The sequence below is a fragment of the Liolophura sinensis genome, chromosome 1 (genome assembly GCF_032854445.1).
Source record: "Liolophura sinensis isolate JHLJ2023 chromosome 1, CUHK_Ljap_v2, whole genome shotgun sequence".
NCBI lineage: Eukaryota > Metazoa > Mollusca > Polyplacophora > Chitonida > Chitonidae > Liolophura > Liolophura sinensis.
The window spans coordinates 68,134,403-68,267,641 of NC_088295.1; the positions used below are offsets into that span (position 1 = coordinate 68,134,403).

The following is a 133,239-nucleotide window of genomic DNA, read 5'->3' on the forward strand; positions in this document are numbered from 1 at the left end:
TGGTCGCAAAGGTAACCAAGATTTTTTGGGCTGAGCAAATATTTGGTAGTATACATGTTTCTTTTTTTAATGGAGTTACTGGTAGTTATGAAGTTGCAATGTATTCAAGAATATTTGACTTACACGATCGACACCGGTTACTTTTATGATTCGAGGAATCTGAACAGAGCCTGTCAAAACGCCACTCTTACTTATAGCTATTTTCTATATAGATTCCTCGTGCATACTCTTAATCTGCAACAGAATATGGCCAGAGATGGTCTTAAACATGCAAAACACACAAAACACTGTCTTCATATCGATAAAAAATATTCCCATTGATCTTTCTTTTAATACCGGTATATCTTTATTCTTTATTAACGCGACAAATACCTTCGTGAACAGAAAAAAAACAAAAGCTACAAATATTATAGTCACAGAAGTAAAAAAATATATACGCAAGCACGAGGTACGCTAAAATGAATATATATGTATATATATGCAAGACTAAGGTTGTAATTAAGGTTGTCAAAGAATGGATTAGGTTACATTTAAAATATTTGTTTTCAGCAAACGCAGTTGTAAGGTTGGACTTCCTGTATATATATAGACGTGTGATGCGATACACAGGTTTATCCAGGGTAAATCAGTTTGCGCACGACGACTCCTTCAATCACCGATCCAATAAACAGTGTTTTCTTGTAAGGGATGGCTATCCTAGAAGCCATAATCTCAGACCCGTCGTTCAGATAGACTTCTCTAACGCTTGTTATCTTACCACGATCTACCTTCATTCTTAAAACCTGGAATAAAAAGAAAACATGACCGGTTTCCCATTATATTTTGTGCTTTATGAACCTCATGATAAAATAATAAGCTTGTTACAATATATCAGATATCAGATATGCAGTCATATCGCTTGTAAACACATCCACAGTTACCAGTGAACAGGTAAGTTAAGACGGAGGGTGTACATATTATCAAACCACAGCTTTGGTAAACACAACATATTTGTACCAATTAACTATGAATATTTATACCAGATGTGAAGACTTGGTACTATCATCAAATTGTCATGTCAAGAGAAAACAACGAACCCATTGGAGATAGGTTTTACCTCCTACGTATTGTAAAGGACAAGTTAGTCTGGGGAGCCTACACTATGCGCATATTCGAATTTCTGCACTCGTGTTAATTCCACACGAAAATGAGGTTTCGAATAGCAAAGTGTGACACGAGATCTTGTTTGTGAACAAGATTTTCACCCCCCATTTCTCCACGGTTGGAAATCGCAGGAGGAACGGTATTGAAATAAAGCGTCCTTTGTGCTGTTTTTACATTTAAGCAGCTGGCACGAGAACACTGCACTCGGTTTACACACTTTAAATACGTGGATTCGAATAAAGCCTATAGATCTGACTTCAGTGACAAACATCTGTGATCACACGTAAAAATGAACGCAGGCCTACATCTTTAGTTCGAACAACAAAAACTCCAAAAGCTTCGCATCAATGATATATACAAGAGATAATGTCAAAAACCATATAGTTGATACAAATTAATTCCCGCAATAATTCTGGCCTCCATCATAAAGTTAAATATTCTTGGGTATGCGTTAAACATGAATAAAAAAATAAACAAATAAATAAATAAATATTACAAATAGATAGAGGGTATTGCGCAGTGAAGGTTGAGTATCATAAATATTTTTCGAGTGAGAGGTGAAACTGATACGCGTCTCGTGGGTTATCATTTCCACCTTTCACGAGAAAAATATTTATGATATTCAACCTTCACCGTGCAATATTCTATTTATTATTTATTTTTGTACAATATCGTGATTTTGTGTATTTGAACAAGTTTAGGCATGTTTACAGCTGTAGGCCTTCATAGATTTGTGTATACAGAGTGACGTCGCACATGGCATCTTGTATGACGTCGTGTCTTGTTGCGTGACGTAAGAAATGTTAAAGTTGACTGAACTTGTATTATGACGACATTCTGCTAAGTTTGGACTGGAACGTCATAAAACAAAATATTTCTTTGTGACGTCATGGCGTTGTGGTGTGAAATTACAAAAGTGAAATCTAACTTTAGTCAGTGAGATATCACTTTTATCAGTGACGTAAATCCTGACATTTCACCTTTATATAAAAAATAAAGCATATGTTTGCTCTCTAAGAGGAATTGTAAACTACTATATCACAAGCATTAGACCTAATTGCCATTACTTTTACACTACAACATACTGCGATTACTAATGCATAATATAACACTGCTTTATAATGATGGACATATGTACTGTCACTATCATAATTGTCATCACTATCAGATGAAAGAATTCTAGATCGCCAAACTGATAATATCCACACATCAGCTTCAACTTCTCCACTCGCTTGAACTTCACAAAAATGACCGTCCATTATATAATCATCTGGGTTCCTTGGCCACACAATTCCCACCGTTTGCAGACCCGAGGCCCGGGGACCAGGATAACCACCGTATACAATATCATCACAGACACAAGACTGCCATTTTGGGAACTTGGAATCAGCGGGCAGGTTGAGCATGATGAAATATACTTTTTACCTTACCTTTGGGATGATCGACATGCAGCTCCGGATTTTACCTGTCTAGACGGTTTAGAACGCTACAATCATTATAAAGGAGAAACTGGACACGAGGATATTAATCGACTGTTTTTCCGAAATTTTACAATACATCCTACTGGGGTGAATAGCACCCAGCCATAACTATGCGAGCGCTGTCTAATATATGTAAAAAAGCCATCCAGGGCTAGCACAAGTTAAGAGCTAGCTTGAATTCACATAACAAGCTCAGAAACTATTGTCATACCTGTGCACGCTTGATTGTTTTATCTGCCTGTATTTCATAGGTGACAATGTTCCTTCGTCCTCCCTCTACCACATAAAGATACCTGGAATTTACGTAAAGACATACACTATTATACGTAGTTGAAGGTATGATATAGCGTAAAACACAAAGCAATCCAATACACACAGCAGAACAACTGCTATCAGCTGATAATGCGTATTGTTTATTTAACTCTTTGGCGTTATTTCTTTGTTCCAGTTTGAAGTGGCATGACTGGAGAAAAAAAAAACCCTGTATTTACTAAAAGGTCAAGCTACATTTATTAGGAGATGAACACTATATAATAGTGTCACATACTCGGCTGATGTACTCTATCGATCACTCGGATCAGTCAAAAATATGACTGACATATAGTCAGGCATGCATGGTTGGAAAGGCATGCATGGTTGTGTCGAAGATAGTGTGCATGTTTGTGTTGGAAATGGTTTTCAGAAAAGGTGTTGATGACAATGTTGAAAAAGGTGTCTATGACAGAGTTGGACATGGTGTTTATGTCAGTGTTGGAAAAGGTGTCTATGACAGGGTTGGAAATGGTGTCAATGTCAGTGTTGGAAGGTGTCTATGATGGAGTTGGAAATGGTTTACCAATAGATAATTGTGTATCAGGAAATACTGCCCATGATTAAGTTGAAAATGTTGTTGGTGTTATGACTGTGTGGGAAACGAAATGAGGCGATACAGAAAGAACAGACAAACCCACCGTTTATCTGGAGAAATGTTGATGCCATTGGCTAAGATCAGTCCTGTGTCTAAGACAGTGGTCTTGCCCTCGTCATAACGAAATATCCCACCCCCAGGGTAAAGAAGCAGACGGTCTATTGTAGGACCCAAGGTGTAGAATATGGTAGCGTAAAATGAGTGGGGACCAGTGGCCACCAAATCGTTCAATCTGTGAAGGAAATGGAGAAATATCCAGAGATGAGTTGTCTGATGTACAAAAACATATTGACTGCATGGTGTAGCTTTGCATCTATACTATACGGCCTAAAACAGCGATTAAATAAATGGATAAATCAACAATTTCACTATGGATGAAAACGTGACATATGAATTGGTAATTACGTGTATTTCGGCACCACTATAGATGGATTCCAAGAATGGAGCGTGTCGTAGTTCTTCAACCTTATCACATATGAAATAGCAACTTTGAGTGCAATTTATGCATATTTTTAAGACAAACTACATTGGTTGGATTGGCCAATTTCAGAGCATCACAAAAAATATAATTTTATCATTCAACACAGAAAAATGCCTGGAGAATATGTTTAATAACCACCTTGCAAACATGCCAAAAGGTTGAAGATTTGTAGTAAATTGAATCATGAGAAAACCGGAAGTCACTGGTTAAATGTGAAATTCTTCTCTTTCGAAAGCTACAAGCCCACTTTTGAAATACCTAAAACATTGGTGACCAGAATTCTAGGGCGATAATCTATACAGACAATAAAAAAAGCACAATTTACAATTATGTAAGAATGACGTCACAACATTCTACAAACTCTCTGATTTACCTGGGTGAACGGGTACATCGATCATCATTTAAGGTTTTAAACATTATTTTGTATATGCCGCTTCAATATTCATTGAGTTGTTCTATGATGGGTTATCGACCTTAACACGATATATTCTGTATTAGGTCGCGATGAATCTGTATTTTTGGATGCATGACGTCAGGCGAAGTATACTATATATATATAACGTGAAAGCTATCTGGCGTCTGTCTGTTCATTCACAGTACGTATGGATGGCAGATGATGACAAATTATAGGACATTCTGGAATGATGAAGACATCCGGCAATTAAACTACAAAGAATTTTATACGACTTCAAAATTTTAAATGTGGTACTCATTAACTAATAATCGAGTAAATACCACGACTGTCGCACTCTCGGGCAGACTCGGCCCTTGAGACAGGCCTTTATGGTAGTCCTAGCGGTTTATAAGATCATTACACCGTATTAACCTCTAATGTGTACTTCTATCGGGTCCAATGTACTCCAGTGCAAATACGGCCATCAGTGAGACTTACGTTTTAAAGTTGGGGTCTGTAATGGTCCTCAAGTGCTTCAGCACCTTGGATGTCTTGGTTCCATCATGGCGGAATACCTCAACTCTCTCCCCAGCTCTGGCATGACTTACAACAAACAGTGTTACCTCACCTGTGTTAGGACAAACATAGAACAGATATTGTAAATGAAGACGATTTTACTGACCGACTCAATCCATATAAAAAAAACCTATAACATAATCGTACACATCTGAAGTGGAATAACACTTTGGATTATATGCAATTATCCACACATTATTCAGGACTTACTTCATATGAAGCCGAACTGTCGAAAACATGTTTAAATTTAAGACTCTGACAAAAAGATGTATAACGACACAAGACGGATACAGATTTTACACGCTACGAATACATACGTGGTTGTACAATGAATATGGCACACTGTCACGGGCATGTCAGTTCATACATGCATATTTTATTCACATAGATTACCGAACAATTCAAATTTATTTTATTGAAAGTTTATATCTCAAAAAGAATCAGCAAAAGCGCGGCCATATAAAGTTTAGACGGGAAGCGGGCGAAAACTAGCAGAGATCAGGAGCAACCAGTCGAATTCACAGGACAAATTTTTATTTCAGTCAAAGTATAAAATCTGAGTTCAGCACTTATTTTTGGACCCTTAATTGAAGACAAAATTCTGAAGAAGTGTTACGTATAGATACATAATTCCGTAATGAGCTTTCTGGGCTACATTAAACTATTTAGATCATATAAAAGTCTTAAAATTTGACTTCAGTCAAAACTCTCTTTGTGAAATCGGCTCAAAGTCAAAATTCTGTTTGTGGAATCGGCTCAAAGTCAAAACTCGCTTTGTGCAATCGGCTCAAAGTCAAAACTCTCTTTGTGCAATTGGCCCAAAGTCAAAACTCTCTTTGTGGAATCGGCTCAAAGCCAAAACTCTCTTTGTGGATTCGGCTCAAAGCCAAAACTCTCTTTGTGGATTCGGCTCAAAGCCAAAACTCTCTTTTTAGAATTGGCAAAAAGTCAACACTCGCTTGGTGGAATCGGCCTAGTCAAAACTCTCTTTGTGGAATCGACTCAAAGTCAAAACTCACTTTCTGGATTCGGGCCAAAATCAAAACTCTGTTTGTGGAATCGGTCTTAAAGTTAAAACTCTCTTCGTGGAATCGGCAAAGAGTCAAAACTCTTTGCGGAATGGGCCCAAAGTCAAAACTCTCTTCGTGGAATTGGCAAAGAGTCAAAACTCTTTGCGGAATGGGCCCAAAGTCAAAACTCGCTTTGTGGAATGGGCTCACTATTTTAGTCCACGTCCTACATAGATCACCCATGCATTATCAGCTGCTTGTGAATGATGATGTTAACTCTCCCTGTCCTCAACGGATCTGGGGTTCTGCCACACACTTAGCCCGTGAGGGGAGAGAGAAGAGGGGTCAAAGTCTCCCTCTATCCGGAACTCCTCTGTATCATTGACATCCGCGTCTAGATCCACTCTGTGGATCTTCCCAGAGGGTCCAAAGCCCTGAAAACCCACCAACATGTCTGCTTACACAGGAGTAAGTCAGGAGTCTTTCCGTGTAAGATTTTTATACTCGTATATACGACGGCGGTCACTTATGGATGCCAGGCAAGTGTAGTCTAAACTGTGCCATAAGAGGTGTCAGCCAGTATCTACCAAAAGGCTGAAGATGTATGCGAGGGAATCTCAAAAATTTCTTTCATGTTGTTATTGAACTATAAAGACAACTCACCGATGATATGAAAAGCAATCCATTAGACAACACGTATGCGTCTTCAGATCCATTCACTAATAAAAAAGGGAAATCAAGTATATTTCCAATAGATTATTTTGCAACGTTGTATTAGTATAACAGCAGTATAGTGTATATATTTTTCATAAAATCATATGCATAACGGATAAAACGTACAATTTAATTACTGTAAGCACAACTCACCAACACTGGGTAACTTCCGACACTGTCCTGGAGCATGATTGAACACCTTTTGAAAAGTATTTATCAAAAACCTGGAAAATAAACCATGTATGTGATAACAAAGAAAAACAAACTACACTCGCAGCCTTGTACATGTGTTGAGGTTTAAAATGCATAAAATGAATAATATTTACAATGCCAAACAATCGAACATACAGCAATTGTGGTTAACGTGGTTAAATTCTAGATATACGTCTCGGAAAGTTATGGAAGAAGCCCATACATGTGTGAATAATTCATTACTTATGGACCGGAATTCGCTAATGCTCTTGGTAAATCAAATGGCCTTTTCCCCACATACATCCGAACAGCCAGGAAACCGCCAATTTGGGATGTTGTTTGATTGTAAACTGGTTCAAAAATGACTGACCAAAAAAAAAAAAAAAGACATCATCTACGTCTATCGTCCTTATATATTCATTTATTTATTTATTTCATTGGTGTTTTACGCCGTACTCAAGAATATTTCACTTATGCGACGGCGGCCAGCATTATGGTAGGTGGAAAACGGACAGAGCCCGGGGGAAACGCACGAACATCCGCAGGTTGCTGGGAGACCTTCCCACGTACAACCCGAGAGGAAGCCAGCATGAGCTGGACTTTACTCACAGCGACCGCATTGGTGAGAGACTCCTGGATCATTAAGCTGCGCGAGCGCGCTTATCAACTGAGCCACGGAGGCCCCTCGTCCTTACATAAGGCTCTCTTCACATTATAGGCCCAAGGCTGTTAATTATTTAAAGAAACACCGCGTTATTTATTTTTTTATTTGATTGGTGTTTTACGCCGTACAAGAATATTTCACTTATACGATGGCTGCCAGCATTGTGGTGGGAGGAAACCGGGCAGAGCCCGGGTGAAACCCAGGATCATCCGCAGATTGCTGAAAGACCGACTGGTGATTTACGCCGTACTCAAGAATATTTCACTTATACGACGGCGGCCAGCATTACCGTGGGAAGAAACCGGACATAGCCCTGGAGAAACCCACGACCATACGCAAGCAGGTGGCAAAACCTTCCCGCGTATGGCCAGCCAGCATGAGCTGGACTTCAACTGGACTTCAATATATATAACACAGAAATGAATAGGTAAGAGGGTGGTCATGTTCTATGCATGCAAAGCTGGTTTCTATTCTCTATTCTCAAAAAATAAGATATCATCTAGATCTATCGTCCTTATATAAGGCTCTCTTCACGGTATAGGCCCAAAGTTGTTAATTATCTACACAAACACCGCGTTATATATTTATTTTTTACGCCGTTTCACGCCGTTTTACATCGTACTTAAGAATATTTGATTTATACAACGGCGGCCAGCATTATGGTGGGAGAAAACCGGGCATAGCCCTGGAGAAACCCACGACCATCCGCAGGCTGGTGGCAAACCTTCCCGCGTACGGCCGGAGAGGCAGCCAGCATGAGCTGGACTTGAACTCACAAGTCACTCACACGCATTGGCATGCTAAACAAAACACACATGTATATATGTATATATACATATGCCTCGGTAAAATGTTTTCTCTCACTTTATAGCTACATATAATTAAAATATATACACAGAAATGAATAGGTAAGAAAGTAGCCATGTCCTATGCATGCAAAGCTGGCTGCTATTCTCAGGCCGTGATCGGCCATTATTCACTTGATGGTTGAAAGGTGACTGTAGGCCTAATAACAGACCCCTCTTCAGTGGTGTTATCAAGTCCAGCTCATGCTGGCTTCCTCTCTGACCGTATGTGGGGAGATCTGCCAACAAGAGCTAGAATATTTACTCCCAGCATGCATTTTACGTGCAGGTATAAATATGGGTATAGTACACATACACGGAACGTGCAAGAACATTCATGGTCATTTTTATTTTTCCCATGCTAAATATCTTAAAAGTTGGCCAGGCACACAGATAACTCTATCTGTACCTATCTGTCATTCGTAAGCCACGCCTCGAAGCTCGGTACCAGCTGTGCGAGGTGCAGGCAGTTTGTAGAGACTGTCATCATCAACACGCTGACCGCGGGATTGAGATAAGTAGCAGCAGTTTTCTAGTACATACATGTATAAACAGCCAATTTGTTCCGTAGACGTATGTAGATACTCACAAGAATCTCACGACATGCTGCAATATCACGGCGAGGAACACGATCAACACCAACTTGCCCCACATTTTGACTGCCGCGAAGCTAGGACACACTCTTGTAGGCTAGGTTGCCTATCAAAGGGGAATAACCGGCACTAGGACTATTTTCTTCACTTAGGAAATATCTGATGCGGGCGCTTCTTTGTTGTGGTGATAAAATCTTGAATATAAATTACAGGCCCCTGTCCCGGCTAGCTTGTCAGTTATATATATGAACACGTGCAGGCCTACAGTTAGTGAAGGATCAGCTCTATAGTTACAGTATAGATCAACATTGTGGGCCTCCAAGATAGGTTAACTATCCTGCTAAGTTAGCACTTTTTGATCCTATATATAACTGTAGTTTTTAGGTTGATGTGTACGACAGGTGTAACAGGGGTTATTGGCACAACTGTGTGGAATTATACATAGGTGACCTACCACTTAAATCTTCGTTACATGCCGAGACATAAGGAAAAGTTAATATTGATTGTCAATTTCACCATAAATGATGGTCAATTCCAGTTGGATTAGCTCCATGGCTACATGCAGTGACTGTGAGGCTAATTCTTTTATTAACCTGCGGCTGGTCGTGGGTTACCCCCGGGTGGGTTCCTCCCACCATAATGCTATCCGGCGTCGTATAAGTGAAATATTCTTGAGTACGAGGTAAACACCACACATATATATATATATATATATATATATATATATATATATATATATATATATATATATATATATATATATATATATGTTGAGGACAAAAATGGCTATAACAGTCATGGTCGGATGTTACCAACGATGTAACATTTATCGAAGAAATCTCCGAGAAAAAACTGATCCAGTAAGCCACACCCAAAGTTTAACTGAGGTAGACTCAGACTCGAAACTGTCCATTACAGCAAGCTGTGTAAATAGTACAAGACTGAAAGAGGCAGCTCTGTGTATAAGCGAATGGTTGTCATAGCAATGGAGATTGGTTCAATGTGTACAAGACAATGTTTACAGTGTTTCGGGTATGTTTGGTATTTAAAGCTCGCGTCATCAGGAGTTCACGACAAAGATACAGTTAGCATATGCTATAATTTGGATTTGCGCAGAATTTCACGTAGGTTCTTGCCTCTACGGTAGCCGATTAGAGGATGAAGTGGAAATATTTCATTACAGTCTTATTTCCTTCAATCAGATGCCAGTATTTGTTAAGGATGTTTCTAATATTCCTTTGACGATTGTGATGAGTGGTTATAAAACGCACTTGTTTGTTGGACACGACTTTGGTAGTCTTGTTTTTCTGAAGGAGTCTCACAGGACCGTCCTCAGATTTCACTTTGTTGACACTGGAATCAACTTCATTTTCCGAGTACCCTCTGATGGGCAATTTAGATTTCAAGAGTGAGGATTTTCTTAAAGAAATCCAGCGCATTGTTGCAGCTACGACAGTACCTGGTGATTTCACCGCAGATAAAAGATTTAAAGCAGGACGGGTGGTGTGCCGACCCTCTGTGTAAATAGTGGTACGTTTCGGTGGGCTTTGAGTAGCATTTCAGATCAAGGATCGAATCCCGCTTGAATCTTTCTCTCTTAAAGATAGAGATGCCCAGAAAGTTCATTTCTGAATTTGAAATCTCATAAGTAAATTTAAGGAGTGAGTTTGTTTGTTCGCAAGTTCAGAGATGTTCAGCCACAAATCTGATAGGCTTCACCGGCGATGGTGGGGTCCGGTTCATCAAGCACATCTTTAATTTTGTAGATATTAATTAGAAAAAATAGCTGTTTGCATGCGGCAGGAAATATCAGAGAGATATTCATGACACCGTTCATCAATTTGTTTTGTGTTGAATAGTTAACATACAGCCTGGCGTACTTTAGCTTTCGTGATATTGAGGTCAATCATTCCAATTTCCTGGTTGTGAATACCATCACAGAACAGGCTATTTGCCTTAATGTAATCAGAGACACTTTGTATCACAGTGGTATTGTTCTTATCAGTTTCTGTATTGATAATTACACGGTCGAGCGTGCATAATTTATTAAGAGACTTCTTCTCATGCCACTGAGTGTACGGCCCACTTTGGATATGAATAGTTTGGTTGCACAGGGATAGTGTGCATATGTGTATACGAAATATTCTAATTTAGTCAGTAACTTGCCAAAGATCGGTGGTTTACGTCCGGCACTCCGGTTTCCACCACCCATAATAGAGACCGTCATGGTACAAGTACAAACATTCTGGACTATGGCATTAAGCAACAACAAAATTGCATCATTCGGATGGAACTCGGATGGATCGAAGGTAGTTGCGGAATGTAACTCTCACATCTGTGTTGCTCGATGTGAAAGTTAGCCTACATTCCGCAACTCCACACAAGGCTGACACCATCGCGCTTCAAGCAGTCAGAGTGATTACGTTACTCCCAGCCGTCAAGTTCTTCGCATGTCAGTACATGCTGATAGTCAAACAACCATTGATATACATGTATCATTTATATCTTATTGCCTTGACCGAGTCACCGACTTGAAACAATCGAAGAGCCTACCTTCTGTGCAGGGTGAAGCATCTTTTGTGTGAAGTGTATACTTTCTAGCGTGAATACTCAACGTTTATGTGACATAACGCTTTATAAAGGATGCTTTAGAGCGAATCATTACGCCATTGATTTATCAGCAAAGTAAACGGGTATACTATATTCATGTATTTTTACATTTATTTGTCTTTGGACTTGATGTTTCTTTTGCTGTTCAGTATATGCCTTATTCAGGAGTCGTTGTAATGGGACAGTTACTCATGAATTTAAGCCAGTATGCATGGTTTTTGTCGTATCTATTGCTGTAAAAATGAATAGCCTGTTGTGTACCAGAGCCAAATTCAGTAATACCTTTATATAATTATGTTCTTGGTGTTTCGATCGAACAAACAAACATGGTCGCAAAAGCAACCAAAATGTTTATTTTTGGCTGAGCAAATATTTGGTAGTATACATGTTTATTTATTTTAATGGAGTTACCGGTAGGTATGAAGTTGCAATGTATTCAATGAATATTTGGCTCACACGGTCGACGCCGGTGGCTTTTATGATTCGAGGAATCTGAACAGAGGCCATCAAAGCGCCACTCTCACCATATAGCTACTTGGCAAAATTCCTTATGCATACGCTTAATCTGCAATCGAATATAGCCAGAGATGGTCTCGAGCATACAATTTTATTACACTCAAAACACTGTCTTCATATCGATAAACAATATTCTCATTGATTTTTCTTTTAATATATCTTTATTAACGCTTCAAATACCTTCGTGAACATAAAAAAATAAAAGCTACAAATATAATAGTTAAAGAAGTCAAAAAATATATGCAATGCACGAGGCGCGCTAAAATGAATATAAACTGCAACAAAACATATATATGTATACACAAGACTAAGGTTGTAATTATATATGGATGTCATGGCAAAGAATGAATTAGGTTGCATTTAAAGTATTTGTTTCCAGCAAACGCAGTTGGGCCTCCTACCTTAAACAATTTGCACCCAGATATCAAGTTCACTTTAGAAACTTGCCACGAAAGTACCAAGACGAATTTGCACAATCGTACCGACAAATCAGATTATCTGAATTAAAGATTTTTCTATTAACGAGGCATCCTCCAAATGGAAGAAATAGACATCCGTATTGACAAAGCAAATAAAACTGATATTTCAGTTTTAAGGGCCAGCAAACCGACTTCTATCACCGATACGCCTTCATTTATATGCACTCATAACCCAATAACAATTTCAACTTCTTTCCCATTATCCACAACAACCGACCACTACTAGAATCAAATGATCGTCTCACTAAAATTTTTCATCAAACCAAAATTATAAACGGTAAAAGACAGGCTCCCTATCTACCTAACATAGGCTCGGTTCACTACCAAATTAATAGAAACCAGTTACACAACTTCTGTGGAGACAAGTGTACAGGAGGAGATCCACGATGCTAAAGCTGTGAACATTTAATAACAAGCAGTCATTTTTGGTTTCATATTACCAGTAATACAAGTACGCAGTAAGACAACAAAATTAACACTCCAAGTTTACAGATTTTACCTGTAACCAAACATATCGCATCATGTATCCATAACCTACACAGTGGGGCCAAGTTGTACATAATGCCCTTCTTTAAATTATCGGTGAATAAAGCACAAACCAGAGGAATGAAAAAACAGTACCTCATTCATAACTTTAAGTCTGAAGTTAACAGAGAAAACATCGGGAGATAATTTCTCCGAATGGATAATACCCTGAACTTTATTATATTATATGTAATTTGGAACTAGGACTGATCACCATGGCTTAATCTACCTGCATGTATATATATAGCTGTCGCAAAATATATTGAAATAAAAAAGCTCTGAAGAACTGTCATGATACGGTGAAAATAGTAAGCTAAATCTACAAGTTGAGTTTGTCACGTTTCTTTTATAGTATATATTTATATTTATTTATTTATTTATTTGATTGGTGTTTTACGCCATACTCAAGAATATTTCACTTATACGACGGCGGCCAGCATTAAGGTGGGAGAAAACCCGGTAGAGCCCGGGGGAAACCCACGACCATCCGCAGGTTGCTGGCAGACCTATATATATATATATATGTGTGTGTGTGTGTGTGTGTGTGTGTGTGTGTGTGTGTGCGCGCGTGTGTGTGTGTATGTGTGTGTCATGCGATACACAGGTTTATCCAGGGTAAATCAGTTCGCACACTACAGCTCCTTCAATCACCGATCCAATAAACAGTGTTTTCTTGTAGGGGATGGCTATGCTAGAAGCCATAATCTCAGACCCGTCGTTCACATAGACTTCTCTAACGCTTGTTATCTTACCACGATCTACCCTCATTCTTAAAACCTGGAATAAAAAGAAAACATGACCGGTTTCCCATTATATTTTGTGCTTTATGAACTTCAAAATAAAATAATAAGCTTGTTACAAAATATCAGATATCAGATATGCAGTCATATCGCTTGTACACACGTCCACAGTTAGCAGTGCCCAGATAAGTTAATACGGAGAGTACACACATTTTCAAGCCACAGCTTTAGTAAACACAAAAATATTTGTATCAATTACCTATGAATATTTATACCGATGTGAAGACTTGGTACTATCATCAAATTGTCATGTCAAGAGAAAACAACGAACCTATTGAGGATAGGTTTTACTTCAGACATATTGTAAAGGACAAGTTAGTCTGTGAAGCAGACACTATGCGCGTATTCAAATTTCTGCACTCGTGTTAATTCCACACGAAAACGAGGTTTCGAATGGCAAAGTGTGACACGAGATCAGTGTTCGTGAACAAGATTTTCACCCCCATTTCTCCACGGTTGGAACGGGGTGCATGAGGAAAGGTATTGAAATAAAGCGTCCTCTGTGGTGTTTTTGCCCTTAAGCTACTGGAAATAAGTGGATTCGAATAAAGTCTATAGATCTGACTTCAGTGAGATCCGAGTTATGTTTTACCTGGGAGTACGCAGGGTACTCGTACTTTTTCTCCGGAAAGGACAGATGAAATCCTGTGATATAACTGTTAGGGTGACCTCCTATCCACAGATCACCAGTGTCTGGATCCACGTGGATATTGTCTGGGCCAGTCTGAGTGTCAAGAACCTGTGATCACACGTAAAAATGAACGCAGGTCTACATCTTTAATTCGAACAACAAAAAATCCAAAAGCTTCGTATCAATGATACATACAAGAGATTATGTCAAAAGCCATATAGTTGTTACAAATTAATTCTCGCCATAATTTTGGCCTCCATCATAAAGTTAAATATTCTTAGGTATGGCGTAAAAGACCAGTGATATAAATAAATGAATAACAAAAATCAATAAATATTATAAATAGATAAAGAACATTGTACACTGCTCTGTAAGAGGAATTGTATACTGCTATATCACAAGCATTAATTGCCATTACTTTTATTCTACAACATACTGCGATTACTAATGCATAATATATAAATGTTTTATAACGATGAAAGGACCTAATGCACTGTCACTATCATCAATGACATCACTGTCATCACTATCAGATGAAAGAATTCTGGATCGCCAAACTGCTAATATCTACACATCAACTTCAACTTCTCCGCTTCCTTGAACTTCACAAAAATGACCGTCCATCATAAAACTATTTGGGTTATTTGGCCACACATTTCCCACCGTTTGCAGTCGCGAGGCCCGGGGACCAGGATAACCACCGTATACAATATCATCACAGACACAAGACTGCCATTTTGGGAACTTGGAATCAGCGGGCAGGTTGAGCATGATGAAATATACTTTTTACCTTACCTTTGGGGTGATTGACAGCTCCGGATTTTATCTGTCTAGACGGTCTACAACTACAAGCATTATGAAGGAGTAACTAGACAGGAGATTAGTAATCGACTGTTTTTCCGAAATTTTACAATGCATCCTACTTCGGCGAATAGCACCCTGTCATATCTAAATATATGAAAATACTATATATATGCGCCGTCCAAATATATGAAAAAAGTCATCCAGGGCTGGCAGTTAAGAGCTAGCTTGAATTCACATAACAAGCCCAGAAACTATTGTCATACCTGTGCACGCTTGATTGTTTTATCTGCCTGTATTTCATAGGTAACAATGTTCCTTCGTCCTCCCTCTACCACATAAAGATACCTGGAATTCACGTAAAGACATACACTATTATACGTAGTTGAAGGTATGATATAACGTAAAACACAAATCAATCCAATACATACAGCAGAACAACCGCTATCAGCTGATAATGCGTATTGTTTATTTAACTCCAGTTTGAAGTGGCATGACTGGAGGAAAAAAATACATGTATTTACTAAAATGTCAAGCTACATTTATTAGGAGATGAACACTATATAATAAGGCAGGACCACATAGCGCTTGAATGGTTGTTTATATGAATGTCCAGTTTTTTCATTAGATTAAAGAGGCGATGCAGAACCAACAGACCAACCCACCGTTTATCTGGAGAAATGTTGATGCCATTGGCTAAGACCAGTCCTGTGTCCAAGACAGTGGTCTTGCCATGGTCATAACGAAGTACCCCACCCCCAGGGTAAAGAAGCAGGAAGTCTACCGTAAGACCGAAGGTGTAGAATATGGTAGCGTAAAATGAGTCGGGACCAGTGGCCACCAAATCGTTTAATCTGTGAAGGAAATGGAGAAATATCCACAGATGAGGTGTCTGATGTACAAAAAACATATTGACTGCATGATGTAGCTTTGCAGCTATACTATACGGCCTAAAACAGCATTCAAATAAATGGATGAATAAACCATCTCACCTTGGATGAAAACGTCACATATGACGATAAAAATATAATTTTATCATGCAACACAGAAAAATGCCTGGAGAATATGTTTAAATAACCACCTTGCAAACATGCCAAAAGGTTGAAGATTTGTAGTAAACTGAGTCACGAGAAAACAGGAAGTCACTGGTTAAATGTAAAATTCTTCATTTTCGAAAGATACAAGCCCACTTTTGAAATACCTAAAACATTGGTGACCAGAATTCTGGGGCGATATTCTATATAGACAATTAAAAAGAAGCACAATTTACAATTATGTAGGAGTGGAATGACGTCACAACATTCTACAAACTCTCTGATTTACCTGCGTGAACGAATACACCGATCATCATTTAAGGATTTAAACATCATTTTGTATATGCCGCTTCAATATTCATTGAGTTGTTCTATGATGAGTTATCGACCTGTATTAATTCGCGATGAATCTGTATTTTTGGGTGGATGACGTCAGGCGAAGTATACTATATATATAACGTGAAAGCTATCTGGCGTCTGTCTGTTCATTCACAGTACGTATGGATGGCGGATGATGACAAATTGCAGGACATTCTGGAATGATCATGACATCCGGCAATTAAACTACGAGGAATTTTATACCACTTCAAAATTTTAAATGTGGTACTCATTAAGTAATAATCGAGTAAATACCACGACTGTCGCACTCTCGGGCAGACTCGGTCCTTGAGACAGGCCTTTATGGTAGTCCTAGCGGTCTATAAGATCATTACACGGTATTAACCTCTAATCTGTACTTCTATCAGGTCCAATGTACTCCAGTGCAAATACGGCCATCAGTGAGACTTACGTTTTAAAGTTGGGGTCTGTAATGGTCCTCAGGTGCTTCAGCACCTTGGATGTTTTGGTTCCATCATGGCGGAATACCTCAACTCTCTCCCCAGCTCTGGCATGACTTACAACAAACAGTGTTACCTCACCTGTGTTAGGACAAACATAGAATAGATATTATAAATGAAAACGATTTTACTGACTGACTCAATCCATATAAAAAAACCTATGACATAATCGTACACATCTGAAGTGGAATAATACTTTGGATTATATGCAATTATCCACACATTATTCAGGACTTACTTCATATGAAGCCGAAATGTCGAAAACATGTTTAAATTTACGACAGTTAATACATGCAAATTCGTTTAGCATAGATTAGCACACAACTTCAAATTTATTTTATTTGACTGAAATTTTATGACCTCAAGAACAATCAGCAAAAGCGCGGCCATATAAAGTTTAGACGAGAAGCGGCTGAAAACTAGCAGAGATCGAGCAACTAGTTCATCCGGAAACAGTGGTAACCATCAGAGTTTGCCATTCAGACCACGTGTCGAATCCCAAAGACAATTTTTGATTTCAGTCAAAATATAAAATCTGAGTTCAGCACTTATTTTTGAACCCTTGATTGAAGACAAAATTCTGAAGACATGATAAGTGTTAAGTATATAATTCCGCAATGAGTTTATTTGGGCTACATTAAACTATTTAGATTATATACAAGTCTTAAAATTTGACTTCAGTCAAAACTCTCTTTGTGAAATCGCTCAAAGTCAAAACTCTGTTTGTGGAATCGGCTCAAAGTCAAAACTCGCTTTGTGCAATCGGCTCAAAGTCAAAACTAGAGAGTTTTGACTTTGAGCCGATTGCACAAAGCGGGTTTTGATTTTGACTGGGGAATCGGCTCAAAGTCAAAACTTGCTTGGTGGAATGGGCCCGAAGTCAAAACTCACTCTGTGGAATCGGCTCAAAGCCAGAACTCTCTTTGTGGAATCGGCAAAAATTCAACACTCGTTTTGTGGAATTGGCAAAGAGTCAACACTCTCTTTGTGGAATCGGTTCAAAGTCAAAACTAGCTTTGTGGAATGGAATATTTTAGTCCACGTCACACATAGATCACCCATGCATTATCAGCTTCTCATGAATGATGATGTTAACTCTCCCTGTTCTCACCAGATTTGGGGTTCTGCCACACACTTAAACCGTGAGGGGAGAGAGAAGAAGGGTCAAAGTCTCCCTCTATCCGGAACTCGTCTGTATCAGTGACATCCGCGTCCAGATCCAGTCTGAGGATCTTCCCAGAGTGTCCAAAGCCCTGAAAATCCACCAACATGTTTGCTTACACAGGAATTCGTCACAAGAAACATATATTGATTCAATTTATCTCGAAGATTATTTCTCTAAATCTTTTTTCTCTGCTTTAAATTCTCATCATGTAAACGTACAGTTTTTGTATTTGCAAATTCTAATCTTTGATTTGATTGGAGTTTTACGATGTACTCAACAATATTTCATGTGTACGACCGCGACCAAAGTAATGGTGAGGGGAGCCACAGCCGAGGGCAAAACCACGGCAATTCGCAGGTTGTTGGTGGACCTTCCCACAAAGAAGCCAGCCTAGAGTTGGACTTGAACTCACAATGATCGCAATGGTGAGAGTTTCTTGGGTCGCTGTGCTGCAAATTCTAATTGTTTTTTTGTTTTTAATTTATTTACCTGACTGGTGTTTTACGCCGTACTCAAGAATAATCACTTATACGGCGGCGGCCAGCATTATGGTGGGAGGACCATCCGCAGTTGCTGCAGACCTTCTCACGTACGGCCTCAGAGGAAGTCAGGGAGAGCTGAACGAACTGACAGCGACCGCATTGGCAGAATTCTAATTGGGACCATATGTTAACCAAGCTGTGCATAATTGTGACTGGCGATTTTGGGACCCTGGCTGGCTAATACAATTGAAGCGTAGTACCTACAGCAGCCAATCGGCCTCTCATCAATAACACCGCATGTTCGAGTCCAGCTATCACTGGTCAGACTGAAGCTTTATGTCAGGAGTCTCTCCGTGTAAGATTTTTGCACTCGTATATACGTCGGCGGTCATTTATAAGTGCCAGGGATGAGAAGTCTAAAGTGTGCCATAAGCGCTGTCGACCAGTATCTGCCAAAAGGCTGAAGATGTATGCGAGGGAATCTCAAAAATTTCTTTCATGTTGTTATTGAACTATAAAGACAACTCACCGATGATATGAAAAGCAATCCATTAGACAACACGTATGCGTCTTCAGATCCATTCACTAATAAAAAAGGGAAATCAAGTATATTTCCAATAGATTATTTTGCAACGTTGTATTAGTATAACAGAAGCATAGTATATATATTTTGCATAAAATCAGATGCATAACGGATAGAACGGACAACTTAATTGAAAGCACAACTCACCAACACTAGGTAACTTCCGACACGGTCCTGGGGCATGATTGAACACCTTTTGAAAAGTATTTATCAAAAACCTGGAAAAGTAAACCATATATGTGATGTTTACACAGAAATGAATAGGTAAAAGGGTAGCCATGTCCCATGATGCATGCAGAGCTGGCTGCTATTCTCAGGCCTTGATCGGCTATTTTTCACTTCATGGTTGAAAGGTGATTGAAAGGTGATTGTAGGCCTCTTCAATGGTGTTATCAAGTCCAGCTCGATCATGCTGGCTTCCTCTCCGGCCGCATGTGTGAAGGTCTACCTGCAACAGCTAGGATGTTTACTCCCAGTATGCATTTTACGTGCATTTATAAATATGTGTATAGTAGGCCTATACATACACGGAACGTGCAAGAACGTTCATGGCCATTTTTATTCCCCCTCCTGCTAAATATTTTAAAACTTGGCCAGGCACCCAGATCACACTATCAGTGCCTGTCTGTCGTTCGTAAGCCATGCACTCGAAGGCCGGTACCAGCTGTGTAGGGTGCGGGCAGTTTGTAGAGACTGTCATTATCAACACGCTGACCGCGGGCTTGGGCAGTAACAACAGTTTTCTAGTACGTACATATATAAACAGCCAATTTGTTCCGTAGACGTATGTAGATACTCACAAGAATCTCACGACATGCTGCAATATCACGGCGAAGAATACGATCAACACCAACTTGCCCCACATTTTGACTGCCGTGAAGCTCGGGTACACTCCTGCAGGCTAGGTCGCGTATCAAGGGGCATAACCCTTTCTTCTCACTAGGACTTTTTTCCTCACTTAGCAAATATCTGGTGCGGGCGCTTCTTTGTTGTGGTGATAAAATCTTGAATATAAAATACAGGCCCGGACACGGTAGGCTTGTCAGTTTTACATATGAACACGTGCAGGCCTACAGTTAGTGAAGGATCAGCTCTATAGTTGCAGTATAGATCAACACTGTGGGTCCCCTGGATAGGCTAGCTGTCCTAACATGGACTATAACGATGTCAAACGTATCACAAAGAATTGAATTAATTTTTTTTTGTTTATTTACTGGTTTTAGGGCCACTTTCCTGGCGGATATCGTGGCCCATCAAATCAGTGTTTTATTTTTTATTTTTTTTTTTTTAACACATGAATATTTTGGTTACATAACAGCAGTGCGTTGGTATACTATTTACATATGTACATGAGTCAATTAGTGGGATTAACCTCTTTGTGGTAGCATGTTACAGCTTATTGTATAGGTTCAAATGCTGCCATGGTCATTTAACAGAAAGGGGATAAATAGTAAGCTATTTACAGAGATTAACGTTATCTTTACATTAGAAATACATAGATCTGCATTAAAAGAATTACAATGAGTTGCCTATACAGAAATTTACACAGAGGGAAAACAACAGTAGTGGCTTTATTTATTGGTTAACAGTTTTGTTCTCTTGCTTCATCCTCTGTGGCGTGGAGTTAAGGAGCTCCCGCCACTTATACCGGACGCCGTCCAGGAAAAACCAGCGTACTGGAAACCTGTGCCTGTAACAGGTGCGACAAGTATAAATGAAGAGCAAGGATGTCAGGCCTCATCCACTTAGTTGAAGCAAGAGATAGTCCTATTGTCATGATGTCTTTCATGTTTCTGGTCTTCGTTTCCTGGTTGTTAAGTTTCTTTGGTCCCATGGGTCTTCTTATTGTTTTCCCTGTCTTCTTCTTTAATTGATTTCCTTCTCTATTTCCAATTTTTATTTTTGGCCTCCCATGGCGGCGCAGACAGCACGTTTCATAGACCGGTAGAACAGTTCCTGGCCTAGAGTGTTTAGGTGCACTCCGTCGTTGGTTAGAATTTGTTTTTGTGGTCGGATCAGTCCCCGGTGTCTCCAGAAGGTGGCCAATTGGTTGTTTGTCAACTTCTTGTTAATTTCATGGATTTTTGTATTATAAATGTGGACCGAAATTCGCCGAGTTACCTGACGGTAAAGAAGCTGGCTGATGTAGATCCTTGGAATTTGGAATTTCGTTTTAAGTGCACCAACATAGTCTAAAATATCAGCGGAAATTGCTGCTGCTGATTTGTGAGAGTCCGAATTGAATTAACCATAGCTCCATTGTATATATGTGCTTGGTTTTAACATCGTACTTAACAGTTTTACAGTCACATGACGACGGGGAGTCATTTGGTGTGTATACATATACTGTGTGTTCTTGTAGCAGGGCGAGTCCATGCCACCAATGAAGTATTATGGCGAAGACACCAGGCATGACACCCCACCCAGTCACATCATACTGACACCGGGTCAATCAGTCATGTTTTCTTGCTCAAACATCTCAATGCTGAGTACCCAGCAAAGCAGCATCAAGTATAAAATTTTAAAGTCTTAAAGTTGGTATGACCCGGGTTTGATACCAGGGTCTCCCGACTTCGTAGCTCTGTATAGCTGCGTGACTCATTATATAATTTAAATAGGCACATATTCTCAAAGTAGTCACATAGTTTCATGCCTGAAGTATTGCATATGCCATTGCCGGGATAACATATACTAAACTTACTGTGCTGACTTTTACCAAACTTAAAAGTCAGCACTTTTTGGTCCTATATATAACTGTACTTTTGACCAAATATATTGGCACTAATTGTTGGTGAAATTATGTGAATTATGTGAATTCGTCAGCAATTTTCTAACGCATTTTATATTCTGTAATAAAATAACATATCTACATATCATCGTGTTTAGTTGATCGCTGCATAACGCTATGTGTACATATATCTATTTACTCTTGTACTCCTCTAGGTATTAGGCGGATGTGTACGGCAGGTGTAACTGGAGTTATTTGCACCTCTTTATTGCGTATTACACATAGGTGACGTACCACTTTAATCGTAAAAAGAGGTAAATAAAAGTTAATACTGATTGTCAATTTCGCCTTACATAACGGTCATTTCCAGTTGGATTAGCTCTGTTGGTACATGCAGTGACTGTGAGTTTTTTCCCTTTTAACCTGCAGTTTGTCGTGGATTTCCCCCGGGCTCTGCCCGGTTTCCTCCCACCATAATGCTGGCCGGCGTGAAATATTCTTGAATACGAGGTAAACACCAAATAAATAAATAAATATATATGTTGAGGTCATAAATAGCTATAAGCTATAACAGCGTGGGATGCTACCAAGGGTGAAAGATTTATCGAAGAAATCTCAATATATAATTTGTGTTTCTCTCAGCACAGTTCAGTATATAGCACAAGAAGGAACACGAAAGCATTGTATCACTCAAAGCCTGTTCGTTTCTATACAGGGATAAGTTAAATCTTATATTTAAGAAGACTGAAAGACTTGAATCTAACACAAGAGCATCGACGACAGTGTGATAGTTGGCAAAGGGTCATGAGTAACCGGTTAAGGTGTTTCTCTTTCGTTCGCCACAAGACACATGAAGTACGGTCTATCTAATCTAATTGGACAGGAAATTTTTCCACTCTAACACACTGTCTTGTAAAAGTGACCGCCATCCTATATGTGACAATTTCTCGGATTATTCTGTATTTTCTGTGTTTACTTTTCTCTGTGGTGTGTATATATGTATTAGTTTTTTGACTGGTGTACGAACAAACCGTTCACTTTTTAAGACAAGTTGTAGTTTTATTGAAAAACACAAAGCAGCCTTTAACTTCCGGGTCATATCGAAGTACCGTTGAGCTTGTGCTGTTCCGCGTGTTCCGGCGATCATCGTGAGGTTTTCCACACGTGTTTGTTGGTAGAAATTGTCAGTCCCCAACATTTATACGGGTTGATATCTCTTGACTTGTTGACCTCAATTAAAAAATGTATGAAGTCCTGTTCATAATTATGTAATTTTAGTATTTATTTCATTGAATAATGTGTTCGCTAAGTGGGACAAGTTGATATAAATTGGCGTTGCATTTGTTGTGTGTACATGTGCAACTCCATAATGAAATGTGCGGAAATTTCGTTTTATTATCTTTTCCTGTTTTGCAATTTTATTGTTCTTTGAACACAGGTGAGGTAACACTGTTTGTTGTAAGTCATGCCAGAGCTGGGGAGAGAGTTAAGGTGTTCCGCCATAATGGAAACAAGACATCCAAGGTACTAAAACACATCAGGACCATTACTGACCCCAGCTTCAAAACGTAAGTTTGTAGTTTATATCTCAAACTCTCCACCTATTGCTTCTTTGTATATTGCCTTTTTGTAAGGGCACATCATCTTAGCGGCAACATGTAATTCAAAAGTCTCTCCAGTTGTGTTGGCATGTTTTGGTTAGTTACAAATCAGTTCGGAAGTGAGCTGTGCGTTGACCAGTGGCCCACTCTTATTGTCTTCAATCTGACACAAAACTTCTAAAAACTACCCTCGATTAACCGCAGAAGTTTACATTCATCTCGTGATGGTTCTATTGGCTATATCACGTTGCAGAAGTTATTTGCGCTCCATGTGCGGTTCGGTAGTCATCAAAAATACTGAATAGTATATAAAGCTATCCGGTAAACCCGGTAAAACAATATTCAACTTAGTCAAAATCCTAAAGACCAGTTAGCACGTACGGCAGAAGAGAACTCACATTTGAACTCACAGCGATCGCATTGGTGAGAGGATCCTGGTTCATTACGATGCGCTGGTGTGCTAACCCCCTGGGCCACGGAGGTCGACCTAAAATAAAAAAAAGTAGGTTAGCAGCCTGTGAATGTTGGCTGTGCACGTTACTTTAAACTTAATTTTCGAATGTTTTCTCCATTGCCAGATTAAATGATTTGGTAGCCACTGGTCCGGACTCCTTTTACGCCACGATATTTTACACAATCAGGTTTATGGCAGATTTCCTGCTCCAGTACCCCGGGGGTGGCGTACTTTATTATCACAGGGGAAAGGCAACAGTTGTCGGGACAGGTTTCAAGGCCAACGGCATCAATGTCTCTTGTCTGGGTAAACCAGGGACCTTTGGCAAGCTACTGAAAAGCTTTATCGCGTGTGACGTACAGATGTGCACAACATATGATGGAAGACAAATTGTCTGCAACAAACTTCGCTAGATCGCGCAAACGGCCACACAAGCTTCGTCGGCCGCTTATTGTCACCATGGTGCCACCAGCAGTAAGACTGCGCAAACGACCACACGAGCCTCGTCAACCGCTTATTGTCACTATGGTGCCACGAGCATTAAGACTGCGCAAACAACCGCACGGCCCTTGTTGACTGCGTATTGTCCCCATGGTGCCACGTGCAATAAGACTGCGCAAACAGCCACACGAGCCTCGTCGACCGCTTATTGTCACCATCGTAGTAAGGCAGTAAGGCTGCGCAAACGGCCACTCGAGCCTCGTCGTCCCCTTATATTGTCACCTAGGCCGCATAAGCTTTGAGATTGGGTGAATCTGCAAATTTCATGTGTAAGGTGGAATTTGTCTTCACAACTCGTGTGTTTTACGGATAAAAAGGACAAGCACTTTTAACCACTAGACCACGGCCAGCTCCCCATTACTACTTATAAATCATTAACATCTTGGATTAGATCTTTTCACACATTAATGCACCCAAGGGTATCAAGAACGGATATTATTTCCCGCTTAATTCATTGGGTTGAACTAGGCTGGTACAAACACGTTTTGGAGCTTTCTTAAGAAAGCAATTTTCGAAATAAGTGCATAGATTTTTGTTGGTCTGATAATGTTATAATAAGTAGTTTCAAAGGCCAAACTGAAAAATCTGGACATCATTAATGAATAAAGCTTGATCAATTTAGTCATCTTTTCAGTTTTGCTTTAGGTCGTGTGACGTGTGAAATTGTTCTTAGACCTTAATTCTGTTACACTTTAAACCCCAAATCCAACCAACCGTGATGCTCCTCATTACTGAACGTTGTTATTTTACATGTTTTTTTAACAACAGATATCTTAACGTCGCGGAGGGATTGACGAACATTGTTACCTTTGAAATACAGTTGTTGTTTAGCCGCTAACGCAGCGTAAAAAATTTCAACTGAAATAGTCTGATTGGGTTCTATCTGGCTAACTCGTCTTAGGCGTCTTTCTCTATGATGGCAGACTAGACCTTGACCAATGAGACCGCGTAATTTGGATCCAGCTGATCGTAACCTTACATAAGGGGTGTACCATAGTGAAAATAGTTTCCTGCAGAGATAAACGTGGTCGTCCACTGCGTAAACAAAATCAAGGCTGATCAAAATAAGTGTATTATTTTTAAGGAGTGCACATTCATTCAAAGCCTCTGAGTTGACTTTGAATATGTTTATTTACATGTATTAAGTGTATATTTTTCTTCAGTTTTAACTATCTAATTATTATGGTTGAAATCTGGTTTGTAGAAACTACGTCCATTTCTTATTAAAGTCCAACTTTTGTATGAGGAATTGTAAATCTGATATGCGAAATAGCTCTTAAGGATGGCCCAGTAACGATGTTGCATAGTCAAACATCTCCTCTCCATATTTACTATGGCAAAACCAAAAGGTGTATCCATATACACGTGTTTTATACAGGTGTATGACATTGGGTCTAATCCAGCCAACATCGATGTTGACCCACACACCAGTGAACTGTGGCTGGGAAGCCATCCTAACACCTACACAGCCGTCTTTCACCTCGTCCTCGCAGGGAAGATATATCCTACCTACTCTCAGGTAAAAAGGATATTATTTTAGCAAGAATTTAGTGGTTCGACTCCTGCATAGTAATGAGGAATCATAAATACAAAGTATCATGATAGTCTCATCTCAATTAATGAAGTCTGTCTCAGCTTCTCGCTTCTTGTAGCGTTTAAACATTAGTTGCACAACACACGCCGAGAATTTGGGATGTAAACATAAGTATACTTTTAAAGTTTTGCTGTCAAAGTTTACTGAAAAGGTGCCGCTGGGCTGTATCGGATTAAGTGAAGTTTCACTTCTCAGAAAAGTATTCGATTACTTTTGTAATGTAAAGGTTACATCTATGTTGGTAAACTTGATCATGAGTAAACCTTTACCGGTCATGAGTAAACCTTTATCGGTCATGGGTAAACTTTTATCGGTCATGAGTAAACCTTTACCGGTCATGAGTAAACCTTTACCGGTCAAAGACAGACCTTTACTGAAACATTTAAAGATACAGCCCAGGTTTGTAATCTTCATTCATACACACTGTAGTAGGCCTATACCGTAGGTATATTTCCTTTAGGAAAGTAGTGATTTAATATACATAACTTAAAAAAACACTAGCGTTTTACACGGCCCAATGTAAACGTACCTGAATACATGTTGCTGAGTATTACCATCGCATAGGTAATTTTAAAAATGTGGAACGTTTACTGTAAAAGGTAAACATTTTAACAATATGCGTACAACGTATATAGAGAAATCGCTGAACGTTTACTATGAATTCTAACAGCGTACTGGAGACATTTACACCTGTATGACAGGTTTGTGCTTGGGGAAAACCAGATAGAAACATCTGAAGCAGTCAACTGGTAAGAAATGTATCGGAAACAATCGCAAATTCGCAGTGGACCTTTCCAAACTGTAATTCCAGAACAAGCAATCATAGGCAATATTGTTGCAAATAGGTCAACCGGATGTCCCATACATTCGTTACAAATGTTTGAATTTTCTGTGACATGACGTCACATATGCTTTGAAATGAAAAGTAACGTTGTCACGAGAAGGGGTGATGGGTCCATCCATATATTTGCAACATCCTCAAACGTCGGTGACACTGTATGAAACGTGTTCTTTTTATATTCAGGTTTTAAGGATGAAGGTTGTACGCGGCAAGATATTTAGTGCTGGAGAAGTGTATGCTAACGACGGGTCTGAACTCAAAGGTTCCAGCATAGAGATTCCATACAAGAAAAAACTGTTTATTAGAAGCGTGATTGAAGTGTGGAAAACCTCACGATGATCGCCGGAACAACCGGCACACCACAAGCTTAACGATACCTCGGTATGACCCGGAAGTTATAGGCCGCTTTGTGTTTTTCAATAAAACTACAACTTGTCTTAAAAATGAACGATTTGTTTGTTCACCAGTCCAAAAACTAATACATATATACACACCACAGAGAAAAGTAAACACAGAAAATGTAGAATAATCTGAGAAATTGTCACATATATGATGGCGGTCACTTTTACACGACAGTGCGTTAGCGTGGAAAAAATTCCTGTCCAATTAGATTAGATAACTCGTACTTCATGTGTCTCGTAGTGAGTGAAAGAGAAACACCTAAACCGGTTACTCATGACCCTTTGCCAACTATCACACTATCGTCGATGCTCTTGTGTTAGATTCAAGTCTTTCCGTTTTCTTAAATATAAGATTTAACTTATTTCTGTATAGAAACAGACATTGAGTGATACAATGCTTTCGTGTTCTTTCTCATGCCGTATACTTAATTGTGCTGAGAGAAAACACACATTATGAAAAAAAATTATCCTCACAGTCTCTACATGCAACAATGGAGTTAATGCAACTAGAATTGACCGTCATTTATGGTGAAATTGACAATCAATATTAACTTTTATTTACGTCTCGGCATGCAACTAAGATTTTAATGGTAGCTCACCTGTGTATTACTTCACCTATGTATAATCGGTGCCAATAACTCCACTTACACCTGTCGTACACATCTACCTAATATATAGAGGAGTAAAATAGTAAATGGGTATATGTACGCATGGCGTTAAGCAGAGATCAACTAATTACAATGGTATTCAGATATGTCATTTTATTACCAAATATAAAATGCGCTAGAAATAGCTGACAAATCATCATTATTCAAACAGTTTCACCGACAATTAGGGTCCATGCATTTGGCCACAAGTACTAAAAAGCACTGGCTTGGCACAGCAAGGTTAGCAAATGCTATCCCGGCACTGACATATGCAATACTTTATATATGAAACTATGTGACTACTTTGAGAATTTGTTCCTGTTTAAATTATATCATAAGTCACGCCTCTTTAGAGAGCTACGAAGTCGGGACACCCTGGGATCAAACCCGGGTGGAGTCATACCAACTTAACACTTTACTGGTTTTGCGTGTAGATTTTCTGAGCTTCAGAAGCCGCATCGTATTCTGTCTGAGAATAGAAGTGACACTGGAAGTATTTCTCGTTTTGGGACGTCCAGTTATAAAAGTCATGTCCGTCTTGAATGGTCACCTTTCCTTGTATAATGGCCTGAGCGGCCATGCGTTTACATGTACCACCAATACCATCACATGGCCCCTTACCGTGCCCCGCTTCAAAATAGCTCCAGCGAAAAGAAGGGCCAAATTCCTCCACTTGCCAGGCAATGAGCTGGAAAATAAAACGGTTTCGATACTGAGATGATGGGCTGTCTGTCCAGCAGAATATAACCTTTACCCCTGGCAGGATTGCGCAGATCTGTGGAACGAGAGCTTTCAGTATTGCATGCACAACAATGGAATCGGGATGATTGACGTCCGAAGATTGGTATGTGCAAGGACTCCAGTTTCAGCCGGGTGAATTGTTGCAGCGGTGGCGTTCCAATATGCTGACTGTATTTCATCCATTGTTTGGCAGAGAAAGTTTTCTGCAAAATCCATTTCAACAATGACATGGTCGGGTGGCAAATTCTGTTTTAAATCAGGGAGAGCCTTGTACTGGGCTGATACGCGGGAAACATTATCCAGGAATGCCTGGTCCACCATCGTTGTTTTAAAAGTTTCTCCCCTGTCAAAGACTTTAACGATTCACATTTTCTTCTTGCCCTCAACGTCTACACACCTCCATTCCTCGTATTCTATCTTGTCATTCGTTCCAGTATTTCTACCATCTGCTCTTTGAACACAGCTCTGCTCACAGCTTCAGGGTTTAGGGATATTTTATTCCCAGAGAGATTAGGCATTTCAGCTTCAACGCCATGTTCTGGTGTTTCGTACAGAAGCATTTGTTTCTGGACAGAAGTGAGGTGAGATGGATATTTGCAGGCCGGAGTTTGCAGAACAGAGAGAAAGATATCCGCCTGATATTTGAATTTTCCATGAGGAATTTTTCGTGCAAATTGCGGAGATAATCATTCAGTATCCGCACTTGCTTCTTTTCGCCCTCCATCTTTCATTCCTGGCTTGATTCTGCTGACGTCATCGCGCTCTAGAAATGTGGTGACCTGCTCCGCCAGCTGAGTTTTTATGGCATCTCGGCGGGTACGCTTTAAAGCAGCAAGCGTCTTGGATGTAATATTAACACACCGTCGACGACATGCCCCCGCTGCTTTATTAAGGCTGGAGGCAAATCGGTACAGGTATTTGTTGATGATTTTCGCACTGATGACTCGGTTGATGATAAACTGCTTTTGTTGGGATGGGTTCTCTGTTAATGCTGAGCGTATTTCCTCATACACACTGTTTCCAAGATTCCAAGACGCCTCAGTACAGATTTTGGCAGATGCCTTGTGCTGACACCGTCTTTTCTTAGGTCTCGCTCTGTCCTGGACTTAGCTCGGCGGCTTGGGCTGTAGTAGGATTTAGAGATGACGATTTTGAGTCTGTTGTTTTCAGCCGCTCGCACCTCTTTTGGATACGCTTGAATTTTCGCTTCTCGAAGTTCAACTTTTATTCCAAAGTGTTAACTTTATTTCTGGCCTCCATTAGTGCTTTTCTTTATTGGGGGTCGTCCGAACAAGAAAAGGAAACAGCACAAGGAAGGCAGGGAGTTTGACGAGCGCGTGGAAGAGTTGACTGGTACAGAAGCCGAAATCTCAACACTTGTGCTGCTGATCTCATTGGTCTGGGTAACAGGCAGTTTGGGGATATTTTTGTTTTATTTTCTCTGTACTTAGAACAATAAAGTTTGTTACTCTCACGACGCCTTTTTAATTCCTTTGTCGAGAGCTTTTCTGCAGGGACTCTATACTTTGATTGACGTAGGGCATCTTTTTTTTACGAAACTCGGATCATTTTGCTTCATCTTTTCTCTGTACCCTTTTTGTATTTCGGCTCTCGTGTTTGCCATTATGGTCCTAAAACAACGTAAATCCATTAGTTACTGGGTTTGTAAAATGCAATGCTTGATATGTGTGTCACATAAACACATTTAAGCCGGAAAAAAGGTTTGGGGACATTTCATGCTGTTTGAAAGAATATAACAGATACGTTACCGCAATACAACAGGTACGTTACCAAGAGAGCAAGTCATGTTACTGAGTTTGTATACCGACGGGTGACATTTATATAATAATTATTACGAAATATAGAAAGTATGGGTTCTATAATATCAGTTTTCCGATTATATACACCTGTTTAAGTCAAGTAGCCAAGTGATGAAACCAGATTTCTTGGATTGATGCGGTAACTTACTCAAGCTGGAGAAGCACGATGAATGTAACTGTAGCAGACGGACCGGAAACAAGCTCATTTGTGAAGCAACGTTTGCCACGTTAACAGACGAGAAACAACCGGCGGGGAATTCAAATTTACAAGCCGTTTTTAAATCTAGTGTAACGTATCTGGTCGTATCGTATATGTTCAACCAAAACTTAATCGTACCACCAATGATAAAATAGACGTAACAGGCGTCCCTGCTACATGACAGATAAGTGCCCTCGACGTTTATTTTGATATAAAACAATGATTGGGCTGGTCCATACACCATGACACATGTGTCTACGCCTATTGTGGTAACGTACCTGTCATTCAGCAAACGTACTTTTTCTCTTTAATTGATTTCAGTTCTCCGGTCTGATCTGACAATGAAAGTTGTCAGACATCTGTATTTAAAATCTGTTAGTCGATGTATTCACAAGACGGAATAAAGGTTAAGTGTCTGATAGACGAGCAAATTCAGCGGTTTCCAATGGCCTCACATCCCTGTAACGTATCTGTTGTGTGATTTGGCGACAGCTGTTGATCCCCACAGAGACACACTAGTATGTTACACATGACCTTTATCGAGGAGGTTCTCCAAGTTTCTTTGGCATTATAACGCCAAAGAAACTCGTATCTCGTTTAGGTGAGAACTTAAGAGAAATATACAGCTAAGTATTACACCTGGTGACAAGATATTTCGTCCATTTTATGCTGTCCCCAAAGAAATTTTACAAAATTATCAGGGGCTTGTCCGGATCTTTTTCCTGTTAATGTTCGGGCAGTATGTCAACACACATTTTAGAACGAAAGCTTATCCGAAAAGAGTTTTTTGTCGTGTGCGGACAATTGCGACAGAAATATATATTATTTACACACTTAGCGGAGAATGGACCTATAGTTAGGACAGTTAGCCTATCCCGGGGGCCCACAACGTTGATCTATAGTGTAACTATAGAGCTGATTCTTCACTAACTGTAGGCCTGCACGTGTTCATACGTAAAACTGATAAGCCTGCCGGGGCCAGCGCCAGATCCTGTTTTCTGTATTCAATATTTTATCACCACAACAAAGAAGCGCCTGTGCCAGATATTTCGTTAGTGAAGGAAAGTCCTAGTAAGAAATACTGGTTATATCTCTTGATAGGTGACCTTGCCCAGAGGAGTGGATCCGAGCTTCACGGCAGTCAAAATGTGGGGCAAGTTGGTGCTGATCGTGTTCCTCGCCGTGATATTGCAGCATGTCGTGAGATTCTTGTAAGTATCTGTCTACATCTTCGGAACAAATTGGCTGCTTATATATGTTTGTACATTATGACAGTCTCTACAAACTGCCTGCACTCTGCACAGTTTGTACCGATCTTCGCTGGCATGGCTTACGAACGACAGACAGCTACAGATAGAGTGATCTGTGAGCCTGGCCAGGTTTCAAGAAATTTAGCATGGGGAAAATAAAAACGGCCACGAACGTACGGTCCGTGTATGTATACTATACCCATATTTACATAAGCACGTAAAATGCATACTGGGAGTAAATATCCTAGCTGTTGCCGGCAGACCACGTACGGTCGGAGAGGAAGCCAGCTTGAGCTGGACTTGATAGCACCATAGATTTTTTATTTGATTGGTGTTTTTACGCCGTACTGAAGAGTATTTCACTTATACGACGGCAGCCAGCATTATGGTGGGTGGAAACCGGGCAGAGCCCGGGGGAAACCCACGACAATCCGCAGGTTGCTGACAGACCTTCCCACGTACGACCGAAGAGGAAGCCAGCATGAGCTGGACTTGAACTCACAGCGACCGCTTTGGTGAGAGATTCCTGGGCCATTACGCTGCGCGAGCGCGCTAAACAACTGAGCCACAGAGGCCCCAATAGCACCATGGAAGAGCGGTCTATTATCAGGCCTACAGTACCTTTCAGCCATGAATTGAAAAATAGGCAATCACGCCCTGAGAATAGAAGCCAGCTTTGCATGCATAGAACATGACCACCCTCTTCCCTATTCATTTCTGTGTTATATATATTGAAGTCCAGTTGAAGTCCAGCTCATGCTGGCTGGCCATACGCGGGAAGGTTTTGCCACCAGCTTGCGGATGGTCGTGGGTTTTCCCAGGGCTATGTCCGGTTTTTTCCCACGGTAATGCTGGCCGCCGTCGTATAAGTGAAATATTCTTGAGTACGGCGCAAATCACCAGTCGGTCTTTCAGCAATCTGCGGATGATCGTGGGTTTCACCCAGGCTCTGCCCGGTTTCCTCCCACCACAATGCTGGCAGCCATCGTATAAGTGAAATATTCTTGTACGGCGTAAAACACCAATCAAATAAAAAAATAAATAACGCGGTGTTTCTTTAAATAACTAACAACCTTGGGCCTATAATGTGAAGAGAGCCTTATATAAGGACGAGGGGCCTCCGTGGCTCAGTTGATTAGCGCGCTCGCGCAGCTTAATGACCCAGGAGTCTCTCACCAATGCCGTCGCTTTGAGTAAAGTCCAGCTCATGCTGGCCGCCTCTCTGGTTGTACGTGGGAAGGTCTCCCAGCAACCTGCGGATGGTCGTGCGTTTCCCCCGGGCTCTGTCTGTTTTCCACCTACCATAATGCTGGCCGCCGTCGCACAAGTGAAATATTCTTGAGTACGGCGTAAAACACCAATGAAATAAATAAATAAATATATAAGGGCGATAGACGTAGATGATGTCTTTTTTTTTTTTTTTGGTCAATCGTTTTTGAACCAGTTTCCAATCAAACACTCAAATTGGCGGTTTCCTGGCTGTTTGGATGTATGTGGGGAAAAAGCCATCTGATTTACCAAGAACATTAGCGAATTCTGGTCCATAAGTAATGAATTATTCACACATGTATGGGCTTCTCCCATAACTTTCCGAGACCTATAGCTAGAATTTAACCACGTTAACCACAACTGCTGTATGTGCGGTTGTTTGGCATTGTAAATATTATTCATTTTATGCACGTAAATCTTGAACACATGTACACGGCTGCGAGTGTTTTTTGTTTTTCTTTGTTATCACATATATGGTTTACTTTTCCAGGTTTTTGATAAATACTTTTCAAAAGGTGTTCAATCATGCCCCAGGACCGTGTCGGAAGTTACCCAGTGTTGGTGAGTTGTGCTTACACTAACTTGTCCGTTCTATCCGTTATACACCTGATTTTGTGCCAAATATATACACTATACTGCTGTTATACTAATACAAGCTTGCAAAATAATCTATTGGAAATATTCTTGATTTCCCTTTTTTATTAGTGAATGGATCTGAAGACGCATACGTGTTGTCTAATGGATTGCTTTTCATATCATCGGTGAGTTGTCTTTGTAGTTCAGTAACAACATGAAAGAAATTTTTGAGATTCCCTCGCATACATCTTCAGCCTTTTGGCAGATACTGGTCGACAGCGCTTATGGCACACTTTAGACTTCTCGTCCCTGGCACTCATAAATGAGCGCCGACGTATATACGAGTGCAAAAATCTTACACGGAGAGACTCCTGACTTAAAGCTTCAGCGATTGGCTGCTGTAAGTACTACGCTTCAATTGTATTAGCCAGCCAGGGCCCCAAAATCGCCAGTCACAATTATGCATAGCTTGGTTAACATATGGTCTCAATTAGAATTCTGCCAATGCGGTCGCTGTCAGTTCGTCCAGCTCTCCCTGACTTCCTCTGTGGCCGTACGTGAGAAGGTCTGCAGCAACTGCGGATGGTCCTCCCACCATAATGCTGGCCGCCGCCGTATAAGTGATTATCCTTGAGTACGGCGTAAAACACCAGTCAGGTAAATAAATTAAAAACAAAAAACAATTAGAATTTGCAGCACAGTGACCCAAGAAACTCTCACCATTGCGATCATTGTGAGTTCAAGTCCACCTCTAGGCTGGCTTCTTTGTGGGAAGGTCCACCATCAACCTGCGAATTGCCGTGGTTTTGCCCTCGGCTGTGGCTTCCCTCACCATTACTCTGGTCGCCGTCGTACAAATGAAATATTGTTGAGTGCATCGTAAAACTCCAATCAAATCAAAGATTAGAATTTGCAAATACAAAAAGTGTACGTTTACATGATGAAAATTTAAAGCAGAGAAACAAAATTCAGAGAAATAATCTTCGAGATAAATTGAATCAATATATGTTTCTTGTGACGAATTCCTGTGTAAGCAGACATGTTGGTGGATTTTCAGGGCTTTGGACACTCTGGGAAGATCCTCAGACTGGATCTGGACGCGGATGTCACTGATACAGAGGAGTTCCGGATAGAGGGAGACTTTGACCCTTCTTCTCTCTCCCCTCACGGTTTAAGTGTGTGGCAGAACCCCAAATCTGGTGAGAACAGGGAGAGTTAACATCATCATTCATGAGAAGCTGATAATGCATGGGTGATCTAAGTGTGACGTGGACTAAAATATTCCATTCCACAAAGCTAGTTTTGACTTTGAACCGATTCCACAAAGAGAGTTTTGACTTTGGGCCGATTCCACAAAGAGAGTTTTGACTGAAGTCAAATTTTAAGACTTGTATATAATCTATATAGTTTAATGTAGCCCAAAAAACTCATTGCGGAATTGTATACTTAACACTTATCATGTCTTCAGAATTTTGTCTTCAATCAAGGGTCCAGAAATAAGTGCTGAACTGAGATTTTATATTTTGACTGAAATCAAAAATTGTCTTTGGGATTCAACACATGGTCTGAATGGCAAACTCCGATGGTTACCACTGTTTCCGGATGAACTAGTTGCTCGATCTCGGCTAGTTTTCAGTCGCTTCTCGTCTAAACTTTATATGGCCGCGCTTTTGCTGATTGTTCTTGAGGTCATAAAATTTCAATAAAATAAAATAAATTTGAAGTTGTGTGCTAATCTATGCTAAACGAATTTGCATGTATTAACTGTCGTAAATTTAAACATGTTTTCGACAGTTCGGCTTCATATGAAGTAAGTCCTGAATAATGTGTGGATAATTGCATATAATCCAAAGTATTATTCCACTTCAGATGTGTACGATTATGTCATAGGTTTTTTTTATATGGATTGAGTCAGTCAGTAAAATCGTTGTCATTTACAATATCTGTTCTATGTTTGTCCTAACACAGGTGAGGTAACACTGTTTGTTGTAAGTCATGCCAGAGCTGGGGAGAGAGTTGAGGTATTCCGCCATGATGGAACCAAGACATCCAAGGTGCTGAAGCACCTGAGGACCATTACAGACCCCGACTTTAAAACGTAAGTCTCAGTGATGGCCGTATTTGCACTGGAGTACATTGGACCCGATAGAAGTACAGATTAGAGGTTAATACGGTGTAATGATCTTATAAACCGCTAGGACTACCATAAAGGCCTGTCTCAAGGGCCGAGTCTGCCCGAGAGTGCGACAGTCGTGGTATTTACTCGATTATTAGTTAATGAGTACCACATTTAAAAATTTGAAGTCGTATAAAATTCTTCGTAGTTTAATTGCCGGATGTCTTGATCATTCCAGAATGTCCTGTAATTTGTCATCATCTGCCATCCATACGTACTGTGAATGAACAGACAGACGCCAGATAGCTTTCACGTTATATATATAGTATACTTCGCCTGACGTCATGCATCCAAAAATACAGATTCATCGCGACCTAATACAGATTATATCGTGTTAAGGTCGATAAGCCATCATAGAACAACTCAATGAATATTGAAGCAGCATATACAAAATGATGATTAAAACCTTAAATGAGTTGGTTAGCGCGCTAGCGCAGCTTAATGACCCAGGAGTCTCTCAACAATGCAGTGGCTGTGAGTTCAAGTCCAGCTCATGCTGGCTTCCTCTCCGGTCGTACGTGGGAAGGTCTGACAGGAACCTGCGGCTAGTCGTGGGTTTCGCTTGGGCTCTGCTCAATTTTCACCCACCATAATGCTGGCCGCCACCATATAAGTGAAATATTCTTGGGTACGGCGTAAAATACCAATCAAATAAATAAATAAATAAAAGCTTAAATGATGATCGGTGTATTCGTTCACGCAGGTAAATCAGAGAGTTGGTAGAATGTTGTGACGTCATTCCGCTCCTACATAATTGTAAATTGTGCTTTTTTTTAATTGTCTATATAGAATATCGCCCCAGAATTCTGGTCACCAATGTTTTAGGTATTTCAAAAGTGGGCTTGTATCTTTCGAAAATGAAGAATTTTACATTTAACCAGTGACTTCCTGTTTTCTTATGATTCAGTTTACTGCAAATCTTCAACCTTTTGGCATGTTTGCAAGGTGGTTATTTAAACATATTCTCCAGGCATTTTTCTGTGTTGCATGATCAAATTATATTTTTATCGTCATATGTGACGTTTTCATCCAAGGTGAGATGGTTTATTTATCAATTTATTTGATCGCTGTTTTAGGCCGTATAGTATAGCTGCAAAGCTACATCATGCAGTCAATATGTTTTTGTACATCACACAATTCATCTGTGGATATTTTTCCATTTCCTTCACAGATTAAACGATTTGGTGGCCACTGGTCCGGACTCATTTTACGCTACCATATGCTACACCTTCGGTCTTGCGGTAGACTTCCTGCTTCTTTACCCTGGGGGTGGGGTACTTCGTTATGACCATGGCAAGACTACTGTCTTAGACACAGGACTGGTCTTAGGCAATGGCATCAACATTTCCCCTGATAAACGGTGGGTTGATCTGTTGTTTCTGCATCCCCTTTACTTTTATCCCCTCAATATTATAAACAGCATTTCCCATACAATCACAACTCAAACATGAACACCATTTCCGACACAATTATGGACAGTATTTCCTGACACACAGTTATGTACTGGAACACCATTTCCAACTTTATCATAGACAGCTTTTCCAACAATGACATAAACACCATTTCCAACCCTGTCATAGACACCTTTTCCAACAATGACAAAAACACCATTTCCAACTCTGTCATAGACACCTTTTTCGGCATTGTCATCGACACTTTTTCTGAAAACCATTTCCAACGCAATCATGCATGCCTTTCCAACACAACCGTCCATATATCACTCCACATGCATAGAAAAGCACACCTCAAAAATAAGGCTATATGAGAAACAGTCATCGACATTTAAACATGTCAGAAGAAAAACTTCCAGATCAGATTTCAAGTTACAGATTTTCGAGAATTCTTGTATGATTGGGTATATTTAAACTATATATAAGTCATATGTTTGACTGATCCGAGTGATCGATAGAGTACATCAGCCGATTATGTGGCCCTGCCTTGTTATATAGTGTTCATCTCCTGATAAATGTAGCTTGACTTTTTCGTAAATACTTATGATTTTTTTCCTCCAGTCATGCCACTTCAAACTGGAATAAAGAAATAACTCCAGAGGGTTAAATAAACAATATGCATTATCAGCTGATAGCGGTTGTTTTGCTGTGTACATTGGATTGCTTTGTGTTTTACGCTATATCATACCTTCAACTACATATAATAGTGTATGTCTTTACGTGAATTCCAGGTATCTTCATGTGGCAGAGATAGCACGAAGGAACATTGTCACCTATGAAATACAGGCAGATAAAACAATCAAGCGTGCACAGGTATGACAATAGTTTCCGAGCTTGTTATGTGAATTCAAGCTAGCTCTAAATTGCTAGCCTTGGATGGCTTTTTCATATATTTGGACGGCGCTCGCATAGTTATGGCTGGGTGCTATTCGCCGAAGTAGGGTGTATTGTAAAATTTCGGAAAAACAGTCGATTAATATCCTCGTGTCCAGTTTCTCCTTTATAATGCTTGTAGCGTTCTAAACCGTCTAGGCAGATAAAATCCGGAGCTGTCAATCATCCCAAAGGTAAGGTAAAAAGTATATTTCATCATGCTCAACCTGCCCGCTGATTCCAAGTTCCCAAAATGGCAGTCTTGTGTCTGTGATGATATTGTATACGGTGGTTATCCTGGTCCCCCGACCTCTCGACTGAAAACGGTGGGAAATGTGTAGCCAAGGAACCCAGATAGTTTTATGATGGACGGTCATTTGTGTGAAGTTCAAGGGAGCGGAAAATTTGAAGTTGATTTGTGGATATTATCACTTTGGCAATTTAGAATTCTTTCATCTGATAGTGATGACAGTGATGTCATTGATGATAGTGACAGTGCATATGTCCTTTCATCGTTATAAAGCATTTATATATTATGCATTAGTAATCGCAGTATGTTGTAGTATAAAAGTAACGGCAATTAATACTTGTGATATAGTTGTCTACATTTCCTCTTACAGAGCAAATATGTACTTTCTTATTTATATAAAGGTGAAATGTCAGGATTTCCGTCACTGATGAAAGTGATATCTCACTCACTAAAATTAGATGTTGTTTTGTTGTTACACACTCCGACGCCATGACGTCACAAATAAAAATTTTCTTTTATGACATTTCAATCCGAGCATGACGTCATAATTCAAGTTCAGTCAACATTATCATTTCTCACCTTACGCAACAAGACACGACGCCATACACGACGTCACTCAGTGTACACAAATCTGTGAAAGCCTACAGCTGTAAACATGCGTAAGCTTGTTCAAATACACAAAATCGCGATATTGTCCAAATATAAATAATAAATAGAATATTGCACGGTGAAGGTTAAATATCACATTTTTCTCGTGAAAGGTGGAAATGATAACCCACGAGACGCGTATCAGTTTCACCTCTCACTCGAAAAATATTTATGATACTCAACTTTCACTGTGCAATGTCCTCTATCTATTTGTAATATTTATTTATTTGTTTTATTCATTTATTTATTTCACTGGTGTTCTACGCCCTACCCAAGAATACCTAACTTTATGATGGAGGCCAGAATTATTGCGGGAATTAATTTGTAACAACTATCTTTTGACATTATCTCTTGTACATATGATTGATAGGAAGCTTGGAGTTTTTGTTATTCGAACTAAGGATGTAGGCCTGCCCTCATTTTTACATCCCCTCGATCACAGGTATTTGACACTCAGACTGGCCCAGACAATATTCACGTGGATCCAGACACTGGTGATCTGTGGATAGGAGGTCATCCTAACAGTTATCTCGCATCCTTTCATCTGTCCGCACCGGAGAAAAACTACCCTGCATACTCCCAGGTAAAACATAACTAACTGAAGTTAGATCTATAGATCTGTGTAACCCGAGTGCACTATTCTCGTGCCAGCTGCTTAAATGCAAAAACAGCACAGATGACGCTTTATATCAATACCGTTCCTCCTGCACCTTGTTCAAACCCTAGGGAAAAGCGGGGTAGGGAGGGGGTGAAAATCGTGTTCACCAACAGTGAACTCGTGTCATACTTTGCCATTCGAAACCTCATTTTCGTGTGGTATTAACACGAGTGCAGAAGTTCGAATACGGAGTTTGTGCTCCCTAGACTAACTTGTCAGACGTACAATATGTCTGAAGTAAAACTTGTCCCCAGTGGGTTCGTTGTTTTCTTTTGAAATGACGATTTGATGATAGTACCAAGTCTTCACATCTGATATAAATATTCATAAGTTATTGGTACAAATATTCTAGTGTTTCTAAAGCTGTGGCTTGAAAATATGTATGCTCTCCATATTAACTTATCTGTGCGCTGGTAACTGTGGATGTGTTTACAAGCGATATCTGATATCTAATATATTATAACAAGCTTATTATTTTATCATGAGGATCATAAAGTACAAAATATAATGGGAAACCGGTTATGTTTTCTTTTTATTCCAGGTTTTAAGAATGAAGGTAGATCGTGGTAAGATAACAAGCGTTAGAGAAGTCTATGTGAACGACGGGTCTGAGATTATGGCTTCTAGCATAGCCATCCCCTACAAGAAAACACTGTTTATTGGATCGGTGATTGAAGGAGCCGTCGTGTGCGAGCTGATTTACCCTGGATAAACCTGTGTATCGCATGACACTTGTATAAATACAGGAAGTCCAACCTTACAACTGCGTTTGCTAAAAACAAATATTTTAAACGCAACCTAATCCATCCTTTGCTGTGACACGTCCATATATAATTACAACCTTAGTCTTGTGCCGGCGTCGAAGGTATGACCGTATTGCAACGTTATAAATACCGGTAACTACATTAAAGTAAATAAACATGCAAATATTTGCTCAGCCAAAAAAAAAAAAAAAAAGAAAAAAAATCTTGGTTACTTTTGCGACCATGTGTGTTTGGTTTGATCGAAACAACAAGGACATGATTATATAAAGGTGTGACTGGATTTGGCTCTTCTACACAACGGGCTATTCATCATTAAAGCTATGATATGACAAAACCCATATATACTGGCTTAAATGCAAGGGTAACTGTCCCATTACAATTACTCATGAATAAAACATATACTGAACAGCAAAAGAAACATCAAGTCCCAAGATAATTAAATGACATAATACATGTACGTAGTACCCTCTTTCACTTTGCCGATAAATCAATGGCGTGATGATTCGCTTTACAGCATCCTTTATAAAGCGTTATGTCACATAAACGTTGTGTATTCACGCTAGAAAGTATACACTTCACACAAACGATGCTTCACCCTGCAAAGAAGGTAGGCCCTTCGATTGTTTCAAGTCGGTAACTCGATCAAGACTACCAGATATAAATGATACATGAATATGATTAAAAACTGTTTGACTATAAGCATGAGTTGACATACCAAGAATTTGACATCTGGGAGTAACGTAATCACTGTGACCACATGAAGCGCGATGGTGTCAGCCTTCAGTATAGTTGCGGAATGTAGGCTAACTGTCACATTGAGCAACACGGATCTGAGTTACATTCCGCAACAAGCTTCGGTATATGGCGTTCCATCCGAGTGATGGACTCAGCACAAGTTTTGTTGTTGCTTAACGCCATAGTCCAGAATTTTTTACTTGTACGAGGACGGTCTCTTTTATGGGTGGAGGAAACCGGAGTGCCGGACGTAAACCACCGATCTTTGGCAAGTTACTGACTAACTTACCCACATATTTCGTATATAGATATGCGCGCTATACCGGATACTAAGCATAACTAATGCAAAAGGATAGATACTTCGAAATAAATGTGAAGTCGCCTATTTGACGTTTTAACATTTCGACAAAATTGTATTTGTCATTAATACCGCTTCGTTGGCCTAATGGTTAGAGCGTCCGCCTCGAAGACCCCAGGATCAAACACGGGTCGATTTATGTATACGAAATTTAGAAGCCATTTTATTTGATTGGTGTTTTAAGAGGTAATCAAGAATATTTCACAAAATAAGGCAAAACGTATATTGACTCGGTTATGTAAGAAGAAGTAGTGAAGTGACAATATATAATTAGGCATCTGTGTGTTGAGAAAATGTGGTGCGAACTCACACATACACGTTGTGTCCTTTAACTGTATCTTTACTTCTTGATGATGTGCTTATTATCATCAAAAAACAGGCCTGGTAATCATGAAAGGGTAACGGTGAGAAATTCACGTGATTAGGCTAAAGGATTACAACAACAGTATGTATCCTCACAAGTCGCAAGTCACCCGTTAACGAGTGCAAAAAGTGCCAGGAAGTTCAGCAATATGTTGGGTAAATTAATATTGACAGTCATCCTTGCTGTTGTAGTGCAGCACATTGTACGATTGGCGTGAGTAGGCCTATAGATAGTGCTTATATGACAACACATGGGCTACTTTTTGCTCCACCACAGCTACAGACCGTAGGCCAAATCTGTATGAGAACTATACACCAACTATTTTACCACCGACAAATTTATCAAGTTTTTTGGAAAACGTCGCTTAAAATGTTCTGCTTAAAGCATCCCAAATCCATTTGTGTGGAATCTACAGCTTGTATTCTTTCAGTGTCGACGGCTTTGGTGGATGACCATGGTTAGAGCGTCCGCGTAGAAGTTACGAGATCTGGGATCAACCTCCGGTCGGGTCATACCAAAGACTTTATAAATGGTGCTTTTTGGCGATTGGCACTGATAGATTAGTTCAAGTAAACCGGACTGGTTGGTGCCTTCGGCTTGATATTTCAGTGGCGGCAGCTCTTCGGCGGCATGGGCTCGCCCAGCCACAAGACAAAGTATATGTGTGTCTAATGGTTACTCGTCGTTCTAGACTGAAAAATTGCTTAAGTATGTGTATGAATGTAGGTATGCTTTTATGTAACAAATTTTCAGTCATATAAAGATGAGAACCATTAGCGGTCCAAATTCTGAAGTACTACGTAAAACCCGAAGCATACATACAGCTTTGATATGAATGCTGTGCGCCGAGTGTAGGAGTCTGGGCCTCGACTTTTATATGGCAGCCACAGATGTATGTCTTCGGTGAAATTTTCTCACGATGTTTAAAGGCTTCCTAAAAGATCCTTATCTGATCGACAGACAGAGAATTTCAAAATTCTTAATATAATTTTGAATGCTTTCTCATTTCATGTTATTTATGAAAAGAAAAAGCGAACCTTTAAAAAATGTTATTGTGCATTTAACCGGAGGCATTTATAGATAAATAAGAATCAATCTGTTTGAACAACGAATGATCATTTTTATGTAAATATTTATGTGTCGCACAGAAATTAAAATTCACACCACGATTATGCTGTACCGCTATACGTAAAACGGTGACAATAAACTATGCTTTCTTCATATGTCAAGGCTTCTAGCACACAAACTGCAATGTGTTAGTAAATAAGTGTCACGGAGACATGTCATTACTATAGAGAAGATGATTCTGATATTATATTTTCCGCATTATGTTCAAGAAATAGTCTACACCGATAGATAGGCTATTTCATGCAGATAAAAATACATATACCACAGTTTAATGCTATATCGCGTTCAAAATTGTGCAATACACGAAACTCGCTCACCTATGAAAACTGTCGAAAAGTACAAGGAAAGTGTATATGAAATATTGAATGAAAAAAGGCAAATTCTACAATTAGCATAAGTTTTTGATGTTATATTTCTATTTCTTCTATGTAGGTTCATTATAATTTTGTTTTTCACCGCCGCGCTTTGGAGGGGGGGGGGGGGCACCAATTTTGTCAAGGGCGTGTGTGCAATACGTCAATAGGATTATATACATATATTTCAACCGGTCGTGCACGCAGGCCGCAAAAATAGTGTTGTCTATTTAATATCTGTTGAAAGTACGGATTCTTATGAACACAAAAGACATGATTCTTGACGCCATGAAAGGATACTATGATGACTTTCGCCTAAAGAATTCTTTAGGCAAGCATCCATTGACCATAATAAGGTCACGATTGCTTTCGCCGGGAATGGAATGAAAAGTAACGTTGTCACGAGAAGAGGTGGTTGGAAATCGGGTGTGCTGGATCCATCCAATGTTTCCCTTTTTATCCCTTTTTCATTCACCTGATCGACCGCAGTCATATCAGTGAAACATTTGTTAATTGCCGTGTTAAACACCAATCAAAGATATATATCAAAATTTAAGCTTAATGTTTACGAATATATTTGACCGTATACACACAAGAAAGAATAAAATAGAGGAATGAGTTAAGGAATCTGTATATATGTAAATCTGAATACAGATAAAATACTCCACTGAGAACGTCATAATTCCACCACTTTGGAAATAGCAATATTTATCTGGGGGAGGGGAGCAGTCGACGGTACACAAAATCATAAAAATCATAAAAACACAACTTAGACGGTTACATATTAACAAAAAGGGGAGAGTGGTTGGGTTGAGTGTTAGTTTTCCCTCTAATGGCTCCCTTATTACATAATGGTGTGTTAGAATAGAAATAAAACGCAGTTTGCCATGCTCAAATCACCAGGGTAATGCACACCACACGGGAGTTGTCCACTGTTTGACAACGAGGGACCGCAGGCCTGCCGTTATCTTTGTGATCTGAGCATGGCAAACTGCGTTTTACTTCTTAATTATCAAGTCACATCAGGAAAATTTTACGGAAACTGCTGAAGATTTTCTTTTTGCGGATTATTCATTTGTATAGGTTGTAGTTTTATTCATGGTAAAACTTTTTGAACCGTGGTGTTAGTCTGTTCCATAGGGTATGATTAATATCATTTTAATATTTTCAACTGGTTTATCTTGGGGCTGAAGTAGCACTTTAAAACAAAATCACTTCAAAACGGTGAAATGGGCATTTCATCACAGATGTGCATAGTATACTTCATCAATTCTGAGCATACATCAGGCATGTATTTTTGCCAATCCACCTGTCTTCTGTTGCTCGAATCTCTTGACAAACTTCTGGGTGAGATCCAGGTAGTACTCGGGCCTCCCGGGGGTATAGTTTAAATAATTCTCCTTCCCTCTTTTCTTAATTACTGCTGGTTCTATCTGAGAACCCTCGTGCCACTCATTAAACGACGTGATTGTAATAATGGAGGGCGTAGTGCCAATTGCAGCCTTGAAGCCATTCTCGTAGTAACGTCCTCTGTCCCTGGATTTGGTGTTTGCTCCGTTCCAAGGTCTAACCTCAGTGTCGATGTAGCCCGGCCCTACACTTGGAACAAACAAGAGGTCTCTGGCTCTAGCGAAGGTCGCCAAATGCGGCCAGTTGCCCCATGATGACCCGAACGTGAACCTGTTGCTGGCGAAGTAAGTGTAAAATCCATCAAAACCGCCAGAGACTATGTCTACCTCATGCTGTTTGTCAACCAAAAGGCCAATAAAGAGACCGTCCAGGTCTGTGTTCCGGACTGTGTTCAAGCCCTGTGGTTTCAAAATCGTCCCCCAATCATCCGCAGATATTGTGTAAGAGTCGTATATGTAGAAAACTGGCAGAAGACGTCCTTTGTGACGGCGCCTGTAGAAAGCAGGATGACCACCATAGTTATCCAGTATGTACTGTATGTTTTCGCGTACAGTCCTTGGATTTCGGTCTTTGTATGGCTCTATGTGGAAATTAACCTGGAAACATCAATAAAGAATCAAAAATAAATCATTTTTTAAAAGATTTTTATGAAATCTCTCGCAATGTTTCCCCTAAAATTCGCACACGTCTACAACATTCAGGGTTTAATTTAACCTAAATGAAACAAGTTCATGACCGGTCAAACCTATCATATATATGCCAAGCAATGTCCTGCAAAAATGCATGTAACCTTCAATCCTATAAACATTCACCAATTATTATCCAAGGCTATACACAAAAGGAATTTTTTCGGGATACATTTGTGCCAGATCTTTGAAGTAAAAATAATACTGGAAATACAAAGCACTCTGAGAGTGCAAACCTCCTCCACAGGTAAACGCACAAACCATCCACTACAATGGAATAAAGCAATGCTGCCTAGTTGTGTCCTACCCTGCAATGGTCACAAAGCCTGGGTACAAAATCAGGTCTACACGACCACCAAAAAGTAATGGATTAGTGCATGGCTACCTTTGCAAGAATCTGATCACAAATCCTTGCAGATAAGTTTTTCCAGACAAGTCACAAAAAATACATTCAACGAGTCCTCAACATAAACTACATGTCAATTTATCAATATAATAACTACAATAATGTTGTTAAATTTCAATAAACAACCAACGGCTATGTCTAATATACTTTATATTGTGGTATACTAACTGTAAGTTCATTTTCATATAATAGGAAACATTGTCAAAATGAACGATCATCCACAAACATATCCTTGGCTAACAAGATTGTGCAATAGACCTACCCTGATATCATAGACATTGGCAATATCCAGAACTACTGGAACAAGACTGTCTGTAGGCTTTCCTTGGTCGTCACTTAAATTCGGAGGATACCACGACAAGCTCAATACTCCTGAAAAACATCCCACAGAAGAGCAAACATGACCGGAAGCTTCCATGTTTAAATAAAATTTGCTTTTTTCATACAGAAATTGGAAAATTGTCAGATTCTACAAACTGTAACCCAGTTTTTAGATTATACATTTAGTGAAAAATCGGGTGGTTACACGTGATCTACATTGAATCACATACAAATTTATGTCATGCTTCACATACATGTACCATGGCAGGGTGATTAGTTGGTGAAAAATCCCATGATATAACAGGTGATTTACTGAACATGAGAGGAATTAAGTTAATAAAAGGTTTACGACATAAAAAATCTTATCTAATAGATAATAACATTGCAGCAGGTGGATGATATTACCCTTCTGAAACTGAACTCCCGCAACATTTTAAACTTTTTGTAACTTACCTATACTTGCTGCCCTCATTTGCACCAAGTGTTGTGCTATAACATCCCTGTCCATAGAACTATATGGGCCAAGTTTAGGGTAAAAGTTGGAGCCGATGTCCTCTGGTGGCTCATGTCTCCCCAATCTCCACTTCACCTTCTCTTTTTTATTCCAATGGGGTAAGAATGGATGGTCCCAGTGATAGTACTTGTCATCCATCTGAGGATTGCCATACCAGGTGTAGTAAAATATGTGCACATTGTAACAGGGAATCTGCTTGCTTGTCACTGGGTACTGCTGTTTCAATCTCCTCAGTGTTGCATTGTCCACTACCATCGGGATTTGTACGACATTCTTTATCATAGACGGAACAACGCGTTGTTTACTAGATAGAATTTTGTTTCCCTGATCAGAGTCTCGTTTATCGGATGATCCATGGTGGAAAATTGGGGCCGGTTTCAGCTTTTGTAACAGAATACCTTCTTCATACAACCGTTCAGCATGTTTCTGCACATGACCCTGGTTAACTTCCTCCTCCTTGGCCAGGTAAATGCCCAACAAAACGCACACCACCAAACAAAGAAGAATCGCTAACAGGCATCGTCGAGGGGAGAATCTCATCGGGTTATTTCATCATCCACGAAACTCTCCTGCCTACAAGCAAGAAAAACATTGAATCTGTGCAATAGTTCCTTTGTGGCTGAATTTAAGGTTATGGAATCATCTTGCATGTATATTAGTGTTGAGCACAGTCAGTCACTTGCAGTCATGTTTTCTACTCAGTACTATATATGCCCAATTCTTTTCATTCTATTTCTATCTTTCTGGGTCAGAAGGGCAACCCTGTTGTGATTTGAACCACCGACCTTTGGGGCCACAGTCTGCACTTCTACCACTAGATGAAGGAAAATTCCTGTTGGCCTCTTTGTAGATACATGTAGCCAGTCCATTTTAGTGAGTTCTTTACTTTCAGTCTTGCATGAGAAAAATGATAAGTTGGTTATAATATTATAATGATTTGACACATATCAGCTTTATGTTTAAAAACTGATTTACAAACTTTACCAGTTTACATGGCTATAGGACTGTTGTACCATAATCTATCTTCAAAATAAACAAAAAATGTGCAGTTATCGTGTTATCATTAACCCATCGCCATTCTTCGAAAGATATTTCCACATTTTACAGACAAAGTGAGATGTAAAAATGTTCTGGTTCATAAGGTTAGTCTATGTATTCGATAGGTGTTTTACTCTGTATTCCAGAATGTTTAACTCAATATCTGACCACGATTCAGTATAGGTGAGTGCGGGAAAACAAGATGACACCATCCTATCTCGCCTAATACCTACCACAACATCTGATTTAATGCTGACAGGTGAGAGTTTCACGAAAATATTTTATTATTAAATTTCAACAATATATACCACAAACACTCAACACTGTGGGCTTATTTCGTGGTCGTAAGCCACACCTTGACATGGCTTATGTGAAAAGTTGTCTCCCTTGAAAATTTGATCCCATGCACCTTGCATTTCAAAATGTGTCGGAGCGTTCGGCCACAGTGTGACTGAGTGTGAGGGAGACTTATGCCTAGATAGCTTATCTTGGTATTTGGAGTCTTCTTATCAATGTACACACCTTGCCTTAAATTAAAAACCAATTGTCACAAAGCAGGGTAAACATAATATTAACGCCTGCTTTAATCATTCATACAAACATCGCAAGTTGCGATTGCCTAAAACGATGGTAGACCTAGGCCTAGATGATGAATTACTGGGTCCATGGACCAAACATAATGCGACAAACACAAAATCAGCCATTCCAAACTCCAAAACATTATATCTAGCCAATAAAATGGCCTGCCATGGTTACATATTGCTGAAAGAAGAAAGGGGAAATCTGTTAGAACCAAATATTTCAAAGAATGGAATTTAAGGACTGAAGATCATTACTTGCCAAGCCACACTGTTCACTGACTACACTTTTAATAGGCGTTCCACAGCCGGGTGGTGCAGAGAGTCCTACAAGTACGCTTACAACACAAATCAGTTATAATGTATAGCCCTGTACCGCTGCAAACTAAACTAAGAAACGCATCCGTAGCGTGAATGCTATCCGATTCTTTGGCAACGATTCTTAAAGAGGATAATTTCATGAATTTTAACTGACTAAACGTGAAGAATTCTCACGTTTAAAACACATACTGTATGCACCTGACTGAGCACGGCAGACCAGTCTAATGAAAGTAATGTAGCCTGTGGATAGAACATTAAGTGGATTGGTGAGAATGAGTAGGGCCAGTTTAGTAAAAGTGAAACTTGGCTTGAGTAACAAAGAAGCAATTGACTGTACCATGATGGAGTAATGTAATTATCAAGGCCTTGGTATACCTTGTGTTTACATTCTGCACACAGACTTGTTAATAATAAATACCACAATTTTGGGCTATCTTCCTTGTTCAGCGAATATTATTTTCAGCAACCTGCTTTACAAACGTGTGACGTATGTGTCCAGGATTTTCATTGGTTGCAATATCATACTTAGTCCAATCAGAGACGCCGTAACAAATATAAAGAAAAATTATGGGTTGGCGAATTTTCGCCATCTTGGGGATCCACGCTTTTCCGAGCTCTTCGTGTTGTTAGGAAATTTTGCAGATTTAAGTGTTTGGAGGCGGTGATTTTGCAGCCCTGAACATGGAGGCTGTAAGAGCCTTCAACAATGAGGTAAGGAAATGTTTTTGGTGGTACAACATGCTATCAAAATACGGGAAATCGGTCATCGGAGAGTGGGTTCCGACTTGAGGACACAGTATGCCCACCGGTAACAAAACCGCGTGACGCGATAAGAGCTGACTGAAGTAGTGTCCTTTGCCGAGGAAACCCTTTGTTTTGCACCACTCTTCGGTGTAAAATCCATCGTCTTCTGTGATCCTGCACTGTTCTCTAACGAGCGATTTGCATTCCATAAAGTACTGCTTGTGGAGCTAAGTGCACTGTCTGCTTTTCACCGTGAAAGCACAGAAGTTCCGTTGTTGTTGTTTCGTAGCAATAGTAGATATTATCAATTTCTAATTACATCCTTGGTCTAGATGTGGGAGATGACGAATTAAAATTTTATGTCCAGGATTGTGTGTGTCCTTAGTGTAGTAGCTGTCCGTTACGAGTGATCTACATGTATGGTGAATGGGTTTTCCTATACAGCTCAGTGTCTGCTTGACTTTACAGAGAGTGACAATCTTACCATAGACGCTCTGATATATGGTGAAGACTACTAACAACAGCTGCATTCATCCACCATATTGCCCTTACCATCATAATTGTGGAATGTAACGCAGAAATCGAGCAGCACGAAATGTTATGAGAGTAACGGGGAATAACTGCTTCTGTTGTGTCCGATTGACGATAAGCCATTTCTTCACATATGCATTAAATCTTCCTTAGCACAAGTTGATGTAAACTGAGTGGTTCCCTTAATCGAGTAATCTGTTCTGAGTCTCGCCGAACCAAAAACGTTCCATGACAGCTGCACAAATTCACAAAATAAATACATTGTAAACACCACACACTGTGGCCTCCATGTCGTTGTGATAGTTGTACGTACAAGTCACATGATAGATGTGAGCTGAGAAAAAAATAAAGTTGTTCAAGGGAGACAATACCTATGACAATCATTACAGTAACACTAGGCAAATCTAGTTGTCCATTTGGCTGGTTCACTCCACCTGTCGTCAGATGGCGCTTCAGTCTGGTTTGTTCTCACAAGTGATCAAAATGTATACAAATGGCCTTTGGCCAATGTGGGTGTAGTGTCTGAAAATATCTTTATTTTGTGAATTTGTGCAGTTTTCATGGATCGTTTTTGGTTCGTCGAGACTTGGAATATGTTAGTTGATTGTGGGGACCACTTTGTTGACATTGATTTACACTAGGGAAGATTTAATGTGCGTATAAAGATGCAGTAAATGTGGCTTATAGTTGATCCGACACAACAGAAGCAGTTATTCCTCATAACTTTCCAACACTTCATGTTGGTCGATTTCAGAGTTACATTCTGCAACTATTACTATCATAAATTTGGTGCAGGAGTATAGCCAAATTGGCAAGACATCTATCACTGACACTGTTAGTGAGTTTAGATTTCTCCTGTCAGGACAACTGTTTCAAGCTTGAGAAATAATCTGATTTTTAAAAGCCATTTCTGTAGTCAAACGCACCATTCAAAACAATGCCACAACACATGCACCAGTAGCAGTTTCAGCATGAAATGCAGCCTGATAATTGTGTGATTTGCAAGAAAGCCATATTAGCCAGTCACATCAACAGTATAAGAGTTATTCAAATTAACTTCTTTTTTATTCTGATGGCCATTTTTTTTTTTTTATTAAAATTACAGAATTTTTAATGTAGAGTTCAAGAACAGGTGCACTTATGTTGTCATAGTGTTTGATTGGTAGTCTGTCTATGACATAATTGCTTTTACAAAAGCAGACAATTTAACATACTTGAAACAGTGACACTTCACTCTGATTGCAGAACTGGCTAATGGAATTGTTGCAATTCACATTAACTTCACTCCTGCACCAAATTTATGGTGGTAAGGGTAGTATCTGGCGGGGCATATATAATTGTTGGTGATGGTGGGTAGTTGTGATGGCATTACAGTTCCTTCGAGATAACTCGGTCTACATCATTTCTAGATGAAAAATAGTATTGTAAAGGACTAGGTGAATGAATTACCAGTGGAAGGGGAGAGACATGATGTACTGTACATCTGTAGTCTAAGATCTGTTACTTGTAGAGTTGACTCTTTATTGGGCCTTCATTGATGTATAATAAGGTGTTAAAGCCCACTTTTAGCTGAGGTGCCTGCATCTGTTCGAGTGCCAAAATTGAGTACAACCTGCTAAACACATTTACTTGGTTTCCTGACAAGTTGATGGATTTTAAAGCAACTTAATTTATTATTGTAGCACAGGTGGATAAAACTGAACTGCTGAAGGAGAGTGTACAAGACATGTTTCGGGGTATTAAGGGATTCAGACTGTCAGTCTTCGGATTATAGGGACACTAGTCTCTTTTTTTTTTTTTTTTTTTATCCTCAACTGGGATTATTGAATATAAAATTACAAATTTCTCTGTAGCAGTATTTTGGACGGTTTCAGCAGAAAGTGCACGGATTCATAGTACCGGTAATCTAAGTTATAAATCCAGGTTAATTGTTGTCATAAACTGTCTGCATTACCTGTACATACAAGTCCTTATCATGATGTATAAACACTTACAGCTGCTGTCTGGTTGATATGCGAATGCCACCTTTGTGTGTACTCCAACGTGTGCATCATCTTAATGCTTGAACCTTGACACATTTGTTTCAAATGTAGATTTCTTTTGTTTTTCATTCACAGCTCTCCTCGTTGTATGAGGTGAAGCCACCAGTGTCCAGGGCTAAGATGACACATGTCACAAAATGTGCCATCAAAGCCATCAAGTTTTATAAACATGTTGTACAAAGTGTGGAAAAGTTTATTCTTAAGGTAAGCAAGTGTTACCTCCTGTTATCCTATTATGTTATTTTTGGATTGCCGTTCACAGAGAAGACCATGTGTTTACTAAGGTGTTTATGTCTGTACGCATGTGACGAAGTTCATCAGCAATGTGCCGAAGGTCAATTGTTTTTTCCCCCCATACATAAAATTGAGGGACAAAATTTGTGAGTATAAGGTTAAATAACAAGTTGGAGAAGAGATGCATAAATCTTCCCAGTTGTCAATTTTGATTGCAGGCTTTATAAATTTTGCGCATTAATCTTGGTATACAGTTATTCTATCTGTTGGAATGGATTAGCCATGACAAATATATGTACCTTTCTTGCTTTCAGTGCAAACCTGAATATAAGGTACCTGGACTGTATGTCATAGATTCTATAGTTCGACAGTCTCGCCATCAGTTTGGGCAGGAGAAAGATGTGTATGCACCACGATTCACCAAAAACATTGTGGTGACTTTCCAGAACTTGTTTAAGTGTCCTACAGATGAAAGGGTAAGATGCTGGCAAATACTATTCCATATTTTCATGATACATAGGTTGCTTCCCTGTTTAAGAATTTACCTCCCTTGATGGACTAATTTAGAGAAGCTTACCGTTTAATTTGTTTGTTTCTAAATGCACATAAGCAAATTGCAATGGTTCAGAAGTGGTTAACCATTCAAGAAATTTTACATGCGGATTAGTCACAGTTGATCACGGTGGCTCTTTAAATTCCATCACACAAGTGTTTTCGAATGTAACAGCATTGGATAGTTGAACTGATGTGTACCATCAGGTGGGGATAAGCTATGAATATTGAAATAGTATATGTATTATGAAAACACAAAATAAGAACTACTTGTACTGACATAACACACAGTGTTGAATATAAGTAAATACTTGTTTAAGTAGTGAACCACTAAATGATCCACAGTTTAAAATTGTAAGCTAAATAATAATAATAAGTGTATAGTTCGCCTGTGGCTTGAGCAGTTTTAAAATAATGATCTGTGTGGTTTATACTGATTGTTTCTCCTTGCAGAGTAAGATTGTCAGGGTGTTGAACCTTTGGCAGAAGAATGGAGTGTTCCCCATAGAAGTTATACAACCGTTGATGGATTTGGCTGGAGATCCTAACAATGCAGATCTAGCAGCTGCAGGTAGGCCTGTAATAATGTACCACGATTGGCTTCTCATAGAGTACATTGTAAACTGAACCATTGTTGAAGGCTTTCAAAAGCCAATGTCCATTCTCTGTACAATTTATACACCATTTTGTGTTACAATTATTGGACTGTGTTTGTGAAAATACCCTAAATGGGTCAAATTCTTATGTTTTTAGCTCAAAGAGCTGTGGAAAGAGTGGTTCCTACCCCCAAGTCTAGTCAACAGAAGGCCCATACCCCTGCCAAGCCTGTGGAGAGTGCTAAGGTGAAGGCTAACCCGGTAATGAATAGCCAGGCCTCAGCAGATAGCATCCTCACCACACAGACTGACATGCTGAACACAGTTAATCAGCTTCTACAGCAGACACAACAGGTAATTCTCACATCGCATATTACAGCTTTTCTTTTCGCATAATTAGTTTTACACAGCATGTATTTATAAGGAGGAAAACCAAGAAGATTATAATGGTCCCAAAAGCACAGTTGGTAGAGCGTCTGCTTCGAGAAGCAGTAGATCCAAGGTCAGTCCTGGGTCGGGTCACACCTGTGACATTTAAAGAGGAAGTTGTAACTTCCTCGCTTGGCATATAGCATTAATAGGTTAGTGCAACGACCGGTTGATTGTTATCAGTATAATGGCTTGGGTAGGGCGGGTTACTTGCCTTCGGTAAGTCGTCTCAGTGAAGCAGCACTAGATGAGGGAGGTGGAAATCCGTCCTGCATCAAGGAGGCACATTACATGCACTCTAAGGACTCCTTCGTCGTCGTATGACTGAAAAATTGTTATGTACGACGTTAAACCTCAAGCACTCACTTAGTCACTCACCAAGAAGATTACGCATTTATGGCTGTTCTCAATGGCTATGTTATGTGTATTTATCTCCAGCGACTAACACGTTCTTGATGATGAGGTTGATTTGTTTATTTGATTGGTGTTTTACGCTTTACTCAAGGATATTTCACTTACACAGCGGTGATCACCATACCATGAGGTTGAAAAATGAAATGTGTTCATGCATTTGTTGTTTGGTTACTGTGCAAAAATGCTTTGTTTGTGCATCAATTTAGTTAATAATGGGATTTCATTCTGCAAAAAAGTTTATTTTATTGTATTAGATTGCATTAATGTGTTTGTCCTTCTTATAAGCTTTGTAGTATAGTTACAGACAGTATGCATACTAAATTTTCTGCTTCTGTTGTGCAGCCGCAGAGTTTAGATGAGCAGCAGCAGCAGCTGCATCAGTTGCAGATCTTGCAGCAACAGTTGTTAGAGCAGACCCAGACGATGCAGCACCCAGAGGACCAAGGAGCTGTGATAGACAATACACTACTGGCCCAGATCCAAACCCTCACAAATCAACTTCTCAGCAAGACTGGGGATTTGAACAAGCCACCAGAACCTTCCTTTGACAAGGTCAATTTTCTTTTCTAGTCTGTAGGACTATTTAATTGGACGGTTTGTAAGAAAGATAAGAAATTAATACTTATAAATGAAACATTTTAGAACAAATAAACATTTGGTCTGTAGGGACAAGAAGAACAGACAATTTGTTTAAATATAAGTCTTCAGCAAATATCAGTGTGATTGTTGTTCCAAATGTCACAGGGCAAGGAGTTAGCTTTCAGTTTCAGGTGGAAAAGTGTTAATAGTTATTAAAACTCACAATATTGTTTTTTTCGCGTGCGTATTTTGTAGTGTATTCATTACTGTTAAGCTGATTGTTGTGCTTTGTTGTTGATGTTGGCAGAAGCTGTTAGACTTTGATTATGGAGAGAGTGATGAGGATGATGACAGGAAGGAAGAAGCTGGGGCTCGTAATTCCTCGGGGTGAGAAATCTGTCCATTTTGCTGTATTAGGGTGGATGGGAGGATGGAAGGTAATGTCAGTTCAGAGGGAGTTGAAAAGTGAACACCCCTGAAGCAACCAAAAGATTGAACTTGGGCAAATTATTGCGATGTCTATTAGGGTGAATAGCTAAGAGATCTGGAAGGCTAGGAAACTAGTCTGAACTCATGTGGTAAGGGGGTTCTGGTTGTGTTTGGGATTGCGGACCTCTAGACAAGATTTATGAAAGTCTGGGGGGATGAGTGTCCTAGCCATAAAAGCCGGGGGATGCGGCTGCCGGTCCGCTGCCACCGGCCGTCAAGAACATGCCATCCCTAAAGATGACTGCATTGTGATTCAAGGCCAGTTTAGATCTAAAGTCACGTTTAAACATATATCAATTTTAATACCATGTCACCCATGGAATGTATCAATTAAAGCTCTGCCACTGATAATAAAAAATGGATGTTTTCACATGTAAGCCTTGCCTGCAGATATCTCACAAGTATCACATTTAATGCATTTCTTAAAGGGAAAGAACTTTTCACACGAGGTAATCCTTAGAAGCCAGTCTATCAACTTAAGAATGGTCTCAACAATAAGAAATTGTTTTATTTTTGTTTATTTCATATATTTTATTGATCTGTTTTATTTTTGTGATTTCCACTACATCAAATATGAATAGCACCATGGACATGAATGTTATTTGTTAAGAAATTATGACTAAAGGTATTGGGTAAAATTCATGCCATTAGAATCACATGTTTTTTTCTCAAAAACCACAAAAAAAAAATAAATAAACTTTCTTGAATACTTTTGACTGGTCTGCTTGAGGAGTATTTTGCACAATGATTTTCTTGTTCTAAAGGATGGTGTAAATTAATCTTGAAGACAGACAGCCGACTGCTTTGACAGTTGCGTTTGTCTGGCTCGTGAAAAAAGATCGAATAGACTTGCTCTGTGTGGCTAATCTTTCATGGGTGGACTGATGCTTCCACTCCACTCAACCTGGGGCTGCGCCATGCCATGCGATATACTGCTATATGTAACTAGGGGTCTGGGATTGTATCTATGTTGTTTCAATGTTACAACTTGTCAGTACTTAAATCAAAGGTTTGGTATGTTTCAGACCTGTCCAGCATCTACTCACTGATCCAGCTTTAATGGAGCATATACAGCAGATGTCACAGACTATTCAGAAAACAGAACAGTTAAAGAATGAGCTCAATATACAGGAGCAGATGAGACAGCAGATGTTACAACAGCAGCAGGAGGAATTTGACCAGCAAATTAATCAGGTACTTTCTCCCTCACCTCCAGTGTTCAAATGGTTGATGTAAGAATGTCATTTGAAATAATACATTGAACAAGAGATTATTAGGTGAAAAATTCGAATTTCCTCAGAGTGATCACTATTTGATACTTTTTGAATAATCTGATAAAGTGATACATCAGCGTTATTTAAAATTACCCTTTTCTACCTTAGGGCCCTGGTATTGGCAGGCCCCCCATGCATCCAGGCCCCTCCCACCCTGTGATGGCCCCGTACCCAGGAATGATAGAACCACCCCTCCCCCCTGATTCCTCTCAGGACATGGAAACGGATGATGTAATCATCATACACGATGACACAGACTTCCAAAGAGACCGTTCTCACAGAGGCAGGGACCGCTCAAGGTACCACAGTGCTAGAAGTTGTTTTTTTAGACAGTGTGTCATTCTTTTTTCCTATATTTATATAAGGCAACATACAGACGTGAGTTCTTAAACTTTAACGATCCTATATGAACTTGTTACCATGTAAATTAGTCAAACGTGCAGTTTTGTGTGTGCTGTTGGTGAAGAGTTCCCTTATCTTTTTTTCAGTGGGATAGGTTAGCTAATTTTTAACAGCTTTGTGTATTGATTAACAATATGCACACATTGGGGCAAATTGCAAATAGTGTGAAAGCCTCCTGGTGATAAGAATTCGCCTTCATTTGTGAATGCCCTTGTACGTCTTATTTCATATTATCAAATGTAATTAGTTCTTGAGAAATTTTCATTGATGAAGTTTCTTAGCAATACATAATAATAATGTAAATTGTAATGTGCTTAATTCATACTTCATAAGTCACATTGGCCACACAAGGCTGATGCAGATATATGTATTATTTTGACTGCAAGAATTCTGTTCATAGGTCTCCAAAAAGACGACGTCGCTCACGATCTAGATCGAGGGACAGAAGGAAAAGGTCGCGATCAAGGGATAGGCGCAGGAGGTCTCGGTAAGTCCTGCCAGTTACAGTGTCTTGCCGTTTTCTCTCGCATGGCTACTCTCCTTAAGCAGAGGCCCGTAGCCGTAGGTCTACTCAACCTCTGCTGAAAAGCCTGCACATCTGGCATACCATGATGTAAACACAGCTATTTAACATAATCCTGGCTGACCAATGGAATCGACTCTACTATCTCTTGGCGGGAAGTCATAAACAGTAAATGACAGTTGACATGTGCAGACACCTATAGCCCTATATACGACAATCATGCAATTTAAATACCACGCCAAAGAAATGGAAAGATTATGTGGACTTCAAGGTTTACTGTAGAATTTGTTTAGCACAGTTAGTATCCTAAGTGAATAATCTCGTGATGACAGCCCATTTGGCGTGATTTGACGATGGAAAGTAAGACTTCGAAGGAGTTCCTAGACGCTTTCCATTTCACCTTCTCTGACATTGTTGTGCTAAAAGGAGAGGGCTATGTCTCCATGCCATGTTTCATGAGATTAAATAAATTAGAAAAGGCTATATGGAAAGAGGAAACCTGCAAATGAGAGAGGGGAGACATTTGCAAGGATATTAAAGAGCAGTGGGTAACAAATAAACTTCTTGTGTGGCTTGAATGGCCGTCGAAAAGTCCATCTCCCCGCTTCAGGTAAAACAAATACTTGTTTTAAACCAGAAATATTCATTTTGATCCAGAAATGTTTGTTTTGATCTTCAAACATGTCATGTTTTGTAGTATGAAAATGACAGTTTAGTGGCTGTCCTCTCTTAACATCCTATAGGTGTTTCCACGACAGAGTGGTTAGGGCGCTAGCAAGGCACAATGACCCAGGAGCCTCTCACATTTCAGGTTGCTGTGAGTTCAAGTCAAGCTCATGCTTGCTGCCTCCCCAGTTTTCTGATGCCTGACAGTTTTTCTTTGTAATTTTCAGATCTGGTGACAGAGAGAAAGCAAGAGAAAAGGAAAGAGAGAGGTGGAAGAAACGCTTACCTCCAATAAAGGAAAAACATGTTAGTGGTATGTACCAAGAGGTATTTTTTTGTAAATGCTGGATGGGAATGATACTTGGGGTGAGCAGATCTCTTAATTACATTATGTTGTTCATGTGTGTTTAAGAGAGCTCCAGTTTGTTTGTGGTGCCTTCGTCTGTGATGTTTTCTGCTCCGCTTTCTTTCCAGTGATTTGCTTTTTTCATATAGCTGAAACATCTGCTACACATACTTTTCGGTTTGGACGTCAATACAGTGAACATGCTCTTAACACTTTTATTTTTGTAAAAGTTTTTCTTTTCTTCATTGTAGTTTGTTCAACAACTATATGGGTGGGTCACTTGGCTAAACTTACCTCAGAGGAAGAACTAGTGCGAGAGTTGGAAAATTATGGTGCCGTGGATTCAATAAATGTAAGTAACATTATACTCTGTTAGTTGGAAATGATCCTGAAGCATTGAAAACATGCTGAAAACGATTTTTAATCTATTCTGGAGAATATTTTTCAGTTGGCTAGAAAGAAATATATCATGATTCTTGTCTCACTAGTTGGATTAAAGTGGAATGGTAGTTCACACATTTTGATTGAACAATGCATGTTGGAAGATGTAACACCATGTAAAAGCTTTAGGGATGTGAGAAATTGTATGTAGATTTGTACCCATGAAGAGATCTTGTTACTTTATGGGTTTTCAGATGATTCCCCCACGAGGCTGTGCTTTTGTCTGTATGAACAGAAGGAAAGATGCTGCAAAAGCTGTGGAGAAAATGAAAGGATTAAAAATTAATGGCAGTGCTATCAAGGTAGAGCAGAGACCATCACTGTTGTGTATTGTTACTGTTAATGCGACAATTGGTGCAAGTCATTGATGACGGCATGAGCATTTCACTAGATAAAACAGAAAGTGACTCCAAGACTTTCATTGTAGCAGTAAATGGACTTTGAACTCTTGTAATTTCTTAAATCATTAAGATTGATGTATGAAGATTTTCTGACCAGCAGGACTGCACGTGTTTGTTGATCTTAACAGATAGCATGGGCGCCAGGAAAAAGTATGAAAGACCTAGGTTTTAAAGACATGTGGAATGTGGATTTGGGGGTGACGTATGTACCTTGGGACAAACTGCCAACAGACCCGTCTCTCCTTGTGGATGGGGGAATGATAGATGAAGATACCATACCAGATCATTTGAAAGGTAAGATAGAAAATTTCAGCCTCACAACCAGACAGCAGTTGATTGCAGTATGTTACATGTGAACTTGGCCCTCTTCAGTGCTTCAGGCCTTGGGATCACGTAGTGACCTTAGACCTAAGTCAAAATTTTAAACATTAAATTTGTTATGTTCTTTTCAGTTATTTTAGCTGAAATTTGTTTTACACTAACTTACCCAGAATTTATGTTGTCAAGCAGTGTTTTGACCTTGCTACATCAGAAATAACAATTTAAGAATAATTTGTCATTTTGGCTTAAGTCCAACATAGCGTCATGATCCCAGGACTGGAGTTTAGTGGAAGGAAATTCTTGCGTTTACAATTATAACATTTTTGACGTGTAACCAGAGAATACTTCTGAAGTCAATGGTGTGCTGGAAACCTTGAGTTCATACTCATATTTGTAGTGTGTATCGCCTTGTGGTTTAATTATTTACTGTTTGTTAGGTACATAGCAGTGGCATCAATCTGGGTAGTCCAGGCTCCTCCATCAATAAAGCTGACCACTTTGGTTGAAGTGGACAATTCTTGAGCTTTGAAAAGATCAGTCATATAGCTAGATAAATGGAACAATACCAGGCACACTATCAAAGCGATTTTTCTACTAGTAAAATTTGGATTTCATATGCATGCATGATTTGTTTTGTTTTGCAGAATTAGCAGCAGCCATGCATCAGACAGAAGCACCAACAGAAGAGAAGCCAGATGCAGCCAGTGTTAACAATGTCCCTGTGCCCATTGGTCTTCCCCCCGGAGGACCACCTTCCCTTCCACCTGGGCAACCTCCGTTTCCACAAATGCCAGGTAAGCCATTGAAGTATTGATTTTAGGTTAATATACTTGTTCCTAAGGATTAAGATCTTTCTTCCCATACGAAGGTTAATGATGCCTAAAGTACATGTGAAGACAGATGTTGAGTAGGATAAAGTTGTAGTGTGCTTACAAAGGTGAAATAATAGACAGTCTGCGCTTAAAGGAAACAAAAGTATTTTGTGTGTTTAATATTCAACATTGATATTCTAGTTGGGTTTGTCTGTTAAGGGTGTAAAATGACTGCAGTAACCCTGACCATCATCACCGGCCAGCCAATCAGCTTGCCTGCTAGGTGTTCTTTCTTCAAGTTTTACAAGCTTCCCATAAGCTTCCCATTCATCTACTTGTACTAATGGCCTAATGTTAGCCCTTCCCTGGAGAATATTAAATTTGACTTTAATATTGAAATATGGATGGTTTCCTATCAATCTTAGTTTGCCGTGGCCAGTGTGTAATTATGTTCACTGTCAGGTCTGCATTTTCCTGTTGTTTCAGGCCTGCCCCCAGCCAACTCTATCCGTGTATTGCAGCCAGGTCAGCCTGTAGGACTTTTGAACCCCATGCTGATCCCGATGCCAGGACAGACCTTGGCTAACATGCCTGGAGCTCAAGTGGGCATGCATCCTATCATGTCCCTCACTCAACCCAGGCTGCCTCAGGTACACTGTGCAATAATTCATTACATCCCATGAGGTCATGCTGAAAGCTTCATTTAGCTATTTACCTGAAAAGAACGTATATTATGGAGGAGATTGCTATTCAGATAGTTTTACCAAATGTCTAAAGCAGGCACCATAATGGATTCCTACACACTTGTGTATGTCACAGGTGTTCATGAAGAAATTTATAGCTCAATTGATTAACAAATACTGGATGGAAGCGTAGAAAGAAAAAAATACACTAACACCATTTACCTGAAGGAAACTTCTCAAATGGACAGTTTTGACATCAGAAGTTGGACCCCTATAAATCTGTGTTCATTGCACATCATTACTTATCTGGGGTCAAGCTATTGACACTTCCAAGAAAATAAATGACTACTGTCTTGAATCTTGTTTGATGTTGTGAATGTATAATTGTTTTGTGTTCAGGCTAAACTTTTTTCTTACCACATTGAGAGAATGAAACAATCTTAAACAACAACACGTGGACCTCTGGAAGCTGATCTTAACATTAAATTAGTATCATCACTTTTGTAAAGAGTGGTGTACTTATTTTCTCTCCGACAATATAACTTCAAGAGGGAAATTTGGAGTATGAGGTTTCCATAAAAATGACCTCTGCTGTGCATAAATGAGATACTGATAACTCTTTTTATGATGGTCTGAACTTACCGATAGGAAAAACAAGAGACAGTTTTATAAATAGAATGTGTATGCGTAAGTCAATAGACATCACTGGTATGATTAAATCTGAGCAAGTTTTTCTTTGTTTTCCTAGGTGAATGCTGCTGGGCCAATTCCGTTAATGTCCATTCCTAACCAGACGTCAACCACGTCGGCAGGTTCCCAGCTCAATGCTGCTATACAGAATATTATGTCAAGTAGTGGGGGACCAACTGCTGTCACACAGGCAGTCCCTGGGATGGTCAGGCCAGGGTTCAGCGGTCCCAGGCCAGGGATGTTCCAGCCTGGCTTCAATCCCCCAGGATTTAACCCCAACGTGCCACCACCGCACGTTCCTCCTCCAAACTTTCGACTACCTCCCCCTGCTTTTGGCGGCAGCAGTGCACCACTGGGTGACGGAGATTCAACCCCAGAACAGGATGAGGGTCAGGCAACTGTCACCAAAGTCATCTCGAATGACTGGCCAAGCAAATTCCCAAATCGTGAGGGAGACGATAGGGATCAGTTCCCCAAGACCCCTGGCTTTGGGCAGCCCCCTTCTGACATTCGTATGCCACTGCCTCATGAGCAGAATCTTCTCCCTAGCTCTCAAGCTGGGAATAGACTGCCGCCACCACGGGGACCTGCCCCACCTGTGTTTAGTCAGCACAACAGCCCTATGAATGCCAACTCACCTAGACCTCTGTTAGGTCCACGAATGATGCAGCCAGAAAGACCAGACATGAATGGCCCGTCTGTTAGACCATTCATGGTGGGACCCCAGGGTATAGCCGGGATGAACAGGCCATTTGGACCGGGTGCAATGGGCAACCAGATGAGACCTCAGGGGCCTGGTGATATGGGTGGACCTCAGCCTTTGATGGGCAATCGGTTCGGCGGACCACGTAATCCTGGTCAATCATTGCTGGGTATTAGACCAGGGTTCCCTGGCAGCCGGATGCTGGGACCACCTCAACAGCGATTTGGCTCAAACCCACCTGGTGGTCCAGGGGGTCCAAGACCCCAAAGCTTTGGCCACCCTATGGATGATCGAATACGACCGCTGTTTGGCGATAGCCCCAATAGACCGTTTGAAAGACCTGACTTTGATAGATTCGGTGATCGTCCACGATTTCATCATCCACGTGGGAATGGTCCTGATGATAGGCCTCTTGTACCGGACCGATGGGGGCCTCTGGACGGACCTCCAGGACTTGACCGAGAAAGGGACCCAGGAGACAGAGGGGGCCCATTCAGAGATAGGTTTGAAAGAAATGAGTTCCGAAGAGACGATGATGGAAACCCAGACTGGAGAGTGAATAGACGAGAAAGTCGCAACCACAGGATGCCTTTTGAAGATAACGAAATGGCATCTCCTGGTCGGCGGAGGGACTCTAGGGGTCGACATGGTGATCGGGATGAACAGGATAAAGGGGGTGACAGGGACAGGGATAGGGACAGAGAGAGAGACAGGGACCGAGGAAGAGACAGGGATAGGGACAGAAGTAGACGCAGTAGGTGGAGTAATCTTGACCCTTCTCAGACAGGGGAAGCCAAAGAGAACTTCAGTGAACCTGCCGAGCACATGGACGATAGTGTTAACATGGAAACTGTTGACATGAATATATCCGCCAACTCCGGCGAACATGATGAAGAAAAGACAAAAGGCTCAGTGCTCCAGTCAGCTGGTGTAGAATCTGATCTCATGGCCCAGTCTCAGACCAGTGAATCTATAGACAAGTCACAAGTTGATGTGGTGAAAGAACCAGAAGTGGGTGCTGGTACTGTGGAGGCATTGCCTGAAGTACTAAAAGAACTACCAGAGGCCCAGTCAAATACTGATCCGTCTACAGGACAGTTAAACGAAGCCGCAATGCCGGTGAGTGAAATTTTAGCGACAATACCCAGTGAACCTTCGGTTGTTCCGTCGGAGTCTATAGACAGTGTTCCGGCTGCAGTGTCCCAGCACACGGCTCCGCCTGTAGAAACTGAACAGCAGCGTGAAGTAGACCAGTCCCAGGTTACTCCAGCAAACGGTTCCTCGACGCATGCAAAAGAGGAGCCGGTTGTACAAAAGCAACCCAATGACATTGTTTTAAACGAGAGCACGGCCGAGAAGCCATGCCCTGCAAAGACTCAGTCCCCGATGGAAGAGGGCGAGTTGGAGCCGGGAGAGGTGTCCAGCTGAGTTCGGCTGTCTTTTAATCTTCTGTGTGTAGTTTTATTTGCCGTCACTAGATGCTAAGTTTACGAGCAGCAGCAGTATCTGTGATGTACATACAACTGTGCTAGCAGGTTTCTTTTCCTTTTTTTATTATTATCATGCACTGTTGAGACAGAAGTCCGTGCCAGCTGTGGCAGCTACCTGATCCTAAGACTTGAACGCCGCATCCGGATTATTTGTGTATAGCCAACCCATAAATCATTATCATTCGAATTTATTGATTGTTACAATGGGGTGGAAGCGGGGTAATAAAGTGAAGTCTTTATTTTATATCGGAAGTGGTAAATATCTTTGCTTTTGGTTACTCAGAACAAGGTAGGTACTGTCTGCACCACGTGTTGAAAGATAGTGTACACGTATCCGAAAGACTTGGGTGTAATTTTGAGATGGAAAATGCTGTTCTGCGTTGTTCTAGGGACATTTTTAACTTAAGTTAAAAACCTGAAGTATTTACTGAAACATGATCGTGTGTGACTAATGACAATATAATAATTCATTCCAGATGAATGTTTCTGGTGTCACGAGTATAAATGTGGCAGTTGTGTAATGTTTGTGAATAAACGAACTGCCAAAAAAGAACACTGGCATGTTCATAGCTGTTAGGAAACGGTCCTCCAAACGTGATTGCATAGGAAAATGCCGGTTTTTGATTCGCTGTCAGCGATCTTGTATCGGTTGGATTTGTATGATTTTCAGTTTGAGTATTTCTGTAGAGCTTTCGTGGTGGTGTTTTGTACAACTAGGCCTTACTGGTCGCTAGCGAAGTGGCAAAAAGTAACCTTTTCACGAATGCTTAAGATAAGGCGGCCATTTTGTTTTAGGCTCGAATGGGTGGCCACGTGACCATGAACTTCCAACGCGTCTTACAGAATGTGGTCGCTGCGAGTTTGAGTCCAGGTCATGCTGGCTTCCTCTCCGGCCTAACGTGGGAAGATCTTCCAGCAACCTGCGGATGTTCGTGGGTTTCCCCCCGGGCTCTGGGCTGTTTTCCTCCCACCATAATGCTGGCCGCCGTCGTATACGGGAAATGTACAGCGTAGAACACCAATGAATTAAAAATCTTCGATCTGCAATAGAGGAACGCTAAAGCTGGTTATTATTCGAAAAATTGGATGATAATTTATGACCACTGCTAGTATATATGTAGGTTAAATCCAATTTCTTCGACGTATAGCTGCTTTGTTCATTTCAGGAAATTAGGTCAGTTTTTTCCAGCCATGGTTTTCCAAACTCCTGGTTGCTCTGAATTGAAACTAATTCGCTCACGTCTTCACCGAAGCAATTTCAGACCGTGCAAGTTCGAGGTTTTGGTCACATCGTCCATTTTCAACAAAATTCTGGCCATAAACTGAAACAAGTAGGGAACGGGTATTGCAAAAAAGTAATACAGACACTTGTTGACGTTTTCGTAAAAAATGTAAAGTTAATTTTAGCAGAAAGTCTGTTGTCTGAGTGATGTTCAAATCTATTGTTATAACGTAATACTGTCACATTCAACATATCCCGTTAAATCCGTGTTGAGTTAATAAAAGTGTGCTTATATTTTACAGAATAATTTGCTCCAGTAACAATACATTCTATCGTCAACAGGCATGCTGGTTGAAATGAAGATGTCTGTACAGGAAAATGTAATTAATATACTGACATTATCTAGTCTGATGAATATAGCACATTTAAGAGTAAATATGAATGATATGGGTGTTTTTAATAACAACGGGTTCTGCGTTCGTTAAACACTCAGTGCTGTGACAAACAAATCTATAGTTCATATGTGTGTGTAAATAAACAGATATAATACCCCAACCTGAAATACTCGACATGTTGAACATTGCACGAGCGCTCGACGAACTTTGTTGAAACATAACAGATGTGCGTGAGGTAGTTTTTGATCAGTTTGCTAAAATATTGGTCACCGGTACATGAGGGAACTACCAGAGGTTCACTTCTCGTTTATCAGTCCTTCACGACTCCGATTTTCGGACTGTTTTGTTTTTGTTTGTTTCGAGATGCTTGAACGGAGATATGGTGCATATATAAGGTGACTGTGCATAAGAGAAGTAAAACTGGAGCTCATCCATTTGCACAAGATTGTGCCGTTTTTGGCCTGTTTTGGACTTTGCTGTTTTCTGGCCTGTTTTTTCTTTCTTCTCAGTGCTGCTTCACTGAGACGACTTGCCGAAGGCAAGTAAGCGGCCCCGCCCGAACCATTATACTGATACGGGTCAGCCAGTCGTTGTACTATCCCCTTCATGCTGAACGAGTTAAGTTTGAGTCGCGGCCGTTTCATCCTTTTTCACTCAAAGTATGACAGTTTTTTTTAGACAGCAGGAGATCTTTGATTGCCCAAGGAAGATTATTAAATACTGAGCTCAGAAAAACCATGCATTGTATGATAATCCAGGGCATCACAAATTTACGTGCAAGTTTTTCATGGTTTAGTAGGCCTAATTGTCATAATTCCAAACAGTGTTGAGTGAAAGTCTTCACAAAGAAAAGTGCTAGGTTTACTGTTGCGACACGGTCATGGTGTGATCAGATTAATGATGAAAGCGAAAGTAAACCGTTAGTACGAGCGCTGGAGAGCAAAGCCTGCAATAGAAGATCTTCACGCAAAGGGAAGTCACTCTTACAGGCTCATACCGTGGCTTTGACTGGTAGGATAAAGCAGGGTGATGGCATGTCGGTGTTCACTGGGAACACGCGTTACTAAATGAAACCTAATTACTAATAATAAAGAGAAGAAAACATCTTTACCAGAATGTATTTTATGTCTTTATTAAGATAGCCAAAAAGAATACTCACTCCTAAGCCCTAAGCCAGTCTTGACAGAACCCTAACCCACTGAGACAAAATCCCAAGCCAGCCAGACAGCAACCTAAGCCAGTCAGACACAATCCTAACTCACTCAGAGAGAACTCTTCCCGGTCAAACAGGACCCTCAGAGTGATTTGTTTTACAATGCAGGCAGCGAAATTTGGCCTGCCGGCGAAACCCAGAAATCGGTTACGTCTTTTCCGCCTCGCCTAACCGATCATTCGGTTACGCCACGTATGTTTATCAACCCGATCGGTTACGCTAATTGTTTACGTGGTTTATGTTTCAGGCATCATTCTGGATCATTAATAAAAGTATTCAGCTCAATGTTATGTTTGTTTTTCTTTTCTATATCTAGCAGCTCATACCGTAAGGTTGGTGAACAAAAGAAAGAGAAATTTTACACTCACACGGTGTTTCAACGTTGTGTGTTGCCTGGTTGGTACTTGACTCCTGTGGCACATTTTTACGTGAAATTCCGTTATACAGGCTTATATGTGAAAAGATAAGTCAAAATAAATAATTTGAGTATTATCTCAAAGCCTGTAAAGCATATATGAATGATTACATTTCCATGTGACCAGCACAGGCAGCTGGCTGTGGCTGACCGCATACTGGCCGCGTTGTGATTATGAAAGCTGTTCAGTCCAGTTTATCTGTAGTTACCTAATGCACACTGACTTTAAGGACGTTCTCGTTGGACAGTTGGCCTAACCGATTTTCCGGTTAGCCAAATTGAACCGCACGTAACCGTTGCGCGACCGACGGTTTCGTTCGCGCCAAATTTCGCTGCCTGCAATGGCTGCAGCAGCAAGCGGTTAAAACAAGCTCCATGCAATAGCAAAGCCTACTCAACTGTCACTTCGAATGATTAGATCGCTTTAATTTCCTTATATCCATCTCTAATTCCACACTGCCGTGAGATCATATATTTCTAGAAATGAAATAAAATAAAATTCTCTTATTAAGGTTATATAGTACTAAAACGTGTAAACAATTTCAAACAAGGCAGTACCAGTAACAGGGTTTACAGTAGAGTCAACAGCAGTTCAGGTAACTAGTGTTGCCGTCCTTCAAAACGTTGAATTCCACCCAATATCCATCATGCCAATGTTTTTTGAAAATAATTATGATGTCACCCGATGTAATTGGTTTTTGCCGTCGAAACAGAGCAAGTGGACTCAGAAAAAAGTGTTCAGGTTGTTTTGTAGTAATGTGAACGTCCAACGTATCAATGTCTAGAGGTTGCGTTGTTACGTGACACTGACTAAAGACAATTTTGGTAGCGAGTTACAGACAACTGAATATAGGCCACTTTCTAAAAGAAATAGACTACTGTACATTTTGAAAGGACAGCTGGTACAGCTACTTAATGTTACTGTTTGACAATGCCATTCTTTTAGCATATCATAATTTATTTATCTTCACTTGATAGAATTGTTCATACATGTAGTTCCTGGTCTGTATTTAGGCGAAAGCCCTGTGATATTGTCATAGTTTGCCACGTGCATTTGTTTACATCATAGCACATGTGTATGTTTGCATCACATGATCAGCTCACCTATATTAATATTCATGGCGTTGCAGCATAGCGATTGCCTAATATTACGTAAGTAACATACTGCTGGACTGCTCAAGGTGATGAAGCGAGTGGAGTAGAATGACTGTCAGAATGGAGACGTTGTTTCGACTCCTTTATTTATTTATACTTTTTATGTCAAAAGACGTTAACATAAAAGTATTACATGGTGTCAAAAGTTCAGAAGAACCCTCGAAATGGCAGCAAACGTGAAACAGATGTCTCCCATGGATTTCGACAGCGGTAATGTTACAGAAAACTGGTCGCGATGGAAGGAACTGATGCATCTCGTGTTCACCGGACCGGATGCAGACAAGTGGAAAGCAGAGCAAAAAGCCGCACAGTTCTTGATAAATATGGGACAAAAAGGCAGAGACATTTGCAGAGCATGGCGTTCTAGTGGTGAACTTTCCGAGGAAGATTCTAAAAAGCCAGAGAAACTGTTGGAACTTTTCGAGTACTGCAACCCAAAGAAAAACATGTCGTTACAAAGTAAGTTATTATATCAACGGGGTCAAGGTCAGTCAGAATCGATTGACGAATGGGTCACTCAGTTAAAACTCATTGGCCGTGACTAGTTTTCATGATCTAGACGACATAATTAAAGACAGGATTCTCATGGGCTCAAATTCATCTGAAGTTCAGGAAAAACTCCTCTTAGAAAATGATCGGACTCTAGAAAAAGTAACAAAAATTGCCAGGGCTCATGAAATATCACGTGAACAGTTGAAAGTGTTGAACAAAACTCCCGATGAAGTCTACGAACTAAAATTTGACAATAAATTTGGAAAGAATAAATTCAAAACTGGTCAACAGAAATTTAAGAAGTTTCAGAAACGGAACACACATGACAAGCAGGATAATTCTCAGTGTAGTCGGTGTGGATATGAACACAAGAAGTCAGAAACTTGCCCAGCAATGTGAAAAAAATTGTATGAAATGTGGCATCAAAAATCACTTCAGGACAATGTTTAGGTCTAAATCAGCTTATGCTGTTTGTGAAGATAATCATAACACAGATACTGACACTGAGGACAATGTGCTATTTTTAGGTACAGTTAACACTGAAAACAACGAAAATGAAGCTTATGCAAACATTGAAATAGGAAACACAGGCAAAACTCTCAAGTGTTAACTGGATACTGGAGCACAGGTAAACTGGATTCCCGCAGAAACATACGAAAGACTACTGTCAAGCGAAGTACCTCTACAAACACGCTTTCTCCCAAGTTGTCAGGATATGATGGTAATCAACTCAAAGTCACAGGTAAATGCAAGGTACCATGCAATTACAAAAACATTGTTCAGAACTTTGAGTTTGTAGTTGTGGATAACCCAGCGAAACCCCTCCTAGGTTTCAACGCCTGTAAGCTGCTACACTTGGTGAAGGTGGTTATGACAAATGATCAAGCAATCACAAAGCAGTTTTTGACTAAAAAAAAAACAGTGGTCAAGGAGAACAAGGATATCTTCACAGAGCTTGGTTATCTTCCAGGAAAAGCCAAAATTAGACTCAAAGACAACGCACTACCAGTTGTGCACGCACCGTGGCGTGTCCCCGTAGCATTAAGGGATCGTGTCAAAAATGAACTAAAACGTATGGAGTCAATGTGCGTTATCAGAGCCATTGACGAGCCTCACAGAATGGGTTAGCTCAATGGTGGCCGTCGCGAAAAAAGGCAACACACTGCGGATATGTATCGACCCGAAGGATTTGAAGGAAAACATAATGCGAGAGCACTATCAACTTCCTGCAATGGAGGACATAACACATACAGTGGCAGGTGCGAAATACTTCGGTCGGCTCGACGCAGTCCGGGTACAGCTAGATGATGAAAGCAGTAAACTCACAACATTTAACTCTCCCTTTGGCTGATGACATTCTGCTCTACGCACCAACCCGAGAACTGCACGACGAGTGACTTAGAGAACTGCTTCAGAGATGCCGTGACAAAAATCTGCACCTGAATTCTGCAAAACTGGAAATTGGGGTCACAGAGACAAAGGGGAAACTCTCACGTCGGAAGGCCTGAAACCTGACCCAGACAAGATTAAAGCGATTGAACAGATGCCAGCCCCTACCTCGAAAAAGGAACTGGAAACGGTAATGGGTATGATGAATTACCTCACCAAGTTTGCCCCAGGACTTGCCACAGCCACAGTTCCAATAAGAGAACTTTTAAAAGAAGATGTTGAGTGGCTATGGGACGCTAATTGTGACAAAGCATTTGAACATGTGAAATCCATCATCACGCGAACACCAGCACCGGTGTTAGCATACTATGACGTCACCAAGGACGTCACCCTCCAAGTGGACGCGTCAAAATCAGGCCTTGGTGCAGTCATTCTTCAAGCAGGCAAACCAGTTGCCTACGCCTCACGAGCACTTACGCCGACACAGCAAAGCTATGCACAGATAGAAAAAGAAATGTTGGCAGTTGAGTTTGGGTGTGTTTCATTTTTATATCTATGGAAAATAAGTGACAATACACAGCGATCACAAGCCGCTCGAGATAATCATGCGCAAACCACTGCGCTTATAGCTCAACGATTTGAATGTAGTTTTTCGCCCCGGAAAGGAAATTCCGATTGTGGACACACTCTCGAGAAATTACAAATCTGGACATGACGCACATGAAGATCCAACCCTGGAAGAGCACGTTCATGCAGTATTTGAACGGATCCCAGTAACTGATCAAAAACTGGAAAAAATCAAATCGCAAACACAGAAGGATCAAACTCTCATCAAACTTAAATCTTTCATTCACAGAGGCTGGCTACATAACAAACAACAAGTGGACGCTGATCTGAAAGAATTCTGGCATGTGCGAGATAAACTGACTGTTTTGAACGGCATAGTGTTCAAAAGTGACAAAATTGTGATTCCAGCATCACTGCATGTCGACATGCTGCAATGGATGCATGCAGGACATTTCGGCATGGAACTTTGCAAACGACATGCTACAGAATTCCTCTACTGGCCGCACATGTGTTCACAAATTGAAGACTATGTGAACAGATGTAGCAGATGTCTTGAACACAGATCCTCTCTACCGAAGGAGCCGATGATGTCACCACCGATACCAAACGGGCCATGGAAATTGTTAGCCACAGACCTGTTTGAGTGAGACATCCGTAACTATCTCATTGTGGCTGATTATTACAGTCACTATTTTGAGATTGTTACCTGTTACCTGTGATCCTGTTACCTAATATCACCGCCAGCAGTGTCATCAATCACATGAAATCAAATCTTTGCCTGGCACAGCATATGTGAAGAACTGATATCTGACAATGGAAGCCAATACACATCTGCAGAATTCAAAAGATTCGCTGCAGAATGGAGTTTCAAGCACACCATGGACTTGCTGGAAAGTATGTGGGTATAGCAAAACGGTACTGACCTGTACATGGGACTGTTAGTCTTCAGAAATACACCCACTGATGGAACCGCTACACCAGCTCAACTCCTAATGAGTCGTCGTCTTCGAGGCAACCTCCCAGTCCAACAAAAACAGCTTCGTCCACATGTACAAAACGCAAAAGATCTACAAAGGCGACTTTCACAGAAACGGATGAACAGTGAGAAATACTACAACCGTAACACCCAATCTCAAAAACCGTTAAGGGAAGAAGAGGATGTGTACGTGCAACAACTCAGTTGGAAATGGAAACCAGCGATAGTGAGAAAAGTAGCCGAGACACCACGATCATATATTGTCTCCACATCTGACGGTGGAAATTATCAGTGGAACCGTCGTCAAATCATTCCGTCCAAACCAGCACCGCTAGCCAACAGCCCGAACAACAAATCAACAGGCTCGACACTTACATCACTGGAAAACCCAACTCATCCGGAGACTGACCTGAAACCACCAACTTCATAGCTCTCACGTTTTAGTCGACGTATTAAGCCCAAGATTTTATCTGATTTCATAACTGGATAAAGTGGAAGTGTGTGTGTGTTATTGTGAGCATAGTTTGTGTTGCTCTCGGTTGCAGATCTCAGTCAGGATGCAAATTCCAGCTCCAACAGTGATTTCGTGAATCATGTGATTAATGTGTGCATACTATTCAGTTCATTGGATTCCATCATTCCTCGGCATTGAAATGAGTGATGCATTTGCAGATAGGTTCAGTTTTTCCATCACTCAGATTCATGGATTTGGATGATTCAAAGTGCTATGATTAATTTTATTTGCTATATTAAATTGTTGCAAATTGTGTGATCTTGACATTGTTTTAAAAGAAACTGACAATGCACTGTAATTTTATTTGACAATTTTATTATTTTGCAATGTGCCATCTGATTGACAAGGATTGAAGTATGGACATGAGATATTAATTTCAACACTCTTATGAAAGTTTAATGGATGAATAAATTTGTGTTTAGCTTTAAAACCTGCTGAACCACCGACATCATTTGACTCCAACTCAAGTTTAAAGTATCAAGCTGACTCTACAAATACTTACAGTTTGCAGTGTATTCTATTTTGTTTTAAATTGAAATTGGTTACATTTGAAATGTATACTTGGGTAGTCTTTTAGAAAAATTTTTTGTTAAAGAATGTAATACCACTAGCTTTTCTTCAAAAGAAGGGGGATGTGATGTGGTCATAGTTTGCCACGTGCATTTGTTTACATCATAGCACATGTGTATGTTTACATCACATGATCAACTCCCCTATATTAATATTCATGACGTTGAAGCATAGCGATTGGCTAATATTACGTAAGTAACATACTGCTGGACTGCTCAAGGTGATGAAGTGAGTGACTGTCTGAATGGAGACGCTGTTAGGTGTCCTTTACTTATTTATACTTTCTTACGCCAAAACACGTTAACATAAAAGTATTGCAAGCCCAGCAGTTTATGATATGGATAATTATTTCATTGCTTGTTAAACCAGAATGCACGGAATAAATCACCGATCTGATTGACAAACCACTCGACAAAGCCGTAGCCGTAAATGCGAGAGCTGGAATCGAACAAACGACCTTACTTGTCCACGGCCTGATAATCACAGTGAACTAGTACTATCTGAGCAAGCGGGGCCTCAAATAAGGAAAACAGGTCAAGGTCGGTGAGCTGTTGAATCCAAGTGTAAGATCTGTTTGCACAGACTCGCTCACTGACTGAGCACAAGGCTAATATGGAGGGTAAGATATACGTTGTGTTTGTAGGCCTATTTTCCAGTGATTCACATACCAGTGGGTATCGGAAATCGGGGCCGACTGAAATGTCTAATAGTAGTACAGAAGTTGTAACACTTATAGGAGTGCAGTGGCTGCATGGTTACTCCATGGTGTGATTCGCTACTGCTGCAGGCCGCGACATCAAGCAAGGCAGACGCACGGGTGTGCGTACAAGTAGGTTACTCTCAATTGTGAAGACCGGGCTAATGCATTCATGATTACACGGCGCGTAGTGAATTATTACAGACGAGCTGTACATAAGAGTCATACGGAAAATTAGCCCCGAAAGACTCCTTTTATGACAATGGCTTGGCGCCGTTGGAGTGTCGGCGATAACAGTATTAATTTCGTACTTAACGAAGGTCCAGGCCGATTCTCTTTGTTATCGAACAAATCTCGTGCAAATAAAGACCCGCTTTCTGCACCCACCGCACCGCCACTATATGTCCCTACTCGCTTTAGAATAGATTCATAGATTTATTTAAAGAGTTGGAGTCTTTCGGGGCTAACGGAAAATAAGTTAATAAGTCATCGGCTGACAGAATCTGGAAAAGAAAAAACAAAAGCACCGTTAAAGGATGGACTGTCGGCATTGGTGTTCGTTCGGTGTGAAGGCAACTTCGGTGATAACAAGAAGATTTTGGGGTGCATCGGCATTTGGGTGGGGGTGAGGGGTGGGGATGGAGGTGGTGGTGAAGAGCTAGCGGAGGGGTGGCCAGCCAGTGCTCGCGTAAACCACCCACTCCAGGCAAGTATATAGAGCAGTGCCAGCAATAATGCCGTAAAACTTACCTGTGCCTTGCGTTATTTGGCGTCCAGCACACAGACGACACACATAAGGTAAGTTGACTTCCTCAGAAATTGAAGATATTGACGGGTGTGCCCAATGTTCCATATGTCAGTTGAAAAACATTTTCATATGCTTTCAAAGTAATGAATAATTAAAAACATTTTACAGTTATTTATATATATTGACCTGAAAAAGATTTTTGAGCTTTTATCAAAGCGCTTTTTAATATTGAATGTGAAAAGAGCCAGTACACATCTCAGAGGTCAGTATATCGATATGCTCTTCCTACAGGTAAGGAACCGTTTCGGTGGCCTAATAGCTAGAGCGTGCGTCTCGAAGTGGGAGCAATCGGGATCAAACACGGATCAGGTCATACCATAGACAATAAACATGGTACTTGTTGCTGCCTCGCTAGGCGTTTAGCACTGAGAGGTTAGAGCAAAGGACCAAGACTGGTTGGCCCGTCGTCAATGTGACTGGATGTGGTGTCATATATGGTGCCTTCGGCATGATACTTCAGTGGCGGCATGGAATCGAACTGCCACAAGAAGACACATTGTATGTACACTGAATTATTCTTAAGTACGGCGTAAAACCGCAAGCATTCATTCATACAGGTAAGGCATTATCGGGCCAGGTGGCTGTGGTTGTCGGCGCTTCGGTCGGTATAGGCGCCGCTATTTGTAAGGAACTGAGCAAAGCGGGCGCACGTGTTGTCATGGGAGCCAGGAGGACTGAGAAAATGGAGGAGGTGAAAACGGCCATAGAGAAAGATGGCGGACAAGCCGTCCATCGTAAAACTGATGTCACTGTCAGGGAAGAGGTAAATTCCATTTCTAACGCTAACATATCTCACAAGAACTGACGCCTCCACTGTATGATAGCATGCTGGCCCAATTTGTTTTCCACTTGGGAGCTGTTATTTAAATTCTTCAAAATTTATCTTTAATAGCGGATAACACCTGGAAAACTAAATGTATCGCTCCTTCCATTTGCTTTACTCCTCTGGCACAGCAATGTCCTTTACCTTTCGGTTCTGCGTGGTACATGTTGTCTTGGATACCTTTACAGCCTCAGCACCAGTGGTGTCCTTGTGCCAATGTATAATAAAAAAATTAGCAACAAGAGAAGGTTTTTTTTTCGCCAATAATCTGTTTCTTACCCATATATAACGGAATGTATATGTGTGAAGTAACAAAAGAAGAGAGGAAGTGTGTATTACGTTGATGTGACATTTGTACGTATATAGTCTTGTCGCTTGGACCAGCTATTCAAGATTTGATGTGTTCATCGTTTGACGATGCACGGTGGCTGTGATGATTACAAGAAGTACAAGAAGGAACGCGTGCATTGTGCCCTCAATAATCTTCCGTTAAATCGAATAATGAATTTTATAACGAATAAATCCCTAAGATCAACAAACATACAATCCGTCATCCCCCAGGGATCGGATTTAACGGAAGATTTTTGTCCATGCTAAGGAATATAAGCCTATGCTTAGAATTGTGTATCTATTCTGGTCTACAGTGATTAAACGTTTTCATTGGACGATAACGTTTTGTCATTAAAGTCACTTGGTAATTCCATGAACAATTAACAACAACCACCTGTGTACTTTAAAGTGAATTAAACATTACAGAACATCTCTTCCCATTCAGGTAATAGATCTGGTGAAGTTCGCGGAAACCACATTCGGCCCGGTGGACATCTTTGTCCACAATGTTGGAGTGTTTTATTACTCGCTGATGAAGAACCTACACCTGGACGAGTGGGATAAGCTGGTGGACGTTAACTGTAAGGTATTACACATCTTTATTGTATATTCAAATTACTTGTGTGATATCGTTGGTCCTAGACCACAAAGGATAAAAATTATTGAAACAGCAAAAGAACAATAAGCTAAAACAAAAGAAAAAGATTCGACAGATGACAACATCAAAACAAGCATCAAAGGCTGAACATCATTCAGCTCTTCAGGTTACTTTAAGTCTGTGCATATGATGCACCTAAGTGCCGAGTATTTTGGACGATGTCAGCGTACACCCGTAAAGCTTGCTTGATCTGCTCTAGTTGTAACTGACATTATGTTAAAACTCTTTCTGAAAGGCGTTAAAGGCAAAGAAAACACTAAAATAAAGTGTTTATCAGATGAAAGAGCATTAAACAAAGTATTTTGGTTGAAGTTTTTCTAACCGACTGAAATGTATTGAAAAGATAGGATTCTATGGTGCTGTGTTGGAACCCAGAGGGTATCAGTGACGTCATAGCAATATTTCATACCACCATTATTCTGGCTCAGTTGGTTAGCGCGCTGGCTTCCTCTCCGGCCATAAGTGGGAAGGTTTGCAAACAACCTGCGGATGGTCGTGGTTTTCCCAAGGGCTATGCCCGGTTTCCTCCCACAGTAATGCTGACCGCCGTCATATAAGTGAAATATTCCTGAGTACGGCGTAAAACACCAATCAAATAAATAAATAAATCATGCTAGTATGCTCTTTGGCTTTAAGCTCAAAAGAGAACATTTTTGTTGAAAAGAGGCAACCAGTCTCCGAGCTGCATGCTGACATACATCTTCTTTTCTGTATACAAGTAGAAACCAGTTTTAATGATCTGCATTTCATATTTGAAGGGATTTCTGAATGGTATTGCCGCCATCCTCGATTCAATGGTAAAGCGAAAAAGGGGACATATTCTTATTATTTCCTCCGACAGTGGCAAAAAGGTGAGTTTAAAAGGATAAACATGCGGGATTGGGCATGAAGCCACAACATGGATGTAATCCTCCTCAGGGAAGCATAATCCTTGAATCGGACATAAAATTCCCGATGTGTGACCCATTCTGGGGGATAGACAGCAAGGGTTACATTCCTTAAAGCCCAAGTTGGACTACTTGGGCTTAAGCAACATAATACCACACTTATGCAGTGTTTGACTTCGCCTTTTTCGAGAAAGAGGAGATTGGCCTCTTGCCAATTTACCGCAGTTTTTTCATTCTAACTTTTCGTTTAAATGCTTAAATAGTAGTAAATTACACGCCTAAAAGAACCATAGCTGTAGGAGAATTAGGTAAAAACATTATAGTGATGTTGGTTGCAGTTTTTTTAGAAGTCACTGGTATTAGAATTTCTCAAAATGATGTATTGATTTCCGTAGGAGATAAGATGAGAATGGCGTATTTGCGATCCATCCACGCTGATACGCTCTTTGGTTCATCCGCCATATGTACATCCTATATTGGTAGAGTGACCCAGGCTGCTCGGTGTATACGGGCAGTAAATTCTTTGTGGAGGGCGTGGTCCGGGGTCTTCGGAGGGAGGTCAGCACGCACAATGTCCGCGTGACAAGCATACAGCCCGGCGAGGTGGACACCGAGATATTTACTTACAGCAAAACTGACCCTGAGGTAAAACCGCATGTTTTAGTACTTTGAACAGCATTTTCAGTTGTCACTGTTAACTGACAATCCGTCTGTTTATGCCCTTGAGTTTGAACTTTCTCGCCTCCTTTCTTTCTGCAGGCTGAAGAGTTGTATGGCTCGTTTCCACCAAACTTCAAAATTTTGGAGCCGATAGATGTGGCTAAAGCTGTGGTGTACGCGGTCTCTCAACCAGATCACGTAGCCGTCAATGAGTTACTGATCCAACCCAAGGATGCCCCGATAATTTACTGAGATGCTCTTACCGGGTATAGGGCAAAAAGTCACAGAAGTATCATATTCCTGTAGTACGCCTGAGATCAGTTAATGATCATGTAATTAGTTAATGCGACACTCTGCTTGAGATACTCCCTGGTTTTTGTCACTGTTATTTAAGACACGTCATTTTTTAAATTTTTTACTGTAAGAAATATGTCACTTTGTGAATAATATATGTGAATGACGGACACGTCCTCATTAAGTGACATCCGTAACATACAGCTCAGCATATGCATGAGCGGCATAAACCCGTGTCCCACAGTTTGTGTTTGATTACAGTTCATACTTAATTCATATTAGTAAATTGCTGTTATAGCAACGCAATGTAGGTAACTCTCTGGTTTAAGTGGAGTTAAATTCCATGCTGTTCATCGATCTTTAGAGTGGACACACTTTATGAGGATTGCCAAAACTAGCTCATCATGAGAAGTGAAAGAAGCAGGAGTCTTTGAGAGGAGTTGATTAGGTTATTAGAATCAAGCGCTGAAATGTTTGTTCTGATTGTTTCATATTCCACAGAAGAGTGTATTAGATTCTATGTACGGAATTGAATACAACGGAATGGTCGGGATCATTGACGTAGAATGTGACTCCGGCCGTAAGTGGGAAGGTCTGGCAGCAACCTGCGGATGGTCGTGGGTTTCCCCCGGGCTGTGCCCGGTTTCCACCCACCATAATGCTGGCCGCCGTCGTATAAGTGAAATATTCTTGAGTACGGCGTAAAACACCAATCAAAAAAAAAAAAAAAAAAGACGTAGAGTGTGAACTTGGCTTTGTTGACATGCACAAAACTTGAAATAAATTGAATTCATGAAGTACATATGTCTTACTTCATTAGCTAGATACTCTCCTTATATAAAAGACTACATCACAAAGGAATAAAACCACAGCATCGACGACAGTAACATTTGGAAAATGGTCACATATAACCGATTAAATCGGGCCTCTTTGACAATTTACCTCAGGGTTTTATTCGTTTTCATGTAAATGATTTAACAGTAGCAAATTACATCCCCCCCTCCCCCGCGAATGAACAATGGCTTAAGCAGAATTAGGTGAAACAAAAAAGTGGTGATGAACATTGCAAAATTTTAGACGTCACTAGTCTAGAACTAGTCAAAATGGCGTGTTGTCGTCACACTTTATAAACACTAACATGAAAACAATGCAAAAGGATCAGGCCTCGGGAATGCTTAGTTCACCAGTAGAATCCTGGTTGTGCAAGCATACAATATAAATCTATGCCTCGAAACAGATATTCCTATAGCAGCTGTCAACCAAGATGGATGATCCGGGTCAGTAATCGCAAAGACGTTTCCCAAAACGACGTTTAACACTAACTATCAAAGAACTCAAAAGTATATAAAGTAAGAAAATAGGACGGAATCATACAAAGAGAAGCAGTCAACAGTTTTCAATGATGTAGGAAAGACGCAATGTATGTTCTAGACGACTGAGTAAAATCAGTATTCAACCGTTTACCATTCTCGGATGTAAGTTGTCGCTATTGAAATGTGTATCTCAGTGGCGCTTTGATTGCCAGTATTCAAATATCCAAAGAGGCGATCTAATTCAACGCAATGTATCCCCGGGTTAAGCGGAATTAGACACAACCATGAAGCAGAGTGCCAGAGATTCTGGATGCTTTATCCATAGTTTCTTATAAGATAATTATACTCATTGTAAAACTTCAGAAACTTAGAGCGAAGGCGTTTGATGGAATGACGTTGACACACTAAGACTACAGCATAAAATAAAACGAGGACAGCGATGACCGTGTGATAGTTGTCAAAAGGTCACGACTAACCCATGAAATTCCGCCTCTGGTCGACTTACATCAATTAACGATTTAGTCTATGTTCATACAAAATGTATAAATAGTAGCAAATTACAATATTAACCAGAAATTAATTCTTAAATGGCAAAACCAAAAAGAACTTCCTATATCAAAACTCTAACCAGTAATTACTAACCAAAATTCTCTCAAAACGAAGAGCTGATTTTCCCACGCAACAATGACATGTTGAGTTGACTATTGTCCCTGGGAATTCATGAGTAATATACACGTTACCAATTAGCGCCCAAAACGTCATGGCAAAGGCATGAAGTAAGGTAACACAACTTATACTACTGCAGACGGAAAAGCTTCCCGAACAGAACAAATACTATTCACAGATTTCAAAGAGCTACAGATATTATGAAGAACTGATGGAATATATATTGATGCATTCCCCGAATGACACTAACTAAAAATAAAAGTAATGTCTTATGTGCCTGTGTGAATAGTTTACCATCCATACACAATTTTTCACCGACTTCTGAGTGTTTGGTCATGTATTCTCTCAACGTTATTTTGCAAACTGTTACAGTGTATATGAATGGGGCAATTTCCTAAAGAGAAGATCATGCGCAAGAATCTGTGACATGCAACAATATGACAAACCACGCGAACTGATCAGGAGATCAAATACATTATTCTCGGCTATCCAATATTCAGGACACTCGTTTCTGTTGGGTTTTTTTTTTGCATATTTGATTATATTTATTTGGTCGATATTCTTTTTTGAGATTTTCCGGTGGCTTTCAACAATGCTTGGGTCTCATCAGGTGCGGATTTGCATACGTGTTCATATTTAATATGAATGAATACCTTGGGTTTAATGGCGGATTGAACAATCATATGACGAGTCATCATCATTACAGGTGTTTGTACATATTCCGTCTTCTTGTGGCAGGGCGAGTTCATGTCGCCAAAGTGCTGCTGCAACAGAAATATCATGCCGAAGACACCAGACATGAACGCCCACCCAGTCACAGTATACTAACACCAGGACGACCAGTCCTGTTTCCTTGCTCTAACATCTTAGCGCTGAGCGCCAAGTTCGGCAGCAACGAGTGCCAGGTTTTACGTCTTGTGTATGGCCAGACTCGGGTTTAATCCCGCGTCTCCCGACTTCGAGGCGGACGCTCTAACCATTAGGCTACCGATGCGGTCTTATTTAATATGGCGTCTCGCTGATCAGCAATGTGGGAAATACTAGATAGGATGTATCCGGATATTACATTACTAGGGAGGCTCCTCTTCTGCATCGGTCCACGCCAGGAGATCTGAGATTTACCTCAAGTTAAACCAGACAGTTAAATAAAAAAACACAAACATTTAGAAAGCGTTCTTTTTTTTTTATTTTCTGTGTTTGTATAGCACTTTTTCTCACCTGGTTAACAATGGTTAAAGATTCGCAACAAGACAGTAATCACCACACATAGAAACGATATAAACATCCAAAAAACCGTTGTTGTGATACAAAACTAGGGTTTGATATACATACTTATGGTGATTATCAATCAAGGCACACGAACCAAAGAAAATTTAATCAATAATCACTTGTTGATCACCGCCCCTTTCCAAAGCAGAAACTGGTATACACTAAAGTAATTTAATTATAATGAAAATATGTTGCCCTTATGGCCTTCTGCACCTACACTGTATTTGGCTTCGTGTTACCTCAGCGAATCCAGTTTTCAAACTTTTCCGCCAACATCCTGTACACACAAATTTCTACCCGTAATCGTTTCTATACTAGACTCTGCTGAATGAGCATGGATTTACAGCGTGTGAAGTGTTCAGAGAAAAACTACGGATATATTAACACTTGTGTGCAATGTCCTAGCCGTGCATCATCTCGGAGAATGGTAAAGTACAACAGTATGCTGTTGGTTATCAACAGTTATTTACTAATGCCGATCACGCCACAAGCCAGCCGGCCGCCAGCATTTCCTGTCGTCTTGCTCAGTTCGTGACCGCCTTTGCCCAGGTCATCCACATCAGCATGTACCTAGATAAAAACAGGGAGACAGTTTTCTATATTTTGCACACGGTCACCTGGCGTGCTATCTACCAGCTTCAAATGTGATCAACTTCAACTGTAGAATTTTGGCAAACACAGTCTGGCCATTTCATATAAAGTTCTTCAACTATTAAGCATATTCCGCAATTTGAACTATTGATTCCACTAGGTTTCTACGCTGTGATCATTGTTTCACTTGTACGATGGCGGCCATTACAGTTGGAGGAAACCAGGCCGGGGAGACCCACGACCATCCGCAGTTTGCTGAAGACCTTCTCTCGTACTCCACAACTTGAATTTTCACAAGCTCGAAAACACTTTTTTAAATTTTTTCTTGCTTTTTCATGATTTTATTATTCTCGTTACAAACATTAGCAAATGTGTGGTATGTGTACACATTGTCTTACCACTACAGTTCTACCGATGATGGAGTGTGGTCCCGTCAAGTTTAGTTGTTTATCTGTGATGTCGATTGGGGCTTTCCCCTCATCATTTGCCACTACATTCCCCAAATCTCCCACATGTCTGAAATAGGTCAACATATATTCATTTATTTATTTGTCTGACAGAAATGTGTCTTTTTCGGATAAAAACCGATAACATACACATCGCATTTACAGGTTGGGCAGAATAAAAAAGAACTTACGTCCTACATACAGTACACTTAAGGGAGGTTTTCACTAAAAGAATGAATTTAAAAAACCTGTCTGTAGCTCTTAATTTATTTACACCTGCTCTACATCAACTCTGAGTAAAACCTCACTTGCTGAACTTTTATCCCCAATATCTATGACATGTGAAGATGCTCTAACGAATACTTGGTTTACTTCTGTGTCTGCTTTACCCTAATCAAGGACCTTTTTTTGCCGAAAGTTAGAGCTGTTGGTGTCCTCAAAAGGAGGCACACGTGTAACTTCCCATTTTTAATACAACAACATCGTGATGAAGACACAGAAACGGTTAATGGGTGCTTTTTGAAATAAAATGGTTTTGTCACAAGCAAAGAGAGAAAATAGTGTTCCACTTTCTTTGAAGATTCCGTTTTTGTCACACAAATTGAGTACATAGTTATATTCCTGTTGTTGAAATGGAGTTCTTTACTCCAAATATTCAGTTTCCCACCACAAACTGATATCGGATATCGGTTCGTAAATGTGACGACCTGTAAGAATCCCGGTCTATTTATGACAGACAATGCCAAAAGGCGATGCTATAAATCACCTGTTGTCGTCGTCCTCGGGGGCACCATGCTCCTTTCCAAATGGATTGAAATGAGCACCAGCGCTTGTACAACCTGAAACAAGACAGGAGTGATTCTACACCGTTTCACCGATTTAATAAACCTCTTTGCTGGCTGTTTTTCACTAAAGGTTAGGCCTATTGCTGCATGGCATGGCATTTCATATTACAGGAGGCCTGATAAATCTGAATGAAGTGACTAATCTTACTCCTAAACAATGTACAGCTCCCCTTAAATTTATTTATTTATATGATCGTTGCTTAATGTTAAACAAGCAAAACAGGATTTATTTAGGTTTCTTTTTAAATATTGTAATGTAACTTGCTTCAACTTGCTTGACGATATTAACATGTACACCAAAAGCCTGTAACCTTAAAAATCAGAACTTGTCCACATAAACCTCTGTTAGGAATATGCATAGTTTTACTTTAATTATATTTTGCAGATTGCAAGTTGCTAAAACACACTTTAAGTAGAACTCTGCACATTAGTAACATCAGAATTACAAATCTGCTGAATTTGCATTGCCCAATGTTTCAATCTTTCGTGACGTTCGTACAAAGTCTGAGATTGTTTAACCTGTAGCTCAAACCATAATACCCCAAGGACAAGTTTACTTAAATTTCTTGTTTGGGTGATTACGACCGCAGCCAGCATTACGGGGGGTGGAAACCGGGCAGAGCCTGGGGGAAACCCACGACCTTCTGCAGGTTGCTGGCAGACCTTCCCACGTACGGCCGGAGAAGAAGCCAGCATGAGCTGGTCTTGAACTCACAGCGACCGCATTGGTGAGAGGCTTCTGGGTTACTACGCTGCACTAGCGTGCTAACCAACTGAGCCACGGAGGCCCCGTTAGGGTGATTCATCTGCTTCTTTATTTATATGCATCTATTTGATTGGTGTTTTATGTCGTGCTAAATAATTCTTCACTAATATGATTTGAACTGGATTTGAACTCTTACCTCCTCAGTCAAGGGCTCAACAGTTGCAGTAAACAAAAGCATTAACCAGTTAAACAAGTGAGGGGTCCCCTTTCTTGTGGGTTTTAGTCTTACAAATACCTATGTGGTTAGTATTCCAGCCTTCCGGGGGTTAAGCATCAAGGTTCAGACCTTGAAATAAGGAAATGGAAGGGGAGTGGTGAATCACTCCATACATTTTGCTAATGGGAGTCTCTTGGGAGCAGTAAATCACAAATGTCGTGAACTAAGGGGAGCTATGCACACATGAATCGCATGTACCTGTCTTTCTATTGTGAGGAAGAAATGTGACCTGAAATACATGTAGTCTTAGTTGAAGTACACAGTGAATAGGTATGAACATGTGACAGGAATCTCAATCCAAGACATCATTAAATAATGACACACTGATATGTAGAGATAACAAGGTTTGGCTGATCAATGCATAAAGAATATCTCATTCAAATAACCATAAGCGATCGGGTGCCTTTCGTTTCAAGGTCTGGGGCTAAAGAAGCCCATCTGTGTATACTGCTGCCATATACCACAGAAACAATGCAATGAAGGACAGAAGCATTGCAATAGAGTGAGTGAGAGCTTGGGGTTTAATGTCATGCTCAAAAAGTCATATGACGACGAAGGAACCCTTAGGATGTATGTAATGTACCTACTTGTTGCAGGATGGATTTCCACTACACTTTTATCCAGTGCTGCTTCACTGAGACGACTTACCGAAGGCAAGTAAGCCTCCTCGCCCGAGCCATTATACTGATACGGGTCAACCAGTCATTGCACTATCCCCTTCATGCTGAACACCAAGCGAGTAAGTTACAACTTCCTCCTTTTAAGGTCTTGGGTGTGACTCGATCCAGGATTGACCCTGGATCTACCGGTCCCGCGCATTACAATAGACAGAAGCACTGCAATGGAGGCTTTAATCAGCTTGTAGATTATTCTGTGGCTGTTACATGCATCTTACCATTTGTGTTGTCTCCAAACTGGTGGACATGGAATCCATGTTTACCTGGGGCCAGCCCAGTCAGTTCCCCCGATACCTTCACTGGACTGTCAGCACCCTAAAAAAACATTAAAAAAAAACAAATAAAAAAATCATCTACTCTTTAAAAAAGTGGTAGAAGGAACACTCACATGCACAATCACAGATTTATACACATACAGATTTTGAAATTAGGGTGACAGACGCCATTTTTTCCCTAAATTTCTGTATGTCTCAGAATAATTTCATCTCAACAGGGCATCTCAGATGTACAGACAGACACCCCATCCCAGCCAATAATTTCATCTCAACAGGGCATCTCAGTTGTACAGACAGACACCCCATCCCAGCCAATAATTTCATCTCAACAGGGCATCTCAGATGTACAGACAGACACCCCATCCCAGCCAATAATTTCATCTCAACAGGGCATCTCAGATGTACAGACAGACACCCCATCCCAGCCAATAATTTCATCTCAACAGGGCATCTCAGATGTACAGACAGACACCCCATCCCAGCCAATAATTTCATCTCAACAGGGCATCTCAGATGTACAGACAGACACCCCATCCCAGCCAATAATTTCATCTCAACAGGGCATCTCAGATGTACAGACAGACACTCAATCCCAGCCAATAATTTCATCACAACAGGGCACATCTCAGATGTACAGACAGACACCCCATCCCAGCCAATAATTTCATCTCAACAGGGCATCTCAGATGTACAGACAGACACCCCATCCCAGCCAATAATTTCATCACAACAGGGCACATCTCAGATGTACAGACAGACACCCCATCCCAGCCAATAATTTCATCACAACAGGGCATCTCAGATGTACAGACAGACACCCCATCCCAGCCAATAATTTCATCACAACAGGGCATCTCAGATGTACAGACAGACACCCCATCCCAGCCAATAATTTCATCACAACAGGGCATCTCAGATGTACAAGACAGACACCCCATCCCATCCAATGGGTGCGGAGTCCATATTTATTTATTTATATATTGACTTGATTTGGTGTTTTACAGCAGACTCAAGAATATTTCACTTGTACAACTGCAGCCAGCAGATAACCGGTCCCAGCCGGGGGAAATTCAAGACCATCCGCAGGTTGCTGGAAGAGCATGAGCTGGACTTGATCTCAGAGACTGCATTCGTGAGAGGCTCCTGTATCACTGTTTTGCGCTAGCATGCTAACCACTAGGTCATATTAGGTTATATTTCTGGCTTCACACACAATGACGCTAACATGCTGGAATATCTAATACGAGACCAACAACAATTTATTTATTTCATCGTCGTACTCCAGAATGTCTTACTTATATGACGGAGACCAGCAATGTGGTGGGAAGAAACCGGGCAGAGCCCAAACAAAACCTGCGATCATCACGATCAGTTTGCTGAAAGACCTTCCTATGTACGGCCGCAGAGGAAGCCAGCATGAACTGGACTGTGACCTCATTGGTGGAAGGCTCCTGGGTCATTGCACCGTGCTGTCGTGCTAACCCCCTTGGCCATGGATGCCCCAAGCAACAACAGTAACTGTATGTGCCCAGCATTTTCCCCTTCAACACCATTACAAATAATAATGAATAAAGCCCAATGTCTAGAAATTGATAACCAGCACCAAAATTATGATCATCAGAGCGATATGGGGCCAGTTGTTCAAAAGTGTATTATGGTTAAACCACACTTAAATGTTAACACCAGTCTCATACAAAGTACATGTAAATGACACTTACGTCTGGACTAACGTTAATAGCATGCTTAAGCCCTCGTGAACAACTGGGCTTAGAACACTTGCAGTTATTTACAGAAAGCCAGCTTTTCTCCACATGCAAGGGCATATGATTTTTGTCATCAGCAGTGTATAATCACATGTCCAGCAATATTGTAAGGATACTATGTGTGATCAAATCCACCCATAGCATATGTCTGGGTTAGAAAGGAAGGGTGTATGGATGCACATTCACATATACACTGGGTAATTGTGCTCTACTGCTAATACAATTTCTTTTCTCACTGTACCATAGTTGTATGTCATGGGCGCAATGTGATATAAGCCTACCACATGCGCATGCACCACAGGACAGCATATATACAGTATTAAAAGTATGAATGTAATGTACACAACAGAGTAAAACTAGAATGGATCTGCGAACAGCAGATCCTAGGCCGGGATCCCGGATCGGATCGATGACGTTTTCCCCACCCAATAATACACGGCCCTTGTACCAGCAGTTTATGTAAATGTGCCGAATGTGCTAAATCTGCCTTAGGACATTCTTTGAAAATGTGCATGTCCTGTGTTTGTTGACACAGATCAAAGATTTTTAGCACACATAGAGTACATGTGTAGCACTTTGCACTCGGTGATTTTCAGCTTTACAGCTGTAACAGTTTTCTCTCACCAGACCTCCAAATATGGTGAAAAATTGCGCTTTTTCGCGTTTTGATCGCAATTTGCGGCAAAACTGTACGTCGCCATCAAGAAATAAGTCCAGATTCATGATCAGGATGTCAAACTACGTCGGGTAGTATGCTTACAATGTTCGTGTGTTCATTCTAGTCGCAAATGCATTTAAAATGCATCATATAACACGGGGACGTCAAAGTGCCAAACATAGCAAATCGGCCTTTGGCCAATTTTTCAAGCCCTGCAACTCCCACATTTATTATGACAGTTCAACGATTTTCCGAACGCCTACAGTACCCATATAGCCCTTTGCACTCAGTCATTTTCACCTCCACAGCTGCAACAGTTTTGTATCACATGACCTCCAAACATGGGCAAAAATTGCACTTTTTCGTACTTTCATGGCAATTGGCGACAAAACTGTGCATCGGAGAAAGGAAAAACCACCAGATTCGTCATCAGAACATCCAAATACGCCTAGCAGCCTACTTAAAACCTTGAAATTGACAACATTTTCATCGCCTGACAAATTGCCTAAGCTTGGATCGAACTCTGACATGACTGACAGGCGTCAGCGGTAAGAGAAAAGAAAGAAAGAAGAAAAAACAAAGTTTGTACTTTCATGTCTCAATCCACGACCTGCCATGAACAGACTCACTGCTCTACTGATATCTAGGCCGTTGTCAGAAAGTCTACACCTGGACCATGGCACCTGGCGTCTGTCAATCACCCTGGCCTGGTTAGCGTATAGTAAAGAAGACCAGGCCTGCACAAAACAAAGCTAACTTTTACAGGTCCACGTCGTTTGCTGTTGTAGTTAGAATTCTATGCCATCTAATGGAGTACTTTATAGCTGAATGTCATCCTACAACCGTTTCGGGAGATCACGGACAGTGTAGCCAAAGCATCAGGTCAAATACTATAAACTCAGTCCAGTCCCCATCTAATTCCATGTTAAAACAATAGGATTCCCATCTTTTTCTAAACAAAAAACGGTGTTGTCATTTAAACGCTTCTAGCGAGAAAACTATTGATCGTAGCTCAAATCTGTTAGCAAATGCTCCAAAGAGCATGTCTTGGGCCACAATTTGGTGCAGGTTGCACATTTCTAGCTCCCATAGTTCTCGAGTTACAGGTCAATGAAATTACGTAACTTTTTTAGTTTTTTTGCTTATATCTCAAAAAGTTACACAGATATGCAAAAAATAAAAGCAGATTCGGAATCAGCAGCTCAAGATATATCAGAATAATTTGAAAACAATTGACATTTCAGAGCTTTTTGTGACGTCACAACTTCGGCCAATGGTGAGCTTCAACAGTTTTGACCGGAAGTCAACCATTTTTGCAAACTTTTTGTAACTCGTGACCTTCTAGCTGCATGTCAAATTTGAAAACAATCGGTTCAGTGGTTCTTGAGAAGAAGATGTTTAAAGGTTTTACACAAAATTCAATATGGCGGCTGAACCACGTGACATAGAAAAAAAATGGAGAATTTGTCCCGAGATATTCACCGCCAGAATATATGAGTAAAATTTGAGACTTCTATGTTGAATGGTGTAGGAGTTTCCTTGCTAACGAAGTCGGTGAAAAAAAAATAATAATAAGAAAAAACAGAGCGATTACAATAGAGATCCCATTCGGGGAGAACGGGATCCCTAATAAGAAAAAACAGAACGATTACAATAGGGATCCCGTTCAGGAAGAACGGTATCCCTAAAAAACAGAACGATTACAATATTCGTTTCTTTGATTGGTGTTTTACACTTATATGATGGCAGTCAGCATTGTGGTAGGAGGCAACCGAGGCGAAACCCACAGCCATCCCCAGGTAGCTGACAGAGAGAAAGCCAGCATGAATGCATAGCAATCGCTTTGGTGAGAGGCTCCTGGATCATTGCCCCATGCTGGCACACTAACTACCTTGGCCACCAATATATCTAATATAACAACCCTTAGATAATATATGGTGCAAAGCTTAGGTGATTTCCAAATACTACTGCAATAAACTTTATAACAATCACACTAGGGAAACTGATGTATCTTTGCTTGAGTACAGCTACTTAACTATAGCGATATCTGTACCATGTAACCAAGGGGAGATAATCCATACATTAACAAATCATTTATTGACATCATGAATATATTAACCCAGTTAAAAGCGTAGGAGGTCAACTTGATCTCCATACAATTATATTTTTATGTCAATACGCATTCCAACCTGGCGTTAGAAGCTCCGATCAATTTGTCATTTTCTCATAAGAAACATTTTTGATGCCCACTCTCTGTCGCCACAGCTGATAACATCCACAAAATAAAGAGTTCTAGCGATGTCCTCAAAACATGACGGCAGTTCTCCCGTCGTCCCCGAGACCACGTGTTTTCCGCATATAAACGAGAAACTGCTACGCTGAAAACATGGAAACATGTGACATATATCATTACCTCTTGCTCAAATACAACCGTGCCGGTAACATTAGAGTCCCCACGAAGAACGCAAACTGCCCGTAAAACCATGGTTGCGGAATGGGAGGCTGAAGTAATGGACTGGCGGATAGATCAACAACCGTAACACCAATGCCGACTCACTCACGGTATGTCGTGATAGGCTGGGTAAGTTTCGTGTGCAAAAATCTGAAATTGACCCCAGAACCTATTAAATAAAGTGACTGCTGTTAGTTATTTAGAACACAGCCGTGTTCAACCGAAGTTGACTTATAAATTGTGAGACATTTCGCCGAGCATCGTTTGGAATCAGTGATGCATTTCAAATATGCATGAGCATTTACGTGGGATGTGATAGGTTTTTTCATGTGTAACACTCGATCAGTGTTAATTTCGCACTCAACGAAGGTCCAGGCCGATTGTCTAATGTCTTTGTTATTGAACAAGTTTCGCACAAATAAAAGACACCAGCCTAAAGACCCGCTTTCCGCCACCATATGTCCCTACTCGATTTAGAATATATTTACTGTAGCCATGAAGGCTTCCACGGTATACGCTCCTCGAGGGTGGTGTTCAACTTGAAAATATTTGTCCAAAACTTCCTGTGATACATGTTGAGCCCTTAGCATTGGCACCATCTGGCAACTTTGAGGCTGGACCATCACCGTATACAACCACAAAAAAACAGTTATCACTTAATGCTTTACTGGTAATCTTCTTTTGGCAACAAATTGCAAACTCGGCCACAAGGTTTTGCACATTAGCCTTTGAAACTCTTAACCGATGCTGGTCATGTGACCTAGGCCTGCTAGGCCTACCTGATGTTCTTCACTTGACGTAAATAACTGCTCTCCTCCAGATGTGGGATTAACACACACATTTTACGCTTTGTGTTACTTAACGTGGACTCTGGTGCGCCATACTGCCGTGATGCACGGTACACCGACATTCCACCCAGAGTAGTATCAAAAGCTCTCTTCATGTTTTCAGGGTCATACTGCTGTCTTATTTTAACTTTGGGTGGATCATCAAAGGAAAGCTTCCTTTTAGAGTTCAGAGCATTACTCTGAAACATAAATGTTAAACAAAGTGGAGGTCATTATTATTTTATATTTAGTCATGTCACGATAAATAATTAAACCGTTAAACAGAAATAAAATAATATGCAAAGGAATAATAATGATAATAATAATAATAAGGAAAAAATGAATGTGATATAGGCCTACTGAAATCTCTATGCTCATATATATAGATTAGATTAGATTTTTATATTTTATGAAAGAAAGTGGTTAGTCACTCGATAATGATACAGTCATCTGAAATGAAACTTGTGAAACCTTTTACATTTACGTGGTGATGCCTCGACTACATTAATTTTACTATTAAACCCACGAATTTTTAGTAGTATACAATTTTCTTTTGACTTATATATGTTTGCGTGACAATTCAAGGATGGCTTCTTTACCATGGCCACGTTAGCCCATCAATCTCTTCGTTATATGTTGTCATGGAATTTACGCCAGGCGCAGTTTGCGGTTACTTTGAGTATACAAGGTTTGTCGTCAACGTTATGACGTCATACATAATCCTGTCAACAATATGACGTGACAGCGCCCTTTTGTATGGAGGACTTTCTTGCGTGACGTTGAGGTTTGTTGTGTGTCACCAAGGCGATCCGCTTTAGGGCTAGTTTTGCTGGCGTTACAACAGTCCAAGACTACAATCTGCTGAAACAGCAAGTTTCAGTTCTCCAGTGGTCTCAAGTGGAAAGAGAACTGAAACATGGCTACTACACCCTCGTCGAATCTTCACGATGCTACACTGTCGAAGACTTTGATTGAAGCAAAACATCGACTGGGGTCTGTCTATTTTGAAGCAAGACTCATTGAGTGTCCAAAAAACGCAATCGAACTGAAGAAGCTGTTGAAGAAATATGATTTTCTAGAAAGGGAGTATCTAAAGCAAGTGATTGAAGTTAATCGTGGGCAGCAGATGTTGAGTTTGTCGCTGACAAACTATCTAAAAGCAGGTAGACCCCTCAGCTCACAGGAAATTTTCAGCCATTCGCGATCCCACCGTCTTACGTTACCTCTTCCCCCTGGTTTCCGCTTTCGGTCAAATGGCGAATCAAAACAAGTGCAACTGAAATCAGTGCCCACAGAAATAGATGGACAAAAATGTTGGAAGAACACAAATCAATGGCGGAAGCGACAGTATGCTTTGCTAAACTCCGTTCTTCGCGATACCCAAGTGATAAAAACGACCAGTAACGAGGACACTGTTGGTGATAGCGACAAATCCTCAGCAGACGAATCCAAAAGTGTAATCACAAAGGACAGCAAAACCGGCAAATCACTGTGTAATTCGAGATTTGCTTTCAAACCTGGTTCCATTAACTTTGGTAAAAGTACTGGGAAGATCCTTAAGCAGAGACGCTGCACACGAAGCTCCCTGCGTCCAGCCTGTTCGGCTTGTCAGTTTAAACTGAAATACTCTGATGAAGGTTTACAGAAAATCCAACACACCCAGAAAGAACCACTTCGCCGGTGGCAGATCCCTCCAAAAGGCATTTATGTTCAGGCCCCATTTAACTTTAACGAGCTCAACAAAATAGTGCGAGCAGCTCAGGGTTGCAAGGGTTCAGATATTTCTTCCGAAGCCGAGCTAACGCAGACTTTTCCTGTTGGCCGCGGAGATGGTAAAACTGATGAGAACCTCAAGAAATATCCTGCCAGAAATGGCAGCGATGCCCAACGACTAGCGAGTTCGGCTGCTCTGACATCAATCCTCCACAGAGCAAAATGTGAGAAAACCAGGAGAATTCCATCCATAAACGCGTTGGTGAAAGATCAATTAAATTACTTCGGGGAGAGAAGATCCTCAGTGAGCTTTTCGCCGTCCGCCACAAACTCCTCTACCGTCGAGCCCGCATCACAACAGATGGTGGTATCTGGCAGCTACTGTGTAACTTCCCCAAGTTTGCGCAGAGGACGCACAATGTCCCGCCTCAGGCATCTCTCTGTGGACGACTGGAGACCTATTCTGGTAAGTGGTCGTCAAGATAGCTAGGTTAGTTTATGTATTCGCTTATAAACAGATGCTGTTCATTTTCTACTACAGGTTGGTTTGTATAAACAAGGTTTAAAGTGGACCCTAGCGCTTGGCCTTTCAATTGCACATAGATGCGTTTATGTTCCTTGAATCGATTACGATCGTTTAAAACGGAAGAAATACGGTTATATTTGTGAAAATCAAAAAATCAGAAAATCAGCTCCACTACGATCGAGCCACCGTTGGGCTTGTGACGTCATGGCAGTACATTTCCTGCAGGCATGTGAGTCTTTTCTGTGTGTACAACACAGACCACAGGAGACAATCGCCACACTTTTACAGCCAATTTCGACGAATTTCCGTGCCCAAATGTGGCTTTACGACTACAACACTGTAAAGTTACATACACGACCTAAAAATGCAACAGGCTGAGAAAATATGGACCAGAGATCATCATAAACATTTCTGAATACGGAGGACTCAATCGTAGTCGTATGACACTTGCTAATTCAGCTATGCCTACTAAAATAAAAGGCTGATGGACGAGGTCTTATACCCAGCCCGCTGCAAAAAATAAAAAAATTTCACTCCCGAAATGCAGAAGTTGTTTATAGTAACTTGCTTGTTTGAATCAGCAGGCTGTGCCACAAAATGTGGGAAGCCGCTAACCTTTGCCCTACAACGGCCACGAGGCTACAGGGCGACCCTCCAACTGAGTTCACACTTCGCCCACAGGTCGCTGTGCGCGCGTGATACCCACAGCATGCCGTACCTTGAAGCCTGTAACAGAAACTCAGGCAAAATTTAAACTGGCATTTCAGTTTCCAATCGCTGTTTCCATTCTATATAATTCAGGTCTTATTTATCTTTGCCCTTGATACTTTTTTAAAACATAAAAGATGAGCTCGAGTGTTACTTCCATTGGTGTTGAGCGACAAACTGTTCTCGTCACTGCAACAGCCGGTAGGCCTATCGCTCGACTTGGCTATAAAAATTTATGCGACACCGCCCCAGATTCTCCACGGGTATTACCATTATCCCATGGATGTACAGTCCGTGTCAGACGAACCAGACGGGAGCGCGTTTGCGTCATCTATACGGTGGCCGGTATGTGAGCGAAAATCGGTCATCATATCGCCCAGTCGCTATGCCGTACACGCTTTTCCAGGATCTAATACAACTCTTTCAAAATATTTATTGTGAAACTATCACAGGTTTACTTATATGATTTTCAGGGTGCTAATTAAGAGGTGTACACGTAGGAGTAATCATATATTTAGTCATACGATAGCTGCAGGAAAAGCACATGGTGGGTAGGCCTAATGCATGGATTTGTCGATGCTTTGCACATGTTTTCAATACATAATGCCAGCAGGTCTTCACGGCATGATGACGTCTCCCCCAATTGGGCTCCTCTGCCGACAAGATAGATAGACGGTCCAACTTTGATGTTTTTGGAGTGGGATAATAATATTTTTTGAAATGCAGTTTACATACTAACATAGCAAAAATATTGTGTCGGGGGAACATTTAGTATGAAAATATTTATTTATTTGATTGGTGTTTTACGCCGTACTCCAGAATATTTCACTTATTTCACGATGGTGGACAGCATTATGGTGAGAGGAAAGCGGGCAGAATCTGGGGGAAACCCACAACCATCTGCAGGTTGCTGACAGATGTACAGTCGTAGAGGAAGCCAGCATGAGCTGGACTTGAACTCACAGCGACCGCATTGGTGAAAGGCTCCTGGGTCATTACACTGCGCGAGTATGAAAATAAAGGCGTTGGGGTTCTCTGTTAAGGTAGCTTTCGACATTATATCGTCCATACCATGACGGTGTATCTTGGGTCATCTAACAAGCTGGGCTAACATGTGTTATACCACTCTTTTTTTTTTTTTTTAAATAAGATGCGTTTTAACTTTGACTAGATAATATCTGTTTTGTTTTTGATCATCCACTGTATTATCATATGGGAAATTATTAATAATGGTGAAAAAAAGCTTCCTTGAGACCAGAACCTATGTATGTTGTCCCAGGCGGCTTTCTAAAGATTCCTTGAGACCAGAACCTATGTATGTTGTCCCAGGCGGCTTTCTAAAGATTCCTTGAGACCAGAACCTATGTATGTTGTCCCAGGCGGCTTTTTAGAGTTTGATACATGAAATTTACATTTCCTTAAAGGGATGCAGGATCGATCTTGATTGGTTGATGTGAGAGATATGCAAGTCCAGACTATCCCTAGCCTAAGCTGAATTTTAGGTATACATGGCAAATTTATTCAAGCGTGACTAAGGCTCAAGGTATTAACCCAGACAACCCAATGTCAGCCATTCAGGGTCGATTTCTGTATCCATTTAAGTTACAGTTAACATTAATTGGTAATCCATCTACCACTGTATCTGTGAGCAAAAACTAAAATGAAAAACTATTTTGTATGATACTGATTTTGCACCAGACTATAATTTTACACTGTTTGAAACCTAGAGATGATGATAGTAAATGCATCTCTTGGACTATTTACACTGAACATCAACCCATACCACATTGTTAATACTTGCGGCACAAGGTTATTTGAGGACAGGAAAAAATAAATGTAGAGGGTATTACTACATACACTGGCCAATGAGTCTTTCTTCTATTTTACAATATCTTTTCACCTTTTGACTACACAGGAAGAAGAAAGAAAAAGGTGTGCCTTCAACGTCGAGCGCTTCCTAGAAAAATTACCTGGAAGTTACATACAAAAGGTGAAATCCAAAGATCCGGACCTGTTGCCATGGGCACGAAGCAAAGATTAGAGGAACATCTTATTCATAAAGGACTCCATCTTACGATTTTAATGTATACTGCCGAGATGCACGACATAAGTAAACGGTATATATGACTTTACAGCGTCGTATTCACACTTTTTATATACATTCAATTTCCACACTATGTATTATTTTCAATTATCGCTCAAATGAGGAGATAGGACAAATTCTAGTTGGTTTTTAGTTATGTGTATGCTGAGGCCTACGTGGCTCAGTTGGTTAGCGCGCTAGCACAGCGCAATGACCCAGGAGCCTGTCACCAATGCGGTCGTTGTAAGTTCAAGTCCAGCTCATACTGGCTTCCTCTCCGGTCGTACGTGGGAAGGTCTGCAAGCAAGCTGCGGATGGTCGTGGGCTTCGTGGGTTTCCTCCTACCATAATACTGACCGCCGTCATGTAATTGAAATATTCTTGAGTGTGGCATAAAACACCAATCAAGTAAATAAATAAATGTACATGCTTTATTTGGACTGGACTTCGTGATGGTGTCTTCGATGTGACGTTCCCACAATCAGAAAATTAAGTAGATAGATTATTTCCCTTTATCTAGCGGTATTAGCACTTCACGAATATCCAGTAGAGGCATGATCTAGACATAAACCTTTATTTACTTGACCACGGACTAAGTTTAACAGGCTTTAATACAGATACGACCGAAAATATATCATGGATGTTTCGGATGTAAAGTTTTGATGTAAGCTCATTAAGTTATCACCATCGAGATCAATTCCCTGAGTACATGGGAAGGTCTGTCAGCAACCTGTCGATGTACGTGGGTTTCCCCCAGGCTCTACCCGCTTCTCCTCACCATAATGTTGACCACCGTCGTGTAAATGAATATTCTTGAACATGGGGTAAAACATCAAACAAACAAATAAATAAATACATTCCGTGAGATGATGGTCCTAATATATTTTCTAGTTTTGTCGCCTTGCTATGTATTGCCCATACATGTCAGAAGAAAATCGGGAATTCATGAACTTTCCTGTCAGGATTGCGCCAACTCTTTTTTCAGTGGTTGGTTACAGGATATTAATTGCACAAAACTTGATGCACTTTACTTTTGTGGAGATTTATTCGTAGGTATGGAGCCTTGTTCGGATTTGGTAACACAACATAACCCGACGTGAATCGGTGGATAGGGCTGTCTGTCTGTTACTATGCGGTCAACCGAACAATCAATTTCCACCAAACATCCAATCAAACAACCAAGAAGTAAAACAATATGAAACCAAGCAAACAATCAACAGGCCAATTAATCAACCAATCAATTCAACCAGCAAATACTCGAGCGAGTAATTGTATCGACATGTCCCTGGCATTACCTTCCCTCGTCCCATTCTCATCGTGTCAAGAAATCCGTGCGTTCCCATTTGATTGTTGACCGTTGACTCGAGCCAACTTTAAAAACCTTAAGCCAGTAATAAATATCGATCATATATTGCTGGACAAGCATCATGTTAAGTCAGCAAATACAGAAACCAACAAGATGGAATCATCTACTCCCCATCAAAGGCAGAAATAGCTATAAATAAACGACCACTGATTTATTACCTTAATGCACATATTGTTACAAAATGAAATAGCGCAAAAGGTGTCCGCTATACAGTCAAAGTCAGTACTCTACCGTCTGGAGACACAACACAATCAACTGATGAGCGGTATATTATTTTTACACTACTAGCAGATATTGGTAGATGCACTAATTGCAAATATCAAATTAATACGCACAAATCTCTTCAGGCGATTTGATGTTTGGCAAATCATTCATCACGTCTAAACGTGAACCGTTGTGAGATCTAACTATCACTTGTTTGGTTGTGTTGTTTGTGACTACTGTGCCTACCTCCCGTTGTGAGATCCAGCTATCGCTGGTTTGATTGTGTTGTATGTGACTACTGTGCCTAACTCCCGTTGTGAGATCTAGCTATCACTTGTTTGATTGTGTTGTATGTGACTACTGTAGCTGCCTTCTTTTGTCAAATCTGGCTGTCGTTTGTTTGATTATGGTGTGTGTGACCACTGTGCCTGACCCTGTTGTCAAATCAAACTCAGCAAACTCGTACATTTGTATGCACAAATTCTTCCTCCCGAAAGGTCTACGAGACGATAGTCGAACGTTTTATCTGTGTTTTCCAACAAAGCAGCAACAAAGCAGCAGGACAAAAATCCACTATAGATCAACTATTATCGATTGACTCTAATCAACTGTGTACAATATCTCGACATTGGAGCGATGTATAATTATGTCCGCCTAACCCTTACGCATTGATTTTACAACACAACTTACAGCTGACCACTTCTGCACAGCTTGCAACTTTATCAGCTTAAGGTAACATGAAATTCAGTGGACTTTTTAAAAATTAACTGGTTCTCCAGTATTAAGCTAATGTCTCCCTTTCGAGGCCATGACAGCAAATCCCTCGTCATCTGGAAAAGAAAATCGGAACGCATGTACTAGAGACAGTTACACGAAGCAATAAATCCTAGTTTTACCTGTTCAAGTTTGTTCGACACAAATTGTACATATAAAAGTGCTCAAAAGATTAAGAAATTTTACTTTACTTATTGGTTGGTATAATGGAGTTCCATAAATCTGTCTGTCAGAATATGATTAGTTATATTTACTTTTCAAACGGTAGATTAATGTCGTTACTTATCAATTTTTCTCACGTATATCCTTATTCATTTATTTGACTTGTGGTTCGGACAGGTGGTATATTTCATGGATACATACTACGGCGGTCTGGGTTAATGGCAGAAATGAATGAGTTTGGCTTTATGTCACGCTGGCATTATTCCAGCGGTATGTTGTTATCAAGGTTATGAAACCACCGCGCCCCGTCAACGTTCTGACGTGAGGCCGAAGCTCAGCCAGCGAGAGCCACTAAACATACTTGTATATATACAACAGCCGTCGCGTTTACTGAATGAAAGTCAGAGCACCTACATGGGGGATATAGACACTCTTTCTGGCCAGCGAGAGAGAGGTTCGAGCACTGGGCGAGGGGAAAGGGGATGGAGTGAAGACTTTCGTTCACACCACCGGAGAGGGCACGTTCTGTACGTTGTATATACACCAACTTCCTCACAACCCTATCCGCAATTTTGACAAGCTGGCGCTCGATATTGTATATACATTCTGAAATAGCAATTCTTTTTTCAGTCATTTCTTTTTCAGTACACATGTACTGGAGTAATTTTTTCAACAATATATGTGTGAAGATGACTATGATCGTTGCACAAGAGGATGTGTCGAATATCCTCTGTATCATGCACATTTTTTGCTGGTGTAAGACTTACAAAGTCAAGGGAAATAAAGATCAGGATGTGTCGTTAACTTAAGCATGATAAAGCAACTAGGACATACCGAAGGGTGGACCATCGAGGTCCGCGAATATCCGTTAACTATATAAACATGAAGTAAACTCTTCTCCCAGTCAGTCTGATGTCCTCTCTTTGGAGAGTTCAAACTAGATGTGACTTTAGAGAATCTGCAATATGCATTATATGATCATTTCAGGTAATAGCATCTTTGTTCTTAGCTATAAAGATCGGAGTAAAATCGCTGTGGCCAGTATACCTTATCATAGGCCTAGCGTAGCCGGAGGAACAGACGTTTCACACTCGGTATAATGTATTACTGGTATTATATGAGACATTGTCATACTCCTTAAAGCGCATGTGCCGATCTCTAGGACTGTTACACGACATTAATGAAAGCAGGCCTATGGGTTTAAGGTTTTATGAAATGTAACCAAATTCTTGAAGTCCTGTAGATTTGTATAAAATTTATCAGAACAATATGATTCGCTACTAAATCTACTTTGTCTAGAAGGTCTAAGGCAATTTTAGAGCAAAAGAACCAGCACTCAAACCAGAGTAAGGTCAAAAGACGGCTCTTGGTCTAACAGCAAGGTCACAAGGACACCTGATATCTGACACGCACAGAGGCAAGCTTTCGAACAATTCCACGAGTATTATCACGACGGCATTGTTACATATAGATTTATTTTGAAATATCCTCAAACATAAATATTATGCCTGCACATACATGACGCATATTTATAACTTGCAACATCACATAAAGGTATTTGCAACTGAAAAGACAATGACGCGATAAGAAGTACAGTACATAGCAAAACATATTTACTGTTAACTAAACGATCGCTTGTGCAATAAAAACAAAAGATACGACTCGTATATCGCATATATATATAGATATATTTAAGACAAAAGATGAACAAACATCGGTGACAAGAGAGATAGGTATACTTCTACCAATGGACTGTGCAGTTATCATTTTCTGAACGTAACACATCACCTTGTAGGTAAATAATCCTTTGAGTTTTTATCATACAGAATACGCAGAACAAAACAAACTTTTATTGTGAATGCGGATATAATGCCCATAACAAAATACATTCACTTTTACGCGTACAACTGTAACACAAACACATTTTACGTAGTGCTGAATAGCCTTGAAATAATGCAAAGAAACATTACATGCGAAGCTAATATAATTACTGTTACACAAAGGACAAAAACCCAAGCAAATAAAAATGAAGGAACATTTTACATGCATGACGAACACAATTCGTGGTTTACAACCTACGAAGTTACAACACAGCAATGTTCCTTTGTGCTTGATGTTACCATTTTTGGCCTATGGGGCCTAAGGGTTATTTTTCTGTCTTGCATCATGGTGATGTGTATATTTAGGAAAAACTTTTATTTTGTTTTTTGTTTATTTGTCCGAATGTATATCTATCAGCAACTTTACGGGAAAACTTGTCATCGGATTTGGGTGAAATTTGGTGCACAACTTGGCGTTGGGCCACGAAGCGATCCACTAAATTTTGGTGGCGATTCAGTTTATAAACGATTCTTCATTGCTATAAATTTTCTGTCTCCAACCTTTAACTATGCATGTTGCCTTTAATTTAACGTTATACATGGATTTTGGTAAAACTGTGTGCACCGCCTGTCTTTGGCCAAACTGACCAATACATTTCATTTATATGGTGATCCGGATCTGAACATTTGATATTTTTTTAAAAGAGTCTTTTCTTCTTCTTTTCTGTCGTGAAGATTTTTATGAAACTTGCATCACGCATCAAACCATTATATTTTGTGCTGATTTATAGATCTGCATCTGGGTAAAGAAATTTTCTGAACGATTCTGCATTGTTGTCAGATGCCTGACTCTCTGTATGTCAATACAGAAGAAACTATGAACGGATTTTGGCACAAGCAACAATGAGCTAAATTTTTGAACGGTGGTGATACTTCGATACTTCAATACGTCAAATATCCAAGGTGACAAGAGGACAAATTTGTTGAAGCTGATTTTTCTGGTAGATGATTGCTAACATTGTATTTAGGCCACAGACCCGATGTAAATTTGATGTATTGCGCCTATCGTGTCAAAAAAAAAAAAAAAATGGACCACGAGGGGAGGCCACTCTGCATGCTGTTTTAATTTCGTAACTCATAGCTCGAATTATTGTTGAACTTTATGAATCGATTACACAACAGATTATCCTAGGACCAGCAAACTAGCTGAAATGAATTGCTATTTGCACACATTCAGCTTCAAACTGCACAGACATGGTGTCCTAACCAAATATTGTCTTAATTTATCTGCCCACGAGACAGCCAGTGATAATGCATATTTGAAATCGTTCTTTGAAAGCAGTGTAAATAAATTTTAACAGATTCACGGACTGAGGCACAAAATGCTGTAAAATTACAAATATTGTGAATATTTCTCGTTAGAGCCTATCACAGAAAAGCGTAATGCTTTATCATTCAGATGCCTCAACAACAACATGAAACCTAATCCTTTCAGCTCTAGTAATACATGCTGTTTAAAATGGCTTCCAATTTGTTAAAATACTTTTTCAAGCTCAATTCGGGTTTTAAGAAATTCCAAGCAGGTGACTGACACGGAGCACTGATGAAAGACACCGAGCAAGTAAATAATTTTAAAAAATCTCAATGACACCCAGGATAGTTTTAAACCTGATATTTGCACTGAGCAGTGAAACTGGTAAGCCCATGGGGCTGGTGTGAAATAAGTACTACCGTTGGGCTTTAGTACTTGTACTGATCCCCTGCCCCGTGCACACCACCATACCCGCCTGGTTTGTTCAGCTCGTAATTCGGTGTTCCCACGTGGGTGATGATCATACCCGCAGTGTCCTGCCGCTGAAACAATAGAATTAATTGGTCAGTTAATACTCAGTTCAGGTGTCCTGTGGCTGGAACAGTAGAATTTCTGGTCAAAAGACAGCTGAGGTGCATGTTCTCCCCCTGAAACAATACAATTACTGGTTAAAAGACACATGGAGTGTCCTGTCGCTGAAACAGTAGAATTACTGGTAAAAAAGATCTCTGGGTGCCCTGCTGCTGAAACAGTAGAATTGCTGGTAAAAGACCTCTGGGTGTCCTGCTGCTGAAGAATAGAATTGCTGGTAAAAAGACCTCTGGGTGTCCTGCTGCTGAAAGAATAGAATTGCTGATTAAAAGACAACTGAGGAGTCCTGTCGCGGAAACAATAGAATAGATGGTTAAAAGACAGCTAAGATGTCCTGCCACCCCGAGTTGTTAAGAATTTGAATAAGCGGTATTGGACTTTCAATGAAATCTCGCCAGAGACAAGAGATGGTGCTAGTAGTGGTAACAGATTTCAGGAATCTTGTCTCTTTTCACTGAGTTTGCATAAGCATAATTTGGTTATTATTTGTATTTCTACACCTGATTCGTAACCTTGTATGCAGCAGTTCCACATTCAACACTCGTTTATTTGAGAAAGTCATGTATTTGATCCATGGTTTTGGGTATACCAAACACCAGTACATAAACTTCTTCTGAGGACAACAGCTGAAAGCAGTGTCTGTCGTCAGCTCTGGACTCCACTATGAAGTTATATCCCTGCCAGTGAGATCAGTGGAATCGATCTCTTGCACTCATTGACGATGTACTCGGAGAGGACTCGCTGGGACTACAAGTAACCCCATGACCAATGAGATTATCTGATATAGTCCTCGTCGTCTTGGATGTTGCTTTAAATAAAACGATTTGGCATGTACAAGGTCTGTATTTACCCCCAGCTCTCTGTGGTTTCCTCCACCCATAAGCCTGACTGCAGCCACATAAGCACCTATTAGCCAGTGAATACTTCTATGTGCACTCGGACTCGCTGTCCTTAAAGCGTCAAGTAGCAAGACTAATACAGGCTTACCTGGCCACAGCAACAGGCCGTGCAACTGATGATAGAACCGGAGAGCATAAGAATCCAGCTGATGATGATAAGAGCGCTGGCGGCCCGTGTCAACATCGCTAATGCGATGTATGGATCTTCACATGGCGTCATCACGGCTGGATCCACAGTTCTGTAATATAAACCAGAGCTTGACGTCGTGTATCCACTTACTTCTACAGTAACACCAGCCTCGTTAGCACAGTTGGTAGAGCGTCCGCTTCGAGAGCGGTAGATCTAAGGTCAATCCTGGGTCGAGTCAAACCTAAGTTTAAAAGAGGAAGTTGTAACTTTCTCGCTTGACCTTCAGCATGAAGGGGATAGTGTAACTACTGGTTGACCCGTATCAGTATAATGACTCGGGCGGCTTATGGGCGGCTTACTTGCCTTCAGTAAGGCGTCTTAGTGAAGTAGCACTAGATAAAAGAGTGGTGGAAATCCGCCCTGCAGCAAAGAGGCACATTACATGCATTCTAAGAATTCCTTCGTCGTCAAATGACTGAAAAATTGTTAAGTACGGCGTTAAACCCCAAGCACTCACTCACTCATTCACTCACTATACAGTAACATGTTTAAACAGTATACATATTTAGACTTATACATGTTCTTAATTGCATTCCTATTATGTTAATAAAAGATTCTCGCGAAGAATTTATCGAACAGAATAATTGTACATTTTATTAAAATCTTTTTTAAAAACAGGTCTTACTTGAACAGCGGCGTATTTATTGGTGTGAGTGAGAGTTTTAACGCTGCAGGCCTACTGTCGTTACATAAACAATGGTGATGAGGATTGGAGGTGGAGGAAACAGATCTGAGCCAAGATAAAACCACCGCACCTCGTTAGAGGCCTTACAATGCCTTTCATTTTAAACTCCATCGATCATTTGAGCTGACCAACTGACGCTCGGCTGCGGCGATTGTTATTGTTGTAGACGGCCTTGAGTGATGTATGTATATATGTATGTATGTATGCATGTATGTTTTTACGTCGTACCTTTCATTTTCTTTCCCTCTCCGGCTGTACGTGGGAAGGCAAACTGCGGATGGTCGTGGGTTTCCTCCCGCCATAATGCTGGTCGCCGTCGTATAAGCGAAATATTCTTGAGTACGGGGTAAAACACCAATGAAATAAATAAATAAATAAATCATTTTCTTTCAGTGATTTATTGGTAGATATATGACGGTTCCTATTACAAGTATATTTTGTTTTTTGATTTGATATGGATAGAATAAACTGTTGTCATGTATGCCTACATGTTTTCCATGTTCGATAATGTGTGTATATAGATGACCAGAACGCAATCGATAATGTGTGTATAGATAATAAGAACGCAATCGATAAGGTGTCTATAGGAAATGATAATGCAATCGATAATGTGTATATATGGATCATCAAAACGCAATCGGTAATGTGTGTATAGGTAATCAGAACGCAATCGATACAGTGTCTATAGGTAATAATAATGCACACGATAATGTGTATATATGGATGATCAGAACGCAATCGATAATGTGTGTATAAATAATAAGAACAGAATCGATAAGGTGTCTATAGGTAATGATAATGCAATCGATAATGTGTATATATAGATGATCAGAACGCAATCGATAATATGTGTATTGATAATCAGAACGCAATCGTTAAAGTGTCTATAGGTAATAATAACGCAATCGATAATGTGTATATATAGATCATCAGAACGCAATCGATAATATGTGTATAAATAATAAGAACGCAGTCGATAAGGTAATGATAATGCAAATTATAATGAGTATAGATAGAACTGCTTCATGTGTTTGTGCCAAGAGTGTTGATGACGGAATGACAGATATTCAGCGATGTACAAACAGAACTGCTTCATGTGTTTGTGCCAAGAGTGTTGATGATGGAATGACAGATATTCGGCGATGTACACACAGAACTGCTTCATGTGTTTGTGCCAAGAGTGTTGATGATGGAATGACAGATATTCGGCGATGTACAAACAGAACTGCTTCATGTGTTTGTGCCAAGAGTGTTGATGATGGAATGACAGATATTCGACGATGTACAAACAGAACTGCTTCATGTGTTTGTGCCAAGAGTGTTGATGATGGAATGACAGATATTCGGCGATGTACAAACAGAACTGCTTCATGTGTTTGTGCCAAGAGTGTTGATGATGGAATGACAGATATTCGGCGATGTACAAACAGAACTGCTTCATGTGTTTGTGCCAAGAGTGTTGATGACGGAATGACAGATATTCGGCGATGTACACACAGAACTGCTTCATGTGTTTGTGCCAAGAGTGTTGATGATGGAATGACAGATATTCGGCGATGTACAAACAGAACTGCTTCATGTGTTTGTGCCAAGAGTGTTGATGATGGAATGACAGATATTCGGCGATGTACAAACAGAACTGCTTCATGTGTTTGTGCCAAGAGTGTTGATGACGGAATGACAGATATTCGGCGATGTACACACAGAACTGCTTCATGTGTTTGTGCCAAGAGTGTTGATGATGGAATGACAGATATTCGGCGATGTACAAACAGAACTGCTTCATGTGTTTGTGCCAAGAGTGTTGATGACGGAATGACAGATATTCGACGATGTACAAACAGAACTGCTTCATGTGTTTGTGCCAAGAGTGTTGATGACGGAATGACAGATATTTGGCGATGTACAAACAGAACTGCTTCATGTGTTTGTGCCAGAGTGTTGATGACGGAATGACAGATATTCGACGATGTACAAACAGAACTGCTTCATGTGTTTGTGCCAAGAGTGTTGATGACGGAATGACAGATATTCGACGATGTACAAACAGAACTGTTTCATGTGTTTGTGCCAAGAGTGTTGATGATGGAATGACAGATATTCGACGATGTACAAACAGAACTGCTTCATGTGTTTGTGCCAAGAGTGTTGATGACGGAATGACAGATATTCGGCGATGTACACACAGAACTGCTTCATGTGTTTGTGCCAAGAGTGTTGATGATGGAATGACAGATATTCGACGATGTACAAACAGAACTGCTTCATGTGTTTGTGCCAAGAGTGTTGATGACGGAATGACAGATATTCGGCGATGTACAAAGAGAACTGCTTCATGTGTTTGTGCCAAGAGTGTTGATGACGGAATGACAGATATTCGACGATGTACAAACAGAACTGCTTCATGTGTTTGTGCCAAGAGTGTTGATGACGGAGCGACAGATATTCGACGATGTACAAACAGAACTGCTTCATGTGTTTGTGCCAAGAGTGTTGATGATGGAATGATAGATATTCGACGATGTACAAACAGAACTGCTTCATGTGTTTGTGCAAGAGTGTTGATGACGGAATGACAGATATTCGGCGATGTACAAAAGAGAACTGCTTCATGTGTTTGTGCCAAGAGTGTTGATGACGGAATGACAGATATTCGACGATGTACAAACAGAACTGCTTCATGTGTTTGTGCCAAGAGTGTTGATGATGGAATGACAGATATTCGGCGATGTACACACAGAACTGCTTCATGTGTTTGTGCCAAGAGTGTTGATGATGGAATGACAGATATTTGGCGATGTACAAACAGAACTGCTTCATGTGTTTGTGCCAAGAGTGTTGATGACGGAATGACAGATATTCGGCGATGTACAAAGAGAACTGCTTCATGTGTTTGTGCCAAGAGTGTTGATGACGGAATGACAGATATTCGACGATGTACAAACAGAACTGTTTCATGCCTTTGTACCAAGCGTGTTTCATGACCGATTGATAGATTTTCGGCGGGGTACAGATAGAACTGGTGTTAAGTTCATGAATTCCATGCATTGATGTTGTATATATATAGGCAAAACTTTTGACATCCATTTGTACGATTGCTCTGCGAGCTGAAAATATGCGTATACGGATAGAACTGATGCCATTTTTATGGGTGCATATTTCGTTTGTCCATGAAGAAGATATTGGTAAAACTATTTCGATTCACATATATTCCGCTAGTTAATTATGACCTTGATGATGTGTGTACAGGTATTTCGTTTGTCTAGGGAAAGTTGTGGGGTCATGGATAAAAAAACGGCTGCCATATACAAGCTGTTCTTCGCCAAGATATTGCTGACATACTAGAAGTATGGTGGTAAACCCTAATAATGCAGTCATGCACCCCCAGTCGTGTTCACAGTTACCTCATGCTTGTTCCAATTTAGCTGGAACGAATAATATTCGGCTGACATATAACATTCCAATCAACTGATGAAGTATATAGATTATTAATGGAATAGGGATAGAATGTTAAGCAATCCCTTTTGTCTCCAACGTTTTAGCGCTTTTCTCCCCAAGGGAGCTAACTCCAATGACAGCTACATGTACATACTACTGGGGCCACTTACTCGGTACACGTACAGATGCCATCGATCAAATAACAAGTTCGAGACTGCACGAACTCAAGAGCAAATAGGACTAGGGCAAAGATCACCACAAACACAGCTTGTACGACCAGACTTACAATGCAGATTCCCATGTATATACCCATCTGAAAAACAAAAATACAAAGATGATCAACAGTTGTTTCCATAATCACCAATATATGTGTCCTAAAGACGCAAAGAAACACAGTTTTGATGAATGCTATTAAATGACAATATCTGTTTTCCATTAGTCCATTTGTGAAACTGCCAGATAGCAAAAATGTAAACACTTAATCGGCATCATCAGTTAACACGATGTCCCTACTCATTTCTATCAAGATCAAAGTGCTGTGAACAAATGACAATATGGATGAATTGATGTTAGTCTGAATACACTGTGGGTTGTAAAATAGCGCGAATCTCATATTCCTTAATTTTGGTCTGAAAACATCATGGGTTATAGAACAGTGTTTACCGCATATGGAACTGCTGTTAGTATGAATACATCGATCTTAGGTCGTAAAACGGCGTTTTACTCAGATTATTTTACTGTTAGTCTGATTACATCATGGGTTGTAAAACGGCGTTTTACTCAGATTGGTCTTGATGTTAGTCTGAGTACATCATGGGTTACAAAATGGCGTTTTACTCAGATTGTCTTGATGTTAGTCTGAAAACGTCATGGGTTGTAAAATGGGGTTTTACTCAGATTGTCTTGATGTTAGTCTGAAAACGTCATGGGTTGTAAAATGGGGTTTTACTCAGATTGCTTATACTCACAGCAACGTTGTTTCTGACTGCAGCAGCAATGATGCCCAGCACCCCAACAACTATTACCTGGGTGAAGAGAAAGAAACAGTCTACAATTACCACTACTTACTACAGTTAGAGGTACATCAGATTCGCTGAATAAAGACATGAATGATTGGACCATTTAGTAATAAGCAACAATGACTGATTGGTTTAAAAAACTGAATTTTTTTAACAGTTCATAATCTATCGACAAAACTCTAGGGCTTTTAAAATGTGAAACTTTTAAAATATTCAAGAAAAATGTACTTTGGAGGCTTACCGGCAGTCCGTAAGGCCAGAAATAAGATATAGCAGGTGTAGCTAGTCCACGAACTCCCAAGGCCATAAACAGGTTATGGAACAGAACCATTACAGCAATTCCTGAAAGGACAGTATGCGTTTTTAAACGAATAGAAAATAGGCGGACAGCGCTTTCAAAATAATGGCTGCATTGAAATAAATATAAAATAAATATAAACAACGCATAAACAAGATTATTCCAAGATGTGTAAATAAACACGACTCTCTGCTATTATGCTGCAACGCATGTGAATTGAATTGTCTCTTTTGTTTACGAGCACAATTATACAAAAACGCTGACGTATTAATTTACAGGTGGAAAAGAAAGGAGCACACCGCTGTGGCCGACTTGCTTTTAGCCGACAAACGTTCCCCATTACTGCAACTGTTTTCAGTTTAAAAACGGAAATTGACGAGGTCATGTTGTTGCTACAACTCTTGTGTGTGGCGAAGCTTAAATAAAGTTCTGACAGGACGCGATGTATAAGATGACGTAACTATCACATACGTTATAGAATGCAACATAAATCACTTAAACCGCTGCTCATGTGCTGATTCTACTGTGACATGAACCTCTTAAAGGCAAAGAACACACTAGCATGAATGATGCGTCAGATGAAGGACTATTAGATATTGTCCGGGGAATAGTTTGATTTATTTTTTAGAATATTTTTACCTAGTAAAATGCATTTAAAACTTTGGATTGTACTGTGGGCTTTTCTTGGGACAATTGACACACACAAAGATTGTTAAATTTCATCATTCAAAATGCATCTTCATTTAGAGCTATGAATGCATTCAACAAACTTAACCTGAAACGAACTATTTTAAACCAAAATATTGCCGTGACGTCACTGACGAAAAATTCTCAAAAAAATAAATCAAACTATTTCTATCTGATAAATACTTTATTTTAGTGTTTTCTTTACCTTTAAGTGTTAGATATTTAACACTTTACGAAATAAATTAAAATCGTGTCATTTAATACCACTTTATTTCGAATCAACAGTTTTAGGTGTTGTGTTAAACATAACGTAATGTAACATTTCTAACAAAAAGCTACTAGTTCAGAGCTTAATGGTCACAATCAACCAGAGCTTTCACCATCTGAGCCAGTGAGTCCCGCAGACAGCATAACTGAATTGAGACCAATAGTGTTATAGGTTCCACTGAGGACCGATTTGACCACGTGAGAACTGGCCAGTTAACTGATAATGATAATGGTATACCAGTGCCCTTTTAGTGCAGACCTGGAGGCTAATCGCCTTGAATCGATATTGACAGTCTGACAATGTATAAAAATCAGCGCAAATGCAACAGCGCTATTACGAAATGTGAATGAGAAGAATGAAATGCGGTGTAGTTTTCACAATTCGGAGATATAGTACCAACAGAATCTGCGGGTATTTGATCTGGCAGTTGGGGGGAGTTGATTATTTGAATATTTGACTTTGGGAACCCAAATCGATCATAATCACAGTAGTTTGATTACCTATATAGAAAACGATATCGTCCATATAGACATATCTCTCCAAATTGTACATGTTCATATTTTATTTAAATAGAAAATTATGCTAGTTTACCTGCATATTTTAGCTAAATGACGGTGATGTCAGGTACGGTAATGTTTTTGGGTATAGAGAAATTAAGCACGACCCCGAAGAAAGGACACAATGCGAGGATATGTATCTGTATATAATGTAATAATATCTTTTTTGAACGAAAGATGCTTGACCAATTTACATAGAAATTGCTCTCCCCCAATACCTTGACTAGGCGTCCATTGACGTGTAGGCTGGGTTGGAACAAGTAACCTCATTATGCATCGACACGTGTTCTCAAGCAGTTTCATACCGCTTACTCGGCAAATGAACATCGTGTTTTCTTCTAATCTTGGTAGTATTGATACGGGTTCTCAGCTAACCCGTACATATCTAATCAGCAATTCAGTGTCAAGGTCCACTAGGGCTTGAAATCTTAAATTTCACTTAAGATGTTTATACACCTTAATAAGTGCAGTGACCTCAGATATGTAGTCGGCAAAGACACCGCCAAACTAGATGTCACTATAGATGTCTTCATTATCAAAAGGGTCGCCTTGCAACTGGATTTGCTTGTTCTTTTCAATCATCCAAAACCTATGTTAAATGCAATACTCCTCTCTTATTACATCTGGATGAGATTACATAATTATTAAACACAAAGGACTTCAACACGGAGTAACGAGAGTGTGACAGTTTGCAAGAGTTCACAGGTAACCGGTGAAGTCTATCTTACTGCTAGAAAAGTTGACCTTCCGCTATTGGCCTCGTGACCTCCCTTGCTTGACTGCATATGAGAAAGAGTTCAGAAGCCTACTGTTTTGACAGTCAGCGGTATTACGTCCCGCATACTTCCGTGGAATTTCAAATGGGTATATATTTTGAAAGAAATGCGTGTAAATTCGGAGTTCCTTTTTGGTCGCAACGTCAGAAAAAAAATAACAAACAGCGCTGTAAATGATGTATATGTGCATCTATCGATACGAACAGACAATGGAAAATCATTGTGCGCGATACCTGCGATGAAGAAAGAGGTCAGCGACAAGAACTGTTGAGGTTGTAGTTGTAATTTCTATCATGCCAATATTTTGTATCAAAATTACCGCTCAGTGATGTTCATTTTAACAAATCTATGTGAAGGGTGCACTTTTTGTATTACCATTGTACTGTACAGTAAAGTTGTCTGGCACTTGCCTCTAACGCTACTTTTCAGCGCCATATCGTTCTGAACTCCTATAGGACTATCGGTACATTAGTCGCTCTCTACATTCCCTTTGCATCACTGCCACCACTATCAAATTTTGTACAGAAATCTTGAAGAACGCCAACGTCACTGTTATCAAGGTGATAAGGCAGGAAGTGATGGCATGAAACACAAAAACTTTGTCTTAATCTTTATTTGTATAGTATACTTCATTTAGCCAGTCGCCTATATTCATCTGTCTGTAAAATCAGGCATACTCGCTACCAAAGTTGACCTGTTCAACGTCCATATTATTACAAAGAAAATGCAGTTAGAATACTTTTTCTAATTGGTAATGTTAAACTCCATGAGCTTAGTATGGACACCAAGAACTCATTGCCCCGAGTGGCGTTATAATTATAATTAGACTATAACTATACTTTATACATATTCAGTCTCTCTGTCAGAAGTATGCAAAACATCATTCTGACCAACTCCTCAAACAATTTTATTGATGAATGCTGATTAACTAGTTCTACGCGGGGACACCATTTTTGAGGCTAAGACTCCAAGGTCAAACCAGCTTAATGGTGACAGTGTTGTAAAGCGAACGTAGGGGGCGACGCATGCGCTGTATGTCGTCCAACACATCCGCCAAAGGGCATCAGTATTTTTTTCAATACAATACACGCGATCAGCATTAGTCAAGACGACGAAATAGGAAGTGTATGTCAGACCTGATGGCAAATCACTGAACACAATCCTGGAAAATGTAGTTCTGTTTATTTATTTATTTATTTTATTTTACTACAATTTTCCACCCAGAAGAATGTATGTGAAAGACTGGATTGTACGGTGGCCTATTCTGGCCATATTGTGACGAATGATGTCACATAAGCCTTTTGACACTTATCAAACATGCGGACTTTTAGACGTCTGCGTTTGAAGTGCATATACAAATAAACCTTTGAAAGTATTTACCAAACAGACATTGAAACAAACTTTTTAAAGCAAAAACGATATGGATTTGACGTCTCTGACACCCACTTAGGGGTCCTGTTTTGGAAAACCATTCTATTTGGTTCGAAAAATTCTAAAATAAAAAATAAACCAAACTGTTTATTTCTTAGAGCGTTTAATGTTTTTTTGTATAAAATACACTTCATGTTAGCGGTTTCTTTGCCTTTCAACAAAGACGCCGTCATTTGCGTACATAACGACTTCATTACAACTGTTTGTACCACTCATTTACCAGAAAGAATAGGCACGGGTCCTGAGCACAGATTATTCTCTTGTGGGTGTAGCATATCGGAATGGATCGTCTGGAACAGCCATGTATGGCGGTGTTGCCAACACATACTCTCGATGGTTTGACCATGGGGGGTAAATCGCTCTCGACGCTGGGAATGTTTGTAAGACTTACGTTATACCAAATATTGAGTACAAAGTCAAAATGGTGCTTAATCCAACACGTTGAGCTAAAACCGGCGAGAAATAATCACATATACAAAAACTACGAGTTTCTTCCTGTGGAGGTAAGAAATTGTTTTGATATCATCTGCATAGTGGAATATTTGTATAAACGTTTGTGAATTAATACAGTTTTTAAATTAATTAATTTAGTTATAATTCAATTTGAACGAACTCACCTGTTCCGAGGGTTAAAATGGAAACTACAGCCATAGAAATGGCCTGTCCTTTGGTGGCAACCATATTGTCAAGGATAGATATAGAAAGTTAGTAAAATCAATGTTCCTTGGACGCTGGATATATCGATGGTAGCGGTCGTGGCTGCGTTGTGGCTTGGGTCAATAAGCTGCTCGATATTTGTGCCTCCATTTGGTTTATGTAGGTCATAGGTTATTTCACAACAGACACGAGGACCACCTCTTAATCATCATAAGTGGCTTTCATCACTCATCTAGAGTTTTGAGTTGTTGTTTTCATATTTAGTTTGTAGCAATTTGTTAGATATTTAAGTAAAGTTGAAGAGGACACACGCCAAATAGAAACCTGTAGATACAGGTTGTGTCATGTTTAGTAATTTATTCACATTTGTTTATGTTACAGTGTATAGTTCGATCTGCCTGTATATAATATGGTGGGCGTTACCAGTACAGTAGATATGCAAGACCATACATGACAGATCTCTTGAGTTAGTATACTGTCACGTGTGCTCGATTCTGAAGATGACGACAGCAAAGTAGTGACAATATTTCTTGCAAGTTGAAAGTTTCGCACGTGATATCTGACACAAGTTCATGCTCTTGAACATTTCACAATGAATCTCAATGGAAATCACTACGTCAATATCTGGTCATATATTAATGAAAATATACAATTTTTGTAAGAGGCGGATGTTTTGGATCGCCACATTATTACCTGAAAACATTTATAGAGTATGCTTTGATTTATTTATTTATTTATATGACTGATGGTTATAACACCGTTATAGCGCCGAGATTTTCACTTACACGGTGGCGTGTTATGTTTGCAGGGAGCAGGACAGCCTGGGGTAGACCATCAGCCTTTGTGTTTCCGATTGCGTTGAGCAAATTTGTTTGGAAAAGATTGCAATTTGTTTGTATAACAAAAAGTGCTTATTTGTAAATAGATTCATATAATTTTGCTATCCTTAGGCAGGTTTTAGAAAGTTAAACATGCTTGGGAAGATTCGGGGCACATGTATAGGCTATCCCATGTTAGCCACCATTTTTAATCTGTCATAGGTCCTCACAGGCCAAAGGTGTATCTATAAGTTTCCGTAGCCAAATATCTAGAAGTTGGTGAGAAACGCTAACAATATGTTCTTTAGGGATATACAGCTTCTTGGGTGTATTGAAATAACGTTTCCATGTAGTTACTAACATGGTTATTAATTCAACTGATAACGAGTGTATGTATGTGTGTATGTGTGTATGTGTGCATGTGTGCATGTGTGTATGTATGTATGTATGTATGTATGTATGTATGTGTGTATGTATGTATGTATGTATGTATGTATGTATGTATGTATGTATGTATGTATGTATGTATGTATGTATGTATGTATGTATGTATGATTGTGGTTTTAGCTCGTACTTAACAATTTTTCGGTTATATGACGACGTACAGTCATTAGGTGAGTACACATATTCTATGTCTCCTTGTAGCAGGGCGAGTCCATGCCGCCAAAATGCTGCCACCACTGAAGTATCATGCCGAAGACACCAGACATGACACCCCACCCAATTACATTATACTGCCACTGGGCCCATCAATCATGTTTCCTTGCTCAAACCTCTCAGTGCTGAGAGACAAGCGAGGTGACAACAAGGAGCATTTTTAAAGTCGATGGTCGATGTTAGTAACTGCACTACGAACGGGGGCCTCCGTGGCTCAGTCGGTTAAAGCGCTAGCGCAGCGTAATGACCCAGGAGTCTCTCACCAATGCGGTCGCTGTGAGTTCAAGTCCAGCTCATGCTGGCGGCCGTACTTGAGAAGGTCTGCCACCAACCTGCGGATGGTCGTGGGTTTCCCCCGGGCTCTGCCCGGTTTCCACCCACCATAATGCTGGCCGCCGTCGTATAAGTGAAATATTCTTGAGTACGGCGTAAAACACCAATCAAAAAAAAAAAAAATCACTACGAACGATTTGGTCTACCCATAGAACAATCTCGATAAAATGTGTTTGACACAAATTATATTGAGTTTTCATCCTGCCACACCATGTTTGGCCACATATTTTGTCAAAAGCACATCTAGTCCGCTAGACACAGAATGAACATGCATTAGAATTTGAACCATATAACAAGGACTAACAGTAATGTATGGCCGAGTGATTTTAACATAGGCAGCATCATCTACGAGGTTTATAAACGGGCATGAGGATCATGCTAAACTCCACGGAGAGCTTGCATGACTCATGGTTCGTCTGCCTTCCACATAAATATATTGATATAACACCATGTGGAAGTACTCGGCTATCAGATATCAATTAATGTATCAATTACTAGAGGGGACGTATCTGGCTCAGATCTGGTTCTCTGCCACTATATGGTCTTCGCCCATTGAGGTCGAGTGTTCGAATTCAGCTCTCTCTGTTTAGTCTGTGGCTAGCGGACTAGATATGCTGTGGCTAAACAATACTGAAAGTTCTTGGTTTACTCCGGGCACTCTGGTCTTCTCTACCCATAAACCTGACCGGCCACATATATGTGGAAAGTTTCTGAGCACACGATAAATTGTGAGATAAACAGAAGTTTGGACTTTCTAGTTTTCCATCCATCCTTTTTCCCATGGAGGAAATCAAAGATTTTCAGATGACACATGTTTGATCACCCTCCATTCAGGCCTGTGGACTTTTTATTTATTTATTTATTTATTTGATTGGTGTTATATGCCGTATTCAAGAATATTTCACTTATACGACGGCGGCCAGCATTGTGGTGGGAGGAAACCGGGCAGAGACCAGTGGAAACTCAAAAGCATCCGCAGGTTTGTAGCAGACTTTCCCATCTATGACAGGCCTGTGGAACAAAAAATATTTATGTAGACTAATTTGTAGTAGTCTAGCTCAGATAGTTAAAACGAGTATCAGGCATTTCACCAATGAGGTCGCATCTTCGAATCTAGCTCACGCTGTCTCGATTTTGTCCCTTGAAACCGTCCGTGTTTTACTTCGAGCACTCCGGCTTCCTCCACCAATAAACTTCCCCTAAGTCATATATGTGTGTTAAGTCTTTACCACGGCATTTAACACCAAATAGTCGGTCTTCCAGCAACCTGCGGATGGTTGTAGCTTTTCCCAGGGCTCTGCCCACCTTCCTCCCACCATAATGCCATGAAATATTCGTAAACCACCGATCAAATAAATAAATATTTATCTATTTATTTATTTGATTGGTGTTTTACGCTGTACTAATATATAAATAAATATATCAAAAAACACCAATAAGTCGGTCAATCCTTGTTTACTTTCTCTTATAGAAGAATACGGCCACTTTTTTGTCAACAAGTTGAGTGAAGTTGAGTAAAAGTAGCCAATCAGGGGGGTGTAGAAATAACGTGATCGTCTTAATACACGTGATCTGGGCAAAATGGCGGCAACAAAGGCGAAAGAGAGAAACTGATCTCACAATGAGACAGTTTCGTTGATACAGGAGTATGAAAAATATACTTGCCCGTACAACACTCTCTCTAAAGGCTACAAAGACAGGGGCAAAAGAAAATCATTGTGTCTCATGCACTGGAGAGAAAGATGGAAATTTCCCTCCAAATTTATCAAAAGTTTGGTGAAAAAACACAGCTCCACACACGACGACAGTGTTAGACAATGTTGACCTATCTGATTTGTAGTGTGGACGGGACACTCAACTTACCTCAACAGCATTCAACTTGCTGTTGAGTCAACAAAAGTTGAACAATGTTGAATAGTCTAGACGGGCCTTAACAGTTCTTAATATTTGCGAAACTGATGGTGCACAGATCTCATATATTTTACGTAAAGCCTAGGATCAAGACATAAACTACAGACCTCTCTATACAGGACAGTCCCATATTCGACCCCAAACCAACAACAGAGCCTCTTAATCGACCCTCCACTACCAATCAAGCCGCGTAATCGACTCCAGGCATCAAAAGTTTTAAGTCCAGCTATCAGTGAAGTCAGATAATGACCCAGCTACCAGTAGGTAGTAGTGTTCGAATTTAGCTATCATAGAGGTCAAGCATCCGAATCCAGAAACCAAGAGGGCCAAGCGTTCGAATCAATTTACTAATAAGATCAAGTCTTTAAATCCAGCTGGTAATAAGGTCAAATGTTTAAACCCATCTACCAATGAGGACAAGCGTTCAAATCCAGCTATCAGTAAGGTTAATTATTTAAGCAATCAGCTGGCAATACGGCTAAATGTTGGAATCCAGCTAATAACAAGGTCAAATGTTTGATTCCAGCTAATAATGAATCCAGCTAATGTTCGAGCGTAGCTAACAGCGATGTTAAATGTTTGACTTCAGCTGTCAGTGAGGTCAAGTGTTTTAATGCAGCAACCAGTGAGGTTAATCTTGCTATCATTAAGGTCAGGTTTTCGAAACCATCCACCAATAGGGTCAAATGTTTGAATCCAGTTATCAATAGGATGGTGCACGTGTATACATTCATTCGAATCCAGCTACCAAAAAGTTCGAGTTCGAATTTAACCAAGAGGAATTGATGGATAGACAAAGTTTGTCGAAAGTTAATGCAATGTATTATTGAGAAGGACGGGGATTTTATATCTCTAGACATAAGGCAACAGGCAGTCATTGTGAAAGCAAAAATGAGTTGTAAAATAACATCCATCGAATGAGTATATGAAACTATTTATACCATGGGAAAAGGTGCTTTGACCTCTCTGCTCAGTATCTGCACAAATTGTAAGTGGATTACTAAAATATATCAAAGACCATCAGTCAGTTGTACGTGTGAAATAGTTCTCGAAAGTGTCTGACAGGACTTACCACTGCTAGCATAACAATCAAAATTGATATGTGATATACCAAGCTACATTTGTAAAAATATATGTATTAAAACAGAAATACGTTCTGTTTTGCGAAAGAATAGTATGATCCAAATAACGTGTATATGATGTTGATGACTTGCCTTTTATCACGTGACACTCAGAATGTCTATCCAGTGCAAATCTATTAACTTGATAAAATTCATAATGACTGCTTTGCAGGTATTCCAATTGTCAAAGATAAAAGAAAAACACGAATTTTCCCATCAGGAAACAAAAATTACATGTATTTTGTCAAATGCAGGAAACTGATGATGAAAGTTCGCAATGTTAATATGATTTACTTTGTTTATTTATTGGGTTGGTGTTTTACGCCATACTCAAGAATATTTATTTATTTATTTATTTGGTATTATATAATATTTCACTTATACGACGACGACCAGTATTATAGTGGGAGAAAACAGGTCACAGCCCGGGGAAGAACCCTCCTAAGTACGAGCAAGTAAATGTGCATATTATTTTGCTGTTTTCAAATGCGTGTTCGTTCACAATTAAATATAAAAAATACAAACATTAAAACATCTGTTGGGTATTATGACAATAATGAGAACAAACAGTATACCATATAAAAATAGGTTAGACGTAACAACATTGTTTGTTGTACAAAAATGCAGGTCAAATTTGGCGTCCCCCAATAAAATATTGATTTGATGGGTGTTTTACGTCGTAGTCAAGAATATTTCACTTAAACGAAGGCGGCCAGCACTGTGGCCTGAGGAGGAGATCCTGTGGTCCCAACAAAATATTGAAATGCCTGTAACGGTCCAATCACAAATAGATCGGTTGGTCAACAATCGTTAGTTGCAATTTCTTCCGCAACAATCCCCTCACCATTCTCACCCCCGTTACAGGTCTGACTACAGACAAGGCCTATTCTTGGTGAACTTTTCGGGGTGAAAGCCATCCAGTAAGCAGGGACAGGGATTTTTGTCATACAATACTATAAAGGCTAACAATAGGAAAGGGAGTTCAGTTTCATGATGCGTCATGAATGGTATACTAAGAAAAAGAAAGGATCAAATGTTCACGTAGTTGTGGGCATATTTACTCTATATATACCCTCTATGTACCATATATACATACCCTGTATATACCCTAAATGTATGGTCTATACTAGCTTCTGCGCTTTGTTGCTAGAACCATTATGATGTTTCCAAACCCATTTACTCCTCGTTCTATCAGTGCTGAATTATAAAGGTCATCAGAGACACAGCAAACACAAGCAGACAGTAGCTGTGGTCTGCACAGACGCATTATAAAACGCTGTTTAGGCCGCAAAGCGCACAAGCTGATAAATAATCTCCTATGAGTCTACAAGGATATTTAATTGGTTTATTGCCGTGTGCTTCAGAGATGAATACGTTTAATCAAAAAAACTCACTGTGGCCATGATTTTGATATTTCCCTCTATATTACTGTCAGTTGGATAGAAAATCAAAGATTGTCAAGGCACATGTTAGATTAGATCTTGTATATGGTGATACTTTAAGTGGCAAATCAGACCATAAACCATTGATTACAATACACTACCTACAGCCTAACCCACAGTCCTACATTAGCAATTTTGCCAAATCAAGGTCTATCACATTGTGATACATATATAATTGCTGTACAGAGAGACAAAGAAAGTGATGGCACGGATACAGAAAGTGGTGGCATGGATACAGAAAGTGGTGGCATGGATACAAAAAGTGATGGCATGGATACTGAAAGTGATGATACACCCTTCTTTCCCTTTTCAGACAATATATACTACATGTCTATTGTCCACTGTATCCAAGAGGTTGTCAGCATACTACATTGTAATGAAAACGTACAATATAATTATTACATTTCTATTGCCCTGATAGGCTTGGCTGATTATTGTACACTATATGGGGCTGGGGGTGGGGGGGGGTCATGTTTTGATATTGTCCACTGTATCCCACAGGTTGTCAACATACTACTTTTCTATTCTCCTGGTAGGCGTGGTTGGTTATTGTTCACCGTATCCCAGAGGTTTTCAACATACTACATGTTCATTGCCATGACAGGCATAGTTGGTTATAGTCCGCTGTATCCCAGAGGCTGTCAGCGTACTACATTTCTATTGCCCTGATAGGCGTGGCTGGATATTGTTCACCATATCCCAGATGATGTAACTGGTGTCCAGGATAATCCAGTTCAGGAAGCCGTGCGCCTCGTGGGAGAACTGGGAGTCCTCCACTTCCAGGATAATTTATATGTATCCCAGAAGGTTGATCGCTTCCTTGGACGATCAATACACCGGGATTCTGAGAGTCAGGGTCCTACAACACGAAAGAAACGGACCTCATAAACGGACGAATAACGAGCAAAAATACAACAAAAGCCGCGCCAAACCTAACGCATCTACATGCATGTTTTACATTACCCTATTTTTACGGCAAAGCTTCGATTAATTTTCTTGACAGTTGGCTGCCAAAACGAACTTATAGCAATACATGTAATCTGACAAACCTTGAACCGAGATGATGGAATTGAAGTGTTCCAAAATATTTGTAGTTACATGCGTTTTGATTTAAAACCGGCTAGGCGGTGTATAATATTTAGAAAATGACACATCTTCAAGTATTTCAAGAAAGAAGATGAGTTCTGAACAAAGTACTAAAGCCTTCATATTATGACTGTAAACTTGTTACTTTTCAGACAGTATAAAGAGGATTAAATATTTGGTGGAGGCGAGGTTCGCTTTTGACTTTATGACAACATTGAATTTCTGATAGCCGCTTACCTTTCCACAGCATACAACGCAAATGATTATGGAGCCAGTGAACATCAGGATCCAACTGATGATAACTAGTGCGCAGGCTGTCCGCGCCAATGTGAACAGCTTGCTGATGGGGTCCGTACAGGGAGGGAGTCCGTGAGGCACTGTGCGACTGAAACTACAGGGAAATTACTCACGGTGGGAACCCTAATTTACTTCACTAAACGCAAGAGAGATTCATTGAGGGTTTATTTAAGTTATTTTACAAATATTAAATCTTAATTTTTTTTTTCATATAACAAGCTAAAAAGAAGTCATTGTCAATAAACCAGGTTGAATTGGATTTTTTGATTGAATTTATTTTCAAACAATTTATTGAGAATGATGGTACAACGTTTGAGGCATCTTTGAGGCACCTATTTAAGGTACCTGGTAAACATTAACGTTTAATGACATAAAAGTTAATATTTCCACAGTTGTGTGACAATCGCCGTTAAGTATATGTTTTCATATGTTCTCACACAGTCGGCGCGAGGTCCGTGCTTCATGCTTCTATGGACTGGGATTAGGAGATCGGCTTAAATACATGTTTGTATGTTACCTTAGATAAGGTATAAATAGAGTGATATATATTCATAAGCATGGTAGTGTTCAAACGCGTGACAATCACCATAAATTATAGTTCTTTGTTGATTGACTGGACTGACTAGTCTTTAAGGCTGGACTGAAGGAATTTTGACACATATATGGTACAGTATATGGTTCGAGCAAAAATCCGGTGCCCTGTATATCTCCTGACTCAAAACCGCAGTCATATTAGCCATCGGTATATGTGTTTATAGGTATAGTTCACCTGATAAAAATGAGCTGCTGAGTGTGTATAGGTCTATTCACATGATATATGAGCTGTTGAGTGTGTTTAGGTATATTCACATCGTATCTGAACAGTACGATGTGTATAGGCCTATTCACCTGATATATAAACTGTGGGATGTGTAAAGGCCCATTGGCATGATAAATGAACCGTTGGATATGTGTTGGTCTATTCACCTGATATATGAACTATCGAGTGTATGCGCGTCTATTCACCTGATATATGAACTATCCAGTGTGTGCTCGTCTATTCACCTGATATATGAACTATCGAGTGTATGCGCGTCTATTCACCTGATATATGAACTATCCAGTGTGTGCGCGTCTATTCACCTGATATATGAGCTATCGAGTGTGTGTGCGTCTATTCACCTGATATATGAGCTATCGAATGTGTGTGCGCCTATTCACCTGATATATGAACTATCGAATGTGTGTGCGTCTATTCACCTGATATATGAACTATTGAGCGTGTGCGGGCCTGTTCACCTGATACATGAACTATCGAGTGTATGCGCGTCTATTCACCTGATATATGAACTATCCAGTGTGTGCTCGTCTATTCACCTGATATATGAACTATCGCGTGTATGCGCGTCTATTCACCTGATATATGAACTATCCAGTGTGTGCTCGTCTATTCACCTGATATATGAACTATCGAGTGTATGCGCGTCTATTCACCTGATATATGAACTATCCAGTGTGTGCGCGTCTATTCACCTGATATATGAGCTATCGAGTGTGTGTGCGCCTATTCACCTGATATATGAGCTATCGAATGTGTGTGCGTCTATTCACCTGATATATGAACTATCGAATGTGTGTGCGTCTATTCACCTGATATATGAACTATTGAGCGTGTGCGGGCCTGTTCACCTGATACATGAACTATTGAGTGTGTGTGCGTCTATTCACCTGATATATGAGCTATTAAGTGTGTACGCGTCTATTCACCTGATATATGAACTATCGCGTGTGTGCGCGTCTATTCACCTGATATATGAGCTATCGAGTGTGTGTGCGTCTATTCACCTGATATATGAGCTATCGAATGTGTGTGCGTCTATTCACCTGATATATGAACTATCGAATGTGTGTGCGTCTATTCACCTGATATATGAACTATTGAGCGTGTGCGGGTCTGTTCATCTGATACATGAACCATTGAGTGTGTGTGCGTCTATTCACCTGATATATGAACTATCGAGTGTGTGTGTGTCTATTCACCTGATATATGAACTATTGAATGTGTGTGCGTCTATTCATCTGATATATGAACTGCTGGATGTGTGTGGGTCTATTCACTTGATATATGAACTCTTAGACTTACAACGAGCATTCACACAGATTGTTGATTATATAGCAGTCTCGTATGTCTTCATCCACATGCAATAAGGCGTACAGCGCTATTGATGCCACGATGGCGTAAATGGATTCGATCACCAGTGAAAGAATGCAAAATCCCATATATATTCCAACCTTAAAACAACAAAAAGTAAATATAATGCATAATAAGGAGGTGCATTGTACTTCTGCCATAGAACAACTAAAAAACTAACATGCTGTTAAATATTTAACGGTGAAAAGTGAAAGAAATACATTATAACCAAAGCCACCTCATGCTACAGTCTGTTTCTTTTCGCCTATATTCAGCTCTCTTTAAAATCACTCATACTTACTACCAATGCAAACTCGCCTTTCAGTCAGACGTAACATATTATTGGACGTCCATATTATTGCAAGGAAAATGAAACGAAGAAAAGTTATTTTACTGCCTTTTCTATTTTATAATGTTACATCCCATAAACTTTGTTTCGACACCAGCAAGTTATTGCCTCGAATGACTTCATTCGCGGTGAACAAACTCCAGTCAGTAACTAAGCTTTCATTGCTGTCTCCGCGAATAGGTTACGTTTCATTTTAACAGAAAAATTTCCTTACATCGAACTCTGAAGCAATATTGTCTTGATATCATATAGCTACAAGAGATAATATAAATTTCTATGGTTCAAAACTGTTTTAAGTAGATGGGCCTTAGCGCGGCGCGGCATGACATGGGACAGTAGATGGGCCTTGTTTACCTTAGCACGGCACGGCATGACGTTGGGCGGTAGATTGATTTTAGAGATACATCGGGCAGCACGTTCAAACCCAGTCAAGAACAATGAATTTCCAGATTTCTGGCTATCCGTTATATGGCATTGGAGATAATAGGATACACAGGCAAACTATGACAAACCTATACATGTACGAACTGGTAACATTTTGATTACCAAATGGTTCTGAACTGAACGGTAACGGAAGGAAGGGGTCCTCACACAGTACCATTCAATTTTTCATGTTTAATTGGTAACATCCAGGCTTTTCAAAACAAATCTGTAACCAAGCTGTTACACAGTTGATAACAAATCAGTTACTGACTGAAACATCCGATCTGGAACTGTTCAGAAACCAACTGATACATGGCATGAATGATTGGTTATCAACTAACCTCTGCTAAACGGAGCAGTGCCAAGCTGTAACCGGTTAGTATTGCTTGGTGCTAACCAGTTAATAATGCTTGGTGCTAACCAGTTAGCATTATTTCTGCTAACCGGCTAGTATTCCTTGGTGCTAACCGGTTAGTATTACTTGGTGCTAACCGGTTAGTATTGCTTGTTGCTAACCGGTTAGTATTGCTTGTTGCTTACCGGTTAGTACTGCATGCTTGGTACTAGCCTGCGAATATTTGCCCGTGTGACCTTTGTTAAAGGTGCACATTTGGTGTGCATACCTGTACGTCACACGTGAGAAAGTTGGTCAGTAACTTGTCCAGAGTCGGCGTTTTTTCCCTAATAGTATACCATTTAGTTTTCCTGCATCCAGTAAAATGATCGCCTTGGTATGGGTGAAAAATTCTTGAGTATGGCGTTAAACAAAAACTAGATAAATAACACCGAGGTTAGAAATTCGTGAGTTTTATTTGTGCCCATAAGGATCTCTTTTTTTGTTACATTTTTACTAATCAAAGTTTCGTAGCATTGCTTCTCTATTGGGCGATATTTGGCTATCATAGACTTTGAATGATTACACAATAATTGTCATAATTTATTTATTTATTTATTTGAATGTTGTTTTAAAAAAAGAATATTTCACCTATACGATGGAGGCCAGCATTATGGTGGCACAAATTCGGGCAGAGCACGACGGAAGCCCACGACCATCCGCAGGTCGCAGGAAGACCATCTCATGTTAACGTATTGGACCAGAGAGAATGTCAGCATGAGCTGGACTTGTACTCACGGAAATCTTTTTGGTGAGAAGCTGCTGAGACAGTGTAGCGTGCTGGCACGCCAACCAATCGGCTACGGAGGCCCCAAATTATCACAATGACTCCATAGCTAATATACGTGAGGGAAAGACAGCCCAGGTCAAACAAAATGACGTCACCAAGGGGTTTCTTCGATACTGTAAGCGTGGAGGATACTGTAAGTGCCTAACGTTTAACATTATAAAATAGAAAAAATGTTCTAATTGCATTTTGTTTGGGAAAAACATGTAGTTCCAACATATCACTGAGCAGAGCTTGTCGTATCGTGTCACTGACTAAAAGCACCTTTACGGTGAGTAGAGGGGGCTTTTACAGAGCCGAATATAGGCGACGAATTAAAAGAAACGGACTACTGCATGTATATCTCGTAAACAATTCATAACAGATGTTAACATGGCTTAATTACTTCCTCTTGTGAGGTTAAATCGCCTTTAACATGATTTCGACCACATCGTAACCAAATCACACTTAAGCTGCTCTTTATGCCAACATATTTACAGCCTTGTATCGCTGGATCGCTTTGATTAAGACACCAAACGTGTTACAGTACAATGCATCCAGTTACAGTACATTGACATCCTAGCTTAAAACATCATACTGATCACCAAGAACCAAGCCCTGTTTTAAATTTTACGCACGACTCCAAAGGGAATTGAACCCGAATTTCCAGAATAAGGAATAAGATTGTCACAATGACTTTAATATGATATATGATAATCTGAGAATATACATTCACAATCTCAAACAGTTCACCCAATCTTAGCAAACTAAGTTGAGCTATATATCTGAATCCTGACGAGGCGACATTACTTTCCTATTTATTTATTTCATTGTTCTTTAAAGAGACTATCCCGGAGGTTCTTGGCAAAAATCAATAAGTTCAAATCCAATCAAACTGGTGAGAGATCAAAGGAATCTACAAATTCCATGCCAATGGCCGGTTTTGACAGAAAAACACGTCTCACCCCTAGATCGCCGTCTGGCCAATGGCCGGTTTTGACAGAAAAACACGTCTCACCCCTAGATCGCCGGTTTTGATAGACAAACACGTCTCACCCCTAGATCGCCGTCCGACTTCCCTTAACATCTTACCATTCACTCACTCATTCATGCTTACTGAGTAACTTACAACAAGCTTGTTCCGCACAAACGCAGCCACTAGACCGAGGATTCCGACACCAAATATCTGCAAACGAATGTATGAATTGGTTTAACTTGGCCATATCGTGGCAAACATGAAAACGAACGAACAGAATTATTTATTTATTTGATTGGTATTTACGCCGTACTCAAGAATATTTCACTTATACGACCCTTATAATATTACTGTTGGATAAAACCAGACTAAACCCGGAGGAAACCCACGACCATCCGCCGGTTACGAACGGTTACGTTAAAAATGTCGGTTGAGAATTTCCAGTAACTTCATGTACCTGATTTATCATGCGGTGGTTTATCTCATGCTGGCTTCCTTTGCGGTCGCACGTGGGAAGGTCTGCAAGCAACCTGCCGTGGTCGTGGGTTTTCTCTGCGGGTTTCCTACCACCATAACGCTGGCCGCATCGTATAAGTGAAATATTCTTGAGTACGGCTTAGAATCAATCAATCAATCAATCGATCAATCAATCAATCAATCAATCAATCAATCAATCAATCAATCAATCAATCAATCAATCAATCAATCAATCAATCAATCAATCAGTTTTACCTTCTTTGAAAATATGATATAAATAATCTCGTAGTTATAGAACCTATTGCTTCTGCGTTCATTTCAGAGTAATTTTCTTTAGGCCACACTTCTCCCTTTACGTGACCTTTTGTTCTATATTATTCATATAAGTTTATTCGTCAAACCGTTTTTCTGCTTTAAATACATCTGTTTATGAATAATTTTGTCCAACTTTGGCACCGCTTTAATGAGGAAAGTGAATTGAAAAATATACAGCCTGGGTGACTGTTTAATTCGTTCGTTTACTGCTTTAAGTCTGCGTACAGAATCAGTTACTGGTTAATAAGAGATTAACTGGATGGATTTTTTTGCTATGATGGATTGATTGGATGATTAATTTATTCTCCAAATGATTAGTCAGTTGGACCATGCAGTGAGCATTTAATGGTTTCGTGTTCCAGTTTTGGTCGCTCCTCCCTTTTACTTCCTTTTCGTGTCTCAGTTTTGAACGCTCCTCCCATTTACTTCCCTTTCGTGTTTCAGTTTTGGTCGTTCCTCCCATTTACTTCCCTTTAATTTAATTCTTAATTCTTTTAATTTAACGAGGATTTCGCACAGCCTAATGGCTACTACGGAGATCTCCTCAAAGCATCAATTAACAACATAATAGCTAACGAAGTACGTACATATAAATATGGGAATACATATTTCAGACAACAGAATTTAAGTTGAAATAAATTAATTATTATTTACAACGTTAACATCGTTATTACCATTACCATGGTCATAAAACCTTTCTGCACCCTTAATAAATTTATGTACACATTGAAAAACAAGTTTATTATCTTCGTAATTTAGATCTTTAGAGCCAAACAAAAGTATATTACATATATATCGTGAACATTGTGAAATAAAAAACAGAATAATTTACACCGGGTGAAACAATTTGTGTGAGAGTATGTAGCATGCGCTTCCTATGGGTGCAAATTGAGAGCAAATAAAAAAAATAATGAAAAGTATCTTCACATGTATTATTACAGTAATGGCAAGTAGTATCTTCCATAATATTATACTTAAAAAAAAGGTCTGCCCGAAGAGCGCTGTCTCATTCTCATTCTGCATTGCTGAACAGATGAAAAGTTGCTAAAGTCATTACATAACGATATAAAATCACTAGACGTAGTAGTAATTGGTGGAGATAGAAACTTTTTAAGTTCTTTAATTGAAGAATGGCGAAAATGTTTAGGTAAATTATTCCAGTCCTCAGTTGTTTTCGAGAAAAAAGGTTTTTTATTTTTTTTTTTTTTTAAGATTTGTATATACTGAGGCGGCATCTAAATATTCGTAAATTTTCATTATACCTTAAGTTATATATATTATACTCTGTTGATCGTCTTGCTAATAGGGACTGTAGGTAAGGCGGGGAAAGTCCATTTACAATTTTAAAGAATAGCAGAATCCTATGTTGTCTACGCTGAACATACAGTGGTGTCCAAATAAGTTCACTCAGCAGAGCTTTATCTGATGTACGACGCATTTCGCTTATACAGAGCAAAGCTGCGTGCCGTTGAATATTTTCCAGTTTTTGAGAGTCCGCAATACTACAGTTATCATATGATATGTCGCCATACTCTATTGTAGATGTAATGAAGCTATTGTATAAAGTTATCAAACACTTCCTTGTTAATATCCTCTTCACTCTATTTATAATACCTAATTTCTTATTACATTTATTTACGAGTGATCTTATATGTTCGTCGCATTTACCATCGTGCTGTAGAATGATACCAAGGTGTTCATGGTACTGGACGGTCTTCACTTCAATACCATCTAAATACAGTTATGGGTACATCGGGTTCTTTTGTAAGGAAACAAGTAAGTATACAGTTTTCTGTGCATTTAATGTTATCAACCACTGTTTGGCCCATTGTGACAAGCGACCTAGATCTTGATTTATTTTATTTTCAGATGTAATAAACTCAGTCATCTTTTCGGACAAAGATGTATCATCAGCAAAAATACTGACATTACATTCAATGTTAACATTGATGTCATTAACAAAAATCAGGAAAATGCCCGGTTTCCACCCATCATAATGCTGACCGGCGTCGTACAAGTGAAACATTCTTGAGTACGGCGTAAAACACCAATCAAATAAATAAATAAATAAAATCAAGGAAAGAAGCGGTCCTATAACAGAGTCTTATGAAACTCCACTTTGAATAGAATATATGTCTGAATCAACTCCGTTTATACAAACTTTAATTTTTCTATCAGATAAATAATTCTTACTCCATGTCAGTAATGGGTCCCCAACACCCATCTGTCTCAATTTAAACAAAAGACCCTCATGCCAGACTTTATGAAAAGCCCTGCTTACATCTAAGAAAACTAAACACGTATCATTACCATTATCCAGACTTCTGTATACATCGTGTACAATTTTAGTTAACTGACATATTGTTGAGTCGCCATGTTAAAATCCAGAATTATTCGATTTTAGAAGGTTATGGTTGATACAATATTCATACAAGTGCTTATATACTACTTTTTCTAGCACTTTAGAGAAAGAGGGCTGTAGAGAGACTGGTCTGTAACTTGACATATCATGTCTATCTCCCTTTTCAAAGACAGGGCATACTCTAGATAGTTTCCAAGCTGATGGAAAGACTCCTGACTGAAGTGAGAAATTTAATAGCTTAGTGAGGTAAGGCTATATTTTCCGCTGTATTTTTGAGCATGAAATTACTAATTCCATCAGTAACAGAAGCTTTCCTAATATTTGGTTTGGACAGAAAATCAGCTACTTCCCTTTCACTTGTTTGCATACAGTTAAGGCGTGCAGCAGTATAATAAGTCAATGGAGGTAAAACTGGTATTACTGACGGAAGAGTTGAATGGCTTACAAAAATCTAACGAACTCATTAGCTTTTTCAGTATCACTTGACACATTTTTATCGTTAGCGATTAAAGAAGGGACAGGTGGTTGCGCTTTGAACCCTGCAGAGATTTCATTACAGACCAATAAGACTGGGCATCTATACTGGGATTAGAAAGTTTTCTCTTTATTTTTTCACCATATCTTAATATTGCTTTTCTCTTAGTGGAATTAGCTTCACGCCTAGATATAAAAAATCGAAATCTGTCTTCCTCTGACTTAAGCCTCTTAAATTTTTTGAAACATCTATTTCTTATTCGTAATTTATAACGAACATCATTTGCCATCCATGGTTTATCCCTTGGTCGTATTGTTACCTGCTTGTTTGGTGTTGCTTCCCAACACAAGATAAAAAAAGATTGTTCCAAACATACAGTTTATCATCCATGTCATCGAATATGTCACACGGCTTCCTAGGGAGTGGTAGAGATAATTGACTGAAGCTGTATTAAGTCAGTACATTTAAAATCCCATATGTGTCTTTTATACGCTTTTGGTTTATCATTTACCAGAATATTTAAGGTCAATATTAACAATGGTCAAGATTGACCATTGGTGAAGCTACTGCATATTCAGTTACATAACCCATACTACCTGTTATAATTAAAACTAAAATATATGAAGTTCCATTGCTGTATCTTGTGGGCTCATTAATTAACTGAAATGAATTTTTACTTGTAATAATATCAAACAACTTCATTTTAGTTCACTCTTATCGTGATATTTGGACCAATCAACACAACTATTATTAAAATCACCCATAGTTATCAAGGCGTCTGATTTTCTGTCAGAGCGAGTTGAGGCTGTTATCTAAGTTAACTAAAAACTCATCCTATGTTATGAAGACTGGTTGGGGGACGATAGCCAACGGAACACAATATATGTTTATTAGACTGTTTGATTGAAATCCATAACATTTCATTGTCATTTTCTAAATCCCTCTACGCATAGCACTAAATGATGACTTGATAATAAAAATGATGATAATAAATCGCTACTCTCCCCTCCCTCTATCTTTTCGTCCTATACAGTATCCATTTAGGTTCACAATTCCATCGGGTAATCACAACCAAGCCAGGTTTCTGAGAAACATTATAATATCATAATTATATTGGTTACATAACAAGGTGTAGGCCTCATCCAGTTTAGATTTATATGCATTATTATTATTATTACTACTACTACTACTAATAATAATAATAATAACTACAGAGTAAAGAACTAAGTGTAGGAAAGTGTCAGACTTACCTGATAGAAGAAGTACAGATACAACTATCAAAGTTATGGCCTGTTCTTTAGTTCTGATCATCTTCCCGCAGTATAGCTGTACAATAAAAATTCAAGTTAACCAAATTACTCTACGTGTGTATACAAAATTCCTTCTTCACAATGTATGCGGTCAATTAACCGCCGTGGATTATACGCGGACGCTTTCGAGATGGTACTGTGCACCTACACTGCTACACCTTGTTCTGTAAGAGTGCAAGAACAGGATATGCTTCTGGCGTGATCATTTTAAGGACATAGGGGGTTAAATGTTGATTGGCTGGACTTGCAGAGATATGGCTCATTGCATATATTTTCATCTTGCAATGCTTGCGTTTTGATTGGCCCAAATCAACACCATTGCTAGCCCGAGGCCTGGCCCCTTGCATTGTTTACTGGTAAATATTTGCTATGGCAGATATGCTTTACATTTTGATCATTTTGTTTTTTCTCAGCAACTGAAGAGGGAAATGATTGCAAACAATATGGAGACGGTTATCCGAAGTAGAGGACAAAAGACATCAACTCAGATTCTTGGATGCTGCACATACCTGCCTTATCTCTAAATATTAAGTTGTAACTCATCTAGTTCTGCGCTACCACATTGTACAAAGTTACATTTAGTCAGACTGATAAAATTTTTTTCCGGTCGAATGTCTCAGTTTTTCCTATCATTATTTGTAATCGTCTTTGTTCTATGAAACCAACCTGATGGAATGAAAAGGGTTTGCTATCACTGATTATAAATTTATTCTGTTGTTAGTTAAATTGTAAAAATTGTTCATCCAGGGTAATATCGCAGTGTTGCCTCGTCCAAAGTCGTCATGTCTAAAACTTAACGTGACTATAAACTCACCTGAGCTTCAGAAAAAGATGACTAGGCTTTTATCGTTTGGTAAAGTGTGAGTATGGATGGAGCGGCGTGTCTGGTGTCCTTCGACATGACCTGGCTCATCTATGATCTGAAACGCACGGTGATGGTATAGATATCCTAATATATTTTGACAATGTGTTTTATATCACGACCAGTGTTTTACTTAATACTGATGTTCTTATTGTTCTATATCACAGCCAGTATTTTACGTAATACTGACGATCTTATTCTTCTGCATATATTAGGATAGTGTTTACCTAATACGATCTTATTGTCCTATATCAAGATCAGTGTTTTAGCTAATACTAATGACCTTATTATTCTATACCAGGATAAATGTTTTACCTAATACTGACAATCTATTGTTCTATACATGGACCAGAAATTTACCTAATAATGACAACCGTATTATTATATGTATACCAAAGCCAGTGTTTGTACCTTTATTGTTCTATATCAGGATTAATGTTTTACTTAAGACTGTCGATCTCCATGCTCTTTATATAAGGACTATAGTGTTTTACCTAATATTGAGGATTTCCTATCCTCTGTTAGGGTAAGTGTCTTAACTAATACTACATGACGACCTTACTATTTTGTATTGTATCTCATTGTTCTCTAATAGGTTTAGTATTTTATTAAATGTTAATTTAAATCATTCAGCTCTGCAGCTGGACCAGCCAAACAATTAAAGCTTGCGGATCTTAGCCTCTGTCCGTTTGTGTGGTTTGCAATTCTTTGTAATCAGCAATTAACAGGAAATACACTTCTGCAGAATTCGGAAACTCTACACACATGTCAAGTTAAGATTAATTTCTTGGAAGCACGGTTGGTTCCGTTTATTGTATATTTCATTGTGTGATTTGGACGTTTACAAGGCTATCGTTGACTCGGTGAGGATCGCCCACTGATCAGTGCAAGAGGAGGCAAACTCAAATTTAGCTCTCGCTTCTTTATTTGTCCAGTATTTTTAAAATTTAGAACAATCTGTTTTAATGAAACTCTAGATGGCACCAGTCATATTGCTGTATCACAATAATAAAGCAGATTTGAACTGTGCTTTGCATTATGTAAGCTGTATAACAATTTCCATATTCGCCGTACATATCCAGCATGTGTCTTATAAAGGGGTAATCATTCATTGTCTTGGATAAATTTCTAAGGCTTTCAGCATTTCGAGACTGTTACAAACGACTTCATTCTGTTATTTTAAAAATTTCAGTGCTTTCAGTTTCTTGTGCAAGATCTTT

The 133,239-nt window shown here is 39.9% G+C and overlaps 8 protein-coding genes and 1 long non-coding RNA gene across 12 annotated transcripts; 4 read left to right on the forward strand and 5 right to left on the reverse strand.

Annotated features, from left to right (window-relative positions):
* Positions 1-2,885: 2,885 nt before the first annotated feature.
* Positions 2,886-4,974, reverse strand: LOC135482209 (uncharacterized). Its single transcript, XR_010446208.1, has 3 exons — positions 4,905-4,974; positions 3,575-3,763; positions 2,886-2,917 (listed from the first exon to the last, which is right to left on the reverse strand). It is a non-coding gene; the product is annotated as an uncharacterized LOC135482209 (long non-coding RNA).
* An 8,738-nt stretch (positions 4,975-13,712) lies between these two features.
* On the reverse strand, positions 13,713-20,330 carry LOC135463553 (serum paraoxonase/arylesterase 2-like). The gene is made up of 9 exons (XM_064740834.1): positions 20,266-20,330; positions 19,613-19,683; positions 19,412-19,467; positions 18,347-18,488; positions 17,187-17,316; positions 16,028-16,216; positions 15,629-15,710; positions 14,523-14,669; positions 13,713-13,907 (listed from the first exon to the last, which is right to left on the reverse strand). The coding sequence occupies exons 1-9, from the start codon at positions 20,328-20,330 to the stop codon at positions 13,737-13,739; spliced, it is 1,053 nt and encodes a 350-aa protein (XP_064596904.1). The 3' UTR covers positions 13,713-13,736.
* An 11,774-nt stretch (positions 20,331-32,104) lies between these two features.
* On the forward strand, positions 32,105-41,187 carry LOC135482196 (serum paraoxonase/arylesterase 2-like). The gene is made up of 9 exons (XM_064762068.1): positions 32,105-32,203; positions 34,002-34,072; positions 34,217-34,272; positions 35,145-35,286; positions 36,056-36,185; positions 37,435-37,623; positions 38,446-38,527; positions 39,928-40,068; positions 40,685-41,187. Exons 1-9 carry the CDS (start codon positions 32,139-32,141, stop codon positions 40,853-40,855), a joined length of 1,047 nt encoding a protein of 348 aa, XP_064618138.1. The 5' UTR covers positions 32,105-32,138; the 3' UTR covers positions 40,856-41,187.
* A 3,273-nt stretch (positions 41,188-44,460) lies between these two features.
* On the reverse strand, positions 44,461-49,599 carry LOC135482192 (glycoprotein endo-alpha-1,2-mannosidase-like). 3 transcript variants are annotated; one of them, XM_064762064.1, is made up of 4 exons: positions 49,538-49,599; positions 47,122-47,755; positions 46,610-46,719; positions 44,461-45,851 (listed from the first exon to the last, which is right to left on the reverse strand). In XM_064762064.1, the coding sequence occupies exons 2-4, from the start codon at positions 47,720-47,722 to the stop codon at positions 45,129-45,131; spliced, it is 1,434 nt and encodes a 477-aa protein (XP_064618134.1). In that variant the 5' UTR covers positions 47,723-47,755; positions 49,538-49,599; the 3' UTR covers positions 44,461-45,128. The 3 variants fall into 3 exon arrangements, with proteins under 3 accessions (XP_064618134.1, XP_064618132.1, XP_064618133.1); XM_064762062.1 differs by having other exon boundaries at positions 49,495-49,593; XM_064762063.1 differs by having other exon boundaries at positions 49,457-49,587.
* Positions 49,600-49,695: 96 nt separating this feature from the next.
* LOC135482187 (SR-related and CTD-associated factor 4-like) lies at positions 49,696-65,072 on the forward strand. Its single transcript, XM_064762056.1, has 17 exons — positions 49,696-49,830; positions 52,512-52,640; positions 52,985-53,146; positions 53,676-53,793; positions 53,976-54,172; positions 55,004-55,213; positions 55,548-55,627; positions 56,755-56,923; positions 57,112-57,302; positions 57,806-57,892; positions 58,822-58,907; positions 59,192-59,292; positions 59,576-59,683; positions 59,911-60,076; positions 60,748-60,897; positions 61,402-61,565; positions 62,347-65,072. The coding sequence occupies exons 1-17, from the start codon at positions 49,801-49,803 to the stop codon at positions 64,417-64,419; spliced, it is 4,221 nt and encodes a 1,406-aa protein (XP_064618126.1). The 5' UTR covers positions 49,696-49,800; the 3' UTR covers positions 64,420-65,072.
* A 9,707-nt stretch (positions 65,073-74,779) lies between these two features.
* On the forward strand, positions 74,780-79,139 carry LOC135482199 (uncharacterized). Its single transcript, XM_064762071.1, has 6 exons — positions 74,780-74,884; positions 75,452-75,657; positions 76,493-76,633; positions 77,464-77,556; positions 78,076-78,237; positions 78,352-79,139. Exons 2-6 carry the CDS (start codon positions 75,553-75,555, stop codon positions 78,502-78,504), a joined length of 654 nt encoding a protein of 217 aa, XP_064618141.1. The 5' UTR covers positions 74,780-74,884; positions 75,452-75,552; the 3' UTR covers positions 78,505-79,139.
* A 2,554-nt stretch (positions 79,140-81,693) lies between these two features.
* LOC135482205 (superoxide dismutase [Cu-Zn]-like) lies at positions 81,694-90,603 on the reverse strand. The gene is made up of 5 exons (XM_064762077.1): positions 90,446-90,603; positions 85,555-85,651; positions 83,598-83,670; positions 82,784-82,901; positions 81,694-82,364 (listed from the first exon to the last, which is right to left on the reverse strand). The coding sequence occupies exons 1-5, from the start codon at positions 90,515-90,517 to the stop codon at positions 82,257-82,259; spliced, it is 468 nt and encodes a 155-aa protein (XP_064618147.1). The 5' UTR covers positions 90,518-90,603; the 3' UTR covers positions 81,694-82,256.
* Positions 90,604-92,151: 1,548 nt separating this feature from the next.
* Positions 92,152-96,368, forward strand: LOC135482194 (uncharacterized). Its single transcript, XM_064762065.1, has 2 exons — positions 92,152-93,490; positions 96,174-96,368. The coding sequence occupies exons 1-2, from the start codon at positions 92,228-92,230 to the stop codon at positions 96,297-96,299; spliced, it is 1,389 nt and encodes a 462-aa protein (XP_064618135.1). The 5' UTR covers positions 92,152-92,227; the 3' UTR covers positions 96,300-96,368.
* A 1,489-nt stretch (positions 96,369-97,857) lies between these two features.
* On the reverse strand, positions 97,858-113,607 carry LOC135482201 (uncharacterized). Of its 2 annotated transcripts, XM_064762075.1 has the most exons (7): positions 113,436-113,607; positions 109,043-109,143; positions 108,751-108,807; positions 107,953-108,095; positions 103,558-103,708; positions 102,399-102,521; positions 97,858-98,741 (listed from the first exon to the last, which is right to left on the reverse strand). In XM_064762075.1, the coding sequence occupies exons 1-6, from the start codon at positions 113,497-113,499 to the stop codon at positions 102,408-102,410; spliced, it is 630 nt and encodes a 209-aa protein (XP_064618145.1). In that variant the 5' UTR covers positions 113,500-113,607; the 3' UTR covers positions 97,858-98,741; positions 102,399-102,407. The 2 variants fall into 2 exon arrangements, with proteins under 2 accessions (XP_064618145.1, XP_064618144.1); XM_064762074.1 differs by lacking the exon at positions 97,858-98,741 and having other exon boundaries at positions 100,511-102,521.
* Between the last annotated feature and the right edge of the window lie 19,632 nt (positions 113,608-133,239).

Bases quoted from the DNA above. Each gene is read 5' to 3' on its own strand.
- LOC135482199 (XM_064762071.1), top strand. From the start codon at position 75,553: ATGGGAGCCAGGAGGACTGAGAAAATGGAGGAGGTGAAAACGGCCATA. The intron at 76,634-77,463 runs GTATTACACATC...TCATATTTGAAG, and splicing joins TGGTGGACGTTAACTGTAAG to GGATTTCTGAATGGTATTGC. The intron at 77,557-78,075 runs GTGAGTTTAAAA...CTATATTGGTAG, and splicing joins CCTCCGACAGTGGCAAAAAG to AGTGACCCAGGCTGCTCGGT.
- LOC135463553 (XM_064740834.1), bottom strand. From the start codon at position 20,330: ATGTGGGGCAAGTTGGTGTTGATCGTATTCTTCGCCGTGATATTGCAG. The intron at 16,217-17,186 runs GTAAGTCTCACT...TTTCCTTCACAG, and splicing joins ACAGACCCCAACTTTAAAAC to ATTAAACGATTTGGTGGCCA. The intron at 14,670-15,628 runs GTATGACAATAG...GTGTGATCACAG, and splicing joins AAACAATCAAGCGTGCACAG to GTTCTTGACACTCAGACTGG.
- LOC135482205 (XM_064762077.1), bottom strand. From the start codon at position 90,517: ATGGTTTTACGGGCAGTTTGCGTTCTTCGTGGGGACTCTAATGTTACC. The intron at 82,902-83,597 runs GTGATTTATAGC...GACCTATTTCAG, and splicing joins CCCGAGGACGACGACAACAG to ACATGTGGGAGATTTGGGGA. The intron at 82,365-82,783 runs GTAAGACAATGT...GTTTTTATCTAG, and splicing joins TCATCGGTAGAACTGTAGTG to GTACATGCTGATGTGGATGA.
- LOC135482192 (XM_064762064.1), bottom strand. From the start codon at position 47,722: ATGAGATTCTCCCCTCGACGATGCCTGTTAGCGATTCTTCTTTGTTTG. The intron at 46,720-47,121 runs GTAAGTTACAAA...GATGTTTTTCAG, and splicing joins AATGAGGGCAGCAAGTATAG to GAGTATTGAGCTTGTCGTGG. The intron at 45,852-46,609 runs GTAGGTCTATTG...TGATGTTTCCAG, and splicing joins CCAATGTCTATGATATCAGG to GTTAATTTCCACATAGAGCC.
- LOC135482196 (XM_064762068.1), top strand. From the start codon at position 32,139: ATGTGGGGCAAGTTGGTGCTGATCGTGTTCCTCGCCGTGATATTGCAG. The intron at 35,287-36,055 runs GTGAGAACAGGG...GTCCTAACACAG, and splicing joins GTGGCAGAACCCCAAATCTG to GTGAGGTAACACTGTTTGTT. The intron at 40,069-40,684 runs GTAAAACATAAC...TTTTTATTCCAG, and splicing joins ACTACCCTGCATACTCCCAG to GTTTTAAGAATGAAGGTAGA.
- LOC135482201 (XM_064762075.1), bottom strand. From the start codon at position 113,499: ATGGTTGCCACCAAAGGACAGGCCATTTCTATGGCTGTAGTTTCCATT. The intron at 108,808-109,042 runs GTAAGCCTCCAA...CTCTTCACCCAG, and splicing joins TCTGGCCTTACGGACTGCCG to GTAATAGTTGTTGGGGTGCT. The intron at 102,522-103,557 runs GTAAGCCTGTAT...CTATTGTTTCAG, and splicing joins CGGCCTGTTGCTGTGGCCAG to CGGCAGGACACTGCGGGTAT.
- LOC135482187 (XM_064762056.1), top strand. From the start codon at position 49,801: ATGGAGGCTGTAAGAGCCTTCAACAATGAG. The intron at 57,303-57,805 runs GTACCACAGTGC...TTCTGTTCATAG, and splicing joins AGAGGCAGGGACCGCTCAAG to GTCTCCAAAAAGACGACGTC. The intron at 60,898-61,401 runs GTAAGCCATTGA...CTGTTGTTTCAG, and splicing joins TCCGTTTCCACAAATGCCAG to GCCTGCCCCCAGCCAACTCT.
- LOC135482194 (XM_064762065.1), top strand. From the start codon at position 92,228: ATGGCTACTACACCCTCGTCGAATCTTCACGATGCTACACTGTCGAAG. The intron at 93,491-96,173 runs GTAAGTGGTCGT...TTGACTACACAG, and splicing joins ACGACTGGAGACCTATTCTG to GAAGAAGAAAGAAAAAGGTG.